The following is a 116023-nucleotide window of genomic DNA, read 5'->3' as shown; positions in this document are numbered from 1 at the left end:
ATTAAACTGCTCTCGGTTTGAGGCCCATTATAAAGACCACCCCTACTCCCAAAAACCAGGTACTCTGTCTCACCACGGCAGATGTGAGAAAAACGCAGAGTTAACCCACTGAAATTTGCTGTACCAGACATCATTCCTGGGAGAGTGTTCAGGGAATGTGCAGACCACCTAGCAGTTGTCTTCACTGACATCTTCAATATTTCCCTGACTGTCAACACGCCTCAAGACCACTACCCTCGTCCCTGTGCCGAAGAAGTCTTTAGAGTCCTACTTCAAGAGAGTCATCATAAAGCAAGTCAAGACCCGGCTGCCACCCATACTGGACCCAATGCAGTTAGCGTATCGTCCAAATTGCCCCACAGACAATGCCTTTGCCACCAGCCTCCAGCCTTTAGTCACACACCTGGACTAAAAGGACTGAAATATATACAAATACTGTTCACAATATTCAGTTCACCATTCAAACCAATCATCCCTCAGCATCTAACTGAAAAGCTGAGCCTGCTGAGCTGGAACACCCTCAACTGCATCTGGATCCTCGACTTCTTGACTGAAAGACCTCAGACAGTCCGGATCAGGAAAAGCATCTTCAACACCATTATGCATTATGCATGTGATTCAGCATAGAGCGAGAGGGTGCAATGGCCAATAGGCTGGAGTAGAGCCAACTCCCTGTCTCTAAATGTGAACAAAACAAGACATGGTTGTTAGTCTTTTTAAATGGTGCTACTACTCTTTTGTACACTATCTGTCTGTATTCTGTCGGCGCTATCTTTATGTATCTGTCACGTATCTGTCTTGTAGTTTATTGTTTTGTCTGTTTTTACCGTCTCTTTTTATTCTCTGTCTTTTGTCTTGCACTGTTTGTTGTACAATGTTGCACACATGCACTTTATGTTAAAAGGTTATTTTTTAACGTTTAACCCTTAGTTCTGTGTCTTTATGTTTATGTAGCATCATGGTCCTGGAGGAATGTTGTTTCATTTCACTGTGTACTGCATAAGCTACATATAGTCGAAATGATTATAAAGACCTATAAGACTCTTGACTTGAGATCTTCACACAATCTAAAAATAATAAATAAAGGAAAATTTCTAAAAATAAAAAAATCTTCTTAAATTCTGAGATGTCCCCTTCATATCCAAGATACAGAAGTTATGCTTATACCTACATAGAAATACATTTATGAAAGGATTTAGGCCTCATATCACTGGTAAATGTGGTAAATGATCTACTACTGGCCTCTGATCAGGATTGTGTGTCCTTGCTTGTGTTGCCTAATGATAGTATCGGCTTCTGACAGCACTGATCATACTATTCTCCTTCATAGGCTAGAAAATATGGTTGGAGTTGAGGGCCCTCTTCTGACTCAGGTCTTATTTGATTGATCTCTACACATACTAAGGTTAAGTTTCGATTCCACAAGATTATATATATATATATATATATATATATATATATATATATATATATATATATATATATATATATATATATATATATATATAATGTTATAAAAATATATAAAAAAAATGTTTTACCCAGAAGAAGAATTTATATATTCTTCTTCTGGGTAAAACATTTTTATAAACATGGTATTAGATTAGGTATTAGCTTCTATTGTTGTGTTGATGACACTCAGTAGTATGTTTTAGCAAAACCAAATAATTAATAGTAGTTGTATTAGGACCACATGCAGCTAGGAGCAAGCTTTCTGATTGTATAGTAACTCTACATGGCCATTCAGTTACATCATGTGGAGCAGTAAATCATGTTTCTTGGTGGTCCATTGGCAGGATACCGTGCTCTCACCAGAGATCATGAGATCTTCTAACTGGATTCCTTTTCAGAGCAGGGAGCCAACCCAGACACTGAGGGTTTCATTCTCAGTGCTGGTCCCAAACCAGGATAAAATGGGAGGGTTGTGTCAGAAAGGGCATCTTGTGTGAAACCTGTACCAAACTACAATATGAGGATTGGATGATCTGCTGTGGTGACCCTGAACAGGGAGCAGCTGAAGAACAACAGCTAGACTCAGAAGTTGTTGCCACATCACCCTTGTTTATTGGGATTGGACTCATGCCTCAGTTCCTGAGAAAATTGCTGGTCTTTTTTGATCCAACTTACCTGCTTCAATCAAACGGTTCAAGCTCTTTGATGGTACTTTGAATAATGTAGACTACAGCAAGGAGAAAAGCTTCAACTTACAATCCCTACAGTTATGGAATATTAACGCATACAGTATGTTGTTTGATCAAACATTTTATTAATTGTTTTTTTCTTAGGTAAAGGAGCAGATCTGGGGGATTCATAAGCATAAAGTGTTTTGGAGAACTGGGATGTCTTTTGATTGATTTGTTGATGGAGGAGTGGCTGGATGCTTTATGCCACCTTCAAGCTCATGTGTCACCTTCTGGCTCTTTTTTTTACTTATGCTGTCACTGCTGATATTGCCAGAGTTCCTGCTTGCACTCTGCACACAACGCACATTGTCCTGAAACATTATGTGATAATGAGCATACCTAATAATCTGTGTTTCTCCCACCCCCATCTCTCTCTCTCTCTCTCTCTCTCTCTCTCTCTCTCTCTCCCTCTCTCTCACTACACATGCTACTCCTGAGACTAGTGATCCTGTCACCTTCTGCACTACAGGCCTGCCTGAGCCATCCTGAATGTCTACTTCTGTTTGGATTCCTCATGAATTTATACAGAAAATTAATGTGGATGGTACCAGATAGAAACCATGGATGTTCTTTGGATATTCCTATGGAGGTTCTTTCTTAAAACTACAGTTGCTACATATCAGTTTTGTTTTCAAGTCTCTATCACTAAACAGTTGATAATTTGAACAAAATAGACTTCAAGTTAAAACTATCATGAATTCAGTAATCACCTTGATGCTCCATTGTTAAAAGTGCTATACCAATAAACTAAAATGTAATTGAATTTTCAGTTAACTGCAAAATGTTTTCACTGCCTACTATAAAGGACATGTACACTACAGAAAAATTAAAGTGTAAGAAATAAAAAGTACTGTTCAGGGGTATCTTCATACATTCATACTATATCTTTACTGATTTTATTTCCACAGAGATTTTTTTCTGATTAATAAACATATTGCATGTTTTACAAAAAAAAAATCTATTAAGCTGAAAGTAGAAGAAGAAGAATTTGAATCATCAAAAGCAAATGACTTAATCATGGAAAAACCCGGGTCTTGACCAACAGATTGGGCTTCTGATGTGATGTAGTTTGACATTGAAAAGACATTTGCTTAAATATAATGGCAAGATTGTTATGACTTTTTTCTGCTTAAATAGTAAGCTTGAGTTACATATGTTACAGGCTCTTGATACAAAAATCTACTCTGTACTGAGGAAATACAAAGGGTATAAAGTTTTATAAAGTAATACAATGTAGTTCAAGCTTATATAGCATATCTTATAACATGGTGCAACATTACCTCACATTTAAACACGTGTCGAGAGCAAACAGACTTATCTTTTTGCTATGGATGGTGTGAGTTGGACAAAGGTAGACAAAGTCGATTGAATAACAGCTATCTTGTGGATCACAGCTTGCGTGCATACAGGGCACAGATAAGAAAGAGATTATATTATAGGGCAGCTGTTTTTCCTTGAGCACTATTTTATCTACAAATACAGCACCATTCTATTTGCTGGGAGTTACATGAAATGTTTGATCCAGGCATACAGCAGCATCCCTACAGCAGATCATTTCAGGAATAATGTGGAACATGAAAACCTTCAGGGCTGAAGATGAGTTTTCCCATCTCTTAGCAAAGTGATCTATTCAGCAATTTAATCAAAAGCTCAGAACATAACCTGGCCTTTTTACCTGAGACTTTTTTAATCCTATTTGCACACTGGAGCAGAAATGATTATTTAGGCTCACGGCTGTCAACGTGTGAGCTGGGACTACAGGAGTCAGGGAAGCGTTGCCAAGGGGTCCACAAATTTCTTTTTTATTTTATTATAGCAGTGGATATCACAAACCCTCACACACACATACACACACTTTGGTAGTATACTGCATTTTACAGTAGAAAGCAGCTTTAGAGAAATATAAAAAATTGTACATATAACATATAAACTGTATATTTGAAAATTTGAGAGGAATAATGCAAAATTTGTTTTTTTTTTTTTTTAAAGAGTTTGTTCCTCCAAATCTTGGGGCATTACAGACTGTCTTAGAGTTAGAGAATTTTACAGCAATGCTGCTCCAAAGCATGTGATGCATATTTTCCTTCTCAAAGGTAAAGTTCTAGATTGGACATGCGACTTTGTTATGCTACTTTCTTTACTGTTGATGCTGTGAGCAACCATTTTCTTTCTCACTTGCTGAACTTAGAGCTGGAGAGACAACCTTGAGTATCTGAGTAGGAAATCCATTCTTTGTTTTTTTTTTCCTGGTTGAAAATCAGGTCACAACCTCTTGTATGTCTAACAACACTACATACAAGTTGTGAACTGTTTTAATGATTGTATAGTTTTGGAGTGCTGTTATAAGATGAAAACAACATTATTCCCCATTGAGGGAATATTTTGAGAAGTGTGCATATTTACATCATTTTCTTTTACAGCATGTAGATGGTTGGCTTGCTTCGGAAGCATTGTGATGCTCTGGGCAATGATTTTCCGGGAAGCCCTGAGTCCTGCATTCACATCGATGTTACTTTGACATGTAACACCCACCAAAACATTGTTGGAAACCACTACATCATGGCAATAGTGTTCCCTAATGTCAGTGTTCTCTTTCAGTAGGATAATGCTTTCCGCCACACTGCAAAGGTTGTTCAGAACTGGTTTGAGAAACAAGAAGTTCAAGGTGTTGACTTGTCCTCTAAATTTCACAGATCTCAATCTGATTAAGCTTCTGTGGGATGTGCTGGACAAACATGTCTGATACATGGAGGCTTCTCCTCACAGCATACAGGATTTAAAGGGTGCCTATGCACACACACACAGTTCACAGTGTAAAACTGCTCTTCTAGTTATGTGCACAATATCCAACAGCCCTGTGTCATCTGTGGAGGCCTTCAAGTTTCTGGGCACTGCCATTTCCCAAGACCTGAAATGGGAGTGCAGCATAAACTCATCAAAAAGTTGTACCAACTTGTACCATACAAGAACATGAAACCGGGCAGGAAAAATCACCACTGACCCTTCACACCCTGGACACAACCTCTTTCAGCTTCTCCCTTCTGGCGGGCGCTACAGAACTTTGCTTTCTAAAACTGCCAGACACAGGAACAGTTTCTTTCCTCAGGCCCCTTATCACCCTGATTAACAACCCACCATAATTATAGTCCCTGCTTCATATCTATAAGTACTGCATTATCAGAACTGTCAGTCATCACATCATCTGTATATATTACACACTACTGCTGCTGCATATTGTACAAAAAGCATAGTATTTGCACTACCATGCACTCTCAGACTTTATGTACATTACTGATCTGTCATATATTCTGTATTTATATTTAATACTCATACTGTCTATATTGTCTTGTATTGTATAATGTTATTTTTATATATATATATATATATATTTATGTACTTTTGAGAGTCACAAACAGCTGGAACCAAATTCCTTGTGTGTGTCAACACACTTGGCCAATAAACCTGATTCTGATGTGTTAAAAGTGTTATTTGTTATAAGATGGCGGAGCTCCTCAGTACCTGACAGCTTAAATAAACACTGCGGTATTTTAGTATTTAGTGTCACGTGCTACACATGATGTCATTCTTTTAACCAGTAGGGGCCGCTAGTGTGCACAGTGAAGAAATGGACCGTTGCTTCATCACACACGTGGTTTAGCTTCTCGGCGCCATTATTAGCAGTGGGTGTAGCATCTGTGACGTCAGGAGAGACCGGGATGTAAAAGCTTGCGGCAGGAGCACGCGGGGCTGCACGAGGCCGGAGCATCGCGGTAATCATCGGTAGCACGAGCGGTTTCCTAGGCTACTAACTTTGGCGACCAGACATGAACGGAGAAATGAACGGTTATCACAACGGCTTCATTGATGAAGACTGCTTCTTATTCACCTCCGAGTCGGTGGGAGAGGGACATCCGGGTAAATGACCGTGTCACTGAGCCACGTTGTGCAGAGCCGGAAAGCTAACAAGCTCCTGTGATCTAGATTTAAACACAAACACATTTAAACACCGTTAGTGTGTTGAGTTTATTGTTCGCGCTCGTGTTTCTCTATATGTGTATATATAAATTACATATAACGTGTGGACATCACATGCTGTTAGCATTCATACAAATAACTAGAGAAAAGTGCAAATATACAGACATACGTTACTAAGTGGACGTTTATTTTTGGTGCATATAGAGCATTTAGGCCTGAAAATACATCCAACTGGTTAAAGTCCAGGTTTACTTTGGATAACTTTCTATTAACTCGTAATAAATGTATTAAAATAAATGATTTCATCTGTTTTTCTTCTGTTTAACAGATAAGATCTGTGACCAGATTAGTGATGCTGTTCTTGACGCCCATCTGAAGCAAGACCCTGATGCCAAAGTGGCTTGTGGTAAATAAATATTACATAGAAGCCTGTAATGTAAAGACTCTGTAAAGTCTGACTAAACATCTACTTATACCTTTGTGTCCTGTTTCAGAAACAGTAGCCAAGACTGGAATGATCTTACTGGCAGGAGAAGTGACGTCTCGTGCCAACGTGGACTACCAGAAGATCGTCCGAGACACTGTGAAACACATCGGCTATGACGACTCCTCAAAAGGTTTGTGTCTCAGGAGTGGGACTGGACTTCACCATGCATCTACATAACCTGATATCATTCGTTTGTATCGTTCCTTCTGTAGTTGTCAGTATTACACTGAGAAACGAGGCAGGAATTAATCCCCTGTGCAATACCTTTTAACCAACCAACCAAACACACACACCACGCACGCAAGCAAGCGTACGTGTCTTCACATAGTCACAGATTAGAGCTGTATGTGCTTTATAACACTGTAGTCACAGTGGGTAATGATGTTATAGAAATTGCTGAAATATTCTATTAAATGGTTTGTCTTGGCTTAAGAAGAGCACAGTTAGCATCAAGAGGGCACACTGCATATATACGTATGAAAAAAAAAATTTATTTTCCCCCTCAAAGGTTTTCTCTTTTTTTATTTTTTATTTATTTATTTTTTTAATGAGTCCTGGCCATATCAATATTTTTCTCTTTCTTCTTAGGCTTTGATTATAAGACCTGCAACGTGTTGGTGGCTTTGGAGCAGCAATCTCCGGACATTGCTCAGGGAGTTCACTTGGACCGTAACGAGGAGGATGTTGGCGCAGGAGACCAGGTCAGTTATAGAATATGGCAGGATCCCAAGCACCGGATCATTTTAACATGACACATGATTCCTATATTTCAGGAGTACAGCATGAACAGCAGATCCTATAATTGAACATTTAAGGGCTTAAATCGAGATGAGGTCTTGCCTTGTTATAACAGGATCACACCCTTTGTAATTTTAAAGGTTTCTGTGAACGTGGGACCAGAATCATATTTCATCTTAATGTTTCATGCACTTGGGAAATATTAAAATAATTCTGTGCTGTTTTTCAGGGACTGATGTTTGGCTATGCTACAGATGAAACAGAAGAGTGCATGCCCCTCACCATCATGCTGGCCCATAAGCTGAATGCCAAAATGGCTGAACTGCGTCGCAATGGTGTCCTGCCCTGGCTCCGCCCGGACTCCAAAACCCAGGTGAGTGCCACTCGAACCTTTTGTGCCTCAATTTTCTAATTTCTTTAAAGATTTTCCCTCAGCTGATGTTTTGAGGATGGCAGTGAAGAGCGTGATCGAAACTTTGAGGTGTTCAGTTGGGTTGAGTTCTGGTGAGTGTGAAGAACATGGCATTTCTTCCTCGTTGACAGGGCCTTGTGCTCAGTGCATGGATTTTTTGGAGACATCCCAGAAGATACCAAGCCTACTGGGATGAAGATGGGAAGACGATCAGACAGTAGTTCTAACCAAGGAAAGAAAATGTGGGGCCAAACCCTGATTGGAAAATGCTTCATGATTATGGCGCCCGCATATTTTCTCTTTAATTGGTAAAATTTGAGAGTTAAATCTCAGCACAGAGAGCTGGTGTGGCTGCAGGTTTTCCTTCCTGATTCCGCCTGTTTTACTCAGTTGATCTTGAAGTTCAGAAGACTTGGGTGTGGATTCTGCTTCTAAACCAGCTCTTAAAATCTTCCTTCAATCTAAAGTGTTTGAAATGCTCCGTTCTGTTCTCAGGTGACCGTGCAGTACAGACAGGACCACGGTGCAATGCTCCCGGTGCGTGTGCACACTATAGTGATCTCTGTGCAGCACGATGAAGACATCTGCCTTGATGAGATGCGTGATGCTCTGAAGGAGAAGGTGGTTAAAGCAGTGGTGCCTTGCGTTTACCTGGATGACGACACCATTTACCACCTGCAGCCCAGCGGGCGCTTCGTTATCGGCGGACCACAGGTGATTTTTGTGTACAGTCTTTAAGACTTTTGTTACTTGCTTTGTTTAGAACTGGGATACACTCTTACTGTACACTTTATTAGGAACCGTTGTCTGAATCAGCCAATCATGGAGCAGATGCAGCTCTAGAGCATCAGACAACGTTCACATCGAGCATCAGAATGATCTTTGCTTGTCTGTACCAGATTAGCTGCTCTGACTAGTTTAAATTTCCTGGGAAATTTTTCTGGGTCTTTCAGGTGTTCCTAATAAAGTGGACAGTGAGTATTTACCAAATAACTAAAGTTTGAATTTCTTCTTTTAGCAATATGATCATGTACATTTAATGTTTTTTGTTTTTTGTCCCTGACCATTGTGTTCTATGGCCTTTAAAACGGATAAAATGCTAATTTTTCTGTTATAAATACTATATATTTTTTCTTATTACTTTGCAAGAACATAATCTTGATCATCTTTTGTATTTGCTAGAAAATCTGTCCTAGCTGTAGTTTTGCTCTTTGAACTTGCTCTTTGCTGCATTGACCAAAGACGTATATTGAAAATCTATAATTTCCCTCTGATTACATCAACAGGGCGATGCCGGGTTAACAGGTCGTAAGATAATTGTAGACACGTATGGAGGTTGGGGTGCACACGGCGGAGGAGCTTTCTCTGGGAAGGATTACACAAAAGTTGACCGCTCTGCCGCCTACGCTGCCCGCTGGGTGGCCAAGTCTCTGGTCAAAGCAGAACTCTGCAGGCGTGTCCTTGTACAGGTGAGGAAAAGCATTCACATTCACGTATAACAGGGCTAAAGTATGACGCTAAGGGGAGAAATGACTGGGTCCAGGAATAAAGAACGATAGATTCAGCACTTAGGACCGTATTTGTAATAAATGAGCACTAAAGATCGATTTGTTTGCTGATGTCTTGCAGGTATCTTATGCAATCGGAGTAGCTCATCCTCTGTCCATCTCCATTTTCCACTATGGCACGTCGAAGAAGAGCGAAAGGGAACTGCTGGAGATTGTAAAGAAGAACTTCGACCTTCGTCCAGGAGTCATTGTGAGGTAAAAGAATTTGTTCTCCATTCACCCAGAAACTTTGCAGTGGTTTAATGGCTTTTACTTCCTATCGAGCACTGTATATATTTACACTTTCGACTTCTATTCCTTTTATTTGGATCTACAGTTTAGTAGCCTGTATGTGTAACGAACCTGACTAAAAACTAAAGGATAGCCCTGTTACTGATGAACCATTCCAGTGAGAGGTGTTGTAAATCAGTCTTCGCGTCATGTGATGTGACGTGATACACAAACACGTGAGCCTGGTTTACATTTGCTGTGTGGTTTTTGCATGAGTGGCGGAAATATCCACTCGCTCGACTGCAAAGATTATATATAGCAGGAACATGAGCAATATCCACTAGACGCTACATCCGAACCAAATACGGCCCTGTCTGTTGGATTCCAAGTTTATATTGATATGATGATGATGATCACTATCTTCATGATTGTTGTAATGGGCTGTGTTTCACATGGAAAACTGTGTAATAATACTCCTGAATATAAGGAGTGTTTAGAAACCTGGCTCAGATTAGTACTTGTTAACAGATTAGAAGTATGTGTGACTTGAGATACTGCGCTAGTAATAATCACTAAAGTAATATGTAGCATATTGAACTAAACTCAGTTCATCATAAATTCATAAAGATTTAATACTGAAAAAGGCTCAATGTATGTTTTCAAATCACATTCTTTTTCTTTTGTAGTACAAATGTCTTATCTGTACTTCTCTCTCTCTCTCTCTGTGTGTGTGAGATTGCTAACACCACAGTTCTGTGTTTTTCAGGGATCTGCAGCTGAAGAAGCCCATTTATCAAAGGACAGCTGCATACGGCCACTTCGGACGCGACTCCTTCCCATGGGAGATTCCCAAAAAGCTCCAGTACTAAACTGCTGTCAAACTCCTCCCCCCCCATGGCCTGCTGACGTAAACTACAGAGAAGTGTGCAAGGCTGCAAGAGAGGGGTGGAGTTTTAGACAAGCTTCATCCGACACAAACGTTCAGATTGTAATTAATAACCATTTGTTCAAAAGGCAACTCTACCAACACAAAGCGAAATGATTTATATTTCTTTTAAAAGTCATGACCTTAATCCTCATTCCTAAGTCTTATTTTTTTTTTTAATTTCTCTTAAAGACATCATACACTCAAGTTATTCCTGTGTGTGTGTGTGAGAGGATATTTCTATTGATATCATAATGAATTACTGAAACAGCTAGTTCTTTCTATGCCTACATTTAAGGTCTTCCTTGTGGGCGTAGACAAACGTCCCTACAATGTCAAGACCATCAGATAATCTTAGCTTTGGGGAAACACACTCAACCAAATATCATAGCTCTCTTATTCTTATGTTCTGATTTTATGCCTCATTTTGTTTTTTTCTTAATCATTAAATGTAAAAAACCTGGTGCTGATGGAAAAGGGAAATAACCACCTTTTTAATTTTAATAGGCATTTTCTCAGTCATGTTCACTTTCTGCTTACTTTGCCTTGTTGGGACTGAAAAATGTGGCTAGTGTTTTACAGAGAAACTAGCCTTGTTTACATTCTCTCTCTGTCTCCGACGGCTTTTACATTAAGTCTTTATTTATGTCATTTAAAAATAAAACGCATTTTGCATTCCCTCAATAGTTGTCACTGTTATTTATACGTTTCAGCTTAATTCCTGTTAGTGGCTCTCATCTATAAGAAATGTAAAAGATCATCTACATATGTTATGGTTTATTTGTGGGATTTACAATTATTCATTGTCTCAGATTTGTTCTAAAAAGGTTACTCTGTGTGTGTCTACACAAGAGCCCTTTCCAAGAGCCAGATCTGGTTTGTCATGTGACTTACCTTTGAGCCTTACAGGTGTGTGTGTGTGTGTGTATATATGTATGTATAAGACTGTCCATTATGTCCTTTCAAACCAGTCTGTTCAGCATAACAAACAGATTGTACTTCTACTAGCTTATGCACTGATTCCTGCTGAAAGAAGGCATCATATTAAAATGCTGTTCAGAACTACTGCTATAAATATCCTGGGAGCTCAAGTAACTTGTGAAAAGGGTCACAGCTATTAATTGCTGGAATGAAACCCGGCCATCAGCTGCTTCTGTCTTTACGTCATACAGTAAAAGGTACATGAGCAGGTCATGAAAGGCTTATACACTGGAACAGTAGGAACCAGTTTATATCATTAGTAATACCATGAAGGTTCAAAAAAATCTCTCCGGTAGTTAAGGCCCTAGGTTATTGATTGGAACATCAGGGTTCAAGCAATAATATCAAGCTGCTCAGTGCTTTGACTCCAACTTCCTATAAAAAGCTGGAATATGTGAAGAAAAGAACCCCACTGTAATGTGCGGCAAAAATAAAGTCTTTGGAACTGTAAAAGATCTGAATAAATGTTTAATACCTATTAGAACAGAGTTTGTTATAGACATTAAAGTCCATTGGTTCTTATACTTTCACCTGTGTCCTTGTCTCACCTTGGAAGTCTACAGTCTGTTAGTTACTGGAAGTTTCCACGGTTGGAGTGTGTTCTGTGTAAGGGAGCAGAATACTATTTCATGACTACAGATTTAAACAAGTCTCTTGTTGTTGGCTCTTGTTGTTAACGTCACATCACTGCATTTAATCCACTATATTCTAAAGAATTACTCGGTCCTGAGAGATGAAACTGTCACATTACACGTTTGTATGAATCCCAGACCTCATTCTCTAAACATGACTGTAGATCAGACTGTCCTCCTCAGGAAAGGATCAGATTCACCTGACCAGCTAATGACCAGGTCTTACATGATGTGTGAGAGACAGATGGAGATGAAACCTGCACTGTAGAGACCCTGAGACAGGAACGAGCTGGTGCGTGACTGTAGAGTAAATCTAGTAGGATCTAGTAAATACTGCCCTCTGGAGCAGGAGTTGCAAACTGATTTCAGCCTCAAATGCAGATCAAAATTTTAAAGATCTTTTAAATTTTAAAAGAGACAAAAGTTTAAAGTGTTTCACTGGAGTCTGCGGTGTGGGCATTCTTTATATGCTTCAACACAGAAAACACATTTACAAGAATAAAAAAATCTCTTTAACAACCCAAAGAAATGTAGCTGAAGAACATAAATAAAATGCTGTACAGTTCAATGTTCTAAATCATTCTTGGTGAAAAGAAATCTGTAAGACCTCAAAAAAAGGCTTCTTTTTTTGAAAAAAAAAGTATAGGACCATCATAAATAAAACATTAGGACACCTGTTCAGTTCACTTGATCTACACATCTTCAACCTGAACCACACTGTTGGTTTTATATATATATAGAGATGTTTTCGCTAATAAAAGAAAGCACAAGATGACGTAGCGGGTCGAACTAACTATTCGTTTCTGACATGTTCTGCCACTAATAGACTGCATAATATTTTATACAACAGATCTTCAAACAACATGGAAAACTGCACGAGATGAAACTCTGGATGTAAACGGATGAGATCTGATAGTTCATTCTGCTTCCTGCGAACATCCCATCTCCTCTGCCATCCTCACAAGCAGATAAAAACATCTGATGAGAATATTTCTGTATTGTAGAAAGCGTCTCTTCATTTCTGTGCACATAATGGAAGAACATCTGCACTGATGCGTTCCGTGCTCTTGTAGATTATGTGTGTGTATATGTGTGTATCACATATTACAACAGTCATTATCGTTGTATGAGGTCATCCATCATCGGTTTCTTTTCCGAACTTCAGCGTTTATCTCGCCGCTTATCCATTTCTTGGGTGATTCGCGCTAACAGCGCCGCCTTAATAGCAGCATCCAGAACATTCTTCTGCTCCACTCGCTCTACTACACTTTCAGGCTCATCCTCCTGTGGTATAAAATCAGCAAATAAAACATTTATTATCGTATTACACTAAACATGGTTCTTGACATTAAGGGACACAATTTTACAGAATATCATTGTATGCTGTAGAGCTACTATTTCTCTTGACTGGTACAAACAGGCTGACACTAGTATGACAATGCAGCTGTGCATAAAGCTCCACAGAGACAACGGAGAACAGAAAGAACCTCGAGAGTCCTGTACAGAGCCCTGACTCTGAACACCTTTAGGATGAACTGGAACATCAGACTCAGAGTCTGATCTCCAGAATGTTCTTCAGAATGCCATTTTCCTTCACAGAAAAAGGTTAGTTATTATTACAGAAAAAAAGCAGGACAACACCCATATATACAAGTGTGACTGTCCGGACCAAAAACCTCTGCTCCACAGGGAACGAGGACAAGTTGTGTCTTGCATGTGAATGTTATTGTTAAATTCACTAACCTGAGCAGGTTTCCTGTTCAGGGATCGAAGACTAGTTGATATGAGTGTTACCATGTCACATTAAGCTTTTAAACAAAATTCCACTCTGCAGCTTTTCCTTAAAAAATTAATTTGGGATTTTGTTTGCCCTTATCATGAATGTCAAAAAGACAAATGATAGCCAACAAACAGATTCTTAAAGCAAACCTATTGAACGGTTTGGGGATTTAAAACAAAATAAATCGATAATGTGAATGCGATAAGTGAATAAACTGTCACTAAAGCTGAGTGAATGCTTTAGCAATTCATAAATCTCACCTCAAAACATAAGCAAGTGTGTAGTAATGAAATGTAATCATCAATGAAATGATTAATTTTAAAAATACCATTCCCAACATTGACATTTAACACTTACAACTCACTACAACTATTTTCACATTTTCTCTGTTTTTCTGTTGCAGTGTGTGATGATTGAGACATGCATGATACCTGTATAACAGCCCCGTCACTGATCTGACTATGTTCGGGTAAAGTGGAACACCGAGTGCAAGTTTTTTCCTCCTACAATAGGCCAAAATACTGAATATTACAGCGGGTGGTTCTACAAACCATGAAAGCCTTTCATTCATGCATTCAATCAACATCTGAGCTAATTTATCTATGTAATGTTTAGCTCAAGCAGCAAAAAAACCCTAAAGATCGGAAGGTCATGAGTTCAAGTCCCAGGTCCACTAAGGTACCACTATTGGGCCCCTGAGCAAGGCCCTTAACCCTCAATTGCTCAGGTGTATAAAATTAAATGGAAGTCACTCTGGATAAGGGTTCAGGATGCAATAAGGATTCACTGTGTTCTTGCTCCATCCCTACTCTCATGGTGTGCACTACATGACTTAGAACACGTGCCTTATAGACGAGGAACGAAGTAACATGTCCGCTGTCAGCCTGGTAGTCGAGCCAGAAGAGTTCGGTACCCGTGTTCTCCTGCTCCGTGCTCGAGCCGCTCTCGTTCCACTCCTCCACCTCTGCACCAGCCTCAGATTCACCTGCAGCCCAGAGTTCACACAGACAAACGTGATCATATTAAAGTTAACCTCCCCAAAACACCTGTTCCTAAATGTATAATATAGTTCTCTTCTGCGGTGGCTGAAAGCAGTGAAGCAGTTAATGGACAAACCAGCCACAGTAACAGTATCTAGTGCTTCATTAACACGTACAGTGGCTCGCTGCCATAAAGCCACGGGAATTCATTTACTTTTACTGAGAGCTGAGAAAGATTTCCTGTGACATCAGCGACAGCCTTGGTGACTTTGTGTCCAGTGACGTGACAACATTTGCTGATAAAACTCGCCATCCTCTGGTAAACGTTGTTACTATAGCAACCAGGACAGAACAGCCACACAAATCGCTGTACGCGTGAACGCAGCATTGCTGTGATAGATATAACATTACATTTGCTCGGAACCTGATGCTTGTTGTACACAGCTCAAGTTAAAGTGACTGCAGATGGAAAAGTAATCAGGGAGAAGCGCTGACCGGCTGTGCACATAAACACAGGGCTACAGTAACTGTAATCACACAAAGCATGCGGTGTAATCGAGTGGCAGCTGAATGAGTGTTTATTAGGGACTAATAAGTAAGTGAGGATGTTACTGCGATGGCGGGGATGATAAACCTCCCGGTCCGGTCTGCGGGGTCGCCGCGGTGCCGCCGTGTGTCTGCGCTTCTGCTGCTCTTTGGCCTGTTTAACCTCCCGGTCATAATCATCCCTTCAATATAACAAACACTCATTAGAGGATTATTCAAACAAAACAAAAAAACAATTAATGTAATTTATGATGAATTAAAATTGAATAACGTATTCCCACTTATTACTAGAGCCACAATCTACAGTGAAAAGGCTGTAAAGCAGCTAATAGCTAAAGATGGACCTCTTTAACAAGGCTAATGTTAGCCGGTTAGCTAATTCTATTTATTTAACGTTACTAGGTCGTAAGTTACCTAGCAATCTGATTTCTCCGGATATGGTGCAGGAAACCATGACTCATGTCTAGTCGACCCCCCGGCTTATACTTATTTGTTTCTCCCTCGGCATTTTGCAAAACTTCCATATCCAAAAGCGTCAAACACACAAACTGCTTAAAACACTCCAATGCATCCTCAGTGACAGCTGCTAATGTGTTGGCCAAGTGAAACCCCCCGGAGTTTTACAGAAAAAAAAACGCACCAAGAATTGTAGGGAAAATTGAGCGTAATTAAAAGTCACTTTTTCTTTTGTTTTATTATCTATGTAAATGATTTAACAGTTCAAGCAGCTATGTAAAGTATAACTCTCAAAAAAAGCCCTATATTAGTTGAAAGATTTACAATAACCCCCGGGTAAGCATACTATCGTCCATCTTTTTTTTGTCTTGCTGGTGTAGCCGGGAAATCCATGTGCATTTGAACTGAACGCAAGAGTAACGTTTATTCCACACCCGTATTCAAAATAATCCCGCCTCCTTGTGCTATGATTGGTTACAAGATACCGTCATTTAGTTCTCCAATTGGCCAGTGAACCTGGTAAAACGTGCTTTGCCAACCCTAGAACGAAACATTGAACGATACTAGCCAATCCACGGGCGGCAGGCGATTAGCGGAATATGGGTGGAGAAAGTCTGTCGGCGTTAGTTCTTTTCGAGTTTGTAGTGTTTATTTGTCCGTGAAAAACGAAAACAATGGCGGATATTAAACGGGAGCGAGATATCGACATTGAAGAAGAAGAAGAAGGTATTATATGTGTGCTTATGTGTTTATAAAGGTCAATTTTAGGCTAATTTCTAGTCGAATAAATAGCTAGCATGCTACAAAACAAGCATGCTAGCTGTCTGAGGCTGTAGCTATGGATATTTTACATTATTTATATAAAACATTGTACTGCAATACTAATAATAAATATCAGCTTGAAACCTATGAATTCTTAATATTTTTATATAATATAATTAGTATAATAATCAGACGCATTTGAGTATTTATTCTCTAATAATGAACTCTGAAGCTCATGAATGATTTCATATCTTGAGAAAGGACCATGAGGGTCTTGAAGATGTGTTGCGAGTTCACCTGAGGAGATCCTGAAATCTCGTTACCTTTACACTTTACATGACCTTACTTTAACAAAGCTAATGCATTTCCTGTATCTTCAGAAATTGTTGTCTTTCAGTGGAAGACAATATTTTATACCCACTGTCCTCGTCACCATTCTCTTCAGCATGCTCTTCCTCAGTGTCCTCGTCCTCTCTGTACTTTTCCTTGCTGTACCTTTGTCAGCTTCATTGCAATCTGGAACCTATTTATCTCTCATACATCAGTGCTGGATTTCTGTGTAATATGTGGTTCTAACAGTAAACCTGATCATTATCTTGTCTGCCCTATAATGAGAAATCAGTGTCAACAAACAAACCAGTACCTCACCTGTAAGCTGTTTAGTAAACACAACTCAGAGTTAATGATGAGACTGCTGTGCACTTGTTTGTGTTGTGATTATCAGAGGTGCGAGTAAAAGTGGCCCGTACTCATGACAGCGAAGACAAGAGAAGCCGACACTGTCCCTACCTCGACACCATCAACAGGTTTGAGTCTAAAACCTTTAAAATGTATTTAGAATCTTAATTACACATTTTGTATATCAATACTTTTTTCCTCCTTCTCCCTCCCTTCCCCCCCCCTCTCTCTGTTTATAGGAGTGTTTTGGACTTTGATTTTGAGAAACTGTGCTCAATCTCCCTCTCGCACATTAACGTCTACGCCTGTCTCATCTGTGGGAAATATTTCCAAGGTACCAATGCTTGAAGCATGATGTAGGAAAACGCAGTGTTGAGGATTGTACAGTGCAGGCTTTGTGTAATTTTTACAATAAATAGCAGTAGAGAGAGTGCAGAAGTGAATTTAAAAAAGAAAAAAGAACAGGCACTAATTAATCGACTTTAAATGATCTAGTGCATTACAGAGCTAGTAGCAACCAGTACTAATCTTTACACACACTGTGCTGCTTTTCAGTTTCAGTTTCATTTATAACACTCTTCCAGAAAATTTTTAAAGAAAATACTCCATGAGGGAATAAAAAAAACCTGTCCTCTGGGGGTGATGTTAACCTTTACACTAGACAGCTGTAGAAGAGCACAGACTGAGAGAACTGTGCTGAAAGGAGCATCTCAGTCTTTAATGTGTTTAGGTCTGTATTTATGTAGGAGTTTATAGTATCTAGAGAAGAAAGAAGAAGAAAAGTCTTGTGTGTGCTCCTGTGTTTCAGGGAGAGGTCTGAAGTCTCATGCCTACACCCACAGTGTTCAGTTCACACATCACGTCTTCTTAAATCTTCACACCCTCAAGTTCTACTGCTTACCGGATAACTACGAGATCATTGACTCATCTCTTGAGGATATCACTGTGAGTAATAAGCACCGCTGTGAAGATCTGTATTTATTTACACAAGACATGACTAACAGCCACGTTTGCATGGAATAATTTAGATCTGATAGATATAGAAGATATATAGATTATTTTCTATTTTATATTATATATGCTGTCGTTTCCCTCCCAATTTTTCCCCAATTTAAATTTTTTTTTTCTGTGCAGTATGTGCTGAAGCCAACGTTTACCAAACAGCACATTGCTAATCTGGATAAGCATGGGAAGCTGTACAGGGCCTATGATGGCACGACATACCTCCCTGGTATTGTGGGCCTCAATAATATAAAGGCCAATGACTACGCCAACGTGGTCCTGCAGGTATGAATGATAAACCCTCATTCCTGTGTCTTTATCAGCTGTGAAACAAAGCTAAGATTAGTGTTGATGAGGTCATGTGTTCAGGTGTGTTCCTTCACACACGGTCATGTTGTGATGCATGTTGTTTTGCAGCCTTTAAGAGTTGATGATTTATAAAATTGCATTCATATTTTGACTTTATCTGGCATGAGAACAGCCACGTTAATAAATTCCTTATGGGATCCCAGTGTTGGCAATATAGAGACAAAGTTATATATGTTTTGGATTTTAGAACGGAAAATACACCTGCAAACAAAATCATATCCAGACAAAACATTGGTTAAAGTTAGTCATTCCTCAGAAGTAGAGGGAGAAAAACCCCAAAATGCAGACTGAACCAAAAATAATGAATCTGCTCCAATTACTTTAATTTACTTTAGATTCCCATGTTTCACTAATGGACTGTTACACAAACTATGCTCATTTGCACACTTCCTCTTCTTTTTTTGCATTGCTGCTCACCATTGCCTTACCATTGTGTATATACCTGATTTCTGTTTATAGTAACAGCAATATATTATATTATGTTCATAGTACATATCCTCCTGTATATTTCTGTTTATAGTAATAACAATATATTTTGTTTATAGCACATACCCGTCTGTAAATTTCAGCTTATAGTAATTGACATCTGTATATTATGTTCATAGCACATATATATTCACCTGTATATTATATTCATAGTACATACACCTCTATAAATTACTGTTTATAGTAATAGCCATATATTTTGTTACAGCACATATCCTTCTGTAAATCTGTATATTATCTTCATAGTACACACTCATCTGTAAATTACTTCCATATTACCACTTTATTTAACTTATTTAACTCTTGTAAACACTATATCCTGCACTTGCTACTATTGCACTCTGGTTAGACCTAAACTGCATTTCGTTGCCTTGTACTTGTACATGTATAATGACAATAAAGCTGAATCTAATTTAATCTAAACTAAACTGACTCCCATCCAAATAGGGCTTTAGTTAGAGATTATGACATGCAGGTAGGTGCTCTAGCTAGTGCTGCTGCACAAACAATTAAGATATGAGAATCTTTTTATTGTACAGTTCAAGCTTTTCAGCTCACACTGCCCTCAACTCATTCGTTCAGTCCACATGCAACATTGACATTTGTTTATTGGCATGCAAGCTTCTTTTCAGCGCTTTCTTACTATGAATAAGTAAATATATCAACCAGTTACTACTGCATTGTAAACGATCAAGTAATTAACATAGTAAATGTAAAAAAAAAAAGGCTGGCATATCGTCCCAAATCCCGTTTTTCACGGTTTTAATGCTGTTCAAATTTTGTAGTCTGTATGTTTATTGCGTGCACTTTGTCTGGCACTCTGTATGCTGTTTTCTTCCCTTTATAAATATCATTTCATTGCCTAAACCCTATTAACCTTTATTAAAAAATTAAATTAGTGAATTGAGTTTTGTGAACATTAACATTTATAGCACACAAACGTTGGGGGTTTATTTAATTTACTGAAGTTACCGGGTGATGGCACATGTCCTGTAGTGTTCGTCTTGTTTATCGAGTGAAGAAATCTTCCTTTACCTTTTCATCTTCCCAAAGGCTCTGTGCAACGTGCCACCTCTCCGCAATTACTTCTTAGAGGAGGAAAACTACCGGGAGATCCGGCGGCCTCCCGGTGACATCATGTTCCTGCTGGTGCAGCGCTTCGGCGAGCTCATGCGCAAGCTCTGGAACCCACGCAACTTTAAGGCCCACGTCTCGCCACACGAAATGCTGCAGGCTGTGGTGCTTTGCAGTAAGAAGACCTTCCAGATCACCAAGCAAGGTACGCTTTACGTTAATTTAGCTTTATGTTGGAGTTTTCTGTTCACATGGACATGCAGATTTGAGGAAGGAAGGAGAATCTAAGTTTGCGCTTCTGCTGTTTGTACTGTAGGGGATGCTGTCGACTTTCTCTCATGGTTTCTAAACGCACTGCATGGAGCTCTAGGTGGAACCAAGAAGAAACCATGTGAGTTTCAGCATGGCTGTTTGTAGTTTGTAATGTTTTTGTAGCTTCTAAATAAATCTCTTACAGTATGATTTTGTATGTAACAGAGATGTACATGTTGATTTAAATGATGCAGCAGCTTAATATGACGTTTTTACTTTCTGATACTTTTTCAGCTATTGTCACAAAGGTCTTCCAGGGGTCCATGCGTATCTTCTCAAAGAAACTTCCTCACCCTGATCTGGTGAGTAACACTTGAATGGTTCCTGAGCGCTGCGTTCATGCGTTAAATGGCTTTGTAGGTGTCCTGTTTTCCCTCTAGTTCATCACTATTCTAAAGAATAAAAAACTATGTCCCTTGCTCCTTTGCTCTATTCTATAGCACTTTGCTGAATATCCCAACACTCAGTAGTACACTCAAGTACAAGGATGATATAAAAACAGTGTGGCATGTTGACACTTCACGCACTCAAATCTTACAGCTTTATTCGTGTACAGTAAAAGGGATGGGGCTACGGGCACTGACGCCAAATAAGATAACAGTCTTGAGAACGCAGACGACACTTCGGCAGACAAGACGTCTTACAACCTTCTTTTAAATTAGTGCACATTGTGTGATTTTATGTTCCAACATTTTAAAAATTCAAGTGTTCTGTTAAAGCTACTATAGCAGCCTTAATGGTCTCATTTCTAACAGGCCAGATTTTGTTCAAGATTAAATGCTAGAACAATTCCATGCAAAGATGCATTAACATCTTTCCTGATGTATGTAGATGCTTCAGTTCAAATGGATTTGTAATGCATTTACAGAAATTTGGTGATTTAAAACAGAAACAATGTTATTGTAAATGTTCTAGAGAGGAAGCAGCATGTTGGTGAACATTGCTGTATATAGTACTGTGCTAAATAAAATACATCATGGACATATGAAAATAAATAAATAATTTAATTTACCAAAAACTGCTTGTGCACCATGTGGCATTTTAAGATATTTTGGATGTCTTGATACAGACACTAAAATATTTAGTTGTTTATTTTGCTATTTATTTCTACATCCAAACACTTTTGTAATATTCATGTTTCACTGCTGACTTTAATATAAAAGAGAGTTTCAGATTTATCCAGGAACATGGAGGAGTCCTTATATACACACACCAATGTTTACAGTTTATTAAAACTACTGCACTCTGTTTCTCTACACCACAGCCTCCAGAGGAGAAAGAAGCACTGCTGCATAAAGAGGAATATCAGGAGGAGATGCTAGAGTCCACGTTTCTCTACCTCACCCTTGATCTACCTACAGCACCACTCTATAAAGATGAGAAAGAGCAGCTGATCATCCCTCAGGTTCCTCTCTTCAACATTCTGGGCAAGTTCAACGGCAACACGGAGAAGGTAGAAGAAGCCTTTTTGTCACATTACAGCACAGTGACAGTCTTTTCTTGCATATCTCAATTTTGGAGGCTGGGGTCAGAGTACAGGGTCAGTCATGATACAGAACCCCTGGAGCAGAAAGGGTTAAGGGCCTCCAAACAGTGGCAGCTTGCTCTCGCTCTCAATATATGTCTATATATATATATATATAATATATATATATATATATATATATATATATATATATATATATATATATATATATATGTATGTATGTGTGTGTGTGTATGTATATGTGTATATATATGACGATCAGTCTTTCTTTGTTCATTCAGAAATGATTAAAAAGAAAGGAAAAGTTTACTTCATTAGTTCTGCATTTTACGTATTAGAATGGCAAGGCCGATACTTTTGTTTTTCATACACACTGAATCGTTTCTGTTTGAGGTCGAAAGATGAATGAGACGATGGATGGATAGATAGACCTATAGATCAGCTGCATCTTGATGTTCATCTTGATCAAACCTTAAACATAACACCTGTGGTGACGGATCACTCAGCAAATATATTGGAGTAGATTGACATAAAGAAAATATTTAGTTACATATCCCTCAATAGCAATAACTTCATCAATCTTGTAGTGCACGGACATCTGTTGGTTTGTTCTTTTGAGACGCTTTTCCAGGTTTTTACTGCAAATTCTTTCAGTTGTTGCTTGTTTTGTTGGGTTTCAGTTCCCTCAGTCTCCAGTTCACAAAGTGAAATGCTGAAGATTTGCTGATGCACTTTCTCAATCAATATCTGTCCACTTTTTTCCAATGACGTAGTCCTTTAATGTGTTGTTGGCGTGTTTGGATCCTTGTCTTGCCGCAAGATTAGATTGGATTCATTTCTCTATAAATTTCCAGATGGAATGTTTCTGCAGACTCCTGAGTTCATTTTGCTGTTATGATCATGAGTTACATCAATAAAGATGAGTGAGAATGTTCTAGCAGCAGTCATGCAAGCCCAAGCCCTGACTCTACCACCACCATGTTTCACAAATGTGTTTGTATGTTATAAATCATGTGCAGATCCTTTGTTCCTCCACATCCTTTTTTTTCCGTTTTGATAAAGTTAATTCTTGAACTTTTGTGGCTCATCGATGTATGTTTATGTGCAAATCCTGTTGTTGGATGGTTTGCGTCTTGTTCTTCTTTGTGATCTCTTCACACCTGCCTCGTGGAGGTGGTTGGTGATGTCACTGTTGTTTTGGGGTTTATCTTTCAGCACTCTGTGTTTATCAGCCGTTAATGATTTTTTCCTGGCCACCCAGTCCCGTGTCTGGTTGTCAATATACCAGTGGTTTCTCTTTTATTTGGGACATTCCAAATTGTTGTATTTAAACATTTTTGAGAAGAGAGTACGCTTGATATCCTTGATATCATCAGCATCCTCCAAAAGCATTGAAATGGTTTTATTCCATAGCTGTTATAAGATTATAAGAGAAACATTTTTATTTTTATTTTTACATTTTTTAACCCATAATTTTTATGATGTTTCCATCAGAAAAGTTCTGTTTTAATCAGCTGCGAGACTGCACGCTGTGGCAGAAATACATATTCTTTCTCTCTCATCATCACAGGAGTACAAAACCTACAAAGAAAACTTCCTCAAAAAGTTCCAGTTAACCCGACTCCCTCCGTACCTCATCTTCTACATCAAGCGATTCACCAAGAATAACTTTTTTGTTGAGAAGAATCCTACCATCGTCAATTTCCCCATCACGTGAGCCCACCATTTCTGTAGTTTTTTTTTTGTTGTTTGATTTCAGTTTTAATCTCTTTATTTGAGATGATTGCGAATTTGGGAGCGGAAATGTTTTTGCCTTTCAACTATTTGATTACTTCCTTCTGTCTTTTCATGTATATGTTTGTTAGTAATGTTGACCTGCGTGAGTATCTAACAGAAGAGGCCCAGGCTACAGAGAAAAACACAACCTACGACTTGGTAGCCAACGTAGTGCATGATGGGAAGCCTACAGAGGGATCTTACAGAATCCATGTCCTGCATCATGTGAGTGCTTTTAAGCCATCTGGCTCATGTTAATCTGCGTAGTCTTTAATATGTTGAGGTTGAAATCTGACCTCTGAGCGCTTGCAGGGCACCGGGAAGTGGTACGAACTACAAGACCTTCAGGTAACCGATATCCTGCCTCAGATGATCACGCTGTCTGAAGCATACATCCAGGTCTGTATCGGCAAATTTGTATATTGGAAAGAGATCTAGCTTATGTTCTGACAACTCGATAGGTAAATGTTGATGCATTTCAGATCTGGAAGAGACAAATGGTGGATGATGATGGAGACAGCCATACAGGAGCGTGATGATGGACCCTCACAGACATGATGACAAACCAGAAGTGCAGCACATTTTCACTTCACTTTTCAGTAACAGAAATATGAATTATTTCCTCCATTCATTTGTATGTGTGAATGTTGTCCGTGTTTCTAAGATTTTGTTTATTAAACAATTTAATAATATATATGAAGTGTGTTGCTCTGTTTCCATTCTAGTTAAGAAGGTAAATTAAGGAGAAAATCATATGTACAGCATAAATCTGTGTATTCTGGTTAATTCATCACTGGAACACATAAATAAAAGTCCTAATAAGTTTTTTTACAACAACAGTTTAAACAAAGGCAAAAAAGTCTCCTCCACTCTGCTGAAGTAGAGCAAAATAGACTTTAGTTAAACTTTATGCAACTACTCTCTTCCTCTTCTCTGTTGATCTGGTCAAAAGTATGATTATATTCTGGTCCTGCTGGCAAGTTCATGTATTTACGAGTTTGAAGTCGTAATTGTCAGTAAAGCTACGTGTAACGTAAACTGCTGTAGGATTTCTCAGTAGGGCACAATATCACCAGGATTGATTAATTAAATAACTGAAAAAAGAAACTGAACCTCTGTTACAGAAAAAGTCTTAATAATCAGGCAATTGACTACATGGTTGTTCTGATTACTGTGTGTGAAAGTTTTTCATTGAGTTTCAATTTTGTAAAATACGAGAGCAGGAGTAAAAAAACAACAACAAAACAGACTTCACAGGTTCTTCGCTTGAATGTCCATCATGTTATTCCTCTCCTGCACAGAAGAACATCTAAAAACAACAGAGAAGAATATCTGAGTAAGAAAACAACAGTAATGTTTTATATAATGAAATATGTTCTACGTTTGAACATTTAACTGATCTTTATCATTTCCAAAAAGGCTCAAAGGTTCGTTAAAACCTTTAATCAGTTGTGTATCAGAACGGTTTCAGACTTGGATCGATGGGATAAATCACCTGGCAGGCGTTTACAGCTTCCTCTTGTTTGCTCACAATGTTCACTAGTTTTGTGACATGACTCTGGATGAACGGCTCACACTAAGAGAACACGGAAAGAGAGACAGAATCTTGATGAGAAATATTCCCTTAATCAACAATAATGAATATACAATATTAGGTATATTCATTATGTTACCCCTGGAAGGGCGTTGGGGTGGCGGTGGCATGTCTTCCAGAGCAAAGAAGCTGTCTGGATCTCGGTGGCATTCTGGTCGAGGTGAATCCGAGTCAGGATCATGAGGTTTTTACAGGTTTTACAGTGTGAGGGCAGAGCTGGCTCTAGGGGGAAAACAAAACAAAAATTTTATGTTACATGCACAATCAGAGTACGAGAATAAAAAATAAATAAAATAAAGTAAGGAATAAACCTTACAACCTAGATACAATATAAAAATAACAGGAATAACGGGTAAATAAAGTCCAGTTACGTTATAAATATATATACATATATATATATCTCTCTTATATAAAGATGTAAGGAAGACAAAAAGACCAACTATTGTAATAATACAGGTCCAACCTTTTATTTAACGGAACACTTAACAGGAAAGGATCCACATTTCGATATTAGGAATTGATTCCTTTCTGAAGTGGTTTATACCCTTTATTCCAAAGCAATTTACCACATATATATTAGATATGTTATACATTATATCTATATATGGAACATCACATCATGCTGTACAAATAGAGTCAACTACACTCAGGCTTCTTCTGGCCTTTTTTCCTTTTTTTGGATTGGATTTGAAATCCTCTCCCCTGCAAAATTTTTCCACCTTATGCCTCCTATCCACACACACTTCCTGACACTGCAGTAAGATACCATTCACTCTCTCTTTAATCAGATTGTTCTCACTGCTCATTTTGCCTCAGGTTGTCGATAATGTAGTCTTATAGAATTTCTTCAGATTTTTCTCTCCAACTTTTACTGTGCCAAAATGAACTTGAGCGCCAATGACTGCTCATCAAATAAAGGAGGTATGGTGCAAAAGAATACACACAAGGTTTCTTCATATTGAAATTCCAGGACTTCTACGAGAGATAAAGGAAAAAAATTATTTGTTATAAACAGGGACGATGCACGTCGCCTTCACTGTAACGTCAGTGTAAAACGGGTAAGTTATAGGAGTCGTCTCTGGAAAAATGAGCTAACGAAAAGTGGGATGAGGAGGAAGAGGGGCTTCAGTGCCATGTCATACTTTGATTTAAAAGAGTTTATTTGTGCCCTACCAAAAATAAATACTTAACTGTTATTAAACGATTTTGTATTTATGATTTAAGACTTTTTATATTTTAAGCACTAGATAGAAAAATAACATCCTATTTTCAAAGTTTTAAAAATGACTTGAACCTGAGCATAATTTTATATCTTAATAAGAAACACTTTTTTTTTTAAATAAGAAACTCTTACTGAGTCTCCATAACAACCAGACAGGATAGAGAACTGATCACGTTGAAAGATGTGAAAGTTGAGATGTTGATATTGTCACTGTTTTGTATGGAGTGCTATTTCTTTTTACAATAGAGGCCTTGAATAAATTGTGAAACTGTAAAAACTGTGAACTTTAAGTACATTTCCTTTTTGTTACCCATAAAACACCCAGACAGCACAATGCTCCTTCAGCATTTTGGATAATTACCCAGAGCAGGTGTATCCTGGACTAGACATAAGTGCAGGAACATGCATATGGTGTGCGGAGTGGCAGAAGTGAGCAGAAAGTCGATGATCTGCTTGCCGTAATTTTCCAGAATATTGTTGCACTGATCTTTGTAGTGTTCGGGCAAGTGGTCGCAGATTTTCTCCAGAAGCTTCACCACAGTCTCCTGAAAGAGTTATTTTTTTTTTGCTTTGAATTGAATTCTTTGAGCAGCCTACATGAGTACTAATGAAATTGTTTTGTCTTACTTCGGTTCTCTCTTTTGGCAGCATGTCCTCCAATTTTTTGATGAGGAAAAGGCAGAAGGTGCACTGTGGGCTGACTTGGAACTGTAAGGGCAGAAAGTTACAGGGAGAGATGTTCAAAGAGGCACATCTATTAAATAAAAGGGGGTTCATCTACAGTAAGCACTTGATCCTGAATCTGCAGCCCAGCCAGGGAGGTGTTTTTACTCAGGTCTGAATCTGAGTGTGTTTGTTTCAGTAATCATTTCATCATTACCATCAGCTAAAACACGCACTTTACTTCCTAAAAAAGTGTAAACCTGAGTATCATGAGTCGTGTTCACATTGATGGGAATCACGGCACAGTTCTAATGCAACTGAACTCACTCGACCTCCTACAAGAAATCTCAGGTTTGATACTAACCCTGGTGTCAGTGACAGCTTTTTACCTTCAGCAACTTTTCAAAAACTGTGCGCTGTTTCGTAAAAACACACAAGTGGGCAAGTGGGATGTCAGTCACACACACACACACACACACACACACACACACACACACACACACACACACACACACACACACACACACACACACACACACACATTAACCCTCAGAGGCAATTTAGCATATTCAAATCTTGCAAGTTTTTAGGAGGTGGCAGGAAACCACACAGACATAATGTACATGTTATAACAGATATAACACACACTGTTACAGCTGCACACCTCCTGAGAAGTTCCTCTTGAAAGCTGCACTTCCTGCAGCCCAACATTGAGCAACTCTGGAGCTCTGTGTTCCGGCTGGACAGCACACAGTCCAAGCATGGTGCATATCTCTCCTTCCTTATGTGCCTACAGAACAAATAATATGCTTTGTTTAATATTAAACAGTGAATTTTAGTGCTGTCTTCAATATATTCATTGTGTGGGGGTCATGTTGTGGACTTACAGTGAACGCAACAAATCTTTGTACGACAAGCGGCAGATACTTTCGCACGAAATCCAAACAGTCGCTAATAACCCTGCCTTGAGGGAGACGACGACAGATATCGAAGAAGGTCTCTTGGATCATGTCCTGTTAGTGAAAGGGCAAATTTAATGCTGTGGTTGTAATAATTATTAATTATAATAATCGTTTAAATATAGGTTCATTTACACTTCCTTAAAACATAGAAGAAACAGCCATGGCATTTTCACTTCTGCAAACATGACATGTGTTATGAAGAGGGTTAATCATGCACAGTGATCAAAATTTCTCTCCCTCTCACAAATACACACACACACACACACACACACACACACGAATCATACATGAGTCACACTCACCTGCGTCTCTGGATGTGAAAGCATATCAGAGAACAGCTCCATGATCGTGACACAGTCAGAGCACATGTTTTTGGTCTACAATGAGAGCTGAATATCAGTTTGGTTGCAAATATTCAATGACTTTATTCCAAAAATCTATCAAATACATAAACTCTGTGTATATTGTGTTTCTTCCCCCCAGTATTCCAGTGTGTTGGTCTCTCTAACAAACAGCAGGAGTAGAAATGTACTATTTGAACCCAGTCTTTATCTATAATATTTGCTTTTAACAAATGCTGGAAAGCAAATAAACAGTATGTGGATTGATTTTGGACCAAATTTCTTTCTAACCCATGCAGCCTTACACACAGGAGGGAAACACCCAGTAGGTTTGATCTCCATTTTTTTCACTGTCATGTCTATAATGTGTGTGTTTTAAAGGATTGAGGAGGTAACAAACTTGAGCTGTCATGGTAATCTATGAGCATAGTGTAGTAAGTGTTTCAATCACAATGAGATATTATTGTGTACTCTTGTGGTACTGTATGTCACCAGCAACCTCTTGTGTACCGCTTCACTTTGCAGTGATCATTATTATATCATGGTAAAGTTTCACAACCCTTTTTTCAGGTCCAGAAATAATGTAGAAGTGTGACAGCGGTGTAGCATAAACAAGGTTTCAGGTCTACATTACACTAATTTATTTCTCTGAGAAAGTATATAATATAATATATAATATATAATATAATATAAGAATATATACTTTTGTTTTTACAAAAGAAAATACCTTATTTAGACAAAAAGGTGAAATTTCCTTCTTTTAGTTATGTTTAGTTAAAAATGTCATGACTGAATAAAGAAACCGAGAACACATTATCTCAAACTGCAGATTTTCTCAGTATTTAAAAAATTCAGAATAAAAAAACAATTTTTTTTATTTTTTCAAATATTTTATATTTATTACTTAATGATTGGTTAAGCATTAGAGGTGACAGCGGTGAGGACAAACTCCCTAAGACAATATGAGAAAGGTCGCTTATCTGGGTGACACCTGATAGTGTGATTATAAATCATTTCCCTTCTATATAGTCATGACAAAATGTCTTCTTTCCTTTCACAACATAAACGAAATCCCAAATTTCCCAAAACACTAATCTGGGTGTTTGTACCATATTTATTTAACAAACAGCCATTTATCTATGTATCTATCTGTCTGTCTGTCTGTCTGTCTATAACTTAATTAAAGTCATATTTATGGTCCAGGTTACTACCAAATGAGTTCAATGACAAAAATCACTGACCATTGAAAGGCTGGAGGTTTTCAGGTTTGGAGAGTAAGGCCCAATGATCCTTCCATGCCCTGTAACAAGACAAATTCAAAAGTTCTTTCAGTGGTTCATGCATCCTTCACTAACTGTTTGGATGTCATTTAATTAAAAAGAAAGGATAATAAGGAAGAAAGTTTATGTTAAACTCATTAAATAAAAACATGAAATTGTATGAACTTAATTTGTTGCAGTAATGTGGACATTGATATGTAAACGGTCAATAAAACCAGAATCACTTTCAGGCCACAATAGATAATATCAATTCACATGTTTTTGCATCTGATTCTGTGCAATTGCTTAATTATTTGCGGATTGTTGCTTATCTATTATTTAACAACTAATATTTAAAAGAACTTTACTCAAATATTTTAATCATGAAATGTCATTTTGTTTTATGATGATGATAATAATAATAATTATTATTATTATCATCATCATAAAACAAAATGACATTTCATGATTAAAATATTAATCAAAAATTAATTGTGGATTGCAATATATTGTTGTGGATTGCAATATATATATATATATATATATATATATATATATATATATATATATATATATATATATATATATTGCAATCCACAACAATTCATATGAAACGTCAGTACAAATAACCATTTTTAAGACTGTATACAAAACTATATAATAGAAATATTGCAGTTTATTGTTTACTGCAGACACCTCAGCACTGGGAGGAGTCCAGTAAGGAATCGAATAACAAAAAAAAGGCAAAACGATTTTTTTTATTTGATTATAATGATGACGATGATGATGATGATGATGTTGATTATTATTATTATTATTATTATTATTATTATTATTATGCATTCAGGCGTTACCGGTCATCATAACAACAAAGCGCGTGCAGAAATGATCTTACCGCTTGCCAGGACGAAGGCGAGGATGAAGAGGCAGCCAGCAGGAGCTGTAGACATGATGAAGCTCTCAGGATGAGGATGAGTGCGGCTCTGAGCGTTAATGTGAGCACTGCGCTGGGAAATAAGAGCGGCGCCTCTCAGTGACACACAACAGGGCGGGAGAGGAAACAGAACTGCGCGTGTCTCCTGCTGTAATTGTAGCCAATCAGATGCAGCCTAGCAAACCAACTGGATGAAATAATTATTAATAAATAATAATCATAAAAACTTCTATACAAAGACATGTCAAACTTCTATATAAAGTTACACATGTAAAATACATCAAAGGCAAATAAAACCAATTTTGATTTATTTATAAATCCAAACACACCACAACATTGTCTGATACTCTTAACCCTGTTATTATACAGGCTGATTCACATCATTTCTGATAGTTTGTGAAATTCCGTGATCACTTTCTTGCCATAATAAAACAAAAAATATTGTCATTGAATATTTTCATTGATTTCGGCCTTTCAAAATGTATGTATGTATGTATGTATGTATGTATGTATGTATGTATGTATGTATGTGTGTATGTATGTGTGTATGTATGTATGTATGTACGTACGTGTGTGTGTGTGTGTCTATGTATGTATGAGTGTATGAGTTTGTGTATGTATGTATGTATGTATGTATGTATGTATGTATGTATGTATGTATGTATGTATACACAACATACACAACATACACAACATACACAAACTCATACACTCATACATACATACACACACACGTACGTACGTACATATATGTACGTACGTACGTGTGTGTGTGTATGTATGTATGTATGTGTATCAGTGGTGTCAAAAGTATTCACATTCATTACTCAGGTAGAAGTATAGATACTAGGGTTTAAAAAGACTTCTGTAGAAGTTGAAGTATCAACTCAAGCTTTTTACTTTAGTACATAACTTATCAACCAGCTGTAGATTATAGCTTTGCACAATTAACTTACAAATATTGCATATAGTAACAATATAAGCTCAGATAACATTTGGTTAAAGTTGAATTTTAAATCTCACACCGAGCCACCAAACTAGTTTGCAATGTTGAATCATAGCCTACTCTTAGCAAGCAAACCATTGGCATGTACCCAAGTTTGCCATAGCAAACATCGCAAATTTATCATTATTAGTACGTTACTAGGTCACTACAATATTGTCAATAATCGACTGATAATAACAAAAACTATAGCTTTGCACAATTAACTTACAAATATAGCAATAATTTAAGCTCAGATAACATTTGGCTAAAGTCGAATTTCAAATTTGTTAATAATTGACTGATAATAACAAAATTTCAGCTCACCTCAATATGCTTTTTTAAATTATACGGCGAGTTTTTGAAAGCCATTAGCTCGTGGTATTTGGGTGCGCATAGCTTACAGCGCATGCGCAATGACTTGTTTTTCGATCCAACCATTTCAAACAATTCTTCCAGGTCCGGCCAGGGATGTATAAGGGTTGGGGTTGGTTGGTCTTCCTGGCTACCAACTTCCTCACTGGTGCTGGTGCTGGTTGTTGAGACATTTGGTTTGAGTTTTGAGCCTTTGCCTGCTATGTCCAGCGTTGGGTAACTGAAGTGTGACGTGATTTGTATGTATGTATGTATGTATGTATGTATGTATGTATGTATGTATGTATGTATGTATTTATGTGTGCATGTGTGTATTGTATGTATGTATGTTTGTATGTATGTATGTATGTAAGTGTGTATGCATGTATGTATGTATGTGTGTATGTATGTATGTATTTATGTATGTATGTGTGTATGTGTGTATGTATGTAAGTGTGTATGCATGTATGTGTGTATGTATGTATGTATTTATGTATGTATGTATGTGTGTATGTGTGTATGTATTTTATTTTATATTAATTTAAAAAAAGAAATGAACAAAACTCCAAATATATTCACACTACGTGTTCTGAAATCCTATTGTACGCTACTTATACATAGTATATAGTATACTTATACATACATAGTTTGTCCTGTTTGTTTAATGACAATTGTGGTTAGTTGGTTGCAGAATTGCTCTGCTTGTCTTTGGGTGGCCGCGTATCAAAGGAAGTCCGCAACATGCAGCAGCGTAAGTGGGGCTTCGCGCCTCGCGCATATTAAAGCCTGCACGGTTTCGAGAGACAGTGAACTTGACAGCTCGTCTCTTGTTCCTCCTCAGATCTGCTTCAATGATCAGAGGGATTCCTCGGGAGGCTGCAGGATGACAGGGGTCATCAAAGGCCACCTGGACCCTTTAAAAGCTGCGCGTAAGGCCTGGACTCGACAGAAAACGCGTAGCGCTGACAAGGAACACATTCACGCGATGAGACCACTTCCACTAGCTGTGCTGCTTGCTCTAGTGAGCCTGAGATGCCTGGGAACCAAACAGCACAGCCAGCAAAGGGCGAGACATCATGCAGAGCATGACAGTGAGCACCGGTACAGTGTTGGAGTGTATCATCCTCACAGATACCCACTGTATATGATGCAGCTGTACCGACACTACAAATCAGTGGACACGAGGAAAACAGCTGCCCGTGTGAACGGTGATGCTTTGCATCAAACAGACTCCGTAGTGAGTTTGGTGGCCAAAGGTAGGAACGTTTATTTATTTATTTATTTATTTATTTGTAATAACACTGAAAATGATGTGACGTCAATGTGTATGCATTAATAGACAGCATGGACAGGTTGTACTGCAGTGCTGAATAAACTCTTCTCATGCAGAATAAACATCTGGAACGTTAGTAGTGTTGTAGCTTTAACACCTTAATTACTTCATTCACTCTTGCACTGTTCCTTATAGGTGCTGATACAACATTGATGACTTTTCTGTGTTTCATTTATTCATTCATTCATATTTTCCACATTCGTTAATTCACAAGCGTTTGCTTGTACAAATCAGTCCTAAAATCATATCAAGTGAATATGCACTTTTATTTGTACTTTTACGGATTTACTTTTAAGGTTATTTGAATGCTTTAGGTGTCTGGTGGTCTACACGCCCATAGCAGAAACTTCTGGCGCGTATCATTGATCTCTCATGTTATCGGCTGTTGTCTGATCCTCCCCTTTTAACAGCTCACTAGTGTCAGTGCATATTCGACTTTAAAGAGTTGCTTCGTTTTATGTGCACGGGTGTGTGTATTAGCCCATCAGACGTTCAATACACATCCCCCTGCTCTCCCTGTACCTTCCTGTGGTCACATTTGGCTGGCGCTCTTTACTCCTGTTCAGGCTGAAGGCCATCAGCTGCATTTATGTTTATTGCATCGTGGTTTCTCTGAGTTAATGCATTGATTGCTTCTCTGACTTTAACGGCGGCATAATTTCTCCATCAGAGTGTCATCAAATCGGTGAGAGGTGGAAGGTCACTTTCGACATGTCCTCCCTTTTCGGCAGACAAGAAATCCGGCTTTCCGAACTCCGGTTCCGCGTGTCCTCCTTTTCCGCCACCGAGGTAGAGCTTTATCACGCGCCGCATAACAGCGCACCTGAAGAGCGGGTCTTCCTCGGCAGCATCAAGGTCACACCGGGACTCTCCTCCTCTTCCTCCTCCTCCTCCTGGAAGGTGTTCAACGTAACTGCTCTCCTCACATATTGGCTGCATCACGGGGGCGAAGAGCAGTTTCCTGTAACCGACATATTGAGCGCTGTAGAAGAGGGCAGCGGAAATGATGGAACCGAACCATCTCCACGCCGCACAATTCAACATCTACCCACTGACCGAGTGATGATTGTAGTGTTTTTGAAGAGCTCGTTGACCCAGGGTCACCAGAGCAGGTCTACTTTAATGCAAACAGTACAACACTCCAAATACGTAGTTCTGGACCGACCCGGTAACGCAAGGCGACGCAAGAGGAACAGGATGGACCCGGAACATGTGCGGGAGGTGGTGGCGAGTGAAAACGTTACTGGGTCATTCACAGAGTCCGTGCAAAGGCCGCTGTGCAGACGAGTGGACATGTGGGTGGATTTTGACCAGATCGGGTGGAATGAGTGGATTGTGCATCCGAAACGTTACAACGCGTACCGATGTGAAGGAGAATGCCCAGTTCCGTTAGATGACTCCTTCAAGCCTACGAATCACGCCTACATGCAGGTAAGACACAGAGTCAGTATGCACGACTTATTATTTTATTACGTGCACACCTGAGAAAGGCTTTATTGCTCATTGCTTGAGTAAATGAAATGAAACAAAATCATTACCATACATTAAAGTTCTAAATATTTTAGAAGTATTTCACTGTTGCTCAATTGTTCAAATGTGACTTGTTTTCTGAATGAAACAGAGTCTGCTGAAACTTTACCATCCAGAGCGCGTTACCTGCACATCCTGCGCGCCCACGCGCCTCAGCTCGCTCTCCATGCTCTATTACGAGGGCGAAGACGTAGTGTTGCGTCACCACGAAGACATGATCGTAGAAGAGTGCGGATGCCAGTGAACCTGACCGGATGCTCCTGGATTATGAAGACAATTTTTTCACTTACTCTTCTTAAATTGCACACTTCGACTTGATAATCATATTATTTTATCAAAAGCCACTAGTCTACTGAGAGAATTTAAATATTTAATATTTAAATAGAATGTTTGGAAGTGGACTAATTTCTAAAAATGTCCATGTGTACAAAATGTATATATGAGTAGTTAATACATAATGATATATATTTTTAATACATCAAATTTGCCATGTAAAATGTCTAATCTTTTATATTTTGTCATCAGAATCTATTATTTGTACTGTTTGTACAATGCAAGATTACATATTTCCTTTTTGCGTCAATTAAAAGTTAAATGAATAAAAAACTTGACAATCTACAAAGCAATATGAACTGAAACATTTATAAACTTGTACAGCAGCTTTAGCTTTGGCACAAAATTAAATTGTAAGGCTATCACAATCAGCCCATGCAACTGGCTGTCATGCAAAATCTTACTAAAACCCAGTAAAAGAAAGTTGATTGTGTTACATATGTAAAATTATCCATCCTACAGTTTCAGCTTGTTTTGACTGGCTTAACCGTACCTTTGTTCTTTATTGAACTGTGTTCTAGATAATATCATTAACACCAGCATTGCTAAATTTCAGAGAAATTTCAAGCTCAACTACATTTCAAAGATGACACAAAAGACCTGAAACTAGTTTGTCATCAGAGATTTTTTTTCTCATCAACAAAACAAATCTAGAAAAAGTTTTTGTCTCATGTCAAATAAGAAAAGGTAAAACAATTATTTGACTAATTTTCACTGTAAGAGCTAATATTTTTTTTATTTTAACAGGATTTTCAATTATATGGAACTGTGAATATGGACTTTGAACGTCTAATAAAAATAGTGGAGCTTTATTTTATGCTTGTACCTATGGATTACATGGCACTTGTCTCACCTTTATTTCTGAACTACATTACTAAATAAAGGAAAAAGCTTTAAATGTTCCCACAACACAGCATGTCCCAGCCTGGAGCAGATGGAATCCACAGATCCTCCCATATTGCAGTAACAGCCACTTTATCAGATATCCATCAGATAAAAACCTCTTTCAGTCTCAGACAGTTTAGTTAAGAGAGCATGAAGAGCAATCAACATCCCTAATACACAGTTGACTGTTTTGGTTTAATATACATTTAACTGTGGTGGAATCATTTTTGAATCTCTATCCCAGCCAGGTTCATGGTGGATCTGGACTCACTAACATCGGGTGCAAGGTGGCACAATTTACCAACACAGATATTAAACTGAGCTCAAAACATCTCTATGTGCACTTTTATTTTTATTTAATGATGATTCATCATTTAATATTTGCACTATTTTGGTTTCTAAGAAAGTTATATTTGCAGGATTAAATGGCGCTGCAAAAAAAACCCCCCAAAACAAAACAAACAAACTATAATGCACTCTTGATTTTCACCTGGACCTCCTTCAATAAAAGATTGGTGTAATTATTTCAGAGATATTGTTCTTATAGAAAGATCATTGGCTGTCATCCATAAAGCATGAAGCTTAACTATAGACATTTGGGATGAAGTTATTGCTGCACTTTTGATATCACCTATAGTCAATCCTTTAGGGCTAGCACATAATCTAAATGAATCTAAATCTTAACAACAAAACTAATGTCATTGTATTTATCTTATATATTCTTTTATTCATCTTTGTTTTGGCAATTTTATAGAGTTTAAATATTATATATACTTGAATACACATATACTACTAGACATATAACAAAGTAAAGTGTTCATCTTGTGTTAAACCTGAATAATAAAAAGATGCCCCCCCCCCCCCCAAAATAAATAAATAAATAAATAAATAAATAAATAAATAAATAAAAATAAACATAAACATACTGAGAAAAAGTTTAGGTTTCTCTACTGTTACACTTCTGGGAAGTTAATTTAATTGTAAGAAGGATTTTTGTTGGATTTTTGTTTTGTTTCTGTTGGAGCTATGGTTTGTACAAAAAACCCCAACAAAAAACACAACACTTCAGTGCTTGTAAAGACTTAATGCTAGACTATGGCTATAAATCTGTAAGGAATACCTAATTAACACATGCTGACTGGCTCTCAGACTCAGTCAACTGTAACCCTGTTAAACTCCAGGTGACCTTGTACTCTGAAAGAAAGTAGGAACAGTTACAATCTGAAAGCCTTGTTTCCATAGAATAATAAAATTCCCTACTTGAACGGAATTCACTTTCTCACATCACATAAAAAGTGACTAATAACTTGTATTTAAATCTTAAATCGTATGTGAAATTAAGTCTTGAGATTTTTGACAGAAATGTTCTTGTTTCTAACATCAAGTCTACTATTTAATAGTTTGAGGTTTAAACTGCTACAGAAAGCTGTTTATAAGTTGTCAGCCTCTTCAAAAAGAAAGAAAGAAGTCCCATTTGCACAGCTTTAGTGTTCTGGATTGCAGAGCCAAGTGCAAATCCTGACAAAATGACCTGGAGACTGGAGACAATAGTGGTGCGGTTGTTTGTTAATTTGGGGGTGGGATTGGGGGGACGGGCGTCAGCAGCATTTGAAGAACGGGTGGCATCTGGAGGTGTGTGAGTCCTCACATCGTAGAAAGTGGTTATTATTTCAGTTGGGTGGTCTGAGGGAAGGTTGTTACAGAAAGTGACAAAAAGGAGCTACTTTGTACAGGAACAGACTGTGTATGTAGTCTGTAGAGTGCAGTGAATATTGTAAATATCTGATTCAGTGACCCCCTCATGCTCCTAGTGTATAGATGTGGAAGAGGAATGACTCACAATCACACTGCCTGGGGCATCACCCAGAGGAGGATGACTTTCCTAATGAGTCTGGTTTCTTCCTCTTATCGACTCACTGGTTTTTTCATCACCACTGTTGACTTGCTTAATAGTGATTAATCTAATTGCCAAATTCTATGTCAATAAAAATGAATTGTACTTTTTTTAAGTACATAATGAAAAACCAGTTAGAACTCAAAGTGCTATCTCTATTTTATAAATTTTTAACCTCCATACTTTAACATCTAAGGTAACATTATTTTGTGATTATTTTTATGTTGTACTTAATAACTGGTCTCCAGATATTTGCAAAGAAACCAGCTCCAGGTCTAGTTTTCATTCAACCTTTTAGACATGGCAGTATACAAATGTGTGTGCAACATTTCTCTTATATATTTATAAGAATTCATATTGAGGTGATACAAAACTGACAAACACAAAGCCATTTGTGAGTAATCTTTTCTTTATTAATCCTGTAAATATTCTTTATTTTTTGTTTTTTTCAGCTGGTGTACAGGGTGAGTTGTCTATACATATATCTCAGGTCAGATCGGTTCAAACCATAGACCCTGTGTATAGGTACCATTTAATTGTTTTCCCATTTCAACAGCAATAAAAATAAGATCAAATAAAACAAAAGACCCACAAGGCCTCTTTATTTCCCAGGTTGCAGGCATACGTCTGAAGTCTCAGTTGCTATAAGTGCATCCATAATAGATCTGTAATCCCCAATAATTGGTTATAAATCCCCATGAGCAATTGCAAAGCATTCTAATTAAATATATATAGATTTGGATATATATTATATTATATATATATATCTTTGTATATATCAAAAACTTTTTCTGTGCATGTGTGCAGTTTACATTCCTTTCAAGGTTAATATGCTATCGAGTGACTAATTGTAATCCGTTCTCTAGAAGTTTAAGATTATAAGTGTTTCTAGTTTTTGCAACAGTTTACATTTTTGTAATAAACTGGTTTCATCACTGTAATGACATCAAAAAACTTTTTATTTTATTTTTGGAATCCCCCTCTCTTCCACTGACTCTGACTTTCCTAAAATCCTGACTTTTCCACATGCGACTGTTTTTTCTGTTTTTTTCTTTTTTTTAAATGACAGAGAAATGAACTTGAGGAGAAGTCTTGTATGAACACAAGGCGTGTGTGTACAAATCTTACACGTCGACTAGTTTCGAAGCCCAGCTCACCGTTCCGTTAACCATCATGAAGACAAAGGGAAGCACCATTTAGAGTTGCTTCTGGTGATTTATCATTAAACTCTACGTCCAAACTTCCATTCAAACTGCATCTGATCCACTACAGACGCCCACAGGCCAGGATACAGTGAGAGTAAATACTGTTACCACACTACAAAATGACAACGTGAATAATCTCAAAAGTGGCTCATTTTTTGCACATTGCTGGTTCATGGCCTTTTCGTCTGAGACATCATTTCCGCTTTTAAAATAGAAATAAAACTAAAATGAAACATTTCAAAAATAAATGAGTGAATGTGCCTTGTAGTTTGTGATCTTAACGACAATTTAACAAGAATGATGAGCACCGTTTGTGTCTCCAACACTTTGGAATGAAGCATCTGAAGTCAGGGAAATACTTTGAATGTATTAAACAAACCTGTCAGATCTAAATACGGTGATTGATTATTAAAATTGTAGGAAACAATGCTCGTGATCAGTTCATTTACGGTCGACTCTGCCTTTTACTTCAGTTTTCACTAATCATTCTTAACAATCTCTATTTCTCATGATCTGTTTGGTCACTGACTTCCTGTTTGTGAAGTAAAAGAACTCCAATAAACAATGCTGCTTAAACAATCTTTCTATTTGGGTTAAATTTATGTCAATTTTATTCAACATTTTTTTCTTTTTGGCATAGCTCTTAGTGGTAAGTATCAGAAGACATGTACTGTACATGCTGTGTAAGAGGAAACTTTGGTGTAATTTGCTTTTCGTGTCTCTTTACTATACTGTATTGATGATCTATCCTGTGTTTCTGATCCTTAAAGTGCTGTAAAAACAAAATGATCTAGAGTCATGCAAACATATTAGCTCACAGTCTTGCAGTGTCATTCAACTAAAGGAAATACGCTCCAAGGTCCTGATGCAAAAAACAAGCAACACGTCGATATATTCTGACATCATTTCTGTTTCTGTGTGATGCTATGTTACCACGAAACACTGGATTGTTTACATAATAATAATAATAATGATCAAATATTCAGTTGACTGACTAATTTCAGATGTACACCATGATATCTCATGTTCATTCTGATTTAGCTCACTTGGCTGATGATGATGAAATACTTTAAGGATTAGTTTTAGGACCGTTGATATGAACTGTATCCGTATCTTGGTGCTTGAAAATGCATCAACATCATTGTGTTTATATCATAAGATAATAGAATTATTCATTAAAATGAATTCATGAAAATTGGCAGAAAATTTTTAAGGTCCAGGAAAGTGTTTAGAGCAAGTACAGGTTACCATGGAGACCAATGGAAACAGATGGAAGAATATAGTTACATGTTAATATAATGACGCTTTAAAAGTATAACCAGTGAGAACTGGAAAAAAGATAATCAAAAAAAAATAATAATAATAATAAAATAAAATAAATCAAGTTTTGGTGTTTCCTGCTTTAAACATATAACCTCGCAATATATTCTACAGTCAGAAGGTTTCAGTATCAGTAACATGTGTTTGAGTGTACTTGGGAAAGTTGGTCAGCTTGGACAGTGCTACAGTCTAATCACAGTGTTTTAAAGACCATTAAACTAAATCCGCCAGAGTTTTGTAGGAAAATTCACCACACCTCATTGCTCTTAATTGTGGCTGGCCAAAACAAAACAAAAACAACAACAAAAAAAAAGAAATCAAATCTAAATGCTAGAAAACATAAGAGAAGAAAAATAGCCATGTGTGCATTTAGGTCACGTGTCTATTGCTTTCCAAGTGTGAGTAAAATACACCGGGCTTTAATGTCAGTTGTCTTTTTCTCATTTCAATTTGGCAACACACACTTTTGAAATTTTGTCTTAAAACTAGCAAAGTAAAACGACACATAACTGCAGAAACGGTGACACCAAACCCGCTTCAGACTAATAGACTAAAACTGATTTCCGTTTCACGTCACAATATAAGCTGTTTGTGCCAGCCAAGAAACTTCAGGAAATTCCACTCCTTCATCTACTGACGTTCCGATGTTCTTGCTTGAATTAATGTCCGTTCATACACAAAAATTAAGGTACACCAGCAAACTGATATCTATTGCTTTCATCGTGTTGCTTATTGCAGCGTTGAAGTGGGATCTTGAGTCCAGTTTTTCAGAGCAACGCTATAATTTGCTTAATAATAACTTCCTGAAGTTTCCACACATCACATTTGAGGTGAGTCTCTGAAGAGGTTGTAAGATCTCTTAAAAACTCTGAACGAATAATACGGAAAAGCAGAAACTAACTCCAGCATCCTGACTAACAGCTTTTCATTCATTTTACCTTCCTTAATAATACTCTCTCTCTCTCACAGCACATCAAAACCTGAGCTACTGAGATCATTTAAAATGGAAGACTTCGTTGCTACATTTGCACTTAACACAAGTGTAAAAGTCAGACAGGTGTGTGTGTGTGTGTGTATGTGTGTGGTTGATTAGTAAGTCTAAAGTCATCAATTTCCTAGAAAAACTCTGATTATCTCTGATGACAGTTAGAAGAAGCAAAAAAAATAAATATCTATCAAAGGCCAAAAGCCCTTTTTTTTTCCGTGAGTGGAGAGACAACAATGGGGAAAAATGAAAAAAAGAGAGAAAACTATGAACATTATGTAACACTGATGTTTTGACACTGACACTGTTATTAATGCTGTACGTTATATCAAACTAAATAAAAGCCCAGGCAAGGAAGTAGCAGCAGAATCTTTGCATACAGTAGTTTTTTTTTCTCTTGCAGTTGCACACATCCAGACATATCACACACACATGTAGTGTATTATTCAGTGCATATACGGCATTATGCACAAATCCAGTGCTGGAAGAAAAACTTGTGTGTAGCGAGATTGGATTTAAAAGATTTTTTTTTAGATTAGACTACAACGAATAACACATTGGAAGACTCAAAATGTGTGAGAGTTGGAGGGGGAACCGTTGTGTAATGTGACTACACGTGTGTGTCGGCGATTGCATATATGTTTCTGAAATACAGTATTGGGGCTGAGCTCTGGGTTCAGTTATACCCCAATATGCACAAACTCCTCCCTCATTTATTGCCCCTTATATCACCAGGAGTCCCATAATCCTTTGCTTTCTGTGGTGTATGTAAAGGCAGGCCATGCGACAGCACTCTCGCATGCTGATACAGGGATTACAGGAAGCACTTTTTGGATGCTTTTTTTTTTTTTTAAAGATTTTTTTCTACTAATTTTCCTTTTTATATGAAATCATGCTTTTAGCCTAGTTCTCATTGCAGGTTTGCTTTAAAGAAGCCTAAAAGCCATCTATTGGCACTGATGTCCTTTGCCCAATTTTCCACTTTCTTGCCGATCTGGATGATCATCATGTGTCTATGAGAGAAGGTTTGGGTGCCAGAGACAAGTCCTAGAGTAAAGAGAGAACAAATTATTTTAGATAAACCATCAACATTAACTCACAAATGAAAGAATAACAAAAATTCTGACATTTTACATCTCTTTTCTATTTTGCTTTTGCCTGTATTAATGAATGATTGTTTCCTTAAGGATGTGCTATTTTTGTTCTTGTGTAGTATCAGACTTACAGATTAATTATTATATATAATATTCAAGATACTTGAATATTCTACATTTCAATCTCCATATTTAAACGTACATAAATGCGACAATGAGCTTGTTTATACAACCTGCTTTGTACAAAAGGTCTGATTTTCCTCACGTCTAATCTGTTTTACTGAAGCACGCGATTTGACAACCCGCTGATGAATTTGACCCTAAATGGATCAAACTCACAAACTTTCTCTCATTAAAGAAAGATTTGATGAAGCAAATCCAACAAATGCATGAAAATATTTCAAAGGTTCTACTTTTAATAAAACTTTTTTAAGTACATTAGAAAAGAATGCAAAAGAATGTTGTGGTGTTTAAAATGCTTCAGAACTAACAATTAAAAATGTTAATTTTTTAAAAAATCCCCCCCTAATTTCCATCAGTGTAGTAGAATTGAATACTGGTGATAAGATTATTGGTGCTTGTTTGCTATATTTCTGGTGTGTTTTTATTCTTGTGGTTAATCAGGCTTAAGACCTTTTAAAGCCCCTGGATTAATTGGAATTGGTGTTAAAACACTAAAAGCTGCCATTAAAACATCTCTTATTCTTCTTATTAAGCATGTTAACCCTGTGCTATCATTGTATACTGTTTATATTCCAAATATGGAAATATACAAGAAAAAAAACCCCAATAATTTACTATTACTTTTACTACTGTGCCAGAGATTTGATAATTTCACTAAATGTCACATGAAGTCATTCACCTGTTTGGTTCAGTGCACACTACACGACTTGAGAACTGCGGCCATCGACCCCAAATACAGCATAAATACTACCAAACATGACACGACTTTGTGAAATGACTCCTTTGGATTTCTATAGAACTGATCTTCTTCTCTGCCCACAACCACTTTTTCCTACATGTTAATCCCTTTTTTCATACAAAACAGTTATGATGTTCATATAATTTGATGCTCCAAAGCTACACAACAGAGATTACAAAGAATTCCAAGATATCAAGAAAAGATGTGTAAAATTACTATTGTGTAGCAGGGCCGGTTCCAGACAATTCTATTAGGGTGGGCTGGTACAAATAATAGGTTGCCAATCAGTGGTAGTGGCAACAACACCTAATCCACTATTTACAAAATTCCACAGAGCCCTAACCTGTTCACACACAAACTTAACTACACTAAGAATGCTCTTGACACAATAGTGTAGCATTTTTTCAATCATACATTCATTGGTTCCCGCTGTTGCTTCTGCACATGACTGCATTTGGATGTAAGCTTCTATAATCCCTATCACGTGGCGCTTTCCGGGTGTTAAAACCACGTGAAGTCATCCAACATCCTTCTCATCAGCATATTTCCTTTATGGGAAACAGAAGTATACATCCTGCAATAATTACTTTAGTTGTATGGGATTAAAAGAAGGATCTAGAAGGATTAAATGCGCTGAATATATTAGCGAAGGCCCAATTACAGTAATTAGCTAATATTGGCTAGGATGGGTCATTATTCAAATCTCTAGCTGCCTGATCTTTATTAGCCTTTGACTGAAATAAGAAGATCAAACTTTGATCAGGTGGGCGAGACCCAAAATGACCCATTATTGATCAGTTGTGCCAAGTAGTATATTTACTGTGCCCAGGTGTGTAGTATGTTCACTTAATCTGTGAGTGATCGTGTAGTGTGCACTCTCTTACGTTCAACAAACCCCAGATCATAAGATTTTAAAATTTCAGTATGTCGTATAGTTTGCTTTTCATGTGTTTGCAGCCACTTCATTGATTTTGAAAACATGTTCATCACACCTGGAACTCAAAAGGCCAATTAATCCCCAGGGTTAGCAGGATTAAGTGAGCTAGTGGCATGCCTTTAGCCTTGTACCTGGACGGCCGAACGAGTGCCGCTCACTGCTTTACTCTCCGCAAAGTGGCACATTTCACTATCTGAGCCCCTCCCTTCTTCACATCCACAACATCCGGCTATCAACAGCGGGGAAGAGGAGAAGGTGGGTGTGACGAGTAGCACAGCAACAGCAGCAGATGAGACAGTCCAGAAAGAAGGAGGGTCAAGGAAAAGTGGTATAAATGCAGAATGGAGAGTTGTTGGAGAGGTTTGTGAATAGGAAAAAGAAAGAGGGATCAGGAAAACAGTGTTGAAGCCAGAAGATACAGTTAAAGTCAGAGGGAGATGTGTGAGAGATGGAGAGAGGGATGGTGCAGTCCATCATGTGACATGGAAATAGGAGAGACAGAAAGGAGAAGCATCAGAAATGTGTACAGGTTAAAAAAAAGCAGTGCTGCACGCAGAAGGACAAACACATTTATAGTTTACAGGAAGAAGAGTTTTAATGAAGCTTACATGAGACACAAAAAAGAACCAGATTAACAGGAAATGTACCAGGAAACAAGATGCTCTCCATACACAGCAGGTATGATGTGATGAAGGGACTAAAAATACATCACTGGTTGATATTACCTCAGATTCACTGTCGTTTTGCGGAGGCAGTTTTAAGGATAATTATTATTAAGAAACTGGCTCAGATTTCCATGTAATGAACACATACAGTGTTTTCAGAGTGAAAGCCATTGGATAATGTTTTTTTAGTGTTCACTGTGATTGGTTCCTCCTTTTGGGACAGAATGAAAATGAGGTGATGAAAAATCTGATCTCATGCATGCAGGGGAAAATTAAATCCATGAATTTAGACTCCTTCATGCAACCAAATGTTGGACTTCAGCAAAGTTTGGTTTGGTGGAATTGAAATATCGTCTGTTAAGGAGTCGTTAATTATTTCACAATCATTAAAAAACTCCGTTTGGCCTTTAATAGTGTTAAGATAATGTTTGTATTACTGATGATGACATACTTTGTTAAAAAATTAGCTTTGATTTAATACTTCTACTGTAAATCAAATAAAACACATGGGACATAACAAGCAAGATATTTCTTTATCCACTTTATTAGGAACATTTGAATAGCTGCGGTATATAATATAAAACTAGATAATCAGCCAATCATGTGTCAAATCATGCAGATACAAGGCAAGAGCTTCAGTTAATGTTCAAATTAAAGATCAAAATGGGGAAAAAACAGGATCCTGAAACTAAAGAGGTCACAGAGTTGACCTCTTGAATATTTTTTTCTTGAATCTTTGGTGAGTCTGAACTCTTGGCTGACAGAAGACGAGCCTGATTTGGCAGCTGCTTTTCTGCACACTTCAGCCTTCCTGTCATTTCCTCTACGTGATATTTCTGCCTGCAGGAATGTCGCTCACTGGAATTATTTTTTGTACCTGCATTCTGCATGAACTGCATGAACCATGACAGTCAAAGTCACTGAGATCGGTGTGTGAACATTTGGACATAAAACGCAGCTCTTGTAACCACATGAGATTATACATGTTGCTATGTAATTAGCTGAGTAAATGGCTAATAAAGTGGACGTTGAGCATATATCTATCTATTTTAGTATTTCTGTTTGTATGTTTTATAGCACAGAATCATTGTGATAAAAAACAGGATTTACTTGGACAATTTAGAATTTACTATTTCTTATTGAAATCAAATAAAGACTTTTTTTTTTTTAAGAATTTTTCTGTGGTACATTTCAGCATGTAATCTACTTTCAGCTAACCTACAGAACCCAGAGTAGTAAGACAAAGCAGTAAAACTTAGTCCATAACTTGAAGCCTAGATCCAGGCTTGCTCAGAAGCCCACCTTGCTTTCACGGCCAAGGACGGCGTAGCCCATGAACTGCTCTGTGTCAGCATCCAACTCATCAGCTTCCTGTTGCCCGTCTATAATGAACTCCTGACCCTCACCCTCACCTTTTCCTCTCCTCACCACCTTCCTCACCACCTACACCACCCGATGATGAGCACCATGGAGTGGAAACAAAAGGGAGCAAAACAAGAGAAATGACATTAAACAATGAAAAATAAAATGTCAAAAGTGAATGGTAATAAAAAAATGAGTGAAACCTAAACCAAATGTTTTTTGGTGATCAAAAGGATGTGAGGAATCTAACCAGGAAGCTTCTGTTCCCTTTTTGTCAACTTTCAAATCATTAAAAAAAGAATCATTTCTTCATTGCCTTCATTACACCCATGTTTTACTGCTCTCTATATCTTTCAACAATCTCATTAGATCTTTACTGTTAAAAAACCTGAAGTGAAAAACAATTGAAAAAACAAAACAAAACAAAACTGAGTGCTGCGCTGTAATAATGCTGTAATAATGTAATTTAATGTGGTCTTTGGCATTTTTCATCTTTGCAATATTTGACAGAACAAACAGTTACAAAGAGAAAAGACGTAAATGCAGCAACACATTTGACCCATAAAAAAGACTCATTAGTGCCAGTCTTACTTTAATGCCTGTGCCACACTGAAGATAATGTGGAGCGAAAAAGCGCAATCTTTACTTTGCTAATCTGCTGAGAATCTGGTCATGGCTATGCTGATTTAAAAACAAAACAAAAAAACCCTTTAGTTCAGTGTATGACTCAGCATGCTGTAGTGTGGAGTCCATAAAGACATGGTTGCATGTTGAGCTGTTTGTTTTGTTCTGAAGCTGTTTGCTCAAGAGGTATTTTGCTGCAATCGAATCAGGATCACTCACAGGAACATGTGAACATGATGCAGATGCTTGTGCTCCAGGGCTAAATATCGTTATTGTCATTGTCCCAGTAATCGCTCCCACTTCATTTTTAAAATCAGTATAAACCAGGCATTAGGTCTGTAATTATAGCCACTCAGAAGACACATCAACATTTGAAGATGACTGATAAACAGAACAGAATCATAGTGAACAAAATGATTATTACTGCACTAATCATTTCGTCACAGCTGGTAAAAAAAATGATTTCATTTGAGTTGATGAATGTTGAAGTGACTTTGCTGCGAGCAACAGGCAGTAGGATGGGAAAGCTGACCTTTTTGGTGACGATGTTGCCATGCTCATCTGTAAACTGCTCCTCACTCACTTGCTCTCCAGGAAGATCCACAGCTTCATCACCCTATGTAATATATGACAGCATAAAAGCAGTGAGAAAAGCTTAAAGAAATAAGAATTCAAATTAAAGCCCGGGAAAGTAGATCAGAACAGAAAGAAACGCTACTGAAGGTTTCCGTTTCCAAGCAAGTGTATCGGCCAAATGTGGTGCTGTCTTGCTTCAGGTAGCTCAGCCGATGAACATGTCATTTCAGCATGAATATAATATAATGAACATGCAAAAGCCTTTATACATATAACGACAAATACGTTATAGTGAGACACAGTGTCATTTGTGTGTCTTTGATAAATTCTCTGAGATGTATTCACATCATGTCCCCAGTCAGTGGATTCATCCAGAACTGTTGGAGCATATTAAATTACTTTTATTTTATTTTTTACTGGCTCTGTTTTTTATACCAGCAAAAAGTGGTGAGAAGTGGACTTTAAAAATGTGTTTATGGAAGGGTTTCACACAAGTCTGTTTTTAAGTGTAGCAGCACAACATCTCAACAAATATTATGAGCCCCTAGGTGAATTAAAATATACTTAAGCTTTTAACTAGGTGAAACAACTATAGCAGACTAACTCCAGGACTGCATTTTCACAAACAGAAATAGTACCTCACATATACTCACATATCACCATCATGTGCCATATGTGTAAGACGCTTATCCTTTTTTTTAACCAGTACACTGTTGACTTTTCAAACTTATTCGATCAGTAGAAACAAGTGAATGATTTTCTGGCCATAAGTCTGATCTAAAATGAGTCAGGATGCTGTTGGCTATCAGTGTAAGATGTGTATTTCTCCCTCTGTTGATAGCCTTACACAGAATTTTAGTGATCAAGTAATTGTGTATCTCAGAGAGCAAAAAATGATGATGTCATCATTTACTTTGAAGATACAAACATTTGCATGTTTTTTCCCCCTTTTTTTGTCTTTTGTTAACTTTTCTATAAAATGTTGCCCCTGGTAGGCCGGATAAAAACATAAATACATAACATTTATTGCATTTGGCAGACAAACGTATCCATAGTGACTTACATTTTTTTAAACCTCATTTTGTACAACTGAGCAATTTAGGGTTAAGCAGTGGCAGTTTGGTGGACCTGGGATTCAAACTCAATACTTAAAGCTCTGAGTGTCTACTTTCATATGAGCATCATATTTAACCATCACAGTGGAGTGAGACATGAGGAAGACATTCAGTGTTCAACATGGACACAATAAAACATGAGCAAATTCAGTTTTTTGGCCCTAGGAAAAGGAGATTTCTAATATCTGAAATGTGTAAGTTCTTAACTTCTGTTTCAATGTCAAACATCCACCCTTGTTATTAATCTTATTTTAACCTAACCTATATAACCTAATTTGCATCTAATCCACAACAGAATTTCAGATTAGATTCTGAAACTGGATTCACACCATATAGCTAACTTAAGCATCACATCAAGCCCTCACTCCACTCCATACACACATAAACCACTCCCCTTTTCCCTAACACAACCTGAACCCTAGTGTTTTCTGACTCAGTGTTTCTCATTTAGTACATTTATTTTATTGCATTTGGCAACCTTATCCACAGCAACTTTTTATCTCATTTAAGGGCCTTGCTTAGGGGCCCAACAATAGACCTGGGATTTGAACTCACAACCTGCTGACCACACCTTAACCACTAATCTACCCCATATTTTTTAACTTTCCCTTCATTTGATTGCCACAGAATGATCATTTGTTTATTTAACCTGTCAGCAAACCAGGTGCTTTTGTCTTTTGTTAATAATTTTTTTGGGGAAAAATGTTATACATATTAGATATTATTCCACAGACCACAAGAAGTCTGCAGCCTGCAGGCTGACATGCTGCTGCTGCTGAGAAGGTTGTGAGATCAAACCCCAGCACCACCAAGTTGCTACAGCTGTGTCCTTGTGCAAGGCCCTTAACCCTGAGTTATATAAACAAGGTGCTTTAGATTAGTGCGTTGGCCAAATGTAACTAAATGCACTCACAATGAAACTTACATTGTTATACAGGATTATATAATTGATTATAAGACAATAATTCTATATCAGATGACTCAAGTCTCCATTGTAATAGGCAATTTTAGTTTTTAGCCACCATGCGTCACACAAGAGCAGCGGCATGCATTGTGTGACCCTTAGAATTTGATGTTGCTAACACAGGCAGTGCAGACTGAATTGATTTATAATCAAGGGAAGTATAGGGAACAATACTGGAAAGTGATAGCTTAGTGGTTCAGGTGTTTGGTCTACCAATTAGAAGGTTGTGTCTTCAAATCTCTGGTCCACCAAGCTGCCACTGCTGGGCCCCTGAGCAAGGCCCTTAACCCTTAATTGTTCAGTTGTATGAACTGAGAAGAAAATGTAAGTCACTCTGCATTTGCTAAATGCTTTAAATGTAAATAATCAGTATCTAAAAGAACACCTGCTACAATGTTGGCTTGAACTTTCATTCTCATTTTCAGCATATGCCATTTTGAATACCTGCTGATATTTTAGCAAGCTAAGACATTGTTGCATTTCCTTTACAATAGGCACGAAGCACCACTTGTACAACACCACTGCCATCCCCCATACAAGCATTGTAAGATACCTTCAAAATAACTCTGCGGCGCACCACTCGAGTGGTGACGTTCTCCTCTTGGTCTGGCATGCTCTCATCCTCCCCCAACTCCCGGTCAAGCTGCATGTGAATGTAAGTGAGCACTGATCTCACAGTGCCACTTGCAATGTGCAACACACTCTGGCAGCTGAGCACCAGAAAAGCCAGCACCACAAAGCTGAAGAGCAGCTCTGTAATCAAAGTCCACATCGCGTCTCGCACAACCACAGGCACAAACACGTGGAGCTGCTCAAGTCACACTGCTTCTGACCCCAAAAAACACCACAGGATTTCCTTAACTTTTCCGTTTCCTCATTACTGTTCTTCTGGCATTCATTTGTCAGAGTCCATTCCTCTTTCTCCTGGGGGTCTAGTGGTCTCTTTACCTCTGTGCTCACTCAGCTGGGTGGTGGGAAGTGTTCTACCAATAACGAACAAATGCTCTCTCTCTCTCTCTCTCTCTCTCTCTCTCTCTCTCTCTCTCTCTCTCTCTCTCTCTCTCTTTCTCTCCCCTGTTGCACATGTGACCTGCAGCAGTCACTCATTTAACACCATGTCTGAATGGCAAAGTAAAACTGTTACTGTTTTTATGTTTAGGACATAAGCAGAAGCAACATGCGTACATCATATTTACTCTCTGGATTCAAGACGAATTAAAAATATCAAATTCAATCTTTTGACTTAGTTGAAGTAAAGCCAGTTATGACAAGGCCAGTGGTTTGCCATTCCAACATATTTGCCTCTGTTCTGAATGTTTACAGTGTTAAGCTCACAAAGAATAAGAATAATTAGAATAATAGGAGATTTATCTACTATTTAGATGCACTGTAGTAAATGACCTTATTGTCCATTTATTCAAATCCAAATATATCTCTTATAATCCCTCCCCCAACAGCAAAAGTAGCAGCAGTTGCCATAGGGAGGGTGAGAGAGGGGAAAAACGACAGGTGCTATATCTGGCACCATCTGCTTGTGTCCTTCTTGGGTTGTCTGTGCGTGTGTGTGAACGTATGAGTGGTTGGGTGAACAATCAGCCTATGATTGTGATATAATGATTATGTTTTTAAGATAAGGGGTTCTGAAACAGTTTGCAGCCAGGGATCCCCTTTAACTGTACAACATACTTGTTTTTGAGTTAGTGAGATTTGGATTAAATCCATTCAATTAAGTCAAACTGCCTAATAACTAATAATAAATACAGATTTGATAGTGATTGTAATTTACATTACTGTACATATATATACAGTACAGTGAGCACCACTGCTTTACTCTTAAGTAAACAAATAATTTGGTCAGACTTACGTATGCAGCATACTTAATATGCAACATGTAATTAGCAAAAATACATACCTGAAAAAGCTACCTAATCTTGCAATTTTTTGGGATGGTCTTCTCAAGCACCATTTCCACTCCTTGTTTGCGGAGTAAACCCAAAGTAACACGACAGGGCACATTACAAACACTGTAATATTTAAAGTTAGTTTATAACAGCACTGATGTTAGATCAGTTAATATACGGACATAATACTTGGTTAAATCTATACCACAAAGTTACTCATCATTAGTATGGTCTATGCCAGCACTATGGCATGAATGTCTTTTTCCCACATGTCAAGGTGGGATGAATGTTAGCAGAGTATTACTTACAAGGCACCAAGAACCTCCACTTCAAGCCGGTACTGAACAAACGCATCACAATTCAACAATTCAAAACACATGCCATATGCCATATGCTTTACTGACGACTGGAGTGCAATATCATTTACCCGCTCAAGTAATGAAGCACAATGTATTTCTCCCTATCCTTCTTGGAAAGACTTATTGATCTAATTAAACTCAAAAGCTGCAAATGAGCTACCAAATCTCTTCATGGATGTGTCACATTTGAAACTGATTGCTTGACACACAACATAATGGTAAGCTCCACCATGCTATCTTATGTGAGTGTTTACATCCCAACAAGTTCCCAGTGCTTACTTGTCCTCTGAGGTGCTTATCTTCCCATCCTCGAAGGTCTGGTACTCTGTGGGGGAAGCCTAGGCCCTTTTCAAAAGGCTGAGTTCCCCAATAATGCCCACGAAGGATCTCTGAGTGCCCCATGTCTCGTACTGGTTGGAGCAAAGCTTCCTGGGACAGGTGAGACTGGCTTAAATCTGCATCCACTGCTGCCCTCACTGATGACATCATGGTCTCCTTGGCCTGTCTGAAATTGGGTGTCTGTGAGGTTCCTGCCCAGTTCTGAGTGGGATCTGGGATGGGATGCCATCCAGGGCCAGTCTGGTCTTGGAGGTAGGATAGGAAAGAACCACTACTTGACCTTAGATGAAAAATAAACAATTAGTAAAAGAAATGGCAAAAGAGCTTTTGTTTGGGCAAATGTCTATATAATTTAATTTGACATGTAAAATTCTTCTGATCATTATTAAATATTTTTTTCTAGTCAGGAATTGCTGACAAAATTGTGAGTGGAATTCTCCCAACATATAAACTTTACAATATTAACAGAAAGTAAAAAAAATAGTTAAGACATTATAAAATCTAAAACAATACTAACTCACCTGTCACCATTGCGATCAGCCACTCGGCTTAGCCCAGGAGACTCACACATTCGAGCATAAACCCTCTGCTGTCCTGCAATGACAGACAAGCCTTCCACTAAGCCTGTGTCATCTCTTACTCCCAAACCTCCAGTGTCTCCTTCTGAAACATTCCTGCCTCCATCAACCGCAACCTCCACTGCCTTCTCATCTGTCTCCAACCCTTGACCTCCGTCCAGCCCATTGATGTTGACCCCTGTTCCTGGAGTGGTGGCACAGTGTTCCGAGCCTGCCCCAAAGGACTGGTCCTCTAGCAGCTCAATGGACCCACTCAGGCCAATGGGACCACGTCCTGTACCTGGTGTGGCACTGCCTGGTCTGCCCATACTCCCATAGGACAGCCCCTCTGAGTCCTCAGCATTGCTACACTCAAGCGAGGAGTCCTCCACAGCCACCAGACATGGGCTTTTGCCCGACGGCCAAACCTGCACCTCGGACATCTCCATAAGTGTGTCTTCTTCAGTGGTAGCTATGGGAGCACCATCCATACTAGAGACTTCCTGCCAGTAGGGCTCGAGCCCCATTGGTGAGGCCAGGCTGTGTTGCACTGAGGCTGGGGAAACCAACACGTCCTGAACCACCAGTCCATAACCTGGAGTGACAAAGAGAGAGGCACACTGACATGCGCCTCCCCACCCTATCCCCTCCTTAGGGCCCTAGGAGGGGTGTGCTCTGAACCAGGAAAGGGTGGGGCAGGAAGGGTCAAAAGGGCAGAAAGGTAAGTATAACCTGGAGTTGTGGGACAGAAGGATAGGATAGAAAGCTTCTTGCAAGCCATACCAGCCAACAGCAGGAGTACAGGCAGCAGGGGCACAGCATCCAATACACAAGTTATTATCTAATATATATTGAAGCTGTTCCACTGTCTGACACTTTACAGGTTACTGCCACCAGATTTTTTATTTTTTTTAAGCAACCAGGGAGCAAAGACACCCCTACAGACCTTTCACCTTTCTGGGACACACCACCTGCTCATATACATACGTGCATAATGCTCTCATGCGATTACTCTCCAAGTAACATAATTTGTAATTGATGTCAAAGTGCAGTGCATGCATGCAAGCAATCATATATTTAGATTTACGTGTCTTTTTTTCCACACATATATTAAACTGTACATATGGCAATTTTATGGAAATAACTCTTTTCAGATACAGGGTGCTTCTTTGCTGATGCCAAATCCAAAGACAAAAAGCAACCAATGGTTAAATGACAAAACCCTCCACCATCCACAAACAAAAAAAAAAAGCAAAAAATGGACATTTTAAAATGACAACTATTTTTAGTAAATCATAAGGTGTTTGACAATACATTAAATAAGCAATAAGAAACACATGGATATGATATTTACATGGAAATACATATGATAAAATACATCTATTATGGCAGTCATATAATGTCTTAGCTTGCACAAAAATGAGCTAAAAGTTCTTATGAAAAAAGTCTTCACAATACAAAGATCCACATTCTAAAGTTTTGTATATTGGACAAACCAATGTTATCATGAAAAAAGCAAGTGAACTGTTTGACCAGTCTGTAACCTCCGACCTGTTTTACGGCCTTGCACTGATTAAACATTGTCCAATACACAACACAAGGTTCCGTTTACCACATGGCCCTGAAATGTGAATTGAGGAGAAGAATACACTTCCTCACATGACCTCAATACCTAAGCACTGTTACTATTACTGTGCATTATGATATACTGTGAAAGTGAATATTGCATTGACAAAAAAATGGCCTTTAATTAAATAAGGATATATGCAAGTATGAGGCAGGATGAAAGACTGGCATCAAAATACTGTTAACTGTCATGGTATATTGACCTTGAAAAAACATTTGAATAATAAAGCAACCAACATAAAACATCTAAAACCTTAAATACTATGCAGTAGTGCTAAAACTATAAAATATTCAACAGGCCTACATTTTTGCTGTTTTGTCCAAATATCCAAATGCTTTCTGTTACTTATTTTTAAATTCAGTGCAATCTCTAAATTCTAAAATTTTACATATCAACAAAAAGACAGCAGTATGAGTTGGTAGGCTTTAAAAACAAAGAGAAGATTGCTAATAAATATATAAGTATGGGTGAAGGAAATATGTGTTGGAACCAAGATTGTGACTGTACACTGTAATTTATGTTTGTATTTTATGTGTAAAAATGTGTGTGTACACGTGTGTGTGTGTGTGTGTGTGTTAAGCTGGTGCGGGATCGTGGGGGTGGGGTTTATAGGGTGGATAGGGGAGGGATTACAGTTCAGGAGGTGGACGACTGTATTTTTGTCCCTTAGTGTCTGAAAGAAGAAGCTGAGTGTAATACAGTTGGTAGTTAGGAATATGCTGAGAGTGCAAGCAATATCAGTGACACCAGCTGGCTACATTCTCACTCCAGAGTTACTGCCGTACGTGATCTACCCTGTATCTGTCAGTCCTAGATGGTATTCCAAATAACAATCACTTTAATCTACCAGAATGAATTCTTTTTTGTTCTTGTCAATATTCCTACAATTCTGATGCAACATACAGTATGTGGTTGTAGAAAGGTAATGTTGGGAACATTCTAGTAACGTGCAGTAATGTTGTGCAACGTCATATGAAGGACTGACGTGACATAAATAGAGATATACACATGGATAGATAAACACACAAACACAAAGCGACATAAATAGATAGATTGGAATCTATTTCACACAGCCACAGGTACACAAACACCCAGGAATGTTCATTGCTGAACACAAACATATATACATGTATATAGAACAGACACATAATAATGCAAACAAAACACACTGCTAATGTAGTAGCCATGAGTAAAACGTAACACAGGTTTATTGCTAACAAAGAAACGCAAAAGGACATAATTAAGGCTTTGGTGATGCACAGGTCACAGAAAAAGGACAGACAAGCACAAAAAAATGTCACTGTACAGTACAGTGGCCAAAAAGCATGAATTAAATCCACAACACCATTTTGTTTTCTCATTTATAGGCAGTAACAGGAAAAGTGGGAAGGCTTTGAGTCTCTATACTACATGCTGGCCGATCTCAGTTCAGCCCTTCATGCAAAACATGCAGCATGCCAAAGTGCAGTTTATTTGAAGGGCATTCTTATGTTAATTTAGTTACAAACACATACAGAGGGTAAAAAGAGCAGTTTAGATGAGAAGACATTCTTTTGAATGCTTGTGGGCATTTCCATAGACCTTGTACTGTAGATACGCAGCAAAACTTGTTCAGTTCAGAATTAAAGACAGATGGGTGACAGATTAAGGGAAAAACCAACAGAAAGTATCTGGAGTGTTTTTACTGACAATTTTATCATATTCTGGAGAAATATTGTTTGTTTTTTCATTAAACTTTACACTAATAAATGGTAATAAATGTGCAGATTTTATCCATATTTTTCTTTAACTACATGAACATATCACTATTGTTACTTTTCCTATTAAAACACAGCTGAATATCTTAGGTGACTAAAACCAGGATAATGTAAACCCTTTCTCTTGCCATTTTGACCCTTATTCAAGCATTTTCTATGTACCACAATGCACGGTATTACATTAATTGTTTAAATGTATCCTAACATACAGTTGTCTAAAAGCATCTGCATTTATTATGTTTCAGCCAACAGTTTTTCCTTTAATTAGTCACCCATCTGCAGGCCTACATACAGTCTTTACATAAGCCTTATGAGTGTCAGTCAATCAAGTTGGAGTATGAGTATGCTAAATGTGTCAATAAGTCCCCAGGCAAAGCCCTTCAAAAATAATACAAAAAGTCCATTGATCTGCATTCATCCTCTACATGCACAAAAAGTGATAAAGTCAAAGTAGCAATGAGCCTCAAGTGCATGCATACAGGCACCAGGGAAAGAAGAGAGGAGAGCAGGGGGTGTGTAGGTGGAAAGTAAAAGTACAGGAGAGAGAAAGAGGGAGGACAGCAGAAGACGACAGAGAGAGGGAACAGGAGACAGAGACAGAAGGTGACAGGGTCAGAAACACCTCCCTCCTGCAGGGGACACTGAGTGTACAGCTAATGAGAAGGGAATTTTGATCACATAAAAAAAAAGCAGTAATATTGGTGGAGTGTTTTTTTGAAAAAAGGAAATAGGCAAAAATGCAGGCCTAAGGATATAGAGGTGAGGGCCAGAGGTCAACATGGTGTCTGTATGAGGTCAAAGGTCGTGGAGAGAGTTGTGGAGGAGGTGGAGGAGGAGGAGGAGGAGGAGGAAGAAGAGGAAGAGGAGGAGGTGGAGGAGGAAGAGGCTAGGCTGCAGATGATATGTCCAGTGATTAAAAAGAGAGGGGTCAAAGGGAAGAGGGATGACACATTGTTTGTACTTGTGGTATGCCTTTAACTGCCAGATCGTATGCTTTTAATTTCTTATAGGAAACTCTTGTTATTCAGTATGTGATTTTTCTAGCACAAGCTATTTGTATGTGATATTGTAGTGATTTATATTGAGATTTCTCAAACCAAATAGCTTGCTTTGCCATTTCTCTTACAAGGGTAGCGTGTTTTAATAAAGTAAAAAACTACCACTGTGAAAACAAGGACATTACACTGTATATACATGCACTCAAAAGTTATTCATTGGTGTTTCCAAACTAGGTAACATAAACACTTTTGCAATCTGTTTTTTTTTTTGTTGTATTAGCATGAAAAGTATTAACTAAGGCCTAACTGACTTTCTAACATTTAACCTTAAACCACTTGTTCTAACACCTCAACTCAGCCCAGATTTGAGATCTTGGCTATCTTCTTCCTTCACTTCTGCATTTTCCATGATGGTCATGCCATAATAATGACCAAACAAACACGAGGCAGGCCAAATCATGACAGTAAGCTTTATGCAAATCTGAACCCACATCAAGAGACAGTAAAGACAACAATGTGCATAACTGCTGTTCATGAATTTTACAGTAATTTTTGTTTGCTAGAAAAGTGTGGACATTAAAAACAAGTAATTTACTAGTAATAAAGACACTTTACACTTAATAATGGCCATTAAATTTGATTAGCATCAGATAGATTGAAAGATGTAAGCAGGTTGGTAGGGATGTCCTTAGCCCTGGTCCAGGTGACAGCAGAATTGATGACATAAATTATCTAAGCTACATTATCAAGTATAAGCCACTGGCACAGTGAATGGCTGTAGCTGTTAGCTGGAGGTGAGGAGAAGCCTGGTTTTGGGGTAAAAGGACTCACATGTGGCTGGGGAAGGGAAATTATGGAGGGAAAGGGCACTGAGGAATCTCTTACCATTTGGTATGCCAAGAGAGAGGTGGTCTCGGTCACTGTGTCTGCGGCGATCTTGTTCCTGGTTACCCTGTTCACCTTCTAGCAGGTTCACAATATCCATTCGGTCAATGCTCTTCAGTGCCATGAACAAGTTCTCCACTGGAGCAGGACAGAAACAATTGCAAGATTTTATCCATAATTCACATCTACAGTGAACAGGCTAAATAATTTTGCTAAACTTTTTCAATGCAACATGAAACGTGGACATTTCTACTAATAAGGGCTAGAAAGGCTATTTATATATGCCATGGGTCAGACAGCAGTAAACAGATTTAATAGTAAGGCATTTTGCTACTCATTACAGGAGATTCATCAGTCCTACTGAATTAGGGAAGGTGGAACTGGGAAATTTCTTTCTTTCTTTCTTTCTTTCTTTCTTTCTTTCATTCAGTTACAAAATTTGGCAGAAGCTCTTATGTGTTTATCCAGAGCAATTTACATTTATCTCATTTATACAGCTGAACAATTGAGGGTTAAGGGCCTTGCTCAGGGGCCCAGAAGTGGCAGCTTAGTGGACCTGGGATTCAAACTCATGACCTTCTGATCAGTAGTCCAACACCTTAACCACTGAGCTACAATGTTCTCAATTTCTTTCTATTCTAATGTCCTCAAAAGATTTGCTCTTGATTTCTAGATATACAGCTGACAAATTACATCATGTTGTAGTTTTCTTTGTAGTGTTTTCATGGATTTTTATCATTAGAACTGATAAATTGATGAAGCAACTCAGATGACTGTAATAGCTTCCAAATCACCTAGATAACTAAAGGACTTCAGGCTATAGGTCTACTATTCACAGCTGATGGAGCACTTACTTTTGGCCCTCTTCCCTTCACGGGTAATCCACAAATTGAGAAGTGTTGAACTCTGTTCCAGGAGGGAATTGGGGTTCTCTACACGAATCCTATTAATTTCATCCACATTAAATTGGAGTTCTCGGGCCAGCTCTACAAGGGGTTTAGAGATGACATTTTAAAACAATTATGAACTTGCACACATCAATGAATTATTTGCCTCATAAATCAGTAAGCAACTTTATTGGTCCTGACTTACAAACATCTTTAAGCTTTCTAATGTTCAAAAAAGCAATCATGCTCCAGATATGTCTTGATAAGAAAAACTTCAATAAGCCCATATTAAACTCTCATTCACTCTCTCCCTCAATCTCTCTCCCTCCCTCTCGCCCTCCCTCACTCACTTACTCAATCACTCCTTCCCTCCCTCACTTACTCCCTACCTCACTCCATTCCTCCCTCCCTGCCTCACACACTTAATCTCTCAATCCCTACTTCCCTTCCTCTCTCCCACACTCCCTCCCTCCCTCCATCCCTCCCTCACATACTCACTTAGTCCCTCCCTCAATCCCTCCTTCCCCAACCCTCCCTTCCCTCCCTCCATCCATCCGTCCCTCCCTCACTCACTCACCGGCCCAGCTTAGTCCCAGTTGTTCAGCTATTAAAGCCATCTTTAACTCCGTCCTTTCCATAGCGCTCATTGATGCTGCAGAAATCAGACCATCATTGGCTCAGACCTTCTGCAGTCTAATGCTAGAGCTCAAATAATTTGTAAAAGTAGTATGGAATATGAATGGGGGATATGTGTGATAGCTATATACTGGTCTGTTCTTACCAACAGTTGGTTCATTGAGCGCACTGTATCTCTCTCTAAGGGCCAAAGGGGTGAGTGTCCTCCGTCGGTCCTCACCCCCTCCAATCTGATATTGGCACATAATATGTACAGTTTATACTCAGTGATCAGGCATTAGTGTATAAATGTATATATGTATACATCACTGTATAAATGCATATAAAAGTGTTGCATAGATGCTTTTGATTACCTTTATACATGGTGGCATGGTAATATTGAGGTTGCAGAGTACTTGCTGACTGTCCTCATACTTGGTAGACTTACGTAAGAAAGACAAGAAGCCAGTGGGGTCCTTACTACTGTCCCTTACCTACAAGAGAAAAAATGGGATTTAGTGAATGAAGAAATAAAATCTGAGAAAAAGTTGGATTCCATTGCTGGCAGTGGCAGCACATGGAAATATGAATAGGCAGTATGAATTAGATGTCAATGGTGTATAATTCTGTAGATGATTTTACAGAGACCTTCACAGAGACAGGAAGTCTGTTATCTCTGAAGGCTTGGAAGCTGAAGCAACGGGGCTGTTGAGCAGCCTTCCTTATGGGGATCAAGTTCCCTGAGCACTCCAAGTGTAATGGCATGCCCTCCATTACCTGTGAATAATGGCACATTATTAATAAATGGTACAAAATAATGCCATACAGTAAGTGAGTCACACAGGTCCCAAGTATTCTCACTGGCCACTTTAATATGGACACCTGCATCCATGCTCATTAATGTAATCATCCAGTCAAACGTTCATGTGACAGAGGAGAGTGTTCCTAATAAAGTGGCTTGCGAGTGTAACTCTTTACTTACTTTCTTAAGTCCTTAAGCCCTAGATGACAGGTCATCCTGGTTACAGCAGCAGTTCTCAGATAACGACTATGCAGAAGTGTTAGTGATTTTTTTCTCCTGTTTCTGAACGAGCTACAACTTTGTTTGCATACTGTTAAATGTCTAACCTCTATGTCTCTGCTCCGGGCCACTTCAGTGAAGTTTTCATGCTGCTCTAGGGTCTTGTCCATCTTATCATCAGTCATACAGTAGCAGCGCAATCGACCTTCTCGTGCCTCATTCATCTTTGCAAACACTACAAATTTAACCATGTATGGCACTGCTGACAGCTCACGGTACAGCAGGTTAGCAAAGGAAACTGCTTCTGCAGTCCGAGGACAGTCTGCTAGCCAAAACCTGTGGGAAAAAAACACAGAAAGATAACTTCTGTGATAAATACATCTAGCACTCTGGCTCCCAGAGACTGGTTAAATGTATTTACTTTTCCAGTTGTTACTTGATTATGTCTGGATTTGTTGTGTTTTGCCTATCCATGCCTTGACCTGTATCATCAGAACTGTTCATACTGACCCCATAGTAATTCTGGGGTTTCTATGGCTTGAATATTTTATTAGACAGACATCGCCTAATTTTTATGGTTTATTTTTTTAAACAATTGTCATTTTACACTCTCTGCTGGTTATGTTCACAATTCCTGCCTCCTCATTTGCAATGCATCAGTTCAGGTTACTTGTTTTTTTAATGTCTCTGTTCAAAGGTGAATAGACCACAGCTATTATGGGAAAGACAGGGAGATGAGGGACAAGGTCATGAACATTTTACCAAAGGAGAGGAGAGAGCTTATGATTACACACGTAAGTATCATACCCTGACTACCAACGGTATTTGGAATAAGAAAATCATCAGTCTTTAGATACTCTAAATGTCTCTGGAGGGTAGCCAGGAATGCATGTTGTTACACAGGAGTTAAATCACTTATTAAAAAAAATAAATACAGCTCCATTTCTGGGTTATGCTTGTCCTGTATTGTAAAATGAATTAATTTTTTCTTTTTTCCAGATATATCTGTTTGTATTTAAAGTTTAACTCTGAGTGTCTTTCTGCTAAATTCCCCTTGCAGTTGACAGGCCACCTGGCGATCTCCAGGAAGAAAGGTTACACGGGTGTCCTGTCATTGTTCCTGTCTTGCAGACTACATCCTTACCCTGACATGTCCATTTGGTATGTCATTGTTTATAAGGACAATATCTCAGTGTACTTTGCTGGTTTGATGGAACATGTATGTTACTTGAAGACGGTGTTGACCTGGTTGCATGTATGTTACACAAAGATTTCAGTACCATTTCACCACTGTCTACCATCTAGTTTGCATCCTATCCCCTGTGTGTGGCGGTATGCAGGATTGCAAGATACATGCAGTTTAGAACTAGCTTTCTTTTTCTCTATGCTAAAGAACCGTTTATGCTCCTCAGCAGGTCCTGGGATTCACAAACTTGTACATGAGTTCATCATCCAGAACTTCATTTTGTTCACACACTGCACCACATTGATCTTCTCAAAGCATGATGCACTGGTCAAAAGTAGTAAAAGTGATGAATATTAACTAGGACCCCAGAATCCTGTTTGAGGTCAAGTTGGCAGTTTCTGAGGTGGGTATCTAAGTTTCTGAGGAGGGTTATACTACTGCAGTGGCAAAGAAGAACACCCAAGTGCTAACCCGAACCCAGGCTGCTGCCCAAGTTAAGGGAAACAATGACACTGGAGACACTGGCTAAAGGGGATTCTCCATCCACACTCCATACACATCTGTTGGACTGGTTGTGGCATTGGAAAACTAAGGAATTTAGGAAATGGTACACACACACATACACACACAAAATCTGTGACACAAACCCAAGGAAGAGCCAGGTTGCTTTTATGTGAATATATGTATATGTATATGTTTTTTTAAATGGTAAATGTAAGAGTCAGAATAATATTTCAGGCTGATTATTGTGGCCCAAATATACAGCGTTTTGTGGCCAAGAACATTCACAAACTACAACCATATTTGTATTGATCATTCAGTGGAAAGGCTCCAGTTTCCTTTTGCCTTGCACATCAATTGTTTAACTAATGTGTTTCAGTCAGGGAAATGGTGATTATTAAATTCACTGTCTGGCAGTATTTTTTGGTTGGAAGACTATACAGGTAGGAGAGATAGCTGTAGGTAGAACATCAGTTTAACAAACTAACATTATACAGTTTGCTCACACATGTAGAGGGCAGTAAATGTGCATCTAATTTTGAAGATTACTCGCCAGTGACCTGGTAGAGTGAATGAGCAGGAATACGTCCACAGTTATTGCCAAACCAGAAGGGGCAGCTGCAAGTCTCCTATAAGCCAAATGTGTCCAGAACTCCTTATTTAACTTGACCAGTTTCAGTAAATTCTTGGTTTTCAGCCAGGATTATTTTGCAGTTTCGGCTACATACAGTTAAAGTGAGAACCATTACAATACAAGCTGCAAGTTGTTCACCACCACAGGGAGGCACTGGAATGCAGGTTGGCAGAGTGGTCTGGCTATCAACTTACTGTACATTTACATTCACAGAAATTTACAGAGACCCTTATCCAGATCAACTTAGATTTTATCAAATTTTTATACAACCGAACAATTGAGGATTAAGGGCTTTGCTCAGGGGGCCAGCACTGGCAGTTTGGTGGATCTGGGATTCAACCTCACAACCTTCTGACTGATAGACTAACACATTAACCACTAGCAATCCCCACAAATGTGGTACAATATCCCCACATCCACTTGTGACCTCTACTCTGTGCATGCCATAACAAGAATTAACACTAATAAACTGACTCGCAGTGCTTTTTGTGTGGTTCTGTTTACACCAGTGTCTCATGTTTACAGTTATATCCTGGTCCTGTTTTTGCTAGTCTTGTCTCTCTGTCTGACTGTGTACAGATGTCATCCAAGAACATGCTGAAGAGCTTGATCCTTATTTCATGCACATTGTTATCTTACCGTGCAGACACATTGGTGGTGAAATTTGCACATTCATTAGCATATACGAGCTTGGTTGTGCCAGTGATATCCTCCCACTGTGCTGGGTCCGTGCCACCTAAGAAATGTAGAAGATCCGATGTTAAATTTGAGCTTAATGAACACGCCATCTTAGAAATAATGCCTAATGGGACTAGGAATGCAGTAATAAACAATACACCATTAAATTGTTATTTTAGAAAAAAATCATCACTCTCACTTTCACTTCAAGATACACTGAATTCTCACAAGATACTTAGAAGGCAGAAATCTAGTCAATTTCAGGCCAAGGTTTCCTTCACTGCAAAGTGGCCATATGTCTAATAAACCAGTGGAACTGTGTCAGTATATTCATAATTTAAATTAAGTTATTCCTGTGGTTCAAACTAGCAAGCTAACATAGCATTTTTTAACATAGCATTAAGCAGCTTAATATTGTATAGACTGTACATTCTTCTATTAATATAGCTATTTTTATGAAAATATTCTGATCAACATTTAAACGTTATATGTGCCCAGGTGTAATGTTTTATTCCACTATAATATATAGGAATTGTAAAATGTTTGCTATGTATGATAATGAGTCAAATGATAGCTTTAACCATAAATTTAAATGAATTGTAACATCAATAAAAAATGTAAAAGTAATCAATAAATTTTTTAGAGGAATCTGTACACTTGCTTTGAACAAAATGGACAATATGTAGAAAAAAGTTAAACAAATTATTACCCTTATTCTTATTAATTACATAAACCAAGTGTTTCCCTAGGGATTGTCTTGTCGTACCAATGACACTGCAGAGCAGACGGAGGCTGGTAGTGTCACCCTCGCCCGAATCTCGTGGACTTTCCCTCCAGGACGGAGGCAGTGGGATGCGCAGGCCAATGGGCCGGTGGAACTTACGGCGTCGCGGCTCTACAGTCACCACAGGGCTGAACGTGGCCTGGTTCCCCAGCAGCTTAGCCACCAGCTCGTCAGGAACCGGCTGGGCCTGAGCACCAGGTATAGCAGTAAAAGGAAAGGGTGTAGGGAGGGAACGCCATTCAGAGATGTGTGTAATGGATAAAAGTGAAAGACGTGTTGTGAAAGAAATATAAATGCAAATGGCAGCAACAGTAACAAAACATAGGGAAAGAATAAATGTGCACAGAGGCATATAAATAAAAAGAATAAGCAATTATATTGCACATTTAAGAGATGCAATATCAGATGAAATAATAATTGGTGGAAAAGCCAAAATGGGGGCGAGCAGTCAAATGGGACAAAATATGGGATGAAGCAGAAGGAAAAGACAGAGAAAATTTGAATATATTCTCAGCACTGATGATCATTTAGAAGATAACTGAACAGCAAACAAGACACAAATGAACTGGTCAGATGGGAAGATTTATTATAAAAAGAAATTGTTACAAATCATTTTAAACAAACCTCATTAAAATAACTTTGTTCACATCATAGAAAAAAAGATTTTACCCTGTTATATCGAACTCAGTTTGTGTGATAAAGAATGTAAAATATGAGTCATGTGTTGTCCATGGATGTATTTACAAAGCACAGTCTTAACTACATTTTATTAAGCAGTACTGTTTTGGATAGCTTAAAGTAGTTGATAGTAAAAAGAAATAATGAAAAGTGCACAGTTCAACTGGTCATAATATGTATAAAACTTTGGTATTGAGCCTGTTACAGAAGCAGAAAGAGAGATTAAATGCATGCATTTGATCTAAACCTAATTAAAATTATATATTTGGAAAAAGTCTGAATCTTGAAGGAAAGTAATTAGGGTAAACTAGCAGAATCTAGATTTATTCAGCATCAGTAATATCAAACGTTTTATCGTGGTTATCACAAAGGCACATTTCAGTTATTCATCCTACATGTAAAAACCGCCTTAGTCCATATTTGTGCACTTACTCTTACTTTCCTCAAAAGCCATTCTGACATGCTGAAAAAAATCATGCATCATTCAACTCGATAAGGCAATAAGGCAATAATGTGAATCTTTTCTAGTCCAGAAAATCAGGAATAGAGGCCAAAGGTTTGTGACACCTGACTATTATATCTACTGTATGTAAGATTCTTCTCCAAAAGTTCAAACACACAGTTTTACAGAATGTCTTTGTATGCAGTAGCATTATGATTTCCCTTGACTGGAACTAAGAGAAGGCATATGGTTCTGTAAACAAAGCAAACTTAATGAAGATGTAGTTTGAGAATGTTGAAGTGGAATGGGATATTCAGAAATAACATGTCAGTGTGTTTTGCACCCGTGTGCACAAACTTTTGGTCATATAGTTATTGCATTTGATGCAAAGGCTTAAAGTATTTGTGAAGAGCTTCCTATCATTTCAGTGTTTTATTAAGCCTTAAAAGAGCCAGATAGATGTTACATGCAGTCCTAATGTCTGACATTAGTAAGTGCTATACTTCATGTCTTCTTTCAGTTTGACATTCGTATTTAACTCAACCAATACACCATGCTTCTCCTGGCACACTGCACATACCAATATCAAACCTCTACCAAACCAGTCTGATGAAATAACTATGGTTATATTTCAGGGGGTAAAAATTCAATGGTTAATTCGTGATATTTTTCCCAACTCAGTATACTTTTATTTGCATGGAAGGAACGGTAGCTTTTGATAGAATGATGATTCAAATATCAATCAGTATTGTGTTATGGTGACAATAGTCCTAACTCTTCTTGATCCTCCTCATCCAAGCTCACCTGCAGTCCAAGGCGAACCCGCTTGGTGACGGAAGTCTCAGGGAAACTGGCCTGAACTAGTGGCAGAATTTTACTGGTCAGACGTCCTCCCTCAGGGCCAATCAAATCACTCTCTTGTTGGATTCGGGAGACCACAGCAAAGTAGAGAGGGAAATCAGTGGAGATGATGCGCCTGATACGCTTCTTCCCAAGCTCTTCTTGGCTTTCTAAATCTAGAAAAAATAATAGAAAAATTATGATTTACCATTTAGATTATATGAATATTTAATGACCCTGCCATAGATCAAATAGGAAACAATTGCCCCTTAAACACAAAATGAACAGTTCCATTACATTAGATATAAACACAAAACCGTTTGCAAACCTTCATCCATGCCATTGAGTATTGTCTCCAAAACTTCATCACCATAACGGTTCCGATGCTCCTTCCAGACGGAGCCATTCTCACTCCTTAAGACCACCAGTTCCCTGTCGCCCCGACCGAGTGCTGCAAAATGAGGGATCTCCACAATCACCGGTCTGTAAAACCAAAGTTTTGTCAGTTACATAACAGTTATATCATTATCAAGTAATGTTCATCAGTAAAAAGTTAGGTGTTTTTTTTTGTTTTTTTTTTTCTTCTCCATTTTCTACTCATATGTGGGGTTTTATCACTTCAGAACTGATGAATTCATAATTGAAATGGAATGTGAGAATTCAAAATGATTAGAAATCTCCCTTTTGGACTGTTGATCCTGATCCTTTACTCACCCCAAAAACTGCATGCTAGCTGGACCTAGTGAGATGATTCGACTAGCTAAACCTTCGCCCTCCACCAGAGGAGGTGGAGTGGAGAGCTTCTGGGGCTTCACCAGGCGGCAGGTTATACGTGTCGGGGCTGCACATGTCCGTGGTGGTATGATAACACGCAGACCATTGTGTCTGCTTCCTCTCATTGAACCACCTCGTGCATCCACCATGAAACTGACCAAAAAGCTGAATAGAAGAAATCCATAAAACAAACACTATTTAGTATGAAAGTTGCACCGCAAACAAATAGGCATTAAAATATTTTTTACTGGGCTCATTATATCAAGATAACACCAGAGTGGCATAAGTAAATAAATAAACCACTGCACACCAAACAATATAAATTGTTTAGACTGTTAGGATAAGAAGACAAGTTTATAAAAAATACTTTTTACACATTCAGAAAACAGCTGATTTTGATGTGTATAAGCCCATCTCCACATAATTTAAAACTAAAAATACTGATGTTTATATAACATTTATGGAAGGAGTCTCCAATGGTAGTTATGCTTACTCTAAATGTGCTAATTCACAAGAGCAATGGACATTAAAAATCTGCACTTGCCCAGTGTGGATGGGGCTGGCCACTGGACTGACGTTATCAGAGGTCTCGGTGGCTGGACTGCTGGGAATCAGAGAGTCATCATCATACTCTTTGGGCATTGGGATAGGAGTGTGCTGCTGTTATGGAGGAATAAGAAAAGGACAAACTTTTGTAATTCTGTGGTAAAGAGATACTTTCTGATGATAAAATGTACATTAACAAGTGTGGAACAGAAACGTAGTTCATGCTCACCTGGTCCATTTCATGTTCTTTCAGCATGATGTTTTCAGGAGAGACGCAGGGGATCCTCGGAACAGCAGGTGAGTAGTTTCTGTTGGGAAAGAAGAAAATAATAGTTTGTACATTTACGATGATATAAATTACGTGTTTTGACTCTTTTTCTATCCTTTGCCTATCCAGTTTAAATTCGCACTCAAGTCTTTTTTATAATTTTTAATAAATTGGGACATTAATTCATCTTTTCATCTAAATATTCCTAATTCTCTGGTTATCCTCTGCTCTGTTACGCCTGCGAGGCGCACATCACATTTGAATGACATCCAAAAGTATTATTGCAGCCCTCTCTCTCATACTCTGTGCCTGTCCTGGAGGAAAGGAAATCGTCATCATGGTCCCTCATGCCGTCCGTCCTCAAATACCTGCCAATTTCTGTTCCCAGTAGCTCCTCGCCTGCCGCATGAGAAAGGAGGGGAAAAAAAAGGAAAGACAAGCCATAATAATAATAGTATGAGGTGTGGACAAACTACAAGGATTTTGACTCACTGTATAAGAATGGGAGAAACACTGTAAGGTGAAGGACACGCAAACACAAACACAACTGGCCTCATTTGTGAAAACCTTTTGGAGTATGTTCTTTACATGAATTTTTATAAGATTGCAGTTTTAATATCGTATGATAATAATAATAAACTGTTTATTCGTGGTCTTTGATCTAAATCAATCAACTAACCATTGTTTAATCAATAGCAATTTTATATCAACATTGTATATATGTATAGAGAAACCCATACAGAATTTGCTGAAGTTGAATAACTCTTCTGTTTTTATTTCAGAAATGAGGCCTTATATTCTTAAACACAGGACAGTGATGGAATGTTAATGTTCCTGTAATGTTCTTGTTATAAACTCAAATCAATGTGCCTCTTTTCATGCACTTTATTTTGCATAGATTGCCTTATCTGCGATGCATAAAAAAAAAAAAAGGATCTACTGTTCAGATTGAATATTAAAGAAACCATCATTATAGATTTACTGGCTTCTGGTAGCATTGTAACAAAGATCATTATAGGGTGGTTTAGTCCTTAATTCATCAGAATCGTTTTCAACATGAACAGTGTTTTCAGGACCTTTTCTAGATCATAGAAGTTTACATAACATTTCAATATCATAGAAATGTAAACATACCCAAAATTTACATCCAGGCTTTTATATAGTCATCAATTTGTATTTTTTTTTAATACTTTATAGCAGGAATATAATCTCAGGCATACTTTCGTGAGCACATTATTTGTACTGAACAAACGCACATGAAATTAAGTGCTACATTAATAAATAAATTGCTTTTTAAATCTGCTGCCAATGACATACTTACCTGAGCTCTAAGACAATCCAAAGAAAATTAGCTGCTGATTACAAAAAAATACACCTTTTTGTATCATCTTCAAAACCTTGACCTCATATTAATCTGAGGTCTGTGTATGCAATGTGTTCAAGTCTGTTTACTGACAGATATATGGTGAGGAAGTATTATGTATATGGAACCTCAGCATACCAAAGCCCTAACTTGCAGTATATTTCATTAAAAATCAAAAGTTGCATCAACCTTAATCACAATATTCAAGGAAAAGGACAAGCTTTTGAGTGTTGAAGTAGCGAATGGTGTAAAAATGCTTTCAAGGACCCATTTGGATAAACGAGAAAATAATTGCAGGTGACATTGTCTAAAAGGTATGAAAGTCTCAAGAGGCCATGCATTATTAGAAGTTTTTCTTGCTTGTTAAAAAAATGTTTTATTTTATGTTGAGTGTTAATGATAAAACAAGAAAGAAGAAATGTAATAATGCATGGTCTCTTAGGACTTTCATTTGAAGGCAAAGATCTATGACAAGGCAAGAAGGTTTTCTGGAAGACTTTTTGGAGAGAATCCCAGGAAGGAATCAAAAATATTGTAATCATAAATCATAAATTAAGATAAAGAGAAGTTTATCACCTGTTTATTTAATTTTACATAGTTTATGTCTTTTCTAAATCTTTTGACTGCAAAAATATGATTATAGTGTTGGAAATTGATAATATTTTTGGGTGGCTGGCACAAGATCATCTGCATTTACATTAGTTCCTATGAGAAAATTAATTTTACAATGTAAGTTTACGCCCCCAGAACAAACTAAATTCATATGCTGAGGTTCCACTGTATGTGTGACAGGGCTCTGAATAAATCAACCAATAATCCAACACTCAATCTCAAAAAGATAAGAACATGCTGGAGGTGTTTTGTGAACATTTACTACATCTTAAGGTGAAGAAACTTTCCTCCTCTTTGAGGAGCAAGACTAGCAGGTTAGTGTTCAGTTAGTGTTCGGTTAGTGTTTGGTTAGTGCTACAGGTACCGACATGGTTATCGATGGACACATGCTGATGATACACCCATCATCACTGTCACTTTTGTGAGAATGTGAGTGACAACAAATCTGTTTTGTTTTGGTGTTAAAATTCATGGTCACTGGACACAGAACAGAGAGATGACAGACATTCATACCTAGTGTTAGCTGTGCAACTCCTAGGAAAAGCAAAAGGAGCACAATTTTTGGAAAATTGCACACTGGATGTTTTCTTTCCCTTCAGTTCAAAGTAAACTTGTATTCCCAGTAACAACAGATGGAAACTTGCACTTTACCTTCATCCTCAGACACATCCAGGATTTCATCCACCGTCTCAGGAAAACTCATTCGATGTTTTTCAGTTGTCGACTGCAAAGCAGATATTTGGATTTGAATAAATATGTGATTAACTCTTAAATGCTTTTATGATTATTCCTTTCCTTAGCTGATTACAGGTCAAAATATTTTGTGAGTGGTTTCTTTAGGGGGAAAAACAAAGCCGAAATGAATCGTCTTTGAAAATCTATTTTTGAATTAAAATAGTGTAGCTACCATTTCAGCAGGAAGCCTTAGAGTCATGATGGCAGATGGATGAGATTTTCAAAATATTAAAAATGATTTGATTGACAATATGATGTAGAGACATGAACTAGACTGTGCAAACAAACAGAGAATGTATCAATGAGACAATCCGAAGAAAATCGGAAGCATGACTGAGTGAGACTTCAGGTTTCATGAGTCAGGGTGATCAGATAATTTTGAACATGGTCAGTCATGTGACATTGACTGGCTGATGATTATGGGAATTGTCGAATGCATGATAGGGAAAATGCAGAGGTGCATGTGACTCTTTATAATCCTTTTACTTCAGGTAACAATTTCCTCAACATCTCTTAAAAAACGGTAACAGGATATTTGCTGCTTATTTACAATCTACAAATATACAGTATCTCACAGAAGTGAATACACCCCTCACAATTTTTGTAACTATTTTATTATATTTTTTCATGTGACAACACTGAAGCAACAACACAATGCTACAATGTAAAGTAGTGAGTGTAAAACTTGTATAACAGTGTAAATTTGCTGTCCCTCAAAATAACTCAACATACAGCCATTAATGTCTAAACCGCTGGCCACAAAAGTGAGTACACTCCTAAGTGAAAATGTCCAAATTGTGCCCAAAGTATAATTATTTTGTGTGGCCACCATTATTTTCCAGCACTTCCTTAACAATGCAGCAATGCTGGCAGCATTCATACGTCTATTTTCCAAACACAACCTCTGGAAATGACGCTGACCACATGCACTTAACTCCTTTGGTCGCCCATGGCGAGGCCTGTTCTGAGTGGAATCTGTCCTGTTAAACCGCTGTACGCCTGTATGGTGTTGGCCACGTTTCAGGGTCTTGGCAATCTTCTTATAGCCTACGCCATCTTTATGTAGAGCAACAATTCTTTTTTTCAGATCCTCAGAGAGTTAACCCCTAACCCTAGGTGCCATGTTGAACTTCCAGTGACCAGTATGAGAGAGTGAAAATGATAACACCAAATTTAACACACCTGCTCCCCATTCACACCTGAGACTTTGTAACACCAATGTGTCAGAAAATGGCTAATTGGGCCCAATTTGGACATTTTAACTTTTTCACATTTTCAAGGGGTGTACACACTTTTGTGGCCAGTGGTTTAGACATTGGGCATACTCCCTTACATACTGTAAGATGTGCCCAAGATAATATAATAATTCAATATTTTCAGGCATGCATACTAAAAAGAAATTTTGTATAAGCTTAGAATTTAGTACTGTACGCTATTATCATTTATTATTACCTCTAACATCCTGCGTGTGCACTAAACAAGCTGCTGTTTACTTACCATGGTCACTGTTTCTTCAGTAATCAGTTTGAGGACATCAATGACAGAAATATAGCCGAGGCGTTTAGCAATGGCCAGTGCAGAAGTGCCATTCTGTTTGATAAACAAAGCTTGTCATTTAATCATTTAATACCTAGAAATAAGTCTATTCTGTAGCTGTATTACATTAGGAGAATGTTTTGCAGTGTATATCTGATTGAACAATGTAATAGGTGTACTGTATAAAAAACACTAGAAGACCTGGAAATAAAATAAAATTTGTTCTTACGGTAGTAATTTCATTCGGTTGGGCACCATGTTTCAGAAGCAAGGTCACAATGTCAGTGTGGCCCTGTTGGGCAGCTTGATGAAGGGGTGTATATCCTGCCTGCAACATGACACAGTCATTACTGCTACTGAATTACAAATATGAATATGTAAGAAATGTTTCTTAAAAATACACCAGGAACTTCTTATTCCTGTTTACCCTCGTCTTGCTGTTCACATTTGCCTGCTGCTGCAGGAGGAACTTAACCATTTTAATGTTGCCATAATGACAAGCCACATGAAGTGGAGTGTAGCCCATCTGAAAGGACACAACATTTAACCCGTTATTGAAAAAACAAGCATAGAACCAGATACAATTGATAGAACCCCGACAAAATATGTACACCAAACCATATTAACAGCAAATGCTTTTGTGCTGCATTCAAGATAGAGCGCAGGCGAGCTGGCCTGGTGTATTTCTGAACAATTGACTGATACTGGGACTGATCTGCTGCTTGGATATTCGCCAAAACAGATTTAGATTATGCCCATGTATATATATATATATATATATATATATATATATATATATATATATATATATATATATATATATGATCACAGGAACATTTAGGAGCCAACCATTATTAATTACTTTTGTGCTAGCTTAACAGTCATGAGCTGGATTGTAATATTCATATAACTTAACATATTTTGCAACCGTTTCTACATTTGATGGCAATTTTTTTTCTTTTTATGTATTCGTTGGTAGCAAACAACTTATTCTGAATCTTTGAATATATAAAGGTGGGCACAACTTCCACACGGATAACAACCAGAATCAACACATTAGCAATAATGTTACAAAAAAGGTTCAATTTACTGGTATATAATAATTTTTAGTCAACTGTTTTTTTTTCTAATAGAATTTGGCAAATAGTTTTATGTGGCCCATATGTGTTCTGAGGCTGCTGACAAAGTGTTCAGCTATTAACAGATGCTAAGGGTGAACTTGGCACAAATCGTCATTGTGGATGCGACTGCCAGGACTATTTCATGACTCTCATGTAGCCCAAACATTCTTGCTATCAGGGATTTTATCTTATACACCAGAGCCATTGGCATTCAGACTGCTTTAATCTGACATATAAATAATAAAGCTTTGTATAACCTAAGGGGGGCACGGTGGCTTAGTGGTTAGCACGTTCGCCTCACACCTCCAGGGTCGGGGTTCGATTCCCGCCTCCACCTTGTGTGTGTGGAGTTTGCATGTTCTCCCCGTGCCTCAGGGGTTTCCTCCGGGTACTCCGGTTTCCTCCCCCGGTCCAAAGACATGCATGGTAGGTTGATTGGCATCTCTGGAAAATTGTCCGTAGTGTGTGAATGAATGAGTGTGTGTGTGTGTGTGTGTGTGTGTGTGTGTGTGTGTGTGCCCCCTGCGATGGGTTGGCACTCCGTCCAGGGTGTATCCTGCCTTGATGCCCGATGACGCCTGAGATAGGCACAGGCTCCCCGTGACCCGAGGTAGTTCGGATAAGCGGTAGAAAATGAATGAATGTATAACCTAAACTAAAACTGGAGCTCATTTATTTTTAAGCAACTTTAAGAAATGCAGTCCCACAACACCAAATTAAAATAAACAGTCTTAAATAATCCAGAGTTAATGTCAATGGCATGACATCTTACCCGTGTGGCAGCATATACAGATGCCCCATGTTTCACTAGGATGTCAGCAATGCCCACATGACCCTCTTGAGCAACAAGGTGAAGTGGGGTCAGGCCGCTCTGAAGAAAGATAAAACATACATTCCCAATGTTTTTAATTCTCACTCACTGGCAGAAGACAATTATTGTCTTATTTATTGCCGCAAGTGGCTCTTTCATCCCTCTGCTGCGGCTCCCTGTAGATTTGAAAAATAAATATTTAATTTAAATTTATTTTATTTTATTCTAGTTAGTTAGTTTTTTTAAAAATGAGATTCTAAGATTATGATGCTCTTGTAACATTAAAATAAACCGTTTTTAATTTTTTTTTTGTCGCTCAAAATATACGACATATTTTGTTTTTCTCAATATCAGCTCAGACAATCAGCTGCGAACACCTGACAGATTCCAAGGGACTGTCTGCAAAGTGCAAAATACACTGTACTGTCACCAAATTCAGCTCACACATCACTGATGTCCTGATAGTTATACTACAACACTTATTTGGGAGAAATGTCTTTTTGTATAATTTTTATGATTTTTCATAATAAAAAATCAATAACTTAGTACAGTGTACAGTGTATTACAGTGAAGTTATTGACTGTTTTTTAGTATTCGCTTTTCGGGTTTTGCACTTTGCAGACGGTCCCTTGGAATCTGTCTCTCAGCCGTCTGCATATAGAGACTTGTGTATTTTGTCCAACGCGGAGGAAAGCCGATTTTGAGGACAATTAGGTTGTAGCTGCCTCTCTACATTACTACGATAGAAAAGAGGTGTTATTTGTGTAATAAGAGCTTTTAGTTCAGGAGTTATTGACTCGGGAAACTCGAATCTGTAACTATACTTTACTTAAGTGTTAAAGTTTTGATGTCATGAATACAAAGAGGACTCAATTAGACATTGAACATTTTATTTGAAAGTAACCTTCAACCCAGCGTCTTTATTGTTAAGGTTAGTTCAAACTGTTCAAAATATTTTTGTTTGTTTGCAGAAATAAAATTTCGTTTACTCGGTAGCAGTTCATTGATTTCATAAATGCAACACACTACAGTTTTTTCTATACTTTCCATAAAGTTAAAAAAACGATATATGCCGTGTTATCTTCATTTTAGATGTCAAACGCGTTTTGTGGCTCCCTGTGTTTTTTTTTCTGTGGCAAACGGGTCCTAATGGCTCTTTGGGTGTTTAAGGTTGCCGACCCCTGGTCTAGCATATTCTATTATTGCTAATAGAATAACCTCCACACGCCATGAAAGGATTTACACTAGATTACAAAAGTTATTCATTACTATACCCTGCTATTCTGAGAGTCATCATTGATGGCAAACCCAAGCTTTTTCGCACCCCCGGGGAAGCACATGAGTTTTTTCGGGATTTCGTTTCTTCTCCATGATGCAACTTATACTCTGGTCATCGTTCTAACGGCTAAATAACGTTTGACATTACGAAAGATACACCATATGCGGTAAATACTTTAAACTTCTTATTTAAGTACTGTACATGCCTGGTCATGTCACTGCAAGCACTTTTTTTTTTTTGATTGTAATCTCCAAGCATGTTCTATGTTTGCCGGATTCTGCGGCGTTCTGTCGCACATTACTATGCCAATGTCGTAAGACCTCAGTGAGTGTAATTCTCTGAAATACCTAGTGGGCAAATTGTGATTCTTAAGTGCTTGCTATTCTGAGTCTATTTTTCTCTGGTGATTTAGTACACATTTAATACACATTTCTATGTGTCTATTTGATTTTCCTTATTATATTTTTAGCCCTACAGTTAATTAAAATTGTAGAGAAGCAGCAGGCTGTACCTGTTATCTGCAATTGCAGTGAGCCTCCTATTTTTCACTTTTATGTGTCATGTCCTGTTTGTCTGTGTGTTTGTCAATGTATGTCTTCTGCTTTATGTCCTCTTTCTCTCCTATGCCCCATCTCATACTTATTAAATTTGAGGAATAGAATCATTTAAGGGTCTAAAAATAATCCACCTTAACATAAGAAGTCTAATACCAAAAATTGATCTTCTGAGAGTTTGGGTTTCCTATCATAAGCCTCATATCATTACTCTTTCTGAAACATGGTTACACACTAAAATATCAGATGCTGAAATAAAGATGGATGGTTATGCTCTTTTTATAGCTGACAGGGGCTCCAGGGGAGGTGGGTTAGTAACATATGTCTCTACAAATTTAACAGGTGAACTTCTCATTCCATCTGTTGAGCCGGTTAATTTTGAATCACTTATTGTAAAAATAATTTTCCATGACAACAAACATATAATTATTACTAATATCTATAAGCCACCATCTGCTTCATCTGATTCAATTAAGTCAATTATTAATACAATTAATTCTCTCAGAAAAAACAGTGAAATGATGGTTCTTGGTGATTTTAACTGCAATTGGCTTCACCGTTCCTCCTCGAGTGTCAGAAATATGATTGCAGGTGCCAATTTTACTCAGTTAATAAAAGATCCAACCAGAACTGGTTGTCGTTCCTCATCTTTGCTGGACTGGATACTAGTTACAAATCCAGATAGAATAAGTACATCGGGCATATTGTCTGACAGCTTTAGTGACCACTCAATTGTTTTCTGTGTGTGGAAAATTAAAATACCCAAACTACCACCCAAATATATTAAAGTCAGACAATGCAAAAATATAAATACTGAACAATTTATAAATGACCTGGCTAATATTAATTGGACTAGATTTTACTTAATTCCTTCTGTTGAGAATGCATGGGATTTCTTCTATTCTGAATGTAATTAATCAACTTGCTCCATTTAAAACGATTTGTGTGAAAGGTTGACATCTCCCATGGATTATTCCGGATTTAATAAGCCTTTTTAAAAAACGTGATCAAGCGTGGGAAAAATGTAAACAATCTAGAGACCCTACTGATCGGGAAGTATATCGACAACTTAGGAACCACTGCAAAACACAAACTCGGAATGCAAGATCTAACTACTATAAGGATGTCTTTAGTCAAAATTGGAATAATCCTAAACAGTTCTGGAAACATCTAGATCACCTCCTTAATAAATCAAATAATGACTCTATTAATAGCGTTATTGTTAATGATAATGTTATTTCTGATCCTCTTATGATCGCTCAGGCATTCAATGCACATTTCTCTCAAATTAGTAGTTCACTATATTCTGATTATTTAGTTTCTTTTAGTTTATCAAATCAATCTGATGGATCATTTTTCATTTTCTAGAATTCAGCCATCTGAAGAATTTCAATCCATCTCTGAATTAAAAAATGGTAGTGTTGGACCTGACGGGTTGGAAGCTAAATTTCTTAAACTTGGATCCAGTATATTAATATATCCACTTTCTGATTTGTACAATATGTCTTTAGATATGAGTTCCATTCCAATTCCAGCAAGAGTAACTCTAGTAACTCTAAGAGTAACAATATTTAAGGGAGGTGATAATACAGATTTAAGTAATTATCGTCTAATCTCTATTATTTGTACAGTTACCAAAATATTTGAAAAGATTATTTATCAACAATTATATAAATTTCTTAATCAGTTAAACATATTATCTCCTTATCAATCAGGTTTTCGTTCCGGGTACTCTACTACAACTGCTTTACTCAAATTCACTAACGATGAATTCTCCTCCTGTGATAAGAATCAATGCACAGGTGCTATATTTCTTGACCTCTCTAAGGCTTTTGACTTGGTAGATCACTACTTGCTCTTGGACAATCTTAAATCCATAGGTTTTAATAGAAATGCTCTCTTATGGTTCAATGTTTATCTCCATAACAGACGTCAGTTTGTTCAATTCAAAGATGCACAGTCTGATGAATGTATTATGGATAAAGGTGTGCCACAGGGTTCTATCCTTGGCCCCCTTCTTTTTTCTATTTTTGTTAATGATCTCCCACAAGTGTGTAATAACTGTCAAGTACATTTATATGCAGATGATACTGTTGTCTATTTTTCAAGCTCCAACTCATTTCTTCTTCAGAACAAATTACAGACAGATTTCAAATCAGTTCAAAATTGGCTTAAAAGTAACCTCTTAAAACTTAATATGAAAAAATCATTATGTATGCTCTTTGGTACTCATCATTCTCTTAAATCTGCTGAACTTAACCTGTATTTTGATAATGGTACTCCAGTGACAAAAGAGACCTCTGTTAAATATCTGGGAATTTGGCTTGATCCAGAATTAAATTTCAAACCACACATTGATTATATAATAAAAAGAACGTACTCTTGTTTAATGCCTCTATACAGGTCATCAAATTGTTTTACATTTAGAGTTTGAAAAAAGATAATTACCCAATTAATCTTACCAATTATTGATTATGCAGATATAGTTTATCGAGACACGTACAATGTATATCTTAAACCACTAGATGTTCTATTTAATAATCTGTGTAGGTTCATTTTAAAGTGCCCATATAGAACTCATCATTGCCAATTATATAATCAGCTTAACTGGTTGCTGCCTGATAAAAGACGACAGTATCACTGGCTTCAATTTATTTTTAAATGCATCTATTTGAATTTACCACCATATTTGAAAAGATTTTTTGTACAAAATGCTCCAAGTTATTTTCTTCGACACTCTCAATGTCTGACTTTTATTGTCCCTGTCATGTGCATAGTCGGTCGGAGGTCCTTCTGTTTTAATGCTCCTTCTGACTGGAATAATCTGCCTCCATCTGTGAGATCTAATACTACTTTAGGCTCCTTTAGAACATCGTTGTTAACCTATTTGAAAACTGATTGTAAATGCTTTTAATTGTAATGGTTCCTTGAAATATCTTGTTCTTGAAAACTGATTGTCAGTTTTTGTAATTGTTATGGTTCCTGAAATAACTGTTTTTGTAAACATTTGTATACCTTGGAGATTCTGAAATGGCCCTGGGAGGGGAGGGGGATCTGTGAGCAGAATTGTCTTGTAATGTTTTGTTTGTTTTGTATTGTATCGAATGCACTTTATCGGTTGTATGTTTCTGGTCCCCCTTGAAAATGAGATGCTGCATCTCAAGGGGTTTTCCATGAATAAATTCAAAAATATTTGGAGCGTGACTATGCTGGGATTTGTAAAGGAGCAGATCTGAAGGGTTCATGGGCATTGAGTGTTTTGGTGAACTGGATGTTTGGATGTTGTCGACTCTACACTGTCACACATAAACTTGGGTTTGTTGACAGGTTAGGGTGAGGATTGCTGGCCACTGTAGGTCTTGCCATAGCCCCTGCTTGCACTCTGCACACAATGCACATAATCAACCATTATGTGACAATAAATGACCATATAATCTGTTCTATCTTCCCCTCTCTGTCTGTCGTTCTCTGTCTTTCACACATGCTACTCCTGAGATTCAAGTGATCCTGACTCCTTCTGCTCTCTGGTCCTGCCTAATTCATCCTAATGTCCTACTTGCGCTTGAAGTCTCATCACGTGGAGGCTGCTCTTTGCTGCTGAGGATGTGGCTGCTGAGGATGACAACCTGAAGCTACCTTATTCATTGTGTGGATGGAACCAATTCAAAACCAGGCATATATAGTATACAGTTATATAAGGAATCTTATTCTATATCCTCCCAGTTGAGGATGTGTTCCCCCCAAGGTTTCTTGTTCCTGCCACCATCAGCTCTGTTTGTTCATTTATAAAAGTAAAATTTATATGCTGAATTGATATATTTCTGATAATGTCTATTGTTAAAAGTGCTATACAAATAAAATTGAACTAAATTGAATTTGGGCTCATTCACCACACTGAAGTCAGGTGAGGAGATCTGGGGTGCAGTTCCCATTTCAGTTCATCCCAAAAGGTCAGGCCACTTTAGTTTGTCCACTCCATCACTGTCAAACAATGTCTTCATGCACCTCGCTTTGTGCACGGGGTTGTTTTCATGCTGGACAAGATTTGGTTGGAGCCTGTCACTTTGTAACAACAGTTTGGAGAAAAACACTTGGTCAGGTGTCCAAGGACTTTTGGCCATGTAGTGTATGTATATGGTCATGCTGTAAAGCAAAGATGCCTTGAATTCTTGTAAAAATGATTCAATAATCTCATTTCCATTTTGCACAGTTGGTTAGTAAGATATACTGAGCATCTTGGAGAATCTGGAACAGCAGCAAGTATGGGCTAGGGGTGAGGGTTTGTACCTGTTCTTGCAACATCTTATGAAATCTTATGAAATCTAACAAAATTCAACCACATCACCCAAAAATGGATGATTTCATACATGAGTACAGGATTGAGTAACATGTAATTGGTCTACAAAGAGGACAACATTTCATCCAAAAAAAAGAAAGGAGGAATGTGTACTTGCCTTGTTGCCTAGGTTGACATTGGCCTGCTTGGAAATGAGCAGCGAGACCATGTCTGCTTGACCCTCCTGGGAAGCCAAGTGCAGTGGTGTGATTCCTTGTAAGGATTCAGCATTGGCAGAGGCTCCGTGTTGCAGCAAACTGTTGGCCACCTCCAACTGGTTCTGCTTGGAGGCAATGTGGAGAGGAGTGTAGCCATTCTAGGGTAAAGAGAACAGTCTCTAGTAATTCAGTCCAGTACAGCAATGTGGGTTGTTAAACATCATGTATTCATGCGCTCAATCTAATGTTTTATCTTTTTTGTGGTAATGCAGATGCTTCTACATAATGAGACTAATAATGAGACATTAATAAACAGATTCAAAATAATCCAGTAAGGATACAGTAAAGTACAAATGTCCCAGTCTCAATTTTACATTCTTTAAAAAATTAGAAAACATCAAATTTGCTGATCTATTTATATTATTATCAGTAAACTGAATTAGAAATATTTAAATGAATTTTAAAAAAGTCCTATTATCTCGTATATCTCCTTTTACTATAATGGAAGTACATTGAAAATGGTCATGAACTCCACTAGTTTGAAAAATCTGATGATTCATATTGTATCAAATCCACTGAATACTGTTGTATGTCGTTCTGAATAAGGGTCTTCCAAATGCCATAAATGTAAACGTGCTTCAATTAGTGCAGAATCTGGAGCTGACATCTTGACGATATTAAACATTTATTTAAATTATTTTAAATATTTTTACATTCATTCTGTTTATTTTCAATTTTGAAAACGAATATGGTTTTATATGTGGTTTCAGGCTTCTGGGCTCCATTGTTTGTATGTTAAAGCTGTCTGTAAGAAGAAGTTTCTGGAAGTCTTCAGTGAAACTGTTACTGTCAGTAAGGACAGTGAACTTTTTTCTGCCTGGCGTGAGTTTTGGGATTCTCATTGTAAAGATCTGCTCACTCTTGCTGCGCTGTGTGGAGATCCGCCCTTGCTAACCAGTAAGTTTACCACATCCAGGTTATTGTGATGGACAGCTACATGCAATGGCGTGAGTCCATTCTAGAGGAGAAAATAAATAAATGATGAGAACAACAGGAAGAGACTACATAGCTTTTTATCTACAGTATGTGTTTTTATAAAACCTGGTCATTAATGTAACGTAGCAACAAATGGAACTCTGTACACACTAATGACTGAGAATGAAAAGAAACATAAATGTGAAACTTCCTGCTGAAGTCATATTGAAACTTAATGTGGTCTTTCACGAATTCTGAATGAACCCTGGCTCACAGTACAGGCTGAGAATATAAAGTACAAAACATCACTGAACTTTCATTGCCTTTTGGATCAAAGTAAAGATCTGCACACTAGCTACAGTTGACATGAATTTGTATGTTTGGGTTGATGTTTTTTATGTTTGTTATCCAATCGATTAGTTTGCCTGAGCTGTAAGCTGTTGAGCCGATGCTAAAGATAGGGATGTGGTGTACAAGAAGGAAATCTGAGATTAAAATGTCAAAATGTCCAAACACAAAGTTCTGAGATTAGATTAAATCGATTCTTTTGTCCTTTCTAATGTACACTAGAAATTCAGACTCTAAGTGGTATAGAGTCTCTTTTTTAAACATTTAAGCAGTTAACTAAGATTAACAATGAGATTTAGTATGAATAATAATATGGATCTTTGCAGGAATCTTGAATCCTGAGTACATACCTTTCCTGCAGCATTTGGGTTTGCCCCTCTCTCAAGAAGTAACTCTGCCACGTCTATCTTTCCATATTTTGCTGCCATATGGAGAGGAGTAAAGCCTTTCTACAAAGATAGTTAAAGGTTATTAAAGGTTAAATAATATATCTATTTATAGTTGTATGGTTTTCAGGCTTGTTGTGGCAGCTGGTAGCCTTATGTTATTCGCAAGGGCAGAAACTTACTTTCGTCATCTTGGTCTGCTGGGCATTCATGTCAAGGAGGATCCTGGCTGTCTGTGTGTGTCCCTCCCTGGCGGCGATGTGCAGTGGAGTGTGTCCAGCCATGGTGGCAGAATTTGGATTGGCCTTGTGCTCCAGCAGGAGCTTCACTAGTTCCTTGTGGCCCATGCGGGCAGCGCAGTGCAACGGGGTCTGGTCATCCTAAAGGAAACATGAAGGCTTTAAATAATTTGGGAGTCATGATTTAAGAGTTAATTAGTGCATGTAGACTGTGCATGTAAATAAACTCAAATAAATAAGTAGAAATAAAAATAAATAAGAAATAATAGAAATAAAATTGAATATGGATGCACAATTATGTTATATGTAGGAGCAGTGCAGAGTGCAGCATGTCTACTGAGTGAGTCTTTATGGAGTGCTAATGGATCAGTAAGGTGGACATGTCTGATGGCCTGAAGGAAGAAGCTCCTCCTATAATACACAAATGCATGCCTTGATTTCCAGGATTAGAAGTTAGCCACAAGTGGTGATGCGACTAGTTTAAATACATTGTTAAGTAGTATAGCAGGAGCTCAGCTCTTTTCAAGATAATGTAGTTTCATAAACAAAGCTGGTTTTTCACCAAGTTATGTGTAGCATTTTGTGACTATGCTTATGTTGTATGAAGCAGGAAGCAAATGGACTATTCTTATAAAGGTTAATTAATTATGGTTTATTAACAACAAAAACACTGATACTGGATACATGGATATTTTCATGGATGAATATATTTTTAACATCCAAGTATTTTCTGAATGAATGAAATGAAGCAGATAATGGTCAAAACAGCTACGTATCTTGACAGAGCATGAGAGCGGAACTAGACTAATAGCTGTTATCAGCCGATATGAAATAACAATAAATGATGACAAGTTATAATTTATTGTAATCGTGCAATAAAGTAGTGCTACTAAACATGAAAAGATCACAGCAGAAACAAACAAACAAAAATCTGAAATTCTTTGTAGTTTGTTGTGTAGATTGCTGCTTTATCAAAAGCGGAGTTTGTCTATTTGAAACCATGAGAAGTCTGTAGCTTACAAACGATCTCCCTCTAGTCATGAGCACATGACTGCACCATTACTAATTTAATAGCAACTTAAAGAAGTTAGGCTGCTCATTTCTAACAAAATAAAACTGTTAAAAAACATATCTGTGTAGGTGGAGGATCTCTGTACCTTGGCTTTGGCATCCACTGGAGCTGTATTCTGCAGCAGAAACTCTGCAACTTCACAGTGACCTGCTCGGGATGCCATGTGCAGGGGCGTTTCCACTTTCTACAAAAAATAAACACAATTAATCTGTTTCAAAGTTAAAGAAACCATTCCTGGAAATGAATATTCAAGCTGAACAACGCATTTATAAGTGCAGAGATTACTGACCAATTTAGAAAGACAAACTTTGATTAAAAGCCAGATCATGCAATAGACAGTGTTGAACTGGACTGTTATTGCTCTGAACTCTGAACAGCACTGAACTGTTATTGCTCTGATGTATGAGATTTTGTGACTCACCACATTTGAGGCATTTGGAGAGGCTCCTTTTTGCAGCAGGATCTTCACTATGTTTAAATGACCCATGAAGGAGGCCACATGAAGTGGGGTTAGCCCTGACTGTTACACACACACACACACACACACACACACACACACACACACACACACACACACACACACACACACACACAATGACTAACAGTACAATAGAGCAAAGCCTTATTACATTACTGGCAAAAGAACTTCATCCTAAATAAGTTAATGTTGCTGTAGTCTTGACAGTCATTTTAGTAATTTTATGAACAATATTTTCCAGCCACTTTTATGATTCATAACAAAGCAATGAGTATCCGTACCCAAGATTGAAATAGTCAGTGATATTAGATGGGATGGCTTAAATATAACATCTATCGATACCTTAAAATGGAAGCATAAGTATCAGTATTGAGCAATGTATTATATCATGAGGGATCACTGATGTTAGTTTGATTGCTGTGCACTTAGTCCATCTACGTCTAGTTTCTTCTCCAAAGCCGTTCAAGATGATCGAATAAATAATGCACCTTATTCACATGCATTACACCTTCCATGTGCTCCTTCTCGGTCACTGTTGATGACGTGTGTACGAAACACAGGGTAAAAATCTAGGAAGATCCAAGCTAAGGGCCGTTTCACTCAATATACATGACTGCAGTCTAACTATGTAATGGTGCAGATTTACTAATCATATTCTCGAGTGGTGTGAGATACTGATGACCAGATAATAATTACAGTTCAGAAATATATCAGAATTGAATTTTGATTCATTTGATTTTGACTGAAAATTTTCAACTTGAGATCATTGCATAAAGTGTTTTGAACCGAAATATATCTACCACAAATAATTTTAATTTCAATTCAATTTATTTGTATAGTGCTTTTAACAATTTCCCATTGCTCAAAGCAGCTTTACAGAAGTATGGAAACAGAAGAGAGAGAAAATGAAATAAATATATAATAATAATAATAATAATAATAATAATAATAATAAGAAGAAGAAGAAGAAGAAGAAGAAGAAGAAGAAGAAGAAGAAAAAATAAGGATAAAAATAAATAAATTAATATATACAATTAAAGTTTTAAATTAATATAAAAAGATTAACTTATAATTTATGATACTATATATCTATCCCTACCCCTAATGAGCAAGCCGGAGGTGACGTGGCAAAAGGAAAAACTCCCTGAGATGATATGAGCAAGAAACCTTGAGAGGAACCAGGCTCAGAAGGGAACCCATCCTCCTTTGGGTGACACTGTACAGTAAATAGTGTAAATGTAAATAATGTCCTTTCTACAACAGTTTGCAATGGTGCAACCGAGAGCTCCTGAGAAACCAATGGGTCATCGTAAACTCTAAGTCCAGCACAGACCTGATTGCTGATGAAGACCAGACCATACAGCTGACTGACACAACATTGGTTCAAAAGAAGGCATGACAGTCTTCGGGTGGCTTCATACACAACAATCCCATGGGACACTGGCTGAACATGCAGATCAAATCCTGGCAAGGTGACCACCGAATCAATTTAATCATATATCCATAGCATGCTAAGAGCTCCATATGAATGGACAGTCATTGAATGAAATACATCATAAAAGAACCTGGTTTTCTGACCTCCTAAAAACTCCTTTTGTTTTAACCAATTTGTGGAAAATTGTGGACATTTTTGGAAAATCTCTTACCTCTGTCACGGCTTCCAATGATGCAGAGTGTTTTAGTAGTAGGTCCATTACACGGATGTGATTCTTCTTACAGGCTATGTGGAGAGGTGTGAAGCCATTCTGCGTATACAGTGAAAACATGATTAGATATGAAAGGCAAACCATATATGCTGTGGCTCGACAAATTCCTATTGACTTAATATACACTGTCCTAATATATGTAAGTTTGGCTGACCAGTGCACGGGTGTTTGGCTTGGCTCCTTTATCCAGCAGCACTTTGGCCATGCGGTGGTGACCACAGTGTGCTGCCACATGTAGGGGTGTCAGGTGGTCTAGTGTTATATCATCAATCTCAGCGTTATACTGTAAGAGCTGTCGCACACAGTCCATGTGGTCCCCCTGAGCTGCCATGTGAATCGGGGAGAGACCATTCTGTAGGCGGGGTAAAGTATAATAAATAACATGCATGAGGTTAACTACATACAAGGTATGCATGGTTTACCACAAGATCATTTGATAGAAATTATTATTCAATATAACAGTCAGTGTATGCTATGCATGAATGTTAAAAACTTAACACTGGCTGTATATTTACTTTGGTCTTGGCTTGTATGGGGGCTCCTTGGTCCAGCAGGATCTCAAGGATCCTAACATGACCATTTCTGGCAGCACAGTGAAGTGGAGTCAGCTCATCCTGTGTGCAATCAATCAATCAATCAATCAATCAATCAATCAATCAATCAATCAATCAATCAATCAGTAAAAATGGCAAAAACATATAAAGGTCATTTGGTGTCAGAAGAAAAAAGTTTGTGTGGTATTGTGCATTTGTATCTTTCTTGTCCTAGTCTTGAGTGAGTCAAATAGTGTTAATGTAAATGTTTAGCAGTCTATCATTACTTTAGTCTTGGCATCAATTGTTGCTCCCCGGTCCAGCAGAAGCCTGACCATGACAATGTTCCCTCTCCTGGACGCAATGTGCAGAGGTGTTATCCCATTCTGCAAATAAATTAGGATCAGGCTGTTAAACTGCAATGATAAGACAAAACCAGTGCTTAAGTGATGCATTCAAGAAAGATACCTTGGGAGTGAAGTTCACATTGGCTCCTCTGTTTATCAGCAGCTGGGCAATGTTCACATTTTCATAGTGTGCTGCAATGTGGAGTGGTGTGAAGCCTGTCTGCAAGGAGTCATGGGAAATGAAGCCATATATAACAGATATAGTATAATCTCTTAATATGCACACAGAAATAATTTTACCTAGCATGTCTGGAAATTACACACACACACACAAACACACACACAAACCTTGCTTAGTACATCAGGATTGGGGTCATTCTGCAGAAGCACAGCGGCAGTGCGAGTGTCATCGTTGCGTGCTGCTATGTGCAGCGCAGGGAGGCGAACCTTTCCCTTGGTGCCATGATTGATAAGCAGAGCCACTACATTCTCATGACCCTGCTGAAGAGCCACAGCTAATGGCGTAAAGCCGTCCTAATAGATGGTGAGGCAAAAAAAGGGAAGATAACTTGAATATTTTTCATTTTGTTTAGTTTTTTGTTTTTCATATATTTTCAGTAAGAGCCTTATCCTGGTCAGAAGATATGGTGGATCTGAAGCATATAGCAGGCATACTACACATTAGGCAGAAATAAAATCTGGACAGGATTTCAGTCCATCTTATGGCTCTGTTCACTTTTACACCCTCGTTCACACTTACAGGCTATTTAAAGTCACCAATCCACCTACAGGCATGTTTTTGGAAGGTAGGAGCAAAGCAGAGATTCCAGAGGAAACCTTCATGAGCCGAACATGTAAAACTCCAAACACACAGTAACCTGTAACCTAAGCTCAGAATCAAACTGAGGACCCTGGACCGGGAAGTCTACCCTGCAGGATTAACCATCGTGCCCTGTACTGCTATCCATAAACGTCTGACACCGTATTTAAATTTACCTCAGTTGGAATGCTCTGATTGGCTCCATTGTCCAAGAGGAACTTCACAACCTCCAGATGATTCTCTTGTGCTGCCATGTAAAGTGGAGTGAAGCCCTTCTGTTATAGAAATGAATCGAAATGTAAACATTAGGGTTTTATGCTGCATTTCCATGACTCTATTAATACTGAATATTAATCTGTAAAATATTTGATTTTTTGATAATATGGTTCTGGGTTTTTTTATCCATCATTTGAGCATAACATGAAGTTGCCCTTTACTGGACTTACTACACACAAAGTTTTTTTTTTTTTTAATCTAACCTGAGACTGGGCATTGACATTAGCTCCATAGTTAACCAGCTCTGTGACCACTTGCTCTTGTCCAGCCAATGCAGCAATGTGGAGGGCAGTGTTGCCTTTCTGCACAGGAACAACAAGAGAAAGGCATTTGACTAAAGTGGACAGAAAAGGTCCTACTTTAGGATTGAGCTCTATAATTTAGAGCTGTGTGGTATAGAAAAGAAACATAAGTGCTTTTCTTAGCTAAAGATTAGCAGACATTTCTTTACCTTTGTTGTGGTCTCCAACACAATGCCGTTGTGCAGAAGTTCCAGCACCATTTTAACATGGCCTTCTTTTGAGGCCAAATGTAACCCATTGAGTCCATTCTGTAAAGGCAAGAAAGAACAGAATAGACCTCACAGTGGAGGCTCCATTATGTGGTATCACACACCCCAGAGCACCAGAAGATCCTGATGCCCTTGTTATTGTGGGGGCAATTCAGTGTAGCATATGATACCTTAATTAAGAAAACAAGACCTTCTATTTCCTCTCTGAATATAAAGACTGAATATGAGATACTAATAAGTGGCCATGATGATGAGAGTGATGGACTGCGATGAAGCGTAGGATGGCAGGTTGGTGGTCTCTCCGCCGGGAAGAATACAAGCTGTGTGGGATAGGTCTAACCTCACACAGCCTTCCTTCATCGACACCGGACATGTGAGGTTGGACCTTTCTCACATCGCTAATATTATCCCCCTCTGTGTCCAGAGACCACTCACCCCATCAGACAACGGATAAACAAAGAAATGAACAAGAGAGAATGGATGGACAGAGGAATCAAACAGAGGATGATGCAGTGACTAGAATCAATTATCTGTGATAGATGCTGACAATGTTGACGTTGGCCAATTTTCTCACAAACACATGCCAAAGATCGACCCAGAGCAGCAGCAAGACTGTGCATGTGCACTATGTCCATGTTAATGAAAGCTGCTGTAGTAAATGGATGCCTCCAGAAGGGGTCTCTTGATGCCAGGAGTTATTCTTGAAGGCCCCAAGGACTATTTGATCATCAGTTACCAATTATGTCTCGATTTTCTCTCCCGTTCTGCAGTAATCTATGTTTCTAATCCTTCTCTTTCTATTCTTAATTGCTTCACTTGGTCCTACACCTGATATTTGTAATAGAAAGCCATTTCATAGTATTGTATTTTTGTATAAAGCTACAAAGCTATATCAGCTGGTGTTACAAGGACCTTGGAATATGTTTATCCTTTGATTCATGTGTCTGTGGCGAGTCATGCGGATTTCACATCCCTGCCGCTGCTGAACTGAGCAGGTACTGCTGCAGGTTGCATGCTGCATACTAATGAAGGTTACTGTATTACATTATTATTACATTACTGTGCAAAACACATGCAAGTTTCATGTCCAAGCTTCATACAATACCACTTATCATGACACTAAGCTAACAGACAACATTAACTCTCAGTTTTATAGATCACATTAACAATTAGCACTTATTTTAATTACATGCTATTCATTGCTAGAATGCTTATGAAGAACACTTATGCTGTTTATGCTCGTTTTTAAACTTGCTCAGAAAGTGAATGTTTTTGTTGTCTCGCTGCATTGAGCGAGTTTGCCAGGTTGTGCAACCCACTCATGAGAATGTACTTACTGAGTGCTTGATTAATGAGCTCAGAGATTAATATCACACAGAGGTGCTGTATGTTTTCATCCTCACAAACACTGCTGCTAAAACGTCTTGGTTTGTGCTGGACCCAACACAGAGATTTATATGTCATGGTGAAGGAGGCGGAAGAAGTGAATAACCACAGTGCACATATACACACACATACAAACACACATACACATGTACGCACACATATGGGAATAAACAGTATTTATATACACTTAAACAACTTATATGAGCTCCTACCACACGCGCACATACACATTCTGGAGATTGTTTGTGATGTTGTGTGTCTGCGCATTATTGATAAGCCTCACACTTGACAGGCTCACACCCTGTTTTTTTGTCTTATCACACACGACTCTCTCTCTCTATGACGTATAGATGAGGAAACTCCCTATTCACCAGCTTAATACTTTTAAAAGAGCTGTCACACCATTAATATCACTACACAGCTCAGAAATAAACAAATCATATCACAGATCAAATCTATACTTACAGCTCGAGCATTCTCTTATATTCTGACTCAAAATCAACTGTCAGTAAAAACAAAGTGCGGATAAAAATCTGCTCAGGATTTCAAGAAGGCATGAGACACATACTTAAGAGAGGTTATTATAAATGAATCTATAATGGAGAATGCAAATTGAGTAGCTTTATTTCTCAGCCATTAACAGTTAGAACCATTCACATTTCCATGAATAAGCAGTGATTTTTTTTTTCACTGCACTGCTTGTTCCTTTAATCCTCTGACTGGGTTTCAGTATTCCAGCTCAGTAAACGCTTGCTGATGCAACATACTGAAATATTTAGCAGCAAATATGGCGAGAACGAAGCTGTTGAATATTAAGAACGGAAGATCGAGGTTAAATAGAAAACATTTCATGCTTAACAGACTGGATTGTCCTACAGAGAAATCCAGTGTTAAACAACAGACATGAAGCAGATAGTTTTACTGATGGAAACAGACACAGAGGTCTAGGCGAGTCTCACCTGATTGGCTGTGTTGATATCGACACCGTTCTTGATGTGTTCAAGAGCCTTTTCCAGGTTACCTGAGCGGGCAGCACGTAGGAAACTGGTAGCAGCATCAGTCTGAGGCAGATATACAGACATACAGAGAGGTGGGAATAACGAGAGTGAAATTATTTGTGAAACTTAATCTGGAAATTAAGGGATCACGTGCGTAAGATTGTCACGTTACTTCTGCGTTATGACATTTAAGACATGGTGACCCAATACTTGACAATTAGCATTCACAGAAAGCACACAACACTACAAAACAACACAGAAAGCAGTAGTGTTAAGGTAAGGGAACATCTCCATTTCTAACATTAAGACAAAGGGTTAAACATGACAACAATCCACAAGCACAACACAAGGTACATTCAGAATGACTCATGGTGCTTTTCTGAAAGACCTTGGTAAAGACACCTCACGAAGAATCACAGGAATTAAAGACTTAACAGTCAGGTCAGGATGCTACTTACAATTCTCCAGTGCGTCCCCCTGGTAGCAACAGGGTTAAATCTATTGTGTATTGCATTCAGTGTTTAGCTCAATTTGCATTTGCATATAGTGTTTGTATCAATACATTAGTGTTATTTAGTGTAGTCAAGGATCACACAATAAAATAATTCTCATATGCAGACTCATTCGGTAGACAAACAAAGAAGCTGTGGAAAAAAGACAAGGACGCGTGACTCAAGCTGGGAATTCTTTACGCATAACCATAGAATACGCTCTTTTGTTCACTGTATATTATTATATTATAGAGGACTGAGCTGTTTCATCATACAGAGGATGTACATTCAATCCTCCGTAAATTGCATTCTATAAGTTCATGTAAAACACAAGTACACATAGAAAAACAACCCAAAATTAACCACAAGACTTAAAGAAGCCAGAGGCATGTGTGTGTGTGTGTGTGTGTGTGTGTGTGTGTGTGTGTGTGTGTGTGTGTGTGTGTGTGTGTGTGTGTGTGTGTACTGTATGTGTGTGTGTGTAGAGGGGCAGACTGAGCAGAGCTATTTCCAGAAGTCTGAGGTAGCAAATCTTGTGGAGAGGTTCCCTCAGACAGCGTAAGGACTGCTGGAGTGTCCAGGCAGTGAAGATTTACCATACAGCCCCAGAGCAGTAAGACATCACACACACATACACACACACACACACACACACACACACACACACACACACACACACACACACCTTCATCTTCACTCTACATCCTGTGTCACTGCAAACTGGACTCACAGAAAAGGTTCAGCTTTTGAGGAACTCAGGACTGAAATGATCGAAAAGAACTTTGCCATTAAGAATTGAGGAAGAGATTTGAAGAAGTATTAATTATCGGTGACTACGGATGTGTAGGCATGTCTGCCATGGTGATTCTGAAGTGTTTAAATAAAGCTGATGGCCACACACCCACAAAAACACACTCTAACACATGCATGGCCACACAGCAAGAGCTGGCATGGTAACGTCTTATAGTGACCTACTAGGGCCCCATTTGTTACAATAGCTCTCTCTCACACACACACACACACACACACACACAGTACACACACACACACACACACACACACACACACACACACACACACACACACACACACACTCATACATACACACACACACACACACACACACACACACACAGACTAATTTACTAGCTCTCTCTCACTGTATTATTTGCTGCTGATGTAATATAATGCTCTACCATAAAGCTTTCATCTGGACTTAAGGCATCATGTCAGACAATTCAGTACCTGTACTAAATTAGCTACAGACTTTCAAAGAGTTCATGTTATAATCTGTAGACTTTTAAAGGTAACACTGAACATTTACATCAAATTTGGATAACATCGAAAGTAAAATCATGAATAATGATAGTCTTAAGCACTGTATATTGGTTTAAATAATAGCGTGTCTTGCTGAAGCATGATTTGAGTGCTCCGTATTTGCGAAAACTGAATTTGGATGATTGCTGACGTCAGTGCACGAGTGTGTCTGGCTGTACGAGATAAGGCAGCACAGACTGTCTTATGATTCCCATAGCAAGTTCCTTACTGTGTATCCATGCTCACTGCCTTTCATTTACACTGCAGCAGGAGATCTAGTTTCAAACTCCAAACCTATTAGTCATTTATGCTACTGCATTACTGCTGTATCAAAAACCCTGAACCTGAATTACTACAACACCACCATGAAAAGGAGGAGGATATCGTTGATCCGAATTACTAACGTTACACCTATAAGGCATTCCTTTTTATTTAGATGTTTTCAGATGCTGCTTCACTGTCATTACTCTGTATGTATTTATAATTGCTCAGCATGCTGTGAAGCTGATCAAGAATTTGAATCACTGTGCAGTAGAAATACAGATGTGACAAACATACTCCTTTCTTGATATTTGCCTGTTCAGATGATACTCCTACATTTTCCACCTACAGATCATATAACTCTAAAGTAATCTTTCTTGTCGTCATGTTCCTCTCCTTTGTTCTATCTCTCTGTCTCTCTGTCTCTCTCTTTCTCTCTCTGCCTCTCTCTCTCTCTCACTCTCACTCTCGCTCTTTCTGTGCACCAGTGCTGCGGCAGACAGGATGACATCACCACTAAGACATCACACTGCAGTGTGTTTGTGTACAACAGAAGGAGTGCACGTGCCTGCTTGTGTATGTGTATGTGCGATGGTGTGTGAATGCATGCATGCTTGGTGTGTGTTTGTCTGTGTGTCTGTAATTGTGTGTCTGCATGTGAGATTGCCTGAAAGAGCGAAAGAAAAACAGAGGCACAAAGACAAACAGAGAGAGAGATAGAGAGAGAGAGAGAGAGAGAGAGAGAGAGAGAGAGAGAGAGAGAGAGAGAGCGGACATATCGATCATGTATTAAACAGGTGACACTGCAAATAGTGACAATGCCGTATAACAGCACAACAAAACAAGCCGTATAAATAGCCCATATTATATATAGCCTATATATATAAAATAGAAGCCTATATTTAAGGAAAAGCATTACATTTTATATGATTAATTGGAACTAGCATTCTCAAACTGACTGAGCTTTTCTAATTTTAGAGCAACAAAACAGAAAAACAGGGGTCATGTGTATTGTACAAAGGCAAGAAAGTAGAAAAAATGAGAAAGCTCAAGTTAAAAATCCAGCCCATGTCCTTCACCAAGACAAATTTGATCTCACTTCAGACATCTGCAACGTTCATAAATGTGTCTTTTCCGAATTAACCAAAACTCTGCGGCATCCCCCTAATGTATAAAGTTACAGAAGCTGGTTATTGATTCAGACTTCCTCCATGGACTTGAGCATAATGCTGACACGCAACTAACGATTAGCTTGCACTGAGGAAGTGAAGTAACTGCAGCACTTTGCAGCATAAAGTATGATAACATGTTTAATTACGCTTGTATTCACATCTAAATGAATCCCAGTATTTCTGATCGTATCAGCTTGGGGTCCTGATCAAACCTCATGTAAAATAATTCAAAATCTCTAACATGGGCTTTAAGATGGATCGGTATATTTTTTCTGCTGACTCCGCTTTCCTCATTTTCTGCATGCTTCTCTCCTAGCTCACATTTCTCTACTTGGTTCTACTCATTCTGTGGGTGGAGCGTTGCAGTAGAAGACTGAGTAGCTATATCACCTTTATTGCTGGCAGTATGTTCACAGAATGCCGTAAAATGACAAGAACAAAAAACACTATATGCCGACTTCGAGTCTGATTATAAACTAGCCATCATTCTTCTCTGTCATACACAGACAGGCTTGTGTACTACACTGCATGCAGACTTTACCCTAGACAAAAACCCTATTTTGTGTATTTATGTTGGGGGTAGGGTCGGGGGTGGGACTACTAAGTAACTAACTAAGTAACTAGAAATTTGCCTGTTTAATCCCAGACTGCACTATGGGAAAATCTGAAGTTGAGTCTCTACACTGAGCTCTGCCACTGTGCCTTTGTTCCGTTTCTTCTTTCACTTCTATCGAGTCAACAAACTTAAAAATAAAAGAATCAGAGAAAGAGACTGAAAAGAGTCTAAATGAAGAAATGCTGAAATATTATGCCATAAAAGAATATATAGTCTTTATATACAGTAATTCCTGGTATTCATTTTCTTCATATACAGTTCAAATGGAACTGTAAAACAAAGGTACTCAGAATAATAATAATAATAATAATAATGATAATAATAATAATAATAATAATAATAATAATAATAATAATACAACTTTCTAAGGAAAAACAACTTTTAAATGAATCTATCTATCTATCTATTTATTTATTTGTCTATCTATCTATCTATCTATCTATATATCTATCTATCTATCTATCTATCTATCTATCTATCTATCTATCTATCTATCTATCTATCTATCTATCTATCTATCTATCTATCTATCTATCTATCTATCTATCTATACCTTGATTCCATATACCTGATACTTATGTTATTAAAAAAATTTGGGTGGCATATATCAAGCAGTTTAATTTTTTTTCTAGCTGATAGTTTTGTATCCATGGTAACCCAGAAGTATCCGAACCCCGGGTTTTACTTTATCAAATGAAATGTGCAAAGAATCCCCAAGACTCTTTCACTCTGCTCTACTCTAATGTGTATGCACAGCAAACATCATTCTTCAGTAAGATCTTTGTTTTTTAAATTTCCCTTCATTTCACAGCCTGGGAAGATGTAGTAGTAGTAGTAGTAGTAGTAGTAGTAGTAATAATAATAATAATAATAATAATAATAATAATAATAGAAAAGCACTCAACTTATTTACTGTAATGTGTGATACATTTTACTTCCTGTTTCCTGAAATTCTGTCATGATCAAAGTTTTTGTTTTTTTTGTTTTTTGTTTTTTGTTTGTTTTTTGCCAAAAACGATGAGTCTCGTGTGATAAATAAAAAAGAAATGGCGAATGAGGTTACAGCCAGACAGCCAGACACTAAAAATGATGGTCAGACTGTGTCTAAAATAAAAAGCAGATTTAATTTAAAAAAAAAAAAAAAAAAAAAAAAGAAAGCACAAAAGCTATTACTCACTCCCCAAGTGATCTTGCTCGGCATGCCTATTCACCTGCTTCCTCTCTCCAGTTTTGTCTCTTCGCTTGTCTCTTGCCCCACGGCTGTGCTGTGATGCACTGAATATTTGGGCACAAGGCTCCTGGTACTGGGCTGTGGGTCCACCCCAGGACACACACACGCACACACGCACAAACACACACACACACACACACACACACACACACACACACACACACACACACACACACACACACACACACACACTCAACTAAGCAGTACTTGTGAGAGGTGGGTGGTGTTGGGGGATGTTATGGGGCCAAAGGGTTTATCTCTAACAGAAAGCTGTGTCTATCAACACAATTTCACCAAACCACTTGCTCTCTCTCTCTCTCTCTCTCTCTCTCTCTCTCTCTCTTTGACTTTTTTCCTGTGTTGTCTATTCCCTAATGTCTATAACATCTAGTCAGACCTGCACGATGCATTCTGACAAGCGAAAACTTACACTGAATGGTGTGGAGAAAGTGTCTGTGGGAAAAAAGTAGTGGGTGTGTGCACATTTCTAGGTTCTGCCTGATTTCACTCTGCACTTGGAGTTACAGTGAGAAAGCTCACAGCAGGGGGTTTAGGGAGGCACTTCAGCAACAGCAATCTTGGTGACAATGGAGCAGACGTTGATAGGGAGGGTGGATGTGTGTGTGAGTGTGTGTATAAGGGGCCCAGCCTCTTTTAATAAAAGATCCGTCACTTCTTGGTTGAAAAGGCCCCCTTGCTTTCTCTCTCCTGGCCAACGCTGGGAAAAGCACATCCCTGCCAAAGGCATGCACCCAAATAAACGTGTTTTATACAAGAAGAGATGGGGAAGAGTTGAGGATTGTGGCTCAGTGACACTAGACTGTGGGAGAGTGAAACTGTACGAGAATTAGAGATTTTTCTGGAGTGCAGGTTGCAGTCAGTAAGGTCACGGAAGGACAACGAGAGACAGGAGAGAACTGATGGAAAGTCCCTCAGTGATTTTAATCATGTCTATGAAAGAAATTACAATGTCAACTTTGTACATTTGAATTAAGTACAATTTTATTTGAGTTATTTGTAGTTCTTAATTAGTAGTTCTTAATTAGTTCTTAATTACACTGAGAAGACCTGAATACAAAACACTTGTCTATTACGATTTTCATATAATTAAATAATATTTACTTAATAATTTGTTAATTTTGTCCTCATGTTGTTCAATAAAATTGAAACTGTGGCAAAATGTTTTTGATTGAAAATCTGTTACCTGGCAAACCTGCAGTGTCTGATCACGGTAAGCTACTTAGTGCCCATGACCAGTAGCTGAAAAAAAGCTTTAAAAAAGCTGACGCTCCTTCATGTTTTTGAAGCTCATGCAGTACATTTTAACGCATGTGCTACCATGTTCTCTACATTTTAATGACCACTATTCATGCCTCTTAGAGATTTTGTTAAAATCACTGCTGTTATCTCAGGCTTAATAGGTAGTATGATAGAGTGGGAAGCACGAGATGAAGGACTCACTTTACCGAGAGAGAGGAGAGAGGTAAGAGGCTGCTGCATGATCCATAAGGCCAAAATCCAAACTCAAAACTCAAATTATGCATTAAAACAGTGCAGTGCTTGGAATTATACAATATTGACATACGGTAATGTATAAAGAGATCTCCTTGTTATGTCAATAATTTCTCTAAACAGCTTAAGTCTTGTGTTTTTTAGCGATTAATTTAAAAAAAACCCATTAATCAAATCAAATCAAATCAAAATCAAATCAAATCAAATCAAATCAAATTTTATTTGTCACATACACATACATACAGGGTACGACATGCAGTGAAATGCTTTTTGCATCTGTCCGATATATAAGCATAAAAAAAGGAATGCATTAGTCTCAGATATATGCTGTTTGCGCTTGAATTTCATTAGATATCCCGACAAGGTGTGTGCTAAGATATACCATGTTGAAGTTTATTTAAATAAACAAGCTTTCTACAAGCATAATAAATAATATTTGAAGAGAAGAAAAGTCATGTAAATTAGTTTAGTTTTAGATATGCGGATGATAATACTTAATTTCAACATGTATGTTTGTCTCCCACACACATTAAACTGATATCTACTTCAATGTGTTTTTATTATGTCATGAAAGCACATCTTTATACAGTATGCTTACTTGGTCAAATCCCCCTTGCAGGCTTGTAGATGTACAACGCTCAGCCATAATATTACAACTGACAGGTGAAGTGAATAACATTGATTATCTTTTTAAGGCAGTAAGTGAACAGTCGGATGTATTGGAAGTAGAAAAAATGGGCAGGTATTATTGGCAAATTGTGATTGCTAGACGACTGGGACAGAGTATCTCCAAAACAGCAGATCTTGTGTCGTTGTTCCCAGTATGCAGTGGATAGTACCTACCAAAAGTGGCCCAAGGAAGGACAATCGGTGAACCAGTGATAGTATCAGGGTGCTCAAGGCCCACATCGGACACAAGCGATACTGTAGCACAATTTGATGAAAGGTTGGCTGGCAATGATAGAAAGGTTTCAGGGCACACAATCCATCACAGTATGCTGACTTCTGTCCATGGGCATGTGACTATCAGAACTAGAAGATGGAGCTGGACTTTTGTATCTGGTGTGTGTGTCACTTACCTGGGGATGGCTCCAGGACACATGGGAAGAAGGCAAGGTGGTGGCAATGTTCTGGCTCCTGCATTCATATGTAGCACCTACCTAAACATTGTTGTAGACTAAACACACTTCATGGTAACAATGTACAGCAGGATAATTCTCCTTGCTCCCTGATCTTCTTTCAGCAGAATAATTCTCCCTGCCACATTGCAAAAATTGTTCAGAACTGGATTGAAGAACAGTGAAGAGCTCCAGGTGTTGACTTGGCTTCCAAATTCCCCAGATCTAACTCAAATCCAGCATCTCTGGGATGTGCAGGACAAACATGTCTGGCCCATAGAGGCTTTGCCTCAAAACATACAGGATTTAAAGGATCTCTTGCTAACACTTGTCAGAAACCATAGCACACCTTCAGAAGTCTCGTAGAGTCCATGCCATCAGCATGGATACAATACAGCATATTAGGTGGGGTTAAAGTTATGGATGGTTGGTGTTTATTATAATTCTTTGAATTCATATGATATATTCCTAATTCTTATTTAGTTCTGTAGTAAATAATGGACGATACAGTAGCAGGTGACCATAAACTCCAGATGACCCTCCTTTGGTATTAGAGTTATGGACTCTGCTACACACAGTTCAGCATTCAGTAGTTCTGTCTTAACAACAAATAATTTCCAAAGCAACTTTGGATAATTTTTTTGTATTTCAACGAACTAAATAAACTGAGTAGCCTGTGCCCTAGTGAATATCTGTCAGTTTTGGGACTTAATTGGGACAATAATTTATGTTGTACACACTTTGCGTAAATTGTGCCAAAATGTATACTACTACTACTACTAATAATAATAATAATAATAATTATCACAAAAATCTTACATTCACCCATGTATAAATGTATAAATTCAAAAATGTATGGGAAAAAGAAAGTCTAATATCCACCTTGAAAGAAAATGATAAAAGGAAGGAAAATTATATAATGCTAATCAATATAAATAACTTATTTATAACTAAATTTTAGAGTTAGTTTTATTCTTGCTTAATAAAATCTTGACTACATTACATATGCTAAAATAGTTCTATTTCTCTGTTTATTTCCTTGTAAGTGTTGTGAGTTTACTATAAGAGATAAATATTTAAGTTTTTAATGTATTATTATTATTATTATTATTATTATTATTATTATTATTATTATTATTATTATTTTTTTTTTTTTTTTTTTTTTTGCTAACATGAGGGTGTGGTACAATCCAGTGTACAATGAGGTGGAAAAATATGGATTCTAGGATGGTTTTCAGTAGATTGTAATAAAATATTTTGACAAAAGAAAAAGGACACCATAGAATTCTTCAAAACTAGAAAGCTTTTTGGAATAACTATGATAAAAAATTATACTAATTATTACAATATTAGCAAAGTAAACCCCCGGCAAAATGAAGCATAGTTTAAATAGTATTCTTTAAGTATTTTACATATTGCAATGTCTATAGTTTAAGTTAAATACAGTAGATTTTAAATCTACCTAAATAAATAAATTTCTTAACATACTGAAGCACACTTAAGCAAAAAAACAAAAACAAAAAATGTAACTTATTTAACTTATTTAACTGTAATTCCAGTTTCCATAAGTATTTTATTAATAGGATATTTTTGAAAGCAATACCTTAAAGTAAGTAAAAGTGTCTGTTTAATTTAGGAACTACATTTAAGTAAATAGAATTGTGTACAGATGAATAATTATTTTTTTCAATTTATGCTTAATACATCAAAGAGCCTTTAGTTACTACATTCAAATGTATTTTACTGTCACTTAGGTATTAAAAAGGTATTATTAAAAACAGCAAGAGGATACATTTCAATACATTTTAAGAGAATACATACAAATATTGTGTATCCTTTATTTTACAGTCAATAATTATATTTTAGTAAAATTATATTTTTTATACTTAAATAAAAATATGCATAGATTGAGCTAAATGCTGGTTTGTGATTTAATAAACGTATTTGTTATGCTTTATTCTTTATTACCTGTTTATTAACTCTGATTTCCAACTTACTTCTTATTTCTGTATCATATATAGTGTAACTGTGTAAACTCAGTATATAATTTAAATATATTTCAAGTCTGAAAATACTGCAATATATGAGCAACTTTAGACCAGAGAACAAAAAGCTCACTTGGACAACAACAGTCTTAAATCTACCTTGGTGCAAGTTCAAGGAAATTACTCAACTGAATGCATTTAAGATATAATCAATCTTATTTACAATAGAAATGCACTTGTGTTGTCAAAAATTGATCCGGTACAACACATTTATTATTTATTAGTATGTATTCTAAAGTATTAACGTCAAATGTATGTACTTTTCATATTAAATATACTTTTTAAAAGTTGCTTTTTATACTTAATCATGTTTTTATTGGTTACAATACTGTATATTACAACAGAAAACTTTCTGACAAAATATAAATCTTCATAAGTATATGCTACATGACCAGGAATGATCAAGGTCTTTATAAACATAAATTGTCATTAATGAAAAATACATCTATTTAATGACCCTGTAGTCCTTGCTCGTTGAATTGCTACTTATTCATAATACTACTGCAGTTAACAACAAGAAAATGAATGAGCAGGACATCATAACAATGTATTATATAATATTCCGATATTGTACAGTTTTATACTCCAGATCCAATTTTTCTGTTTGTGGCTTTATGAATGAAATTTAGAGTAGATATATTTCTATCAATATACTTCACACTTACCTGCTTATCTATCATATCAGTGTGAGATATGATGTTATAATAATGTCTTCATACTTACCATCTTGTAATTCACAATTATTACCTAGTACTTTGGAGATGTTATCTATGTGGCTATGCTGATGACACACAGCTGTATATTTACCCAACGCAGATGACACATACCAGCTTTATAACTCTGAGGAATGTGTACAGGAAATTACAATTCTTAATTCTGCCAAGACATAAATATATGTTTTAGGCTTGCAAGCAGCTAAGATAAGATTTCTGTATAAAAGTTGCATATTTCTGACTTGTCTTGTATGTGGCAGTGTTATGAATTGCTTGATTCATGTGATTATTGTTTCTAATCTTTCATAACAGAACCAGCAGGTTCAGGGCCAGTTTTTCTGGACAAACAATAAATCTACTGAACTCTACACTACACCGCTAGGACCCTGATGTCTCACTAATACTTTACTGTCTGTAATCACCTGATTAGTAATCATCTTCTTTTCTCCACCTAATTATAAATATATATAACTGTACATGTACATGCATAGTACATGTACCTGGACTATGCAATGACAGTAAGATGCCTAACTGACCATCTATCTATCTATCTATCTATCTATCTATCTATCTATCTATCTATCTATCTATCTATCTATCTATCTATCTACAGTATCAGTAAGTCTCAGACTGTATATGAACCCCACCAGACTTTTGAAACACTTCTCCTGTTGTGGTTCTTCTTGTGGTTCCTCCAGACCTGCCTGGTGCTGTACTTCTGCCCCTTTACCTGGAACTTTATACACTCTTTCTTATATTGATGGTGTAGAATTGAACCTCTTATCTACTGCTGCTGTTAGCAGAAACACCTCCCTTTGTTCATCAAACTAAATTCTATACCCTAATCAGATCAGTACAGTTAGTTTGTCTTTTCCTGCTGTTTACTGTAATGATTTAGAGTCACACTATCCGTGTCACTGGTTCCCTTGTAAGTCTGCCTCCTCTAATGGTTTCTTTCTCATGTCATCTCAGGTAGCTCCTTGCCTCCCACTTGCTCATTAGAGATTTAGATCTACAGGATTTCTGTAAAACTACTATGCAAGACTGATAAAAAAAACTACACAAAGAGCCAAAGTATTGCTTCAGTGGTAGTTTGGTGGTTAGGATATTGAAGTATAAATTGAAAGTCTGAGTGTTCAAATCCCTCCACTGCCAAGCTGTTACCCCCAAAGGGCAATAATCTGCCCTGATGTAAGAAATTAGATGTATGTAAACTGCTCTGGATAACAGCATCTGACAAATCATATGAGTTGTAAGGGTGTTTATATAATACTATTTAATTCATATTTATTTAATTGTAAGTTATAAAAAATATTGAATGAGGTCATGTGTCATCTCAGGGAGGCTTTGTGCCTTAATTAATTACAGAAGAGGTTTAAATGATCTTTACTAATGTTGTTTTAGTCAAACATTTAAATGATAAAAAAATTAAGAAGCAACAATGTGTGTAGCTGCAATGAAAATTGTGATAGTGAGAGAATTCAGAAAAAAATATTTAATGTACCTTTGTTTAATTCAAAAACCTACTAGGATCTTAAAATTAGCAATAAAAGTATTATATATATATATATATATATATATATATATATATATATATATATATATATATATATATATATATATATATATATATATATATACAACAACTATATACATTATACATAATTCTATTTATACATTATATAACTATAATTAGAAATATATATTTTTTAACCTGCTATTAGTTTCTTCAGGGTAGTTTATCAATTATATTAGAATATCAAAAAACACAAAACATAAATATTATTTATATTTTTAGAAGATGTCAGTGTAAAGTCACTGAAATGTTACAAGTGAACAACCGTCAGTTGCTTTCACACACACACACACACACACACACACACGCACACAGTTTACAGTGAAGGTGATGATTTTTGCCATAGCCCAATGCACTTAAATGACTGGATAGGAGAATGAGTGGACACCTATCCCTGACCCTTTCCACGTAGTGCTTACAATGAGAGAATCACATGGAGAGGGAGCCAGCTGAGTGCATTGTGACAGACCATTGCCTTAATTAAATTGTTCTTGAAAGAGATCTTTTCATAAGAAAGAGTAAACTTGTGTTTGTGTGTTCATATGTTGAGATATTTTCTTTTCAAATAACTCTGTATTGAAGTGACACCTGACAAACACTTTCAGGAAGTTTCCACACTTACCACAAATGGTGACTAACAAAGCACTATGAAGACTACATATCAACAATAAAAACCAGACATAACACTACACACACACACACACAAAATATGGAACAAAAACATAATGAATGAACCACTAAGAAAGAACAGCACATGAAACTGAACCTCACTCACCACTCAGATTCAGCTCTTTCTAGCCACAAACACAGCATGAAGGAATATGGATCGTGAACAAATGACAACACATATCGGGGCATGCATTGGTGTCTAGAACTACATGAGTGAACACTGCTTTAAAGTGTGAAGACAGCACACTGTGAAGATGAAGAACCCACAGGAAAAATAAGGAAATATTATAATAGCTTATTCTAATGATCATGAACTTTATTTATCAGATCATTTCATACCTTCAAATAAACAGCAACCATACTAAAGTTAAGGATAATATTTTGCCTGTGGACTCTTTCTTTTGCTGTGTGATGATGTGTATTTATAAATATATAAATTTTTTTAAACATGACAAAAATGACACCAAAAGTCACAGAAAAATGAAATCACAACAAAATCAGATAACTGAATTTGTTCCACAAATATAACCAAGTAGAACAAACAAACAAAAAAGTGTCTGGATTAAAACTACAACCACATCTAAAGTTAGTGAATTAGCCAGCCCAATAGCAACACTAGCAACACAGAACTCCAAAGAAAACTACAGCTACACACATCAACTGCACTGCACAAGAAGCAACCAAAGGGCAAATGACATTTTAAAAATCACACACAAACAAAAACACTAACAATGACAAAGGCGTATCTAGAGGCAGATACGTAATGGGCATAGATATATAAAATTAGGAAGAAGGAAAAAAAGATATACGTGTTGCAGATATTTACTGTTTCATCATAGTGCCACACTCCCTGGCCATCCGGCGGCTCAGAGTTCACACTATTGTCCTGATCGATTAGCCAGCGGTGAACAGCGTGGGCCTAAAAGGACACACGACATAAAAACAGGAGGGCCATTAAATCTTAACAGGTTACAGGGACAATAGAGAGGGAAAGAAGGGACAGGGCCTCAATCATGATATATAGCTTACCAGCTTTTCTCTTTTATCTAATTTTTACTTATTTTAATTTCTAGTTTGTATAAAATGCAAGTTAAAAGAAGTGATGGTAATGTAATGTAATGCACCCCAATTCTGAATCATTCCTAGTGGTAATGGCTCTTGTGCATTGATATGATATTTGCATTGCAAGAGAATGTGATCATGGAAACCCTTTTGTTTTATTTAATCAGGAAAACGTAAAGAGAAATAACAGAGACAGAGAAGGTCATAAGAAGAGGAAAGGAAAATGTCTGTAACAGTCACAGACAAGCAGAATCTCAAAACCTGTCTTGCTCCTTCTTGCTGCAATTGAGATAAAATGTTAGTTTTCGATCATTCACACATATTCATCAAGATTTGTCCATCTGTCAGCACAAGCCAGCGAGGGATGAGAGCCACTGTTTGAGATATCAATAACAAATCCAAGGTGATGTAAGACTCAGTGAGCTGTGCCAGACAGACGCTTGATTACTACCTCATACAATATTAAGAAAAAATGATCCCCATCCAAATTGGCCAAATAGATATTAATGAAATAATTATCATTAACTATTAAAGCCTGTTTCATTTCCCATAAGAAAGAATCAATTTAAATAAACTTAATTAAGAGAAAACCACCTCTTTTAAAAATGATTCTTATTAACCACTCTATAAACCTTGCACACACACAGTACACAAAGGAAACTATTGATATGATTAAAATAAGGACATATACGGTGTTTAAAGTGAACACACACAAGAATAACAATTTTAGAAAGAAAGAGTGTGTGTGTGTGTGTGTGTGTGTGTGTGTGTGTGTTTGTGTGTGTGTGTTTGTGTGTGTGTGTGTGTGAAGGCACACAGAGACACAGCCTGCAGTATTCGAGCTGATTTGTAAAGCGTGTCAGATTTTGAATGTAACTGGATTATAGAATAGCCTGGCAAATGCTTTGTGTGTGAAAGAAGTGGGGGACACCATGCAGGTGTCGATCCTGTAAAGAAAAGAAAGGCTAATTTTTGCAAAACAGCAACGCAAAAAATAATCCTTGCCCTACAATAGAGCTTGATACGCAAGACTGGCTGCACAACACAAGAGCCTGAACAGGCAGAAAAATTGTGACTAAAAAACAGTCGCGTTTCATTTAATTACTTTTGGCAACTAGATCATCGATCTTGTCAAGGAGTGTTTAGTATTGCCTTTCAAATACTGAGAACCTCGACAAAAGTATTTACAATAAAAACTGTATCCTGCGCTTGAATCTGTTCTCCAGTGTCCCTTGAGACATTTGTGACTACGTTTTGGGAATAATCACTTAGTAATGCTGCTTAAAGTAATGCTGTCTGTATGAAGGAACACCTGAGTGAGAATGCAGGATGCACGTAGACAGGATTCCCACCACATTTGTAAACATGTTCATTAGTCACGTTAATTACTATCACACTGAACATTTATTAATTCATTCATCTTCTACCGCTTATCCGAACTATTCTCGGGTCACGGGGAGCCTGTGCCTATCTCAGGCGTCATCGGGCATCAAGGCAGGACGGAGTGCCAACCCATCGCAGGGCACACACACTCTCATTCACTCACGCAATCACACACTACGGACAATTTTCCAGAGATGCCAATCAACCTACCATTCATGTCTTTGGACTGGGGGAGGAAGCTGAAGTACCTGGAGAAAACCCCAGAGGCATGGGGAGAACATGCAAACTCCACACACACAAGGCGGAGGAGGGAATCGAACGCCCATCCCTGGAGGTGTGAGGCGAACGTGCTAACCACTAAGCCACCGTGCCCCCCTCCACACTGAACATATCACACATAATGATCTACAGTAGATGCTGGTCAAATTCCAGAAAGCTGCACATCATATGAGTGAATATCTCTAAATATCTAAAATTGCATAATAAATTTGTGTCACGTAGATATTGTGTTTTACGCAATATGAGCAAAAGCAAAAAAAAAGAAATAATAATAATAATCTAATGTAAATAAATTTTCAGACACATTTTTAGTTTTTTTATTTTATACCCTGTCAAAGAAAATAGTTCCCAATAAAGCCACAGCTGTCTAGATTATTGCACACAGACTGACGGTTTCAGTGTAATAAACTTTTACTGAAACTGGAGTTTTATGCACCAAACACAGACAGGTGAAGTGATACAAACTGAACTACATTTTCTTTCAGGAGACATCCTTTTTTTTCTCTCTCTCTGTTTAACGGTTAATTTTAATATACCTTAATTATGGTAGACTATTCTGTCAGAAACCTTTACCAGTAATAATAAAAGGTTAATTAAATATGAATGAAATTTATCAATGCACAGATAAATGATTTGAAGAAATAAAATATGGCAAAGATTTTTTAATTTTTTATACAACCTAATCAGCAACCTTATTGAATAATCTATATTTATATCATTGTAGCTGAAAAACAATCAAAGAATTGTGAAGAAGTTTGCAGCCTCTACTAAAAGTTTTACAGCAACACTTAACAATAACAGTACATGAAATATCTATATCAGCACAACAATCTGAATGAATCCCTATTTTTTTAGTCTCAGAATATGTCAACATTAACATGTGACCTTTACTGCTATTGGCTACAGCAGTCAAAAAGAAGAACTATGAATGAAGATTACTGATGTTAAACACTTGTCTTCCACTGACCCAGAGCAGATGTTCACAAACTGTGGCTCCATTTCAATATTTTTAGTATGGCCTCATCCACTAGACCTTACCTGACAAGGATGGGGGAACATGTTGGTCCATGCCTTAAGACAGACAACAAAGTTACCATCTTATCAGTAACCTCATGATCTGATGAATTAATTAGTATTATTTATTTAATTAGCATAAGACAAGAAAGAATAAGACAAGAAACGTTCTTATACACACACACACACACACACACACACACACACACACACACACACACACACACACACACATATATATATATGCTTGATGAAAAGCACCAGCAACAATTTCTCTGGTGATATGGATGTATGTCTCAGTGTTAAATGTTTCATCTACATATCCTGTCCTGCATGCAGCAAACAAACTTTGTAATTGAGGAATAAAACTTCATTAGAGCTCCTGGATCACAAGCTTCAAAATGCTGTGGAAAAAAAAATCAGTGAAACATCTTTCGGACCTTGTATGCAGCTAACAGATAAATAAATCTCTCAGGATTGATTTTTCTTCTAAAGTTTCTAAACAGTTTGATATGGATGTGGCATCTAATAGACAATTTGAAAACTTTTTAAAACTATAATTTTTTACCTTATGTTTTTCTTCCCCCCTCTCCTTGATCATCCCCATTGTGTGACAGGGCAGTAAAGCGTATATATGTCCTCTTTCTCACCAATTTTAATCTGTTGCAGACTTTATTATTATGGCCCAGATTGTGGTTCATAGTATTTTACACACCTTACATGAACAGCAAACATTAGTTTTTTTGTGTTGAATGCTCTTTGGTTTTCTCTGCAGTGATGAATAACAAAGGTAAATTACACGTGTATTTATCGCCCAGAGAAATAAGAAAGGTTTTAGAATTCCCCAGGTTTAGAGTTAATTCTTCACACAGCTGCCACAGTAAGACACACACAAATTTCACATGGTTGTATGCTATTCAGTAAAATCTAAACCAAGCACTCCAGCAAAATGACATACATTTAAACACTGGCTTTGTTTGGTGTAGTTCAGATATGAGTATTGAGTAGCTCTACATCACTGCACCGCTTCCAGTAATTCCTACAACATTGGAATCATCACTGAATCATAGATTTTTTTTATCACGTCATCAGGAGAACTTATATATATGAAGATCTGAAGATGACTGTGTGTAGTTGCACCTTATGTTCCACTAGTATTTATTGCCATAAAGCCAACCTTTCAATATTTTTTGAGTGTTTACCTTCACCTATGGAACATCCGTATTTACTCAGTGACTCCAGAAAAACATACACTGTGCATGAAGTGTTCTGGTAAGATTTGGTTCCCATGAGTCACAAAAGTTTGCATCATGCTCTCATGCTCTCTCCCCATGTAATAGTGACAATGTCCTAATACTCGGGCTGTCCAATTGATTGTAGCAGCAATTTATGTTTTTTTTTATTTTTAAAAAATGGACTAAACAAAATAAATAAAAAAAAAAGCTGAGAAAACAAGGACAGCCAGGTGTTACAGTGACTAACATTGCCATGTCTTAAGTCTAAGGTACTTGGTTCTAAGGTCCTGAGGTGGGGCCACTGTCTGTGTGTAGTTTTGCAAGTTCACATGTGTTCCTACTGGTCTCTCCCATTGTCCAAACCATGGCAGTAAGTGGACTGGTAACTCAAAATTGCCACAAGGTTTAAATGAGTTTATGACTGTTATTGTGTGTGCAATGTGATAAACCGTGTCTCATCCAGGGTGTAGTCCTGCCTTATACCCAATGTTCCTGTCAGGGTCTACCATGGCCCTGGTCAAAAGAAAACACTTACTAAAGATGCATGAATGAATGAATGAATGAACAAATGAATGAATGAATGGATGAATGAATGAATGAACAATCTATCTCTACACACAATACAGGACATGTGTAGGTGGGACTTTTTTGCATCCCTCATTAAACTGAGGAAAAAGATCATTGTGTGGCTTTAACCAATAACTACATTTTATTTGTTTGTTTGTTTTGAATCTAGATCTGATGCAACATCACAATCTTCATCAAGAATTAAATTCCAGATGCACAGTAACTGCAATCATTGTGAAACAGTCAAAGATGCTCTCTATATCTCATTTTCTGTTTATATTATTTTACACACACACACTCACACACACACACACACACACACACACACACACACACACACACACACACACACATACTCGCAAGGAGGCACTTTTCCTACAATTTACCACAAAGTATAATTTGCTGCAAAAGCTTGTTACAGTGAATTACTGATTATTTTACAATATATTACACAATCAGACGATGCACAACTTCAAAGAAAGTTACAATTGGGAGAAGACTGTTAATGCTGATGCAGTTGTCTTTTGAGTTAGTTAAAAGATAAAGTTAAAAATAAACCAAAAGTTTGGTATGGACTCAACTTTCTATAATTATCCCAAGAGATCTTTATGGAGCAAGCAGTCAGCAGCAGCTGTGTCTGCAGGGGACAACAATAATAATATTTTGCTCTTGCGTGTCTCTGCACTGCAACAAAGGCATGTTTGAGGAAAACTTGAAGATGAAAATACATCTTAGTTTCTGTGCATGGAATAAAACTGCACCGTAGTCAAAAATAGTTTCCCAACCATAGCAATTATAAAGCTATTGAAATGTTTCTTTCTTTCTTGGTTAAGTAGCATTTAAGTGTTTCATGTGACTATTCCAGTAAACTTTAAATAATTCCCCACAGGAATAGATTCTATTTATTTTTTATTTCATTTTTGTTTCTTTGTGTACATCACTATTCATATCAATATTATATCATGGGTAGAGTGCATTTTTGTTTTAAAATAATACATTGAGTTTTATGTTTGAGTGATGTCATTTCTTCCTGTGGAATGACCTAACTGCTTCCTGCCCTCGCGCAGATCGGCTTTGGTTCCCTGGTAAAGTCTTAAAATATAGCAGATTACCTTAAGAATTTGGACATCCTCTGTGGATGACATGTTTTAGTGCTGGTTGAGTGACATAGAATGTTAAATTGTTGCTATTGGTTCGTATATTTGTATAAATTCAGCTCAAGTTCCCTCCTGGGAACATCATGCAGTTTACTTTGTTGAAATATATTTTCCTTTTATTTATAAAATGCTATGTGTTTATGCATTTTAGTTGATCAGAAACAAGTATAGTGGTCTCTGATTTCACACTTCTCACAGAGACTACAGAATTAAGAGTGTGTTTTAGTCCTTGTCCTGTTTTTAATTTATTAACATAGTCCACCAAAGCTAGTGGTGGTGTGGGATATTTTTGTAGTGTAAGACGAGGTATGTTAAAGCTACAAATCAGGAAATCAATTTAGGACACATCACCTCTTACAGCATATGATTTAAAACCATACACATTTTGGAGATGCTTGTTGTCTTTCATGCAAAATAAAAGGTTAATATTCCAATAAAATTCCAGGTATGCAGTTACCCATAAGAATGGTAAGGTATTCACATTAGTCTTTTAAAGCTCTTGTATTGGGCACAAGAGAATTAGTAAGTGATTTTTATGTGCATTTATTTTTGTCCAATCACTTTCTATAACAGCTCATTTACATTATACCTACTTGCAATTTGGAGTTGCCAAATTATCCACATAACAGCATGTTTTTTAATTAGGTTGAAGGACATGGACACAAGGAAACCTGCATAACAGACAGCAAAGACAGCTGAGGGTGGCATCAATACCAGCTGCACAACCATACTCTCTATAACTTTATTTCCATTATAATTTTTCAGCAAGTCAAATTTGAGCAGCAGAATTTGCTTCTTTGGACAACTAAAAACTCCAAAGTCAAATCGCAGACAGACTACTACTACTGAGGTAATATGCTCCTGAGGTAATATGCTGTTTTGCCCTTTTCAGTAAAATAGTAAAAGACAAATTTCATCAAGTGTATTACAACAAACTGTTTGTGTCAATCAAACATTTTCTACTGACAAGAGCAGTATTCTGAAGAGGGGTAAAATTTATAACAGGAATATGTGTCTGGTGTCCAAGTTGCATAAGGTGTAAAAAAAAAAAAAAGGAAGCGTCTTACCTGGCAAAGCCAATGACATCCAGGACTGAACAACTTGTGGACAGCATAGAGAGACAGTACCTAGGGCTTGCTTATTCCAAAGACAAGTTTGATCAGTACCTTTGTAACACCTAAAATGACAGAGCAAGGGAGCTGGGACGTTGTGGGGCATTGGTATCTCTGCCATAACTCCCTTCCATTTCAATAATAATGCACCAAGCCTAAATGATGTCTAGGATGTTGGGAGAGCTGCCAGAAAAAGTTCAGTATCAGGCCACATCAGAGTATCATACATGGAGTCCTAGCTTTCTGTGCCTGGACCTCAGCAATGCCTCTGCCTCAATCCAACACAAGCTGATGGAAACAGCACCGGTTTGCCAGTATGTTCAATGCAACATCAGGGATCTCATATTGGATTGCTACTGCTGCTATAGTGTATGAGCAACTGGGTGTACCATTTTATTGACATTGTTTGCTCTTGACAGGAATATGCTTGTCAGCAGAATCTGGTGTTTAGCAGCCACCAAGCAGGGCATTCATGGAAGATCCACTGGTGATAACATGGCCGCAATGACAAGTTCATTTTTTCCATAGGGGCATCCAGATCATTTTAATCGCTGAGAAACGAAATGAAGTGTCTGGGCAAGGTCTTTGACTATATCCTGAGGTACACTGCTCCCCTAGGCAACCAACAGTGAGTTTCAGAGGTGGTTGGCAGATATGGGCAAATCAGGAAGTTTCAAACTTGGATTAAACAACATGGCACCTTACCATTACTTCTCTGGATGCTACTGGTCTCTATTGGTCTCTATGAGATCTTGCTTTCTACTGTAATTAAGAGTATTTAAGAAAAAGCCTTCAGCTACATCTTGCATAAGTTTCATGGGTTTACCATGAAGTCTCAGCAGCATAATCTTATTGGGAACAGGAACAAGCTCCCTTTCAGCAGTTAGAGGAATGCATGGTTACCCAGGCAAGAGCAGTGCTCCTCCCTAGCCCTTCCAATCTCTTCAGCCATGGTTTGGCAGACACCCAGCATGCTCACGGTTCCAGAAAAAAAGAACCCTGGAGCATATACTGAACTGTTGTCTAAAGGTCCTGGGAGAGGGGTGCTATTGTTGGCACCATAAACAGGTGCTAAGCATAATAACAAACCAGATGCAGCAAACCAGGCATTCTTTATTTCTATGGCACTGGAGAAGCATTTGAAGGTTAACCTATGGTGATAACTAAAACTTACAGACAGAATCACACTATCAACACTCAGGCCAGATATTTTTTTAAATATCAAAAATCACAAAGCAAATTATGCTACCAGAGCTCACAGTTCCTGGAAGGACTGAATAGAATAGAAGAGGTCTACAAGTATGAGAAGAGCAAAGTATGAGGGCCGTGTAGATAAGTGTGGGAGCCAAGGATGAAGTGCTCCATGTGAGCCTATTAAAGTTTCTTGCAGAGGTTTTGCTGACCTGTCTCTGTACAGGCGCTCAAGCTCCTTGGTATCAGAGTGCTGCACATTAGCAAAGCTATTTAAAACATGAGAGAGGCTGCAAAAAGGCATCAAAATGGCTGTGGATGAAGCAGGGTGATCTGTGGAAAAAATACGCTACTCAGACACAACCCCTATTAGTGAGCTTTCAATGATAACCCTATTGTAATTTAGATAGGAGTGAGATGTGTTGGTGTTATGCACTAATGCATGTACGGTTCTGGTGATTTTAAGTAAACACATTTCTGTGGTGTGAGAAATTCATATGGAATTAGTGGTACTAAACATGCATTAATGTTGCCAGTGGGGATTGCTACTGCCTTAGTTAGTGACAAGACCTGCATGGCTCTGTTTAAGATTAGGCATTAGGTATATAGTAAGGAATCCATAATGAAACAGTAACTATGAACATGCATCAACTATGCCAATAGGGTTTGCTACAGCTTTAGTCACCAGGGAGTCCTGTATGGTAGTGTTAGGCAGGAATGTCTGTGAGGAAAAAAAAAGTGTTAAGGTGAATCTGTACATAACCAGTGGCACTGAGCATGCATTAACAGTGGGGCTTGCTACATCATGAGTCACTGGGGAGGCCTGGTTGCATTACAAATGTTTGCAATGCTGAAGGACAAAAGGGATAATTTGTGAAACACATAAGCTACTGTACTTGGAGACAAGCCAGAAGTTGATTTTTTCCAGGCTTGGTCATGGACCTAAAACACTCGATGACCTCAGGTTACATCACTTATGATATGTGCAAACTGCATCATAAGGCATATGATAAAACCAACTAGGGAACAGACTAGTGTAACAACACCAGATTGGTTTAAAGTTAGCTTAATTGGGACTGCATTTTTAAATAGTCCTAGTTAGAGGAACAATAAAATTCATCATCAACACCGTACCATACTTCTCTTCCCTGAGTACTTCAATAAGATGTTTAACAATGTGAAGATGTCATGAGCAAGATGTAAACTTATGCTAATGCTAAAATGTAACATTATAAAGAACATGTACGTTGATCACTGAAGAAAGCGGAAGCTTTATAGCAGAGAGCAGGAGGAAGGTAATGGCATAAACAGCACAGACAGTGTTTTAATAGGCAGCACCACTCCCAGCTGATCAGTCAAAATGATATTTGATTAACTCACTACAACTCATGTAAATGTGTATTTTGCAAGAAAAACAGCTTTGCACTGCACATTATTTTGTGGTTTGTCAGTGTTTTCACGTGTTGTTTAAATGATTCTAAAAACACTACCTGTCATCTATGAAACCTAATTTATTCTCCAAGTAAAAACATTATACCAATTAAGACAAGACCAATATACTATTTATACTGTAGCAGGCTGCCACCTTTTCACTTTCCAAGTGTATTATTAAAATTTTATTCTGGACAAAGTGTGAAAGCCAACAAGGACAAAAAGTTAATATATTATGTCACATTTGAAGTTGTGGGCAAAGTGGGCTGATATGAAAGGTTAATTTAAGGCAAAGAGAATTTTACAGATTCTCTTAAAGTTATGTATAAAAATAAAAGAGATGGGCTACTACTCAACAGTTCAGATTTTTATTTTCTGTTAGCAAAACATACCACAGTTCCACTTGCAAACAAATAACAATTCAAACAAAACTATGACTGGAAATATGAACATAGAAGTACATATGTACATATGTACATAAATATGTACATAGAAGTAGGGCTTCTGACAGAGGTGTCTGGAATTCAGTATTTTTCCACCTCATTAAGAGAACTGAGCGCAATGAGTGAGACGTGCATGTTATCTCAATTACAGTTTGCAATATTTAAAAATTGCAATTGCAATATTTTTAATTGCAATATTTAAAAAAAATATAAATTAAATTTTTTATTTAAAAATCTGGCAACCTTGGGACATTAGGTAATTTACAAAGGTAATTAAATAGAATTTGCTTTGGGTTGAATCTCAGAATATTTTTGTGATTCAGTGATTATTACAGAAAATAAAATAGATTTTATACATAACTTTAAGAGAATCTGTAATATATAAACTCTATCAAGCATAAAATTGGATTGTTTCTTTTTAATAAATTCAGAAGGTCCGATTCATCAGAAACTTTGAAAATGAATATTATTAATATTAATATTAGAATTTTTATTTATATAAAAATTTAATAAGTTTTGGTTTCATGGTACCATCTGTAGTACTCACAGACTGTTATCAATATAGACTGTTATGTCTGAACAACTGTAACCCATCAACTTGGAAATTTGGAAATATTATTTCTCATGACACAGACTGTAATTGAGATAACATGCACGTCTCACTCATTGCGCTCAGTTCTCTTAATGAGGTGGAAAAATACTGAATTCCAGACACCTCTGTCAGAAGCCCTACTTCTATGTACATACCTTTTCCAACGTAAATAAACACTTAGAAACGACTTAGGTAACTGAAGTAATATTTGACTACAAGTTTTTAAGTGTGGTGTATCATTCTCAAAGTAAAACACCTTTAAGAATAAATGCTATGGAAAATTCAGAATAACTAAATATACTAGAAAACATATATATATAAAAAAAGCAATTCAATTAGATAATATTTAAAATTACTGCATAAAATCTAAGACAGTAATTACAAACAAAGTTTCTGATGAATCGGACCTTCTGAATTTATTAAACAGAAACAATCCAATTTTATGCTTGATAGAGTTTATATAGTACTATTTACCTTTTTGCTCTGCATCAAACCTTTGAGCTAGTTTTGGGTGGTTCTTTTAGGCTCGACTTTAGGGAGACCTTTATTACTCAGCCCCAGTTATTATGGTACTCACAAATAACTTAAACATAAATGAACAGGTTTTAATGCACATTCATGCTCTAATTTGACCATAGATAAAAACACATTATTTTTCATTATTCTTTCCACCTAAAGAACATCCTAGAACGACTGACAATTTTCTCACAATTTATCTGTAAAATCTAGATATATAGCAATCATGTGTAATACAGATCATCTGTCTTAAGATCTTCTGCATTTATTTAATCTGACTAGATTAAGTTGTTCTTCAACCCAAAGCAAATTCTATTTAATTACCTTTGTAAATTACCTAATGTCCCAAGGTTGCCAGATTTTTAAAGAAAACCATTAACCTATCTGTTCTTGCAGATGTCCCTGTGCCTGACAGTTAATAGGTCACTGACCAGCTGTTTGTGTGCTTCATGGATCTTAATGCATGTCACTGCAGTTTAAAGATAGGGTAGCCCACTGGGTATCAGAAATTATGGTGCAAGCATACTTAGACGTCAAGAAGTGCTTGCTTTCATTAACAAATTTGTGAAGCGGTGACAAAGCTTATGACC

General features: G+C 37.5%; 6 protein-coding genes across 14 annotated transcripts; 3 read left to right on the top strand and 3 right to left on the bottom strand.

Moving 5' to 3' along the window:
* Nucleotides 1-5868: 5868 nt before the first annotated feature.
* mat2ab (methionine adenosyltransferase 2Ab) lies at nt 5869-11182 on the top strand. Its single transcript, XM_060883787.1, has 9 exons — nt 5869-6098; nt 6487-6564; nt 6653-6775; nt 7234-7346; nt 7613-7756; nt 8291-8509; nt 9082-9264; nt 9425-9558; nt 10340-11182. Exons 1-9 carry the CDS (start codon nt 6008-6010, stop codon nt 10440-10442), a joined length of 1188 nt encoding a protein of 395 aa, XP_060739770.1. The 5' UTR covers nt 5869-6007; the 3' UTR covers nt 10443-11182.
* Nucleotides 11183-12554: 1372 nt separating this feature from the next.
* On the bottom strand, nt 12555-16019 carry c12h2orf68 (chromosome 12 C2orf68 homolog). The gene is made up of 4 exons (XM_060882942.1): nt 15832-16019; nt 15484-15599; nt 14737-14876; nt 12555-13395 (listed from the first exon to the last, which is right to left on the bottom strand). The coding sequence occupies exons 1-4, from the start codon at nt 15939-15941 to the stop codon at nt 13273-13275; spliced, it is 489 nt and encodes a 162-aa protein (XP_060738925.1). The 5' UTR covers nt 15942-16019; the 3' UTR covers nt 12555-13272.
* A 387-nt stretch (nt 16020-16406) lies between these two features.
* usp39 (ubiquitin specific peptidase 39) lies at nt 16407-24512 on the top strand. Its single transcript, XM_060882939.1, has 13 exons — nt 16407-16599; nt 17360-17441; nt 17553-17647; nt 18122-18258; nt 18448-18600; nt 20224-20449; nt 20561-20635; nt 20791-20858; nt 21821-22009; nt 23613-23755; nt 23908-24043; nt 24131-24217; nt 24301-24512. The coding sequence occupies exons 1-13, from the start codon at nt 16548-16550 to the stop codon at nt 24352-24354; spliced, it is 1497 nt and encodes a 498-aa protein (XP_060738922.1). The 5' UTR covers nt 16407-16547; the 3' UTR covers nt 24355-24512.
* Nucleotides 24513-24575: 63 nt separating this feature from the next.
* On the bottom strand, nt 24576-30896 carry sftpbb (surfactant protein Bb). Its single transcript, XM_060882941.1, has 10 exons — nt 30755-30896; nt 29842-29900; nt 28562-28636; nt 28185-28310; nt 27962-28087; nt 27262-27342; nt 26996-27179; nt 25492-25634; nt 25314-25394; nt 24576-25127 (listed from the first exon to the last, which is right to left on the bottom strand). The coding sequence occupies exons 1-10, from the start codon at nt 30807-30809 to the stop codon at nt 25101-25103; spliced, it is 957 nt and encodes a 318-aa protein (XP_060738924.1). The 5' UTR covers nt 30810-30896; the 3' UTR covers nt 24576-25100.
* A 1897-nt stretch (nt 30897-32793) lies between these two features.
* Nucleotides 32794-35282, top strand: spaw (southpaw). The gene is made up of 3 exons (XM_060882593.1): nt 32794-33385; nt 34133-34893; nt 35084-35282. Exons 1-3 carry the CDS (start codon nt 32794-32796, stop codon nt 35234-35236), a joined length of 1506 nt encoding a protein of 501 aa, XP_060738576.1. The 3' UTR covers nt 35237-35282.
* Nucleotides 35283-38495: 3213 nt separating this feature from the next.
* ank1a (ankyrin 1, erythrocytic a) lies at nt 38496-95970 on the bottom strand. 9 transcript variants are annotated; one of them, XM_060882697.1, is made up of 45 exons: nt 95765-95969; nt 90692-90793; nt 88287-88385; nt 88039-88137; nt 87736-87834; nt 87088-87273; nt 86861-86959; nt 86680-86778; nt 86375-86473; nt 86014-86211; nt 85800-85898; nt 84097-84195; nt 83761-83859; nt 82547-82744; nt 82329-82427; nt 81575-81673; nt 80616-80813; nt 74290-74388; nt 72824-72922; nt 72626-72724; nt 72358-72450; nt 70777-70849; nt 70639-70659; nt 68453-68549; nt 68112-68190; nt 67881-67996; nt 67277-67501; nt 66891-67045; nt 66527-66738; nt 64585-64789; nt 63780-63876; nt 60927-61155; nt 60447-60575; nt 60173-60292; nt 59965-60049; nt 59761-59835; nt 59151-59282; nt 58297-58434; nt 52994-53624; nt 52413-52752; nt 50427-50516; nt 47751-47834; nt 46535-46675; nt 44699-44796; nt 38496-42661 (listed from the first exon to the last, which is right to left on the bottom strand). In XM_060882697.1, exons 1-44 carry the CDS (start codon nt 95786-95788, stop codon nt 44722-44724), a joined length of 5934 nt encoding a protein of 1977 aa, XP_060738680.1. In that variant the 5' UTR covers nt 95789-95969; the 3' UTR covers nt 38496-42661; nt 44699-44721. The 9 variants fall into 9 exon arrangements, 8 of the variants coding, with proteins under 8 accessions (XP_060738680.1, XP_060738685.1, XP_060738681.1 ...); XM_060882702.1 differs by lacking the exon at nt 95765-95969 and adding an exon at nt 89684-89780 and having other exon boundaries at nt 90692-90780; XM_060882698.1 differs by lacking the exon at nt 70639-70659 and having other exon boundaries at nt 95765-95970.
* Nucleotides 95971-116023: the final 20053 nt, after the last annotated feature.

This window comes from Tachysurus vachellii, chromosome 12, assembly GCF_030014155.1.
Source record: "Tachysurus vachellii isolate PV-2020 chromosome 12, HZAU_Pvac_v1, whole genome shotgun sequence".
NCBI lineage: Eukaryota > Metazoa > Chordata > Actinopteri > Siluriformes > Bagridae > Tachysurus > Tachysurus vachellii.
This window is presented reverse-complemented; position numbering and strand designations above follow the sequence as displayed.

Bases quoted from the DNA above. Each gene is read 5' to 3' on its own strand.
- mat2ab (XM_060883787.1), top strand. From the start codon at position 6,008: ATGAACGGAGAAATGAACGGTTATCACAACGGCTTCATTGATGAAGAC. The intron at 7,347-7,612 runs GTCAGTTATAGA...GCTGTTTTTCAG, and splicing joins ATGTTGGCGCAGGAGACCAG to GGACTGATGTTTGGCTATGC. The intron at 7,757-8,290 runs GTGAGTGCCACT...TTCTGTTCTCAG, and splicing joins GCCCGGACTCCAAAACCCAG to GTGACCGTGCAGTACAGACA.
- c12h2orf68 (XM_060882942.1), bottom strand. From the start codon at position 15,941: ATGGAAGTTTTGCAAAATGCCGAGGGAGAAACAAATAAGTATAAGCCG. The intron at 15,600-15,831 runs GTAACTTACGAC...GTTATATTGAAG, and splicing joins CGGAGAAATCAGATTGCTAG to GGATGATTATGACCGGGAGG. The intron at 13,396-14,736 runs GCACGTGTTCTA...TTTATACCACAG, and splicing joins CTTCGTTCCTCGTCTATAAG to GAGGATGAGCCTGAAAGTGT.
- usp39 (XM_060882939.1), top strand. From the start codon at position 16,548: ATGGCGGATATTAAACGGGAGCGAGATATCGACATTGAAGAAGAAGAA. The intron at 17,442-17,552 runs GTTTGAGTCTAA...CTCTGTTTATAG, and splicing joins TACCTCGACACCATCAACAG to GAGTGTTTTGGACTTTGATT. The intron at 17,648-18,121 runs GTACCAATGCTT...CCTGTGTTTCAG, and splicing joins CTGTGGGAAATATTTCCAAG to GGAGAGGTCTGAAGTCTCAT.
- sftpbb (XM_060882941.1), bottom strand. From the start codon at position 30,809: ATGTCTACAGCTCCTGCTGGCTGCCTCTTCATCCTCGCCTTCGTCCTG. The intron at 28,637-29,841 runs GTCAGTGATTTT...CTCTCATTGTAG, and splicing joins AAACCTCCAGCCTTTCAATG to ACCAAAAACATGTGCTCTGA. The intron at 25,635-26,995 runs GTAATTATCCAA...TTTTCCCCCTAG, and splicing joins CCAGGATACACCTGCTCTGG to AGCCAGCTCTGCCCTCACAC.
- spaw (XM_060882593.1), top strand. From the start codon at position 32,794: ATGACAATTGTGGTTAGTTGGTTGCAGAATTGCTCTGCTTGTCTTTGG. The intron at 33,386-34,132 runs GTAGGAACGTTT...TTTCTCCATCAG, and splicing joins AGTGAGTTTGGTGGCCAAAG to AGTGTCATCAAATCGGTGAG. The intron at 34,894-35,083 runs GTAAGACACAGA...TGAATGAAACAG, and splicing joins CGAATCACGCCTACATGCAG to AGTCTGCTGAAACTTTACCA.
- ank1a (XM_060882697.1), bottom strand. From the start codon at position 95,788: ATGCCGAGCAAGATCACTTGGGGA. The intron at 81,674-82,328 runs GTATGTACTCAG...TTTCTCCTCTAG, and splicing joins ACCCAAATGCTGCAGGAAAG to AATGGACTCACGCCATTGCA. The intron at 61,156-63,779 runs GTAAGATAACAA...TTTTTCCCACAG, and splicing joins ACCACCAATGTGTCTGCACG to GTTTTGGCTAGCAGACTGTC.